The 144179-nt window shown below is 44.9% G+C and overlaps 1 protein-coding gene and 1 non-coding gene across 9 annotated transcripts; both read left to right on the top strand.

The window, feature by feature from the left end:
* The first annotated feature begins 39648 nt into the window (after window positions 1-39648).
* Window positions 39649-39838, top strand: LOC144506725 (U2 spliceosomal RNA). The gene has a single exon (XR_013499957.1). It is a non-coding gene; the product is annotated as a U2 spliceosomal RNA (small nuclear RNA).
* Window positions 39839-45860: 6022 nt separating this feature from the next.
* Window positions 45861-139619, top strand: LOC144506548 (exosomal polycystin-1-interacting protein-like). Of its 8 annotated transcripts, none has more exons than XM_078232810.1 (3): window positions 45861-46332; window positions 63807-63921; window positions 137089-139619. In XM_078232810.1, the coding sequence occupies exon 3, from the start codon at window positions 137102-137104 to the stop codon at window positions 137786-137788; it is 687 nt and encodes a 228-aa protein (XP_078088936.1). In that variant the 5' UTR covers window positions 45861-46332; window positions 63807-63921; window positions 137089-137101; the 3' UTR covers window positions 137789-139619. The 8 variants fall into 8 exon arrangements, 7 of the variants coding, with proteins under 7 accessions (XP_078088936.1, XP_078088941.1, XP_078088935.1 ...); XM_078232815.1 differs by having other exon boundaries at window positions 45885-46277; XR_013499924.1 differs by lacking the exon at window positions 137089-139619 and adding an exon at window positions 67232-67379 and having other exon boundaries at window positions 46233-46332.
* Window positions 139620-144179: the final 4560 nt, after the last annotated feature.

Raw genomic sequence — 144179 nt, 5'->3', positions numbered from 1 at the left:
TGTTTCTTTGCAGTGGAAGTCTTCCAACATGCAACAGATACATCAGAGGTGAATTGTCTAATCCATAAGAGGCCATTTGGTCCATCGATTCTGCACAGACTCTCCGAAAGATCATCTTACCCAGGCCCACCCCCCTGTCCTATCACCACAACCCTATGCATTTACCATGGCTAATCCATCTAACCTGCACATCTTTGGACACTAAGGGGAAATTTTGCATGGCCAATCCACCAAACCTGCACATCTTTGGACTGTGGGAGGAAATCGGAGCACCCGGAGGAAACACATGCAAACCTGGGAAGAATGTGCAAGCTCCATGCAGTCATCCAAGACCAGGTTTGAACCTGAGTCTGTGGCACAGTGAGGCAGCAGTGCCAACCACTATGCCATTACTGTCCATCTGGTACACAATCAAAAAGAAGACCCACACATAGTAACCACCAGCTGGAAGAGCGATCCAATCTGCTTCAGTCTGTGGCTCCAGAGCAGAGAAGCCATGTTTTTTGCAAAATCAAAGTTATCACAGGCACACAGTAAAATGGTTGGTTAGTGAATATTTTGTCTGTTTACCTTCAAAACACATGTAATTTATTAATATATTAGTAATTGTAAGATTTTATTAGCTGTAGTAAGATTTACTAGCAGTAGTAAAGGTTATTGGGAATAGTGGTGTTTATTAATTACAAATTAATTCAGAATAAATTAACACATAATTAAGATAGCGGGACAGGTGATGTGCTGTGACTGCAAAATGTGGGAGTTTCTGGGCACAAGGATGATCCAGGGCAAACATGTCTGCAATAAGTGTCTGGGGATTGAGAAGATTTAGCTCAGAGTAATTGAGATGGTGGCCAGGCTGCAGACAGTGTGATGCATCAGGGAGGGGGGAAGATATCTGGACACTTTGTATGAGAAGTCAGTCACACCCCTTAGAATAGGGACTTCTGATTTGGTCAGGGACAGGAGGATGTGAGTGTGAATGAGGCAGGTATGAGGATCCAAAAGATAGATGTGGAGGAACCCCAGCCTTTGCAGCTGTCAAACAGGTTCAAGGTTCTTGCAAGCTGTAAGGATGGAAGTGGTGGCTACAGGGTGGATAAGCATACTGACCGTGGAACCAAGGTATAGGAAGCCTTTCAAGCGGAGAATTAGTGGCAATGTAGTGATAGTTGAGGACAGTACAGTTAGGGGAAGTAGGCACAGTTCTTTGCAGCCAAGACTGGACATCCAGATAGCTGTGTTGTCTGCCAGGGTTCAGGACATCTACTCAGGGCTGGAGAGCAACTTGCAGTGGGAGGGAGAAGGTCCAGTGATGGTGGTCCATGTACGTACCAACGACATAGGTAGAACTAGGAAAGAGGTTCTGCTGCTGGGTGAATATGAGCAGAAAGGGCTAAGTTAAAAAGCAGAACCCTGGAGGTAATAATCTCCGGATTACTACCTGAAGCACAAACAAATTGGCATAGGCTAAATCAAATTAGACAGTTAAATGCATGGCTCAAACCTTGGTGTGGGAAAAATGGATTTTGATTAATGGGACACTGGCATCATTACTGGGGGAAGTGGGAGCTGTACCATCGGGAAGGTACAACTGAACAGTGCTGGTACCATTGTTCTGGTGAGTCATAGAACTAGGGTGGAGAGAAGGCTTTAATTAGTGGGGGCAGGGGATCAAGTTTGAGAAGGTGTGTTAAATTAAATAAAGAAGGCAAGGCAAAAGAGCAAGGTGGGAAAAAGGAAAATAATCAGAGCATGGAAAGAAGAATGTGCAAAGCTAAGGGTGCACCAGCAGGTAAGGCTAGGGGTTACAAAACACTTAAAAAGGCAGAAATAAAGGCTCTGTAACCGATTGCACAAAGCATCCATAGCAAAACAGATAAATTGACCACACACGTAGAAATGGATAGTAAAGTAAAGTTGTCATAGTTCCAGATGACCATAAACTGCTCTCCTTTTTGAGGGGGAGAGCTGACTGGTGGTGATTTAACCTGAGGAGCACCACACCTCAGATGAGGGTCAAGGTTGAAAAGTCAGGGCCTTCATGAATAACCTCAGTCAGTATGGGAATTGAACCCAGGATGTGCCGTTGCTCTCCATCACAAACCAGCCATCCAGCCAACTGAGCTAACCGACCCAAAATAAATGTGTGATCTGATAACCATTACAGAGACTTGGTTGCAGGATGACAAAGACTGGGACCTGAATATTCAAGGTATGTAGGAAGGACAGGAAGCTATGAAAAGGTGTTAATTAAGGATGACATTGATATAATACTGACATATTTCTGGAGATCAAGATATAAAATCAGTTGGGGTGGAAATGAGAAATAGGTAAGAGTTCACTTGTGGGTCTTGTTTATAGGGCCTGTAATAGTGACCACACTGTAGGATGGGGTATACTGGAAGAAATAATGGGGGCTTGTGAGAAAGGTACAGTGATAATTATAGGTAATTTTTATTGACATATAGATTGGACAAATCGAAAAGGTAGCCTTAGTGATGAGTTCATAAAGTGTGTTCAGGATAGTTTTTAGTAGTGCATTTTAGCATCAATCGGAATTCAGCTTATGCTAGGTCTGGTAATGTGTAATTATGTGGAGATGCCAGCGTTGGACTGGGGTGAACACGGTAAGAAGTCTCACAACACCAGGTTAAAGTCCAACAGGTTTATTTGGTAGCAAATACCATAAGCTTTCGGAGCAGCACTTCAGCAGTCACGGGCATTCAGCTTTGGATCTTCAGGTAAGCATTCTCCAAGGCGGCCTTCATGACACACGACAGCGCAGAGTCGCTGAGCAGAAACTGATAGCCAAGTTCCGCACACATGAGGATGGCCTAAACCGGGATGTTGGACTTATGTCACATTATCAGTAACCCCCACAGCTTGCCTCCTGGGCTTGTAGAATCTCACTAGCTGTTCTGTCTGGAGACAATACACATTTCTTTAACCTGTGTTTAATGTTCCCTCCACCCACATTGTCCGTACCTTTAAGACCTGGCTGGCTGTAGGATTCGCATTCTAATCAGTATGCTGCAACTTGATTTTGTCTGTTTGCACTGTTTGAGAGCACATTTCCACTCCATCTGACGAAGGAGCAGTGCTCCGAAAGCTTATGGTATTTGCTACCAAATAAACCTGTTGGGCTTTAACCTGGTGTTGTGAGACTTCTTACAATGTGTAATTAAACAGGGTTAATTGACGACCACATAGTGAAGGAGCACCTAGATAGCAGTGATCATAATATGATTGCATTTCACATTCAATTTGAGGGAGGGTGAAGTGGAATAGGACTAGTGTCTTAAACCTAAGAACAATTATGAGGGAATGAAGACAGAGATGGCTAACGTGAACTGGGAATTAGGTTAAAGGGTAGGTTAATAGAGATAGAAGGGGCTATTCTCCCAAAAACATTCTAAGTGCTGAATTCACGGGAAAAATTGTGTAAATCATGATTGTTTTTTCAGTGGGAGTTCACACTCGAATCTCCCACACTTTGTGCAAGGCAGAGCTCACAATCGTGAATATCATTAAAAGCTCGGGGGCAGGGCCTATTCACGCCGGAAGCTGACAGTTCCGGCCTCTGCGCATGCACAGTGGCCCCAATTTGTCAGCTCAATTGCTGCCCCCCCCAACTCCCACCACAGCCTGATTGCGGCCCCCACAAGCATTCCCAGGCCAGTCCCGAACCCCTGTCCCCCATCCCAGAGCGTCTCGATCTCCAGCCCTCCCCACATCAACAGTGATGATCCCCCCACCCCCCCATCCATGCAGACCCCCCCCATAGTAAGGAAGACCCCCCAGGAGGCAGACCCCCCCACCCTGGCAGACCCCCCCCATGGGAGGCAGACCTCTCCTGGCAGACCTTCCCCCCCAGCCCGCCCCGATCACTGACCTCCCTCCAGCCCTGACCGGATCCCAATGGCAGAATGGCAGCGGGACCCCCACCCCTACCGATCGCCTCCCAGGCCCTGCATCCATCAGGCCCCACCCCCTTGGCACAGCCCAATGCCCAATGGGCCATGCCAATGCACCCACTAGGCATGGGCATTTTGCCCCTTGGGCAATGCCAGGGGACACAGGCTGGCACTGCCAGGGTACCCATGCCCAGAGAGCACCACCCCCCACCGCCTGACCTTCTGGGGGTCCCGATTGCCCCCCCTTCATTCCAGCGGGGTCTCCCACTAGTTCCCTGAAAGTGGGGAGCTACTCTGAACCCTGCTGGAGTGAATTTGTACTCGCGGGGTGGGAAATGCTATCGGGCCCAGAAACTTCAGTCCCGGCACACGAGAGCATCTCCCAACCAAACCTGCCAAAAAATTAGTGGATTGGAACAGGAGAATCACCTTCACAGTTAGAGAAAATTAAGGACATAATTCAGAATACTCAAAAAAGATAAAAAAGAAAAATAATAAGTAAAGTAAGTGTTGGTCACCTTGAGAATGAGAATGGGAGATTACTAATGGAAAATAAAGAAATAGCAGATGTCTTGAGCAGATGTCTTCACTGTCGAGGATGCAAGTAATATTCCAGAAATAATAGTGAATCACAAGGTGAAAGGGAGGGAGGAATTTGCTGATGACACACAGATAGGTAGGAAAGTAAATTGTGAAAAGGACATAAAGATTCAACAATGGGACAGAGATTGGTTAAGTGAGTGGGCAAAAATTTGGCAGATAGAGAATAATGTGGGAAAATATGAACTTGTTCACTTTGACAGGGGGAATAGAAAAGCAGCATGTTATTTAGATTGAGCGAGGTGGCAGAACTCTGAGGTACAGAGGGATCTGGGTGTCCTGGTACATGAATCAAGAAAAGCTAGAATGCTTTGGAAGGAAAATGGAACGTTGTCATTTATTGCAAGGGGAATGGAATAGTAGAAATGTTTTCACACAGTTGTACAAGGCATTGATCAGACCACATCTGATGTACAGTGCACAGTTTTGGTCTCCTATTTCAGAAAGATATAAATGCATTAGAAGCAGTTCAAAGAAGAGTCACTTGACTGAAACTAGGGGTGGGGAGGGCAGTTATCTTATGAGGAAAGGCTAGACAGGCTGGCACTGTATCCATTGGGGCTTAGGAGGTTGAGAAGTGATCTTATTGAAACATGCAAGATACTGAGGGGACTCAACAGGGTAGATGCTGAAAAGATGTTTCCCTTGTTTTTTGAAGAAGTGACCAAAATGGTTGACGAGGGAAGGGCTGTGGATGTCGTCTATATGGACTTTAGTAAAGCGTTTGACAAAGTCCCTCATGGTAGGCTGGTGAGAAAGGTTGGATTTCATGGGATAAAGGGGGAGGTGGCTAGATGGGTGGAGAACTGGCTTGGTCACAGAAGACAGAGGGTGGTAGTGGAAGGGTCTTTTTCCAGCTGGAGGCCTGTGACTAGTGGTGTTCCGCAGGGCTCTGTATTGGGACCTCTGCTGTTTGTGATTTATATAAACGATCTGGAAGAAGGTGTAACTGGGGTGATCAGTAAGTTTGCGGACGACACAATATTGGTAGGACTTGCAGATAGTGAGGAGCATTGTCAGAAGCTACAGAAGGATATAGATAGGCTGGAAATTTGGGCAAAGAAATGGCAGATGGAGTTCAATCCTGATAAATGCGAAGTGATGCATTTTGGTAGAAATAATGTAGGGAGGAGCTATACGATAAATGGCAGAACCATAAAGGGTGTAGATACGCAGAGGGACCTGGGTGTGCAAGTCCACAGATCCTTGAAAGTGACGTCACAGGTGTATAAGGTGGTGAAGAAGGCATATGGCATGCTTGCCTTTATAGGACGGGGCATAGAGTATAAAAGTTGGGGTCTGATGTTGCAGATGTATAGAACGTTGGTTCGGCCGCATTTGGAATACTGCGTCCAGTTCTGGTCGCCACACTATCAGAAGGACGTGGAGGCTTTGGAGAGAGTACAGAGGAGGTTTACCAGGATGTTGCCTGGTATGGAGGGGCTTAGTTATGAGGAGAGATTGGGTAAACTGGGGTTGTTCTCCCTGGAAAGACGGAGGATGAGGGGAGACTTGATAGAGGTGTATAAAATTATGAAAGGCATAGATAGGGTGAACGGTGGGAAGCTTTTCCCCAGGTCGGTGGTGACGTTCACGAGGGGTCATAGATTCAAGATGAAGGGGGGGAGGTTTAACACAGATATCAGAAGGACATATTTTACACAGAGGGTAGTGGGGGCCTGGAATGCGCTGCCAGGCAAGGTGGTGGAGGTGGACACACTGGGAACGTTTAAGACTTATCTAGACAGCCATATGAATGGAGTGGGAATGGAGAGATACAAAAGAATGGTCTAGTTTGGACCAGGGAGCGGCGCAGGCTTGGAGGGCCATAGGGCCTGTTCCTGTGCTGTATTGTTCTTTGTTCTTTGTTCTTTGTTTTGTGGGAGAGAGTAGAAAAACGGGACATAGTTTAAAAATAAGGGACACCCATTTAAGACAGAGATGAGAAGATTGTTTTTTCCCTCAGAGAGTTGTGAACCTTGGAACTCTCTTCCCCAGAGAGCAGTGGAGAAAGGGTCAATGAATTGTAGACAGAGGTAGATAAATTCTTGCCTAACAAGGGAGTCAAAGGTTACCGAGAGTAGTTGGGAATGTGATACCACAATCAGATCAGCTATGATCTTATTGGAGCAGGCTCGAGAGGCCAAATGACATACTACTGCTACCAATTCATGTTTGTATTTTGATATGCAAGGCAATTGAATCCTGCTCCGGCTAATTAAATGCATATTTCATACTCTAAAAGGATGCATGCCCTCCATTATTGCAATGGAGGCAGTTCATCTAATCATGAACAGGAATATTCCAGCATTATGGGTTCTCCATTAAAAAAAAATCCATTTTCCTCCACTGCTTGCAACATGGGTTTTCCCTGCTGTTGTTACTGTTTTTAATCTGTTTTTAAATAACAGAAGTAACAAATGGAGAAAATTCATTCGAACGTGTGTTGGGCCAATTGACTGCATTCATTAAAAAAAATCAACACTAAGAGGGGACCTAATCTAATTATTTAATAGACTGACAGCCATTGGTAATATAAGTGTAAGTGAACTGTATTAAACTAGAATTTGAGTATTTAAGTACAACATTAATAAGCCTCAAGTAAGGCAACACATTGGAAGATTTTGTTCTCATAGAGTCGGTGATATGTGGAAGTGATACCAAGAGAAAGCAGTAAATGTTATTTAACTTCTTTAAAAAAGGGAGGATAAAGGGAGGATAAATGTCTGGTTAAGAATAAGTCAGAAGGTTATAGTGATAAGTGTAAACAGAGTTGAACAAATGCCCCATTTGACCATTATAGTTCATGCACTGCTGCAACTAGGGGAATGTTATCTGGGAAAACAACTGGTCAAGATTGAGGAATGATTTGATTTAATTTGATTTAATTTATTAGTGTCACATGTATTAGTATACAGTATTGTTTCTTGCCCACTATACAGACAAAGCATACCGTTAATAAAGAAGGAAACGAGGGAGTGCAGAATGTAGTGTTACAGTCATAGCTAGGGTGTAGGGAAAGATCAACTTAATGCAAGGCAGGTCCATTCAAAAGTCTGACAGCAGCAGGGAAGAAGCTGTTCTTGAGTCGGTTGGTACATGACCTCAGACTTTTGTATAGTTTTCCCGACAGAAGAAGGTGGAAGATAGAATGTCCAGGGTGCGTGGGGTCCTTGATTATGCTGGCTACTTTGCCGAGGCAGCGGGAAGTGTAGACAGAGTCAATGGATGGGAGGCTAGTTTGCGTGATGGATTGGGCTACATTCATGACCTTTTGTAGTTCCTTGTGGTCTTGGGCAGAGCAGGAGCCATACCAAGCTGTGATACAACCAGAAAGAACGCTTTCTATGGTGCATCTGTAAAAGTTGGTGAGAGTCATAGCTGATATACCAAATTTCCTTAGTCTTCTGAGAAAGTAGAGGCGTTGGTGGACTTTCTTAACTATAGTGTCGGCATGGGGGGCCCAGGACAGGTTGTTGTGATCTGGCCACCTAAAAACTTGAAGCTCTCGACCCTTTCTACTTCATCCCCATTGATGTAGACAGGGGCATGTTCTCCTTTACGGAGTCTTTAATGGACTCTTTAAGGTTGCATGGATATTCATCAAATGTTTTCACAGGGGATTAATGTGGCATTTACATTACAACTGTAGTGTTGACGTCAAATGGCTTGGTTTGGTAAGAAATTATAATGGGAGTGAGGACACCTCTAGCAAATTAGCACACATTTGGCACTATAGCAAGATGTCAGTCAAAGCTACACTTTTTTTCCCCAGTAGGGTTTGAACCCAAACCCTTCTGATTCAGACCAATTGAAGCAAGCTCTCTACCTCCTCAACAGTTCTACTGGTTCTAGAAAGGAAGAGGCAAAGCAAGAACCTCACTCCTGAAGGAGATCAAGCAAAAAAACCTTGTCATTCAAAAACTACTGTCGCTCAGTTTCTCACAAGCACCCAATTTTAAAATTGCAAATAGTTTGGCTTCTCTCTTTTAGTTACCAATACCTAAACTATGGGGTGGGATTTTCCAGCCCTTCCCGCAAACAGGATTTTCTGCCCCACACTGAAGACAACCCCCTGTGGTGGGTTCCCCGAGGCAGAATGGCAAGCCATCCAAAACACCCGGGGCTTCAGCGGGACCAGAAGATCCCACCAGCAACCAATGGTGAGCCGCCTCTGCCACTGGAAAACATGCAGTGGAGGGGCTGGAAAATCCTGCCCTATGTCTATCATAATAGTTATTATTCCACCTGTTCAAACAATGCGCCAGGGACCCGGGTTCGATTCCCGGCTTGGGTCACTGTCTGTGTGGAGTTTGCACGTTCTCCCAATGTCTGTGTGGGTTTCCTCCGGGTGCTCCGGTTTCCTCCCACATTCTGAAAGACATGCTGGTTAGGTGCAGTGACCTGAACAGGTGCCGGAGTGTGGCGACTAGGGGAATTTCACAGTAACTTCATTGCGGTGTTAATGTAAGCCTTACTTGTAACTAATAAACAAACTTTTAACTTTTAGATGTTTATCTTGCTTCCCATATGTTCTTCATTCCTCAAGATGATTTCTGAAATATGCAGCCATCTTCCTGCAGTATCTTGTCTATCACACCTGCCATTCTACACTTTGTGACAGGGAAGGAGATAGCTGGGTCAAAAATTCTCATGTCATTCATCCTGGCTTAAATGCTAGATCCAGCACTGACAGAGTTAAATGTAACAGATCGGGAAGGTTGATCATGTACCTACACCACTGGATGCATCCCAGGTCCCTGCCATAATGTGAAGCCAGGAACGCTGTCAGAGACTTTGATCCAATGATGTGAGGGAATGCCCATATATTTCCAAGGCAAGACATGATGTCCCCAAGCACCTGTTGCCTTTGCCCTTCTAAGTGGTGGAGGTTGTGGATTTAGGAGGTACTACTGAAGAAACCTCAGCAAGTTGTTGCAGTAAATCCTGCAGTTAGTACACACTGCTGTACATGCTGTGTTGATGGTGGAGAAAACGGATAGTTAAGCTGATGGGTGATGTGCCAATCGAACAAACTAACCTGAGCTGGATGGCAGTGAGTTTAAGTGCTGCTGCAATCTTCTTATTCTTTGTATTACCCTATTCAATTGTGAATTAAATAAATTTGCATTTGTCAAAAAAATATATGTTTAAACATTTTTCATTGTCTTCTAGTTATCACATTGTTCCCTGTGCAACACATGGTGACAACGCATGCAGACATTTTATAAATAAAAGTTATATGGCCAGAAATAATCTTAATATTGCACCATAGTCTGTGGTCAGCATCAGGAACTATTGGGCAGTTTCTGCTCCAGAGAAAAAATTCAAACAAACTATAATTCGAGCAAAAGTGCTTTGATAACAAGTTCTTCAATTTCTAAAGACTTTAATGTTCATATTATTGTCATCAATCAGAATGTCTTCTAACATAATCTACTTCCAATTTATGCATTATGTAATCAGTTGCACTATTTGTATCCTTAATTTTAAACCGAATTCAACCCTTCTCAACATTAAAGCTCTGGAATACAACATAACTGTGTAGCCACCTTGCACACCATGTCCTGCTTTATGCTGATCTAAGTCACAAGTGGCACCTTGTAAGTGTATGACTGCTGGTCCCATCCAGGCCATAAGGCAGCATGCTGGCACAGTAGTTAGCATTACTACCTCACAGCGCAGGGACCCGGGTTCGATTCCCGGCCTGGGTCACTGTCTGTGTGGAGTCTGCACGTTCTCCCCGTGTCTGCGTGGGTTTCCTCTGGGTGCTCCAGTTTCCTCCCACTGTCCCAAAGACGTGCTGGTTAGGTGCATTGGCCATGCTAAATTCTCCCTCAATGCACCCAAACAGGTGGTGGAGTGTGGCGACTAGGGGATTTTCACAGTAACTTCATTGTAGTGTTAATGTAAGCCTATTTGTGACACTAATAAACTTTAAAACATCCTCCTCAATACCTGTAATACTTTTGTGCTCTGTCAAGTGCTTTCTTCTACTTTGTTGCTGTTCATTTATGATCATTCTTATTTGACCCATCCATTGACCATAAAAGCAGCAGTTCCCTGACAAAGGAATATCCTGACAATCTTGAGTTGTTTGGATGTGGTTGGATTTAATGCCCTCGAGGCAACAAGAGACTGGCAATAAATACCGCTGACCAATTTTCATAGAATCCCTACAGTGCAGAAGGAGGCCACTCAGCCCATCGAGCCCACACGGACAATAATCCCACCTAGTTCCTATCCCCATCACCTCACATATTTGCCCTGCTAAGCGCCCTGACACTCAGGGGCAATTTAGCATGGCCAATCCTCCTAAACTGCACATCTTAGGACGGTGGGAGAAAACTGGAGCACCCGGAGGAAACCCACACTGACACGGGGAGAACGTGCAAACTCCACACAGACAGTCACCTGAGGCTGAGACACAGTCCCTGGCACTGTGAGGCAGCAGTGCTTACCACTGTGCCACCGTGCCATCCGTACTTTGACCATATCCCAAAGAACGAATAAAGAAGAGCAAATATAATTGGAATGCTTAATTACATACAGTCAAAAACTTTCTCACAGCAGAAACATAGTAGGCTCTGCTTCCATCCAAATATCCATTCCTTCCCATTCGAGAAATAGGACATAAAAGCCTTCATCCCTTTCACTTCTTGAACCTTATAAAAATAACTTTTAGATTATTTTTCATTCTTCCGCGTCGAACATTTCACCTCTTATTCCTTTTTCCTACCACCTGGACGGTTGTTTCCCCTTTTGTACATTATAATTATTCCCCATTATTATTTGAAAGAAGATTAATGCGAAAAATGTACATGTTCATTTATTTTTTAAAAATCCACTTCTAAAAGGATTCAAGTGAAAATCTAAGTGAAGTCGAGGTGGCTGCATATATCCAGGAGGGTAGTTGTTTCTATACTGTCCAACCAGGAAGCCAATTGTTCAGCTAGTCAACCTTTAAATTATCACGGAACTTAAACTAATCCAATTTGTTACAGCACTGTTAGGCCATGTGGGATACCACACAACACTTTCACATATACCTTTTCCAGCTGGTAACTGGAGAGCAGTTTTAAAAAGTGCCAGTGACGGAACGTCAGGGATCACAATTTGTGTCCTCTTATTAAATCGCCAATAAAAGTCCCAACATGTTGCAAGCCACCGCTCATAAACAGAGAAAGGGTCATCTGCGAAAGGTCATAGAGTTCTTACTTCTGACCTTTGGTTCTCTCCTGTAGCTCTGGCTTTCATGTATTGTTTCTGGACTTCAGGCAGCAGTAGTAGATAGGTATAGGAACAAATAACCCATGAGGACAATCTAACAGGACAACACAAGGAAAACAGCCTGAGAAATAAATGCATATATATAAATATATGTACCTCCTTATATAATTTCTTATCACTTTTTATTGCTTAAATTGTAAGTTCAATCTGTAGCGCAACGCAATTCAACTTTTTTATGATCACATTCGATTTCAAAATTTCTGTTTAAATTGTACTTTTAATTGCATTACAGATTCAGGGTTGGTAATAATTGGTCAAGGAATACTATACAGACATACCAGTTCAATAAAGTATTCTCGGAGCTCCAGCCAACCACTTTCTTAAGATCAGAATATAGATCCATTCAGCAACACATAATTTTCTAAACCCTTCTAATGATCATTTCACAGCAGTTATTGACGGAGGGCCACAGAGAGTGGCACTGGGTGAATTGTTCCTTTGGAGAACCAGTACAGACACGATGGGCCAAGCGGCCTCCTTCTGTGCTGTAATCATTCTGTGAAGATAGCCAAGAGCCGTAGCTCAGAATGGTGCATTGGAACAAAGCTCTCAGAGAGGAACAAATAGACAATATTCTGTTTCACTGGGGGTGATCTTGAACCCGCATTCGCCATTCCCGGGAATGCCAGCAAGGTCCGGCAATACCTGGAAGTTGTGAACCTCGTCAGCAAGATCATGACTTTCGATTTTTGCCGTCCCCCACCAGCGACGCAATCAGGTTCACATTCACAATGGGTGTGAACCTGATTTACACACATTAAACTACATTTACATATAACTCCAAAGATGTGCAGGTTAGGTTGATTGGCCATGCTAAATTGCCCCTTAGTGTCGGGGGAATTAGCAGGATAAATACATAGGGTTACAGGGATAGGGCCTGGGTGGGATTGTTGTCGGTGTAGACTCAATGGGCCAAATGGCCTCCTTCTGCACTGTAGAGATTCTATGATTCTGTGAACTGTGGGAGGGGAAGAATGGCAGCTCCAGTCAGGAGATGTGAAGGTAAATGCCAGCACTGATCACAATTGGGGAGGGTGGTGTTAGGGAGCCCCTGAGACCTCTGTGATCAGGTGGGGGGAAGGTTACTTTTTGCTTTAATCAGGACACCCTTTAAATATTGCATCCCGATCTCAGTGCAACCGGGCTTTGCCAGCATGTTGAGGCCTCGCCCCCTGGATGATGGTGTGAAACACATCCAGCTATCTTTCTGTGAGAGACTGTGGTAAGATTTGGAGAGAAACACAGTTTTCTCACTAGAACCAACACTCTACTATTTTTTGGTCAGATTTCACCCATTGTCTTATGATAAAGGATTACAACCCATTATCCATGGATAACTGTTCTGAGACTACAAATAATGCAATGTAGCAGATTTCCAAAGTATTGCAATTTTCAGGTGTTATAAACAAGGAAAGACCTTCAGTCACAAGAATAGCATGACATTGATGGTGTATTACCCAATAAATGGCTTCAGAAGATCCTCCATATGTTACATTTATCCCACAAATTCTTAATGAGGACATGATTTTATCTGTGTGATAAATGTAATGGATGGGGTCATTTTTAAATGGTCATATTTTAAATTAGGTAAAATTCCAAATCATAATTCTAACCTTAAGTCAGAGTACCGACATCTATTGTAGAAACTACACTACCATACTTTAAACTTGCCTCATAATGTTCTGTACCTGAATATAAGCACATAAGAACTAGGAGGACCATTTGGCTTCTTGAGCCTGCTCCGAGATTCATTAAGAGCATGACTTAATTCAACTTAACTTTCCTGCCCACCCCCCATATCCCTTAATTCCCTAAGCAACCATAAATTTATGATTCTATTCTTGAATATACCCGACTATGGAGCAAACACAACTCTCTGGGGTAGACAATTCCAAAGTGAAGAAATTTCTCCTCATTTCAGGCCTAAATCAGTGACCTTCCATGCTGAGGCTGTGCCCAGGTTGTCGATTCCCCAGCCAGAAGAAACAATCTCTCAGTGACTACCTTATCAAGCCTTTTTGGAATCTTATATGCTTCAATGAGGTTTTATCAGTACCATGGACAGCATTCCTGAAGACTCAGTAAGGCACCTAAATAAACAATGGATTTTAAAATAAAGAATACACCAGCAAACATTTATGATTCAAACAATTAAATACAGCCGCACACATCCTTATAGGTACGCACTTACATCCGAATACACATAGATAAACAGGCATGCACATTCCAGGGTGGCACAATGGCACAGAGGTTAGCACTGCTGCTTCACAGCGCCAGGGACCCACGTTCAATTCCCAGCTTGGGTCACTATCTGTGCGGAGTCTGCATGTTCTCCCTGTGTCTGCGTGGGTTTCCTCTGGGTGCTCCGGTTTCCTCTCACAGTCTGAAAGACGTGCTGGTTAAGTGCATTGGCCATGTTAAATTCTCCCTCAGTGTAACCCGAACAGGAGTGTGGCTACTAGGTGATTTTCGCAGCAACTTCACTGCAGTGTTAATGTAAGCCTACTTGAGATACTAATAAATAAACTTTAAACATACACACACGCAGTTATTTATACTCATTTTTGTACACATGCTCACATAAACCTGTACACAAATACATTAAAGTTTATTTATTAGTGTCACAATTAGGCACTGCAATGAAGTTACTGTGAAAATCCAATAGTCGCCACACTCCAGCGCCTGTTCGGGTACACTGAGGGAGAATTTAGCACGGCCAATGCACCTAACCAGCACGTCTTTCAGACTGTGGGAGGAAACCGGAGCACCCGGAGGAAACCATTCAGGCACAGGGAGAACGTGCAGACTCTGCACAGACAGTGACCCAAGCCGGGAATCGAAACCGGGTCCCTGGCACCTTGAAGAAGCAGTGCTAACCACTGTGCCACCGTGTCGCCCTACATACATACATAGATTCATATACATAAAGGTATGCACATGGATATTGCTATGTACATTTACATACACATATACACAAAAGTAAATGCAAATAAACAAATACGTTACACAAGTATCCTGAATTAAAATAAAATAAACACTAATATGGGGATTGGAGGGAAGGAAAACTTTCGCAACATTGAAAGAAATAACAAATAATAAAGACCAGAAAAAGAAAAGAAAACAATTTACTGTTTTAATTAACCGGGTATTCATGTATTTAAGCAGCCCTATCAGAATGACAAGGACAGGAATCATTTTTAACAACAATTATATAACCATACTGTTCATCATGTTCGGAAAGACATTTCAAAGAAATTTATAAAAGGAGTTGATGAGGAGCTCTCGTGTGAAAGGGAAAATGGAAATTAGGGGAGCAAAAGGGCGGCACGGTTGCACAGTGGTTAGCACTGCTGTCTCACAGCGCCAGGGACACGGGTTCAATTCCAGTCTTAGGTGACTGTCTGTGTGGAGTTTGCACATTCTCCCCATGTCTGCAGGGGTTTGCTCTGGGTGCTCCGGTTTCCTCCCACACTCCAAAGAAGTGCAGGTTGGGCCATGCTAAATTGCCCCTTAGCATCAGAGATAGGGGGATAGGTTCTAGGTGGGATTGTTGTCGGTGCAGGCTCGATGGGCTGAATGACCTCCTTCTGGTCTGTAGGGATTCTATGATGACATGTGATCATATGGGGCGGTTTTAGGGAGAAGGAGGATCCAAGGTGGATCAATTTAGGGAGAGACTTTGAGGAGGCAGGAATGGTAACTGATAGAGGCATCGAAATAGTAGCAGAGGAGTAGTGAGTGCAGAACCTTTGCTGGAAGAGATAACCAGGGGAGGGCATGAACATGGAAAGATTGGAAAGATGTTGGGGGTGGGGGGGTGGTGAAATTATACCACCCCACCCCCACTGGCAGGTGTCTTAAGGCGGGGTTAGAATGTAAAATAAAATGGGTGACAAGGCCGTGACCTTCCCACAGACAAGTTATCGAGCTCACGCTTATACGCCAGAATTAGCTAAAGAACCATAGGGCAGATGATTGAAATCAGTGATCACAGGGGCCAAAGAGGATGGCTTTGGTTTTGACAATATTAAGCTGAAGAAATCATGAGAGTTATCCAGATTTTATCAGTGAGGACACTGGAGGGTCTCACTATAGTCACAGGATTGGATGACACTGGTGAAGTGGTGAAGCTGGAGGTTACTTGAGTACATGAGAGATATAAAAGTGTCCAGAGGGACAATTTTTTTCACAGAGGGTTGTGAGTGTCTGGAACAAGCTACCAGAGATAGTGGTAGAGGCGGGTACAATTTTGTCTTTTAAAAAGCATTTAGACAATTACATGGGTAAGATGGGTATAGGGGGATAGGGGCCAAATGTGGGCAATTGGGTTTAGCTTCATGGTAAAAATTAGGTGGCATGGACAAATTGGGCCAAAGGGCCTGTTTCCATGCAGTAAACCTCTATGACTCAATCACTCTACATGTAGAACTATGTCTCATACTTTTGGTAAAATTTCATGATTAAGTTGGGGGAGGGGTGTGGGTGGGTGGTGTTGTGGCAGGCGATGGTGGGGGGTGGTGGCGGGGGGGGGGGGGGGGCGCTGGTTCAATGATGGAAACTTGAGGTACATCAGAGGCAATATCCAGCCAACATGGGTGTAACATGCATGTGTACACGTAGGAAAACAAAGTCCGATAGAACTGAGTGATGGGAAAATATGATGCACTGAAATTCTAACTAGCACTTTGACAAGTCTAACGATCCATTGTTTAGGTCATTAATATCTTCCTTTTGCATCAGTTCATTTTTGTTGTGTTTGATTGACAATGATGTGCCACCTTGTGTATAAAAGTACTGTAAGACGTAAGAGCAGAAGTAAGCCATTTGGCCCATCGAGTCTGCTCTGCCATTGAATGAGACCATGATCGATTTGATGATATCCCTTAATTCCATTTGAAAGAATTATAACATGAGTGAATATTTTATTTCAAGCAGTGAAATCACCAGTGGAGATCTAGTTTGGATGAGTCACGAGGGGTGAAGTTAAGTTTCAGCAATGGAAAAACAGGCACTAGTGAATTGGACACCCATTATACATTGTCCTATTTCCCTTCTCGTTGGCTGTTCTTCCCTGCTGCCATCAGACTTTTGAATGGACCTACCTCGCTTTAAGTTGATCTTTCTCTACACCCTAGCTATAACTGTAACACTACATTCTCCACTCTCTCCTTTTCTTCTCTATGAACGGTATGCTTTGTCTGTACAGTGCACAAGAAACAATACTTTTCATTGTATACTAATACATGTGACAATAATAAATCAAATCAAATCAAATCAGATGAATGAAGTTCATACAGTGTGCATATCAAATTGCCTATCCACTACTACCCTTTTGTAAGGAGATCTTAAATTGCAATCTTAGAGAAACAGCTATAACATGAGGGGAAAAGTGGTGAAGATTTCAGATTCATTTGTGAATATTAAGTCAGCTCCCCTCCACTGTCATGTTTATTTATTAGTGTCACAAGTAGGCTTACATTAACACCACAATTAAGTTACCGTGTAAATCCCCTAGTCGACATACTCCGGTGTCTGTTCAGGTACACTGAGGGAGAATTTAGCATGGCCAATGCACCTAACCAGCACGCCTTTCAGACTGTGGGAAAAAACCAGAGCACTGGAGGAAACCCACACCGACGCGGGGAGAACGCGCAGACTCTGTGTGGGCAGTGATCCAAGCCGGGAATTGAATCCGGGTCCCTGGTGCTGTGAGGCAGCAGCACTAACCACTGTGCCACCATGCTGCCCACAGCTTAATCCATCGGACTCCAGTATTTGGGGGTCTAAATTGAAGCAGTTAAATGATGCAATAAATATAATTTGAAAGAAATGCACTAAAAATAATATATTATTAACTAATCTGTTGCAGAGGGGCAAACTTTTATTCTTTTGTTTATGAATGCAGAACCAAAAGATGCACACTGTGTTGAAATAAACCTTCTGGCCCAGGTCCGACTGACAATGTTGGGACAAAAATGTTGTTTGGATTTTTTTTCTGGCTCTTCTTCTCTACCAAATCAGATATCTTTTTCCACACGGTCCCTTACACTACTATACTTAAGGAGAAAGTGCTGTCTAATTTCTCCCATCTCAAAAGAAAGCGAGCAAGTGTCAATCAGCTTTTGAAAGTGAGAAGAGAGTCTGCAGCGGGGAGGCTGCTCTTCCTGCCATATGCCTTTCACTTTCTCTGGGGCCGCGCTGGCATTCTGAAGTGCTTCTACTTGATTCCCTCCATTACCTGGTTTTAATTAACCTCCTGAAGCCTCTTTGTGTGGCTGATGATGTCAGTGGAGCGGTTGAATAGAAAAACGCCCCCGTCAGATTTTTGGGACAAGCTCTACATGAATGGGTCGGCTCAGCCTGGTGGTTGTTTCCTCTTTAATCCCATGTTTAGGAGCACGAGCTGTGGACAATAGACAACTCCTCCAGCCTCTCTAATCTTGATTCCATTTGACACATCCAGCCCCTTTGTTGACCCTCCTAAGAATAAGCTACCTCAATGTACTCGAGATAAGATTACCTTCAGAAGTGTCATTGAGATAAAACAGTCCAGAGTACTGTGCCTGGCAACTCCATGCCTGAGAAAACGGCATTACTAAGCAACCTTCTTTAAAATGTCATTGTGTATAAGCCCTCGGATAAAGTGCTGCTTTCCACAGGATACACAAGATGATGAAAGGCCTGCCCAATCATTGGATATAGTTTTCTAAAACCAGTCAAGCTAAACTTTAAACCGTTTTTATTCATTTTATGGGTAACCAGTTTGTTCGTGGCAGTGTTGATTGGTGTCCCTGTTGAGTGGTGTTTCAAATGGAATGATTGCTGAGCAGAAAGGGCAATTTGTTTTTTGCATCTGGCTGATGGGCTCTCACAGGTTCATCATTTACAGACATTCAAGATGTGCACATGCAGAATCTCCAACACTTCTCCATGGAAATTTAAACAAAGGCTCACATCAGTCAGATATCCAGGGAAAAGTTTTTAAACTTTGGAAATTCGCCGCCATCACTTAAAATGGGTGGAATTTTCCGGCTGTTCACACCAGTGGGATTCACAGTGGGATTCTCCGGTCTCACTGCAGTGAACGGAGATTTGGCTAAGCGCCAAATCCTCCGTCTTCACTTGCAGCGGCAGCGGGGCATGAATGACCAGAAAATACAGCACTCTATACCCATTGGTTGCAAGTATCCCACTGGATAGAAACTCAATAAGTACATGGAACCGATTGCAGATTTCCCAGTCAGTCATAGAATCCTACAGTGCAGAAAGAGGCCATTCGGCCCATCGAGTCTGCACCAACCACAATCCCACCCAGGCCCTATCCACATATCTCTACATATTTACCCACTAACCCCTCAAACCTATGCATCCTGGGACACTAAGTGGCAATTTAGAATGGCCAATCAACCTAGCCCGCACATCTTTGGACTGTGGGAGGAAACCGGAGCACCCAGAGGAAACCCACGCAGACACAGGGAGAATGTGCAAACTCCACACAGACAGCGACCCGAGCCGGGATTCGAACCCAGGTCCCTGGAGCTGTGAAGCAGCAGTGCTAACCACTGTGCTACCGTGCCGCCCATGCGGCCCATACGGATGTCAGGATTTGGAGCCATAGCTCTGATCTCCACTCGGGCAGACTGTCTGGAGCGAGTGGGATTCAATTCCAACACCTTCTGACTCGGAGGTGAGATTTCTACCATTGAGCCAAAAGATTCTCCAACTTAAATTGTAATAAGGAAGGAGCTATCCATTGCCATTGAATCGTGTCAGGATTTTTTATGTCTATGATATAGAATCATAGAATCCTACAGTGCAGAAGGAGGCCATTCGGCCCATCGAGCCTGCACCGACCACAGTCCCACCCAGACCCCATCCCCACAATCCCATGTATTTACCCTAGCTAGTCCCACTCTCCCTAAGGGGCAATTTAGCATGGCCAATGCACCTAACCCACACATCTTTGGGCTGTGGGAGGAAACCGGAGCACCCGGAGGAAACCCACGCAGACACGGGGAGAATGTGCAAATTCCACAGACAGTGACCCAAGATGGGAATCAAACCCCATTATTCCTACAGTTGTTTAGCAAAACCACAATAGAGAATAATTTACAGAGTTTTGATGGCGAATTTGTTTGTTTTTTTATACCAGATCACAAGTTCAATCTTGGGCCAAATGTAAGATACTGAAAAGAAATTGACAGAAGAAGCAAAATGGTTCAAATGGTCCACTACTTTTTCCATGTTCTTAAACAACCATAAAGATAAGTTTTACCTCTTTAATATTTCCATACCTGCTTTTCAGTTCACAAAAGAAGGAAACATTTGGAAAACCCGAGAAGGATAAAAGGACCATGAGAGCCAATCATCTTAATCGGCAAAGATCCTGGAATGTGATTATTACTGCTCGTCTTGAAAAAGTCAGCTACGATTAAGAATAATTGTTCTTTTAGAGATGGGAAGATGCACTGCTTGTTCCACTTCACTTAGGAAAATTAAACCATCATTGTTTACCAAATGATAACATCAAACTAATACCTAACAAGCATAACAATTTTTCTGATCCTAGAAACATAGTTAATAGAAGCAGAAGAAAGCCATTTGGCCCTTCAAGCCTGCTCCACCATTCATGCTGATCATGGCTGATCATCAAATTCAATATCCTGATCTCTCTTCCCCCCATATCCCTTGATCCCTTTAGCCCCAAGAGGTATATCTAATTTCTTCTTGATATCACACAACGTTTTGGCCTCAACTACTTTCTGAGGTGATGAATTCCACACAGTCACCACTCTCTGGGTGAAGAAATTTCTCCTCACCTCAGTTCTAAAAGGTTTTCCCCTTATCCTCAAACAATGACCCAAGAACTTTACTGGTTCAGCAATCTGACAAGCATCTAGCAACTTGGGTTTTTCACTCTCGATTTCACTTAGTGTTGGCCGTCTGGGTCAAGGTTAAGGTACTAACTAAATCCTGGTGAGAAACATACCCACCATGGGAGAGAGGTAGCTGGTGGAAAATCATGGGTCACTTTCACACACACCCTTCGTCAGACAACCCCATAAGTAGGATTGGTACAGGGCCCACAGCAGGTCAAGTGAATCAGACAGGACAGAAATCTAAGAAGATACAAAGTAAGACAAAAGGATGAATAAATAGTGGGTGAGCCCTCACATTTTTTAACTTATTCTTTCATAGGATGTGGGCATCACCAGCAAGGCCAGCATTTGTCACCCCTCCCTTATTGTCCTTGGACAGAGGGCAGTTAAGAGTCAACCACATTGCTGCAGGTTTGGAGTCACATGTAGGCCAGACCAGGTAAGGACGGCAGATTTCCTTCCCTAAAGGACATTAGTGAACCAGATGGGTTTTATAACAATTGATGATAGTTTCATGGTCAGTATTCCTGAGACTAGCTTTCAATTACAGATTTATTAATTAAATTTAAATTCGTCTGGCTGCCAAGGTAGGATTTGAACCCAAGTCCCCAGAGGATTATCCTGGGCCGATGGTTCGGTGATTTTACCAAAATGCCACTACCTCTCCCATGGTGTGGTTGAGGAATGCACTGCACATTGTGCCAAGCGTTCCCACCGGGGCAGACTTAACCAAGAGGACACAGATTTAAGGTGATTGACAAAGGAACTAAAGGTGACACAAGAAAAATCTATTTTACGCAGCAAGCGATTATGATCTGGAAAACACTGCCTGGAAGAGGATTGATGTGGAGATGTCGGCGTTGAATTGGGGTAGGCACAGTAAGAAGTCTCACCACACCAGGTTAAAGTCCAACGGGTTTATCTGGTAGCACGAGCTTTCGGAGCGCTGCCCCTTCCTCACCTGATGAAGGGGCAGCGTTCCGAAAGCTCATGCTACTTAACGGTACATAACTGGACTTGGGCTGAGAATGTGCGTGGTTTTTAAAATTAACTTGTGGGACATGGGCGTCGCTGGCTGGCCAACATTTATTGCCCATCCCTAGTTGCCCTTGGAAAGCAGTTGAGAGTCAACCACATTGGAGTGAACCAGATGGGCTTTTCAGTAATCAACACTGAACAGAGTTCAGTTGAATTAGCCTGACACAATTTATCATCGAGACTCACACATGAAGACTAACTCTTCAGGTAAAGTAAAGGGGGGACTTCAATAATTGTAGAACAATGCATCTGTGTGAGGCAATTCCTTCAGGAGATATCTGGAAAAAAATATTTCAAAAAAACACTCCATGTATAGAGCCTCGAAACAGTCAGTTACATTGAAATATTTATTGATATTTTTAGCCTTTAACAAGAGTGAGACAATTTTAATGTTATCAAACTACAAATTGACAGCAAAGAAGTTGCAATTTTATTTTGGAAATCTGTCACACTAAGAGATGTCTCACGTTATTTGGCAGTTTCATAAAATTCCTTCTGTATAATCCCGCAGCAAACAGGCTGAATAAAATCACAAGCCATTTATAAATAAAACCAGATACTAATGAGGCAAATAATGACACCAAGGAAAAGCTGACTAATAATGCATTTGTGGAGACACAGTTTAAAGTAAAACCTTTCTCAATTTACAGTGCGCCTTAATATTCTAAAAGCCTGCGTGATCCCATAAGGCTACACAGAATTTGTAATTAGGGACAGTCAATGGGATGATCAAATTCCGCTTTTTATTCCCCAGAAAAGAATGCACCGTTGAATGTTAATTTGAATCTAAAACTCCAGTTTGATGTTGTTCCAATTTCTGCTTGAATAGTAACTATTCTGCTGTTCGGTGCTTTGCATCGAGCTCATTGTTTTAATGAGGTGCACAGCAAAACCCGACAGGTGCAGAAATGGAACAGTCAGTAACCCTCTGGGAAACATCAGCTGAATCACTGGTGCTGGGAAAGCGACTGCTGGAAATATCAGCAATTCAGAAGAAGACAGGCTAATTTACCTGAGATTTTATTTTTAACAAAAGAGAAAAGAAAATGCAGGAGGAGTACTTTCATTTAAGAAAAGTGGCTCAGAAAAGTTATTTCACAAATGTTCTATTCATTGTTGATATTATTTTCTGCACTGTATTATTTTTCAAACCCACAGAGATAAGTCATTTTGCATCCCGTCTCACTCCATTACTGGCAACTCCTACAGGAGACTCAGTGAGCTGCTCCAAGGAGAATCCCATGGGTCCAAATGCTGACTAGGATGCTTTGATTTGATTTGATTTATTATTATCACATGTATTGATATACAGTAAAAGTATTGTTTGTTGTGCGCTATACAAAGCACACCATTCATAGAGTACACAGGGGAGAAGGAAAGGAGAGGGTGCAGAATGTAGTGTTATAGTCATAGCTAGGATGTAGAGAAAGATCAACTTAATATAAGGTAGATCCATTCAAAAGTCTGACGGCAGCAGGGAAGAAGCTGTTCTTGAGTCGGTCGGTACATGATCTCAGACTTTTGTATCTTTTTCCCGATGGAAGAATGTGGAAGAGATGCACCATAGAAAGCAGGATGCGTGGGGTTCTTGATTATGCTGGCTGCTTTTCTGAGGCAGCGAGAAATGTAGATGGAATCAATGGATGGGAGGCTGGTTTGTGTGATGGACTGGACTACGGTCACAACCCTTTGTAATTTCTTGCAGTCTTGGTCAGAGCAGGAGCCATACCAAACTGTGATACATCCGGAAAGGATGCTTTCTATGGTGCATCTGTAAAAATTGGTGAGAGTCGTAGTGGACATGCCGAACTTCCTTAGCCTCTTGAGAAAGTAGAAGTGTTGGTGGACTTTCTTAACTATAGCATCAGCGTGGAGGGACCAGGACAGGTTCTTGGTGATCTGGACACCTAGAAACTTGAAGCTCTCAACCATTTCCACTTAATCTCCACTGAAGTAGACAGGGGCATGTCCTCCACTAAGCTTCCTGAAGTCAATGACTATCTCCTTCGTTTTACTGACATTGAGGTAGAGATTATTGTCGTCGCACTGAGTAGAATTCGTGGTGGTCATGTATCAGCTTGTCTTGGAGCACAAGTGATATTTTATCAGCTCAGACATCTCCATATTAGCACTGAGAATTACCTGTCCATTGTATATATGTAGAACCTTTCATTCCTGTTCTTGCAACTGACACTATTACAATAGACATTTGTTCTGAAAGGAGAATCGAAATAGGCCAAAATAAAAACTTAAATGAGCAATATCTCACTGCAGCATTGGCGACTGTGCCTTCAGCGGTCTAGGACCTAATCTCTGGAATTCCCTTCCCTAACCTCTTGACCATTCTACTGTCCTCTTCTCCTACATAATTTGCTTGTTAAAAGCCACCTCTTTAAACAAGCCTGTCCTTTTGTCAAACCTGGTGTTAAACATATTTGATAATGCTGCTATGAAATGCCTTGGAACTTTTCTCATAATGTTAAAGATGCTATATAGATGCAAACAAACAGGAAGTGTTGGAATAATTCGGCAGGGGTCTGGCAGCATCTGTGGAGAGAGAAATAGAGTTACCGTTTTGAGTCCAACATGACTCTTCTTCAGAACATAAGTGTTGTAATTGTTGGCGCTGCAGAACTCTTGACATCTAATGCCAGCATTAGAAAAAACAGATTAAGTGGAGCATTGTTAGATGCAGAATAAAAACATTTCCATTCTGCCCTCCCAATGGTCACAGCCTCGATCATGGAGGAGCGCCTACTAATGCACACTTGGAAAATTTTTTCCATTTTCCACACCAGCCATTTTGTGAGATTGCCAACATGTTGTTAGCACTGCTGTCCCACACCAGGAACCCTAGTTCAATTCTGGCCTTAGGTGACTGTGTGGAATTTGCACGTGTTCTCCTCGTGTCCCCATGGGTTTCCTCCGGGTGCTCTGGTTTCCTCCCACAGTCCAAAGATGTGCGGATTAGGTTGATTGGACATGCTAAATTGATCCTTAGTGTCAGGGGGATCAACAGGATAAATACGTGTGGTTACGGGGATCGGGCCTGGGTGGGATTGTTGTTGATGCATGCTCAATGGGCTAAATGGCCTCCTTCTGCACTGTAGGGATTCTATGTTGTCACTTTTATTGAATCTGCGGCAGGTTTCTGCAGTGGTGGTCATTTCCACATTAAAATTAGCTGGAACTACCATGACCCATTTCACACAGAACCTTCCTAATCTTCAGGGAAAAATTTCATCCCATCAATCTGAAAAGGGGTTTGTTGGTGTTTTATTTATTTTAAGTTGTTTTCTCCTTTAGAGAGAATCCCAATCTTCATAAAAAATTTGTATTAAATCCAGTTGTCTCCAAATGGCATCCCTGACATCAGATCATTTATGTTATTTTACCTCTACAGCAAGAAAGATTTTTAAAGGGATATTTCCCAAGCACTGGGAGCAGCCATTTTGACTCCAAGTGACAATATCAAAATACATAGGGAAGCTATAGATATTAGAATATAAAGCTCTGTAATTAAGGATTCAGGAGTATAGACATTTTTTGTTTACTTGCTCCAATTGTGTTATGGTGCTACACACTGTAGAGATGTAGTTTGCTGCCCTTCCATGTGTCTTTCCTGCGTATTTCTGTTGAAACATTACAACAGTGACTACACTTCAAAATTACCTAATTGGCTGTGTAGCACTTTGAGCTGTCCGGTGGTCGTGAAAAGCACAACATAGGTGCAAGTCTTTCATTCAACAGTTCAATAAATGATTTGCCAACAAAAGTCAAAGTTAAAGAGAAGACATTGAAAGCATTGATGGTACAGATGTACATTGCAGTGTTACTTCTTCCTGACACATTGGAACATTATTAAACCATGTCATCACTGGGTGTTCCTAGAAAGAGTAGAATCGAAAGCTTTCTCATCTGCGAGAAGTGTCCCTTGAAATTAATTTAAAATTCAGTGGATATAAATGTGTGTAGAGGGAATATTGTCCCAACCTGCTCAATCTTTCCTCAAGGGTCAATCTCCACAACCAACGAATCAGTCTTGTGAACTTTCATTCCATACCTTCCAAGGCTATTATATCCTTTCTTGCATATCTGGACCAAAACTGTACACAATACTCCGAGTGTGATCTCACCAAGGTCCTATATACAATTGCAGTAAGACTTCTTCAATCTTACATTCCAATTCCTTTGTTATAAAGGATAACATATTAGTTGACCCTAATTATTTCTTATACCTCCATGTTAACCTTCTGTGATTCATGTAAAAAGACACCCATATCCTTTTGCGTGCCATATCTCTCATTCCCAAATCTCTAGCTACCAAATCCATTCCCTTTCCCTGAAAACTGTCTGAGACCAAACATGAGTGTTTCCACCCTTAGTGCCATATTTGATCCGACCACATATTTGTACCATCTCCAGGACCATCTATTTTACATCTCTGTAATATCACAGACTCTGCCCTTGTCTCAAACCTCTCATCTTATAGATAGGAGATCTTATAGAAACATATAAAGATTATGAAGGGAATAGATAAGATAGAAGCAGGGAAGTTGTTTCCACTGGCGGGTGAAATTAGAACTAGAGGGCATGGCCTCAAAATAAGGGGGAGAAGATTTAGGACTGAGTTAAGGAGGAACTTCTTCACTCAAAGGGTTGTGAATCTGTGGAATTCCCTGCCCAGTGAAGCAGTTGAGGCTACCTCATTGAATGTTTTTAAGGCAAGGATTGATAAATTTTTGAACACTAAACTGTGTACAGTTTTGGTCTCCTTACTTGAGAAAGGATATACTGGCACTGGAGGGGGTGCAGAGGAGATTCCAGAGTTGAGAGGGTTGGCTTATGAGGAGAGACTGAGTAGACTGGGGCTATACTCATTGGAATTCAGAAGAATGAGGGGAGATCTTATAGAAACATATAAGATTGTGAAGGGAATAGATAAGATAGAAGCAGGGAAGCTGTTTCCACTGGGAGGTGAAACTAGAACTAGGGGACATAGCCTCAAAATAAGGGAAAGCAGATTTAGGACTGAGTTGAGGAGGAACTTCTTCACACAAAGGGTTGTGAATCTGTGGAATTCCCTGCCCAGTGAAGCAGTTGAGGTTACCTCATTGAATGTTTTTAAGGTAAGGATAGATACATTTTTGAACAGTAAAGGAATTAAGGGATATGGTGAGCGGGCGGGTAAGTGGAGCTGAGTCCACAAAAAGATCAGCCATGATCTTATTGAATGGCGGAGCAGGCTCAAGGGCCAGATGGCCTACTCCTGCTCCTAGTTCTAATGTTCTTATGTTAAAGGAATTAAGGGTTATGGTGAGCGGGCGGGTAAGTGGAGCTGAGTCCACGAAAAGATCAGACATGATCTTATTGAATGGTAGAGTAGGCTCCAGGGGCTAGGTGGCATACTTCTGCTCCTAGTTCTAAAGTTCTTATGTTCCCTCAGATACACTTTTGTTACTTCTTCAATTCCAGCCTTGGGTGACTGTTGGCACATTCTCTCCATGTCTGCGCGGGTTTCTTCCGGGTATTTCGGTTTCCTCCTATAGTCCAAAGATGTTCAGGTTAGGTTGATTGACCATGCTAAATTGCCTCTTAGTGTCCCAAAATGTGTAAATTAGAGGGATTAGTGGGGTAAATACATGGGGTTATGGGAAAGGGCCTGGGTGGGATCCTCTGTCAGAGAGTCGATGCAGACCTGATAGGCCAATTGGCCTCCTTCTACACTGTGGGATTCTATGATTCTAGACCTGACTCCTGGATGGTTTCCCACATCCTGCCCTCTGTGAACATGAGGTCACTCAAAACTCTGCTGCCTATGCCCTAATTCACACCAAGTTCCATTGACCCATCTACCCCTCTGCTCCCCGACCAACATTGGCTCCCAATCAAGCAACATCTCAATTTAAAATTCTCGCCATTGTTTTCAACTCTCACTGTGGTCTTGCCTCCCACCATACTCCACCTTCATCTTAATAATATCCTCCACAATCTGAGGTCCCTATCTGCTTCAAGAAGACAACCCAGTACCAAAAGAAAGCCAAGCAGCGTGCCTTAATGACTATCGGCCGGTGGGTCTGACATCCATCATTATGAAATGCTTCGAAAGGTTGGTAATGGCACGAATTAATTCCAGCCTCTAGGATTACCTGGATCCACTACAGTTTGCCTACCACCGCAACAGGTCCACAACAGACGCCATCTCCCTGGCCCTGCACTCAACCCTAGAACACTTAGATAACAAAGACACCTATGTCAGACTCCTATTTATTGACTACAGCTCAGCCTTCAACACCATTATTCCTACGAAACTCATCTCCAAACTCCGTGGCCTGGGCCTCAGCTTAGCCCTCTGCGACTGGATCCTGAACTTCCTAACTCAGACCGCAATCAGTAAGGATAGGTAACAACACCTCCCCCATGATTATCCTCAACACTGGTGCCCCAGAAGGCTGTGTTCTCAGCCCCCTACTATACTCCTTATACACCTATGACTGTGTGGCCACATTCCCCTCAAACTCGATTTTCAAGTTTGCTGACGACACCACCATAGTGGGTCGGATCTCAAACAATGCGAGACAGAGTACAGGAATGAGATAGAGAATCTGGTGAACTGGTGTGGCAACAATAATCTCTCCCTCAATGTCAACAAAACAAAAGAGATTGTCATCGACTTCAGGAAGTGTAAAGGAGAACATACCCCTGTCTACATCAACAGAGACAAAGTAGAAATGGTTGAAAGCTTCAAGTTTTTAGGTGTCCAGATCACCAACAACCTGTCCTGGACCCCCACACTGACAGTATAGTTAAGAAAGCCCACCAATGCCTCTACTTTCTCAGAAGACTAAGGAAATTTGGCATGTCAGCTGTAACTGTCACTAACTTTTACAGATGCGCCATGGAAAGCATTCTTTCTGGTTCTGTCACAGCTGGGTATGTCTGCTGCTCTGCCCAAGACTGCAAGAGACTATAAAGGTCGTGAATGCAAACCAGCCTCCCATCCATTGACTCTGTCTACACTTCCCGCTGCCTCGGCAAAGCTGCCAGCATAATTAAGGACCCCGGACATTCTCTCTTCCTCCTTCTTGCATCGGGAAAATGATACAAAAGTCTGAGGTCACGTACCAACCGATTCAAGAACACTTTCTTCCCTGTTGCTGTCAGACTTTTGAAAGGATCTACCTTGCATTAAGTTGATCTTTCTCTACACCCTAGCTATGACTGTAACACTACATTCTGCACTCTCTCCTCTCCTTCTCTATGAATGGTATGCTTTGTCTGTATAGCGTGCAAGAAATAATATTTTTCACTGTATGCTAATACATGTGACAATAATAAATCAAATCAAATCAAATCAATCCTCAGACCTCTGCATCCATCTAAATCTTGTATCTTAGCACTCTGATTTTAATTAATCCACCTGTTGGTGGCTGTGTCTTTAGTTGCCCAGTCTGTAAGCACAGGGTTTCCATCCTCTTTCCTCCTTTAAGATGCTCCTTAAAACCTACTTCTCTTGGTTAAGCTTTTGCCATTCTGCAATAATATTGCTTTTTGAGTCAAATTTTGCTTTATTACACTCCTATGAAGCGACTTGGGATGTTTTATTACATTAAAGACGCTAACAAATACAGGTTGTTGTGCAGTTTGTGTATTTAAAAAATATCCTGCTTTACTATTCTTCCACCTGGAGTGAACAATTTCACACATCCCCACGTTACGTGCAGGATTTTCTTTCCCCTCCCCCCCCCCCCCCCCCGACCTCAGCGGGCATCATAGCGGGTGGGACAGGAAAATTTGGGAAGTGGTTCACAGTCAACTGCCGGAATTTTACCGTCCCGCCCACCATGGGAATCGGAGCGGGCGAGCGGCAGACAATGGAAAGGTCCGTTGACCTTGGGTGGGATTTTACGGTTTCGGGACGTGCGAGGCTGTAAAATCCTGCCCCACGGTTCTCCCAGCTTTCTCGTCCTGCCCATAACAATGCCTGCCACTGGCAACGCCGGAAAATCCCAGCCTCCAATTCATTTGCCATGTTCTTTCCCATTTATTTAATAGGCCTGTGTCCCCCTGCAGCCTCTTTGCATCCTCCTCACAGTTCACTTCTCCAGTCATTAATATAGATTCTAAATAGCTGAGGCCCAAGTATTGATACCTGCAGTACCTGACCACTTACCAACTCGAAAATGATGGGCCAAAGGGCCTATTTCATTGCTGCAAAACTCTATGACCCATTTATTACTCCTCTTTATTTACTGATCATTAACCAATATTCAGTCCCTAATAATCTCAATCCATGAGCCCTAATTTTGTGTCAGTGCCTCTTGTGTGACATCTTATTGAATGTCTTTTTGAGTCTCCAAATATATTATATTCACCTGGTTCTCCTTTATCTATCCTGCTAGTTACAACCTCAAAACCTATTGACAGCTTTATCAAGCACCACTTCCCTTTTGTAAGTCCATGTTGACTCTGCCTAATCATACTAGGATTCTCTAAGTGCCCTGTACCATTTGCCTATTAACTGTTTTGACCATTTTACCTACTACGGATGATCGTTTAACCTGTCTATAATTCCCTGTTTTCTTATTCCCTCCTTTCCTGAATAATGGTGTTACATTTGCTTCCTTTCCATCCATAGGGTTGTTGTAAAATCCAAGGAATTCATGAAGATTAAAGTCAATGTGTTCACTGGGCGGATTTTCCGGCCCTGCCTGCCGGCAGGTTTCTCCATTCCCGCCAAAATCAATGGACTTTTCCGGCCCTACCCCCACCATGACAGAGCTGTAAAATTCCACTCAGTGGATGAGACTTTACGGTTTCACTCAACCCGAGACTGGAAAATCCCACCAGAGGTCAACGGAAATTTCCATCGCCCGCTCCTTGCCCGCTCCGATTCCGTGGCGGGCGGGGCGGTAGAATCCCAGCGATTGTCTCTGTAGCTATCTGTTTTGAAACCATCTGATGCAGGCACTATGGTGTCAACTTTAAGTAATTTTCCAGCATGATTTACTGTGAACAATAATATCTTTCGGCTCTTTATTTCCACCAGAACTTTGATCCTTCACTATTTCCAGAATGTTTACATTATCACATTGCAGTTTGTCAGAGCTTGGTGAGCACAATTTTCTGCATTTCCTGCTTTCCTATGCTGACAAACTCCAAACTATTGGCCATATATTCTTTAGGACATCCCAAGGACCCGAAATGTACCTTATAAATGCTGATCTTCCTTCCTTTCCCTATGCTCATTAGCTGATGGCAGCTCTGGCTACATGACAGCAATAGAACGCTTTTTAAATCATAGAATCCCTACAGTGTAGGAGGCCATTTGGCCCATCGAGCTTGCACTGACCACAATCCAAGCCAGTCTCTATTCCAGTAACCCCACATATTTATCCTGCTGATTCCCTGACACTAAGGGGCAATTTAGCATGGCCAATCAACCTAACCTGCACATCTTTGGACTGTGTGAGGAAACCTGAGCACCCGGGGCAAACCCACGCAGACACGGGGAGAATGTGCAAACTCCACACAGACAGTGACCCGAGGCTGGAAGTGAACCCGGGTCCCTGGCGCTGTGAGGCAGCAGCGCTAACCACTGTGCCACCATACCGCTCTGCCACTCTCGTATTCTCCACACTCTCTATGCTTTTCAAATTTGTTGTATTGATAGTAATTGGTCCTTTGATGTATCTTGGTTTAAGTTTATTTTGGTTAGAAACTGGCTTGAATGGTCCAAATATCTTTCACTTTGGAGATATAGCATTCCAGATAGATCATCCGCCAGTCTGAACTGTTCCTGCCTATTGGGCAAAACAGTTCAGTATAAAGGCACCTTATTTTTCAGCTATTCACTCATGGGATGCAGGCATTGCTGGCTGGGCCAGCACTTTTTGCCCATCCATTTACTAACGTACCTTAATGAACCAGATGGGTTTTTACAACAATCAGCAATGGTTTCATGATCATCATTAGACTTTTAATTCCAGGTTATTATTGAATTCAAATTTCACCATCTGCCTTGGTGGGATTCGAACCCAGAGTACCCACAGCATTACCCTGGGTCTCTGGATTATGAGTCCAGCAATAAATGTCACTACACCACTGCCTCCTTATGGGATAAGCTAGCGTGTTTAATGTGAAATAAAGGAGATCCCATGTAATTGTTAAATATGCAGAGATTTATATTAACCAATAATATTCACTAGTTCTTTTTGTCCCTGTCCATTTGGTATGAGCTGTTCATAGAATCCCTACAGTGCAGAAGGAGGCCATTCAGCCCATCGTGCCTGCACAGGCAACAATCACGTCCAGGCCCTATTCCTGTAACCCCGTATATTTACGCTGCTATTCCCCCCTAACACCAAGGGGCCAAACCACCTAACTCGCACATCTTTGGACTGTGGGAGGAAACAGGAGCACCTGGAGTAAGCCCACGCAGACACAGGGAGAATGTGCAGACTCCACACAGACGATGACCCAAGCCGGGATTCGAAACCAGGTCCCTGGCAGCAGTGAGGCAGCAGTGCTAACCACTGTGCCACCATGAAGCTGTTGTCTGAGCGGTTTTCATTTGTGCTAAACAGCCTCTCCAAGTGGCTGCACGATTTACCATCCGCATTGTTGAAAGTGCAATTCAAGCTATAGTCTATAAAAGTCTGGGATATATTGGGCGGAGATGACAATGATCTTTTACAGCATTTAGACAAGTCCAGCTGTCAGTTGGAATTCATTCCTTTGTGGCCAATTTGGTCAAGATAACTTACTTTGCTATGTTTTACAAAAAACACAGTGCAGAAGCGTTACCGTTTGGCCAAGATGGCGGTTAGAGCCAAGGCTGCTATGGCAATGACGTCAGAGCAGCTGCAGAATGAAGTAAGTGATCCCTGCAGGAACCTTGCAAATCCCTAAATGCACTTAAAGAAATAGATTAAGCCTTCGTTCATCAGAGAATCAGTTACAGACCTTGTACAAAGAGGACAGCTGGGGACTGTTAGCAAACTTAATATCACCAGTAGATCTGTAAAAAGTCCTACAGTATGCACTATTATCCCACTGGTTCTTTTTTTTTCCCAATCAGTGCAGGAAAGAAAAATAAATGAGTTCCAGGTTGCACAATGCGGGCAATAGTAAACCACTTGGAAGTACAACAAAAATGGCCTACATTGTGGCATCATTCACTTTGGGCATCTTAAATCGGGAAAGAACGCATGCTCCTCAGGTACACAGTGCCCTCTGCAGGCTATTATGTCTAAGTAACAATACTGCATGATGAATATTCATTGTAAAAGATAGCATTCAAATGCAGCAAGGCAATCCAGTAAATTTAAACCACATCTACATTTTGCATGTATTTTTTCATTTGTATTGATGAAACATTGGTTCTTTAATTTGAAATAATGCACATTAATGGCAGAAAAAGTTTTCATTTTACGCATAAATTACTGTGCTCGAATCTTGGAGTCCTTACAGTGCAGAAGGATACCAGTCAGCCCATCGAGTCTGCACCAACTCTCTGACAGCATATCTTACCCTCCTTTCCCCCACCCTATCCCTGTAAATCCACACATTTGCCACGACTAAACCGTCCCAGTGACTGACAAGCCTTTGTCCAAGGACTGGAGTGGTTCAACTCTCCAAGGGCTGAATTTGACATAACTGAGCAGTGGGCCAATGTCCGACCTGGGAAGGTGCAGGTTCCTCACACTCACCCCCCTGCCTTTTCGAGATGCTGGATAGTGGCAATTAATGGCTGGATAGTGGAAATTAATGGCTACCTGGTGGGGAGTTGGCCAAACGCAGTAAGCGTACCCAATCAGCCACAAAAGACAGGACAGAGGTGGAAGGCTGTGAACTGCAGGTAGGTAACGGCCACCATTTAAAGGCACTCTTGGCACAGGACTGTGGCTTCTGCACCTGAAAGCATTCTTTAGACACTGAAGAATTCTGTTTGGGAAGGCATTAAGTTCCAATGAACTATTGCACTAGGTAAGAGCTTGCTTATAAACAGGTTAGCAACCTTGCAACTGTCCACCTGAATGTGGCTGCAGTGCCGATAAAGGCTCCATGTCCTTTCAGGTCAGCAAGGATGAGTATGTCTGCATTCTGGACAGAGTGTGATGTGGGTCAAATATGGGATTGCCCTGTGTGTACGGCAGACATGCCACTCTGCATGGCAATGGGAGTTTGGAGGGGAGGGAAATGCAACACCTGATAGTTGTCAAAGGGCAGTAATAGAAGTGTGCTGCCAAGAAAGAACATGTGAGCCCCACATTTAAAGCACTATTGTAGGGCAGCATCATCATTACAATTTCCTTCAATTTGAAGGAGAAAAGGGCACACATTGTCAGGGAGAGGAACAGGACCAAAGGCAGTGATCCAAACTTGGTCACCCTGATAGCCATTGAGAAGGTGGTCCTGGAGTTGGCAGGTCGTAGATTGAGGCAAGATGGGAGAAAGGTCTTGGAGTGGTGAGATTACAAGGGCTTACACTATAACTCCAGAAAAACATGCAGGAGGGGCTGGGAGGAGAGTGCTCTTGAAACTGGGGAAGATGGCAGCAAGGGAGCATTGATGAGTTGTGACATTGAGGATGCTGAACTCTGGGAGGAGGTGACTCTATGTTGAAAGAGAGAGGGTTCAAACATTGGTCAACATCTCCCAATGCTTCTAGTGTTTGCAGTGAGGAAGAATATCTCAGCGAACACACTTCAAAGGGTGAAGATTTCCTCAGACTTTCCTTTCATTTTCCCCCACTGGTGCAATATCAGCAGCTGAAAGGAAAAGCCCCAAGGGACTGACTGTAACCTCCGAGGAGGAAGAGAAAGCCTCAGAGAATGCAACCTCAGTCGTATCCTTGCTCTGCACCGCGCACCAGCACAGAGACAAGCACTTCAGTTGCTAGGAGCATTTAGTCTGTAATGGATTGACACACTGCTGAGAGCGCCTCACAGTCACAGGAGATTGAGAAAGGCCTCGGGCAGTCAGAGAAGTGCCGGAGGTGACCTCGATACTGACCCCAAGGCTGATGACTAGCCTCTGGAGTTGTCTTTCAAGTGGCAGATGCTGAGTGTACAGTGTGAGGTTTGTGGGGACGTGGCAGAACAAACAAAGAACAATACAGCACAGGAACAGGCCCTTCGGCCCTCCAAGCCCGCGCCGCTCCCCGGTCCAGGATTGAATCCTGAATCCAGGATCCCCGCCCAATTTTCCAGCCTATCTACATACCAATATCCTATCCACCGAGCTGTCCCTCACAGCTACGATGCTTTGTTCATTACAACCTATTAACTTACCCCCACCCCCCCATTCCAGACCATGTGATCTCCAGGGAGAGGCGAAAACCCAGAGTGAAAAACCCCAGGGCCAATATGGGGAAAAAAAAATCTGGGAAATTCCTCTCCGACCCCCTGAGGCGATCGAAACGAGTCCAGGAGATCACAATGGCCCCGATCGGAAAATGCTTCCCAACCCTAGTCATTTCCACTTCCACGAACACCATATGAATTCCCTGCCCCCGAGACAGGTTCCCAACTATCCGCAGTCTCACTCTGTACTGGCACCAGCAAGATGATCGTAGAATGAAGCCTTGAAACGAGACACCAGGAACAATTAGCCCGCGCCGCTCCCTGGTCCAAACTAGACCACTCTTTTGTATCCCTCCATTCCCACTCCGTTCATATAGCTGTCTAGATAAGTCTTAAACGTTCCCAGTGTGTCCGCCTCCACCACCTTGCCCGGCAACACATTCCAGGCCCCCACGACCCTCTGTGTGAAATATGTCCTTCTGATATCTGTGTTAAACCTCCCCCCCTTCACCTTGAACCTATGACCCCTCGTGAACGTCACCACCGACCCGGGGAAAAGCTTCCCACCGTTCACCCTATCTATGCCTTTCATAATTTTATACACCTCTATTAAGTCTCCCCTCATCCTCCGTCTTTCCAAGGAGAACAATCCCAGTTTCCCCAATCTCTCCTCATAACCAAGCCCCTCCATACCAGGCAACATCCTGGTAAACCTCCTCTGTACTCTCTCCAAAGCCTCCACGTCCTTCTGGTAGTGTGGCGACCAGAACTGGACGCAGTATTCCAAATGCGGCCGAACCAACGTTCTATACATCTGCAACATCAGACCCCAACTTTTATACTCTATGCCCCGTCCTATAAAGGCAAGCATGCCATATGCCTTCTTCACCACCTTCTCCACCTGTGACGTCACCTTCAAAGATCTGTGGACTTGCACACCCAGGTCCCTCTGCGTCTCTACACCCTTTATGGTTCTTCCATTTATCGTGTAGCTCCTCCCTACATTATTCCCACCAAAATGCATCACTTCGCATTTATCAGGATTGAACTCCATCTGCCATTTCCTTGCCCAAATTTCCAGCCTATCTATATCCTTCTGTAGCCTCTGACAATGTTCCTCACTATCTGCAAGTCCTGCCAGTTTTGTGTCGTCCGCAAACTTACTGATCACCCCAGTTACTCCTTCTTCCAGATCATTTATATAAATCACAAACAGCAGAGGTCCCAATACAGAGCCCTGCGGAACACCACTAGTCACAGGCCTCCAGCCGGAAAAAGACCCTTCCACTACCACCCTCTGTCTTCTATGACCAAGCCAGTTCTCCACCCATCTAGCCACCTCCCCCTTTATCCCATGGGATCCAACCTTTTTCACTAGCCTACCATGAGGGAATTTGTCAAATGCTTTACTAAAATCCATATAGACAACATCCACGGCCCTTCCTTCGTCAACCATTTTGGTCACTTCTTCAAAAAACACCACCAGGTTCGTGAGGCATGACCTCCCCCTCACAAAACCATGTTGACTATCGTTAATGAGTTTATTCCTTTCTAAATGCGCATACATCCTATCTTTAAGAATCTTCTCCAACAACTTCCCCACCACGGACGTCAAGCTCACCGGCCTATAATTACCCGGGTTATCCTTCCTACCCTTCTTAAATAACGGGACCACATTGGCTATCCTCCAATCCTCTGGGACCTCACCTGTGTCCAGTGACGAGACAAAGATTTGCGTCAGAGGCCCAACGATTTCACCTCTCGTCTCCCTGAGCAGCCTTGGATAGATTCCATCAGGCCCTGGGGATTTGTCAGTCTTTATATTCTCTAACAAACCTAACACTTCCTCCTTTGTAATGGAGATTTTCTCCAGCGGTTCAACACTCCCCTCCGAGACACTCCCAGTCAACACATCCCTCTCCTTAGTGAATACCGACGCAAAGTATTCATTTAGGATCTCCCCTACCTCTTTGGGCTCCAAGCATAAGTCCCCACTTTTGTCCCTGAGAGGTCCGATTTTTTCCCTTACAACCCTTTTGTTCCTAACGTATGAATAAAATGCCTTGGGATTCTCCTTAATCCTGTCTGCCAAGAACATTTCGTGACCCCTTTTTGCTCTTCTAATTCCCCGTTTGAGTATTTTCCTACTTTCATTATACTCCTCCAGAGCTCCCTCCGTTTTTAGCTGCTTGGACCTAACATACGCCTCTCTTTTCCTTTTGACCAGTCCCTCAATTTCCCTGGTTATCCACGGTTCTCTAATCCTACCCTTCCTATCCTTCTTTTTTACAGGCACATGCTTGTCCTGTAGCCCTAACAACCGTTCCTTAAAAGACTGCCACATACCAGATGTGGATTTACCCTCAAACAGCCTCTCCCAATCAAGAGCTGCCAATTTCTGCCTGATCCCAATAAAGTTAGCCTTCCCCCAATCCAACACCTTACCCTTGGGACACCACTCATCCTTTTCCATCACTATCCTAAAGCTAACAGAATTGTGGTCACTATTTGCCACATGTTCCCCGACCAAAACTTTGAAGACCTGACCGGGCTCATTCCCCAGCACCAGGTCCAGTATAGCCCCCTCTCTAGTTGGGCTGTCCACATATTGTTCCAACGAACCCTCCTGTACACATTTTACAAATGCCTCACCATCCAGAGTCCCTGCCCTCAGCGATTTCCAGTCTATACCAGGGAAATTGAAGTCTCCCACTACAACAACCCTATATTTCCTGCACCTATCCAGTATCTCCTGACATATCCATTCTTCCACTTCCCTTGGGCTGTTGGGGGGCCTGTAGTACACCCCCAACATAGTGACTGCGCCTTTCCTGTTTCTAAGCTCCACCCAGAGTGACTCGCTACACGACTCCTCCGAATTGTCCTCCCTCTGCACCGCTGTAATATGCTCTCCAACCAATACCGCTACTCCCCCACCTCTTTTGGCCCCTCCTCTGTCTCGCCTAAAACACTTGTACCCTGGAATATTCAGCTGCCAGTCCTGTCCCTCTTTCAACCAAGTCTCCGTCACCGCAACCACATCCAAATTCCTCGTGCGCATTAAGGCCCCAAGTTCGTCTGTTTTACCTGCTACGCTCCTTGCATTGAAGTATAAGCACTCCAGACCCCCAGGCTCAGTGAGATACTGGAAGGTTTGTGTATTGTGGCACAGGCGATGGAGAAATCCATCCAGGTCATGAATGTTACGATTAACTGTTTAACAGAATGTGTGGCTTCCTCCATTGACAGACTGTCATGGAGGACCAAGCCCAGCAGATCACTGATGCAGGGTATGTGACCAGATCTGTACTCCATTGCTTTGTCTTGGAGATCCAGAGCCAGAGTAAGAGGGAGACAAGGGGGGGAATTTTCCCATCCCGCCCACCACAGGAATTGTAGTGGGCAAGGGTGGACCATGGGAAGTCCCATCGACCTCGGACAGGATTTTCTGGTTTAGAGGCGAGCGCGGCCAGAAAATCCCATCCAAGGATCCTGGATTCACATCAGGTCCTGGTCCCTCTCAGGAAAGCAGGGAGGGCAAAATGGACCACACATCGATGGCTGATCAGCTGCTGATGCTACTGGGGAGCATCTCTCAGGGCAATTCTGATGGAATGGCCTTTCTATCCCATTGGCACAGTTGCTTCTGAGTGTCACAGCAACAGACAGGCATCCTGCCACAGGGCAACAACCTCTCACAACCAGAGGATAGCTACCAAAGTCATCCCAAGGGCCGAAGGCCAACAGCCTGTCTCCAGCACAACCGGCAATGAGGTGGGAGCAACACCACAGCATCTGGAATAGAATCAAGAAAACCCCACTTTAGTCAGACATGGGTGCAAATGTGTGCCTTTCCTATTTGTGAAACTGTTTCAGTTTATTGTGAACATCAATGAGTTTACTTTTTACATGATTCCCCAGCTACATTTGTTCATTATCTCTGAGTGATGTGATGGATTTGAATTGAAATTCTGTTAGTTTATGATCACGTGGGCCCCTCTGCCCGACATTATTTGGTGACTCACATTTACCTCACATGACCTGGTGTTGATGACAGGGGTCAGGAAGATGCTATTGAGCTGGAGACACTCTTGTGTCGGGGAGATTAGTAGGATAAATGTGTGGGGTTACGGGAATAGGGCCTGGGTGAAATTGTGGTCGGTACAGACTTGATGGGCCAAACGGCCTCCTTCTGTACTGTAGGGATTCTATTCTAAGTTAAGCATAATCCCACTTAATATCCTTTGCTACAAAGCCTGAAAAAGACATACCTCCCCCTGATCATGTTTGCTGCCCTATTATACTGTGGGTAATGTTTAATTTCTTGTCAATTGGCTTCCAAACAAGCTTAATTACTTATTAATGAGGTTTTCAAAAAAGGCAAAATCTTCCAATTTCGGCACCCTAAAATATAAACTCAAGTGTTTCCAGCTTTGTCTGGTTTTATTTCCCACTTCCAGCATCAATATTATTTTGTTTGGCATGTTTGAGGTGTCTGTATTTTCTCTGTGTTACTGCCACTGAGAGAGTCATCTCTTTGGGTTGAGCCCAGCTTCAGCACTGCGGCAACACAAATACCGTCGTCATTGGGCAAGGATCACAAAACCGGCTCAAAAGCAACCTGCTTCTCGGCCTTTTGGCTAAGATCAAGTGTAGTATCAATGTGCTGCACTTGTTTGAAGTCATGAGGTTACACTGAGGCTTCATTTGAAGCAATTGTTTAAAGCGGCATCTCGGCCTTTTGGCTAAGATGCAAATGAGATCAAGCCTTGGAGAAGATGCAATGCCTACTCCAATCAGCTTGGATCATGTAGATCAAGTCCAAGACAGGAAGTGAGAGGCCTGTCTTGTCAGCTGGGATCTGGAATGTCTCACTTGCTGAAACTCTGAATTGGACTTTGATTGGATTGAATTGGATATATAAACAAAAAAAAGCAACCTGCTCACTTCTGTGTGCACTAGAGGGAGACAAATATTAGCAACCGCAGCATGAAGAGAATCATTGCTCCTGAATAGTATAGCACTTTTCCATTTTATTACTTTATTTCCTCCAAGAAAATTGTAAAGAGTATCAGGTTTGATGTTTTAGGTATCGCTAGACTGGCCCTCCTCTGTTGTTCAGTAGGGTGAAACTGAGCTTACCTTCTTCCATTCCTCTTTCTCCAGCCAGAAGATATCCTGAACTGGCTTCTCTCCCTGTTCCTAGACCATTACTTTGGAATCCCCCAAGGATCTCTCCTTGGCTGCCTCCTACATAGAAACAGAGTAACATAGAAGATAGGAGTAGGAGGAGGCCATTCGGCCCTTCGAGCCTGCTCCATCATTCATTACGATCATGGCTGATCATCTAACTCAATAACCTAATCCTGCTTTTTCTCCATAACCTTTGATCCCATTTGCCCCATATCCAGCCGCCTCTTGAATACACTCAATGTTTTGTCATCAACTACTTTCTGTGTTAATGAATTTCACAGGCTCACCACTCTTTGTGTGAAGAAATGTCTCCTCACCTCTGTCCTAAATGGTCTACTCTGAATCCTCAGACTGTGACCCCTGGTTCTGGACTCCCCCACCATCAGGAATATCCTCCCTGCACCTACCCTGTCTAGTCCTGTTAGAATTTTATAAGTCTTTATGAGATTCCCCCCTCATTCATCTGAACTCCAGCAAAAACAATCCTAACTTAGTCAATCTCTCCTCATACATCAGTCCCGCCATCCCCAGAATCAGCCAGGTAAACCTTGGCTGCACTCCCGCGAGAGCAAGAACTGCACACAGTACTGGCCGTGTATAATTGCAACATATCTCTGCTCCTGTACTCGAAACCTCTCGCAATAAAGGCCAACATGCCATTTGCCTTCTTTACTGCCTGCTGCACCTGCATGCTTACCTTCAGTGACTGGTGCACAAGGACATCCAGGTCCTGCTGCACACTCCCCTCTTCCAATTTATAACCATTCAGGTAGTAATCGACCTTCTTGTTTTTGCTTCCAAAGTGAATAACCTCACATTTATCCAAATTATATTGCATCTGCCATTGATTAGCCCACTCACCCAACCTGTCCAGATCATTCTGAAGGACATCTGCATCCTCGTCACAGTTCACCTTCTAACCCAATTTGGTATCATCTGCAAACTTTGAGAGGTTACATTTTGTTCCCTCATCCAAATCATTAATATATATTGTGAATAGCTGGGGTCCCAGCACTGATCCCTGTGGTACCCCATGAGTTACTGCCTGCCAATTTGAAAAGTGCCCATTAATTCCTACTCCTTGTTTTCTCTCTGCCAACCAGTTTTCTATCCATCACAATGCACTTCCCCAAATCCCATGTGCTTTAATCTTGCACGATAATCTCTTAAGTGGGACTTCGTCAAACACTTTCTGAAAGTCCAAATATACCACATCGACTGGCTCCCCCTTGTCAACTCTACTAGTTACACCTTCAAAGAATTCCAACAGATTTGTCAAACATGATTTCTCCTTCATAAGTCCATGCTGACTCTGTCTGATTCTGCCACTGCTTTGTAAATGGTCTGCTGTAAAGTCCTTGATAATGGATTCGAGAATTTTCCCCACTACCGATGTTAAGCTTACTGGTCGATAATTCCCTGTTTTCCCTCTACCTTCCAAAGAACAAAGAACAAAGAAAATTACAGCACAGGAACAGACCCTTCGGCCCCTCCGAGCCTGTACCGACCATGCTGCCCGACTGAACTAAAACCCCCGACCCTTCTGGGGATCATATCCCTCTATTCCCATCTTAATCATGTTTTTGTCAAGACGCCCTTTTGATATTGGAGTGACATTCGCTACCCTCCAATCTCCAGGGACTGTTCCAGAGTCTATAGAATCCTGGAAGTTGACCACCAATGCATCCACTATTTCTAGAGCCAATTCCTTAAGTACTCTGGGATGTAGATTATCAGGCCCTGGGGATTTATCCACCTTCAATGCCATCAATTTTGATGCCCTTGGTGCCCTTCAGCAACATGTCCCTTTTTGTTTTGATTTGATTTATTATTGTCACATGTATTAACATACTGCGAAAAGTATAGTTTCTTGCACGCCATACAGACAAAACATACCGTTCATAGAGAAGGAAACGAGAGAGTACAGAATGTAGTGTTACAGTTATAGCTAGGGTGTAGAGAAAGATCAACTTAATGCAAGGTAGGTCCATTCAAAAGTCTGACAGCAGCAGGGAAGAAGCTATTCTTGAGTCGGTTGGTACGTGACCTCAGACTTTTGTATCTTTTTCCCAACGGAAGAAGATGGAAGAGAGTATGTCCGGGGTGTGTGGAGTCCTTAATTATGCTGGCTGCTTTGCCAAGGCAGCAGGAAGTGTCAATGGATGGGAGGCTGGTTTGCGTGATGGATTGGGCTACATTCACGACCTTTTGTAGTTCCTTGCGGTCTTGGGCAGAGCAGGAGTCATACCAAGCTGTGATTCAACCAGAAAGAGTGCTTTCTATGGTGCATCTGTAAAAGTTGGTGAGAGTCGTAGCTGAAATGCCAAATTTCCTTAGTCTTCTGAGAAAGTAGAAGCGTTGGTGGGCTTTCTTAACTATAGTGTTGGCATGGGGGGGGGGCCCAGGACAGGTTGTTGGTGATCTGGACACCTAAAAACTTGAAGCTCCCGACCCTTTCTATTTCGTCCCCATTGATGTAGACAGGGGCATGTTCTCCTTTACGCTTCCTGAAGTCGATGACAATCTCCTTCATTTAGTTGTCATTGAGGGAGAGATTATTTTTGCCGCATCAGTTCACCAGATTTTCTATCTCATTTCTGTACTCTGTCTCGTCATTGTTTGAGATCCGACCCACTACGGTGGTGTCGTCAACAAACTTGAAAATTGAATTGGAGGGGACTTGGGCCACACAGTCATAGGTATATAAGGAGTATAGTAGGGGCTGAGAACACAGTTTTGTGGGGCACCAGTGTTGAGGATGATCGTGGAGGAAATGTTGTTGCCTATCCTTACTGATTATGATCTGTGAGTTAGGAAGTTCAGGATCCAGTTGCAAAGGGAAGAACTGAGGCCCAGGCCACGGAGTTTGGAGATGAGTTTCGTGGGAATAATAGTGTTGAAGGCTGAGCTGTAGTCAATAAATAGGAGTCTGACATAGGTGTCCTTGTTATCTAGGTGTTCCAGGGTTGAGTGCAGGGCCAGGGAAATAGCGTTTGCTGTGGACCTGTTGTGGCGGTAGGCAAACTGTAGTGGATCCAGGTAGTCCGGGAGGCTGGAATTGATTCGTGCCATGACTAATCTTTCGAAGCACTTCATAATGATGAATTTCAGAGCCACCGGCCGATAGTCATTAAGGCACGATGCTTGGTTTTTCTTAGGTACCGTGAAGATGGTCATCTTCTTGAAGCAAATAGGGACCTCAGATACAGGTTCATGTTGTAAAGAGAGGTTGAAGATGTCTGTGATCCATGCAGGATCTGAGTGCATGTCTGGGTACCCCATCCGGGCCAGTCGCTTTCCGTGGGTTGACCTTCGAGAAAGCTACTCTGACATCTGCGATGGTGACCCCAGATACAGGTTCATCTGTATTTTTGCTGTATTAGGGGATCTAACAGTGCCCACTGTTGGTTGGAATTGTTCCTCTACACCTAGGTTTCCAGTCAGCAAGTTGCTGAAATCTCACAGTGAGGAGAAGAGAACACCTGGGACGTGAGCGAATAGGGCAACACGGTGGCACAGTGGTTAGCGCCGCTGCCTCAAAACACCCCGGACCCAGGTTCAATTCCATTCTTGGGTGACTGTGTGGAGTTTGCACATTCTCCCTGTATCTGTGTGGTTTCCCTCCGGGTGCTCCGGCTTCCTCGCACACTCTAAAAATATGCAGGTTAGGTGGATTGGTCGTGGTAAATTGCCCCAAGTTGTGTAGGATTAGCAGGTTAAATATGTGGGGTACCATGGATAGGGCCTCGGTGAGATGGTCTGACGCTGACTCGATGGGCCAAATGGCCTCCTTCTGCATTGTAGGGATTTTATTCTATTCTATCACCCTGGCCAATCAGATTTGAAAGCTTGTGTAATTAATGCTGGTCGGACTGAGAAATAAGTGTAAATTAGAGTGTGTGAGTTCAATGTCAATCAGGTACAGAAAAAGTTAGTAAAACAAAGTTTATTTATTAGTGTCACAAGTAAGTTTACATTGACACTGCAATGAAGTTACTGTGGAAATCCCCCAGTCGCCACACTCTGGCGCCTGTTTGGGTACACTGAGGAGAATTTAGCGTGGCCAATGCACCTAACCAGCACATCTTTCGGACTGTGGGAGGAAACCGGAGCACCCGGAGGAAACCCACGCAGACACGGGGAGAACATGCAGATTCTGCACAGACAATGACCCAAGCTGGGAATTGAACCCAGGTCCCTGGCGCTGTGAAGCAGCAGTGCCAGTCTCTGTGCCACCGTGCCGCCCAACAAAATGCAGACAGGGGAAGAATGATTGGATTAAGAACAAAGAAAAAAGGGGCAGAAAGGAAAATTCCTCCTCCTCTGGGCCCCAAAAATATTAACTCAAACTTAGGTTAGTTGCACCTCTTCAGCACCATCATCACAGGAGATGGTCAGACTGTACACGCGTACACTAAAATGGCAATCTGGATTATTCTATCATCGAAACCAGTTTGGACAGGACTGGAAGTAGTAGAAATAGATATGGTGAGAGATTAAAAAGATAAATGTGTTGAGTGAAAGGATCAATTGATGCTTTTGACACAGTGACACTTGTTCCAGAAAGGCTAAGGTATATTTCTGTGCAAGTCAATGTTGCTGATTGGTAGAGATTTGAGAGTAGATACTTATTCTGGAATTTTGCAACGTTGTCTTTGGAAACCAGAGATTAAGTAAAGATGCCCTGTGTAGATTAAATAGATGCTTTAGCAGGCAATAATTTACATATATAGCACCATTATATAGCACTGTGCATGGTGGCACAGTGGTTGGCACTCCTGCCTCACAGCGCCAGGGACCAGGGCTCAATTCCAGCCTCAGGTGACTGTGTGGAGTTTGCACATTCTTGCCATGTCTGCATGGGTTTCCTCCGGATGCTCTGGTTCCCCTCCACAGTCCAAAAATGTGCAGATTAGGTGGACTGGCCATGTTAAATTGCCCCTTAGTGTCAGGGGGATTAACAGGGTAAATATGTGGGGTTATGGGGATAGGGCCTGGGTGAGATTGTTGTTGGTGCAGGCTCGATGGGCCGAATGGCCTCCTTCTGCAGTGTAGGGATTCTATGAATCTATTCGATAATCTAGTAAAAAATCCCAAAGATGCATCACAGGAACGTTATATTGACTGTGCGTAGCCTGTGAAAAGAATCAACTTGATGGACCAAATGGCCTCTTTCATTTCGTACTCACATTCTTACAATCTTAATGAAGACTGCAGCAAAACACATTTGCTACAACTGAAGGTGTTTCCCATAGTCCTTTTGCACAAAACAAATTTGATCTCCATACAGAAAAGACACATGCATCTCCTGAAAGCAACTCATTGATCAGTTAGCTAGCTTTGTTGCATGAAGCCAAACCAAACAGAAGTAAACCATTTAAAAACAACACCTTTGTTCCAAATGCTTGTACTGCAGTGTCAGTCTTTGTCAATGTCTTCAATTAAATTAATCACTTAAATTAAAAACTGTAGGTTCGCTTAAGGGGCCGAATTAAATAAAGTTGGGTCAAATATTATTTGCAGTAGAAAAAAATCTGAAATTTTCACATCTTGATTTATAATCTAATGTTTCTCCACCACCCTTAATGGATGTGCCAAGAATATCCTGTGTAATAGAACACCCCAGCTAGCAATTCGCCTACATCTGTCAGCCTCACACCGAGAGTGCGAGTGGAATATATGTTTCAGCATGACAAAACTTCCTGTTTTCAAAACTTTCCAGCCTTCTTCAGTTGACAGAAGAAAATCAAACCAAAGCAGCACCAAGAAATGCTCACTTTAAAAGCAATCACATGATTAAACCTTGGCTGGCAGTGGATTGAAAGGAAGGAATTGAAATTAAGCAATGTCATGAGAGGCCAATTAACTGATCAGCAGCCTTGACATGCATCCTCACAGAAGCTACCAAGCTTGAACCTAGTGTCTACAATCTGGGCTCCAATCAGGCAGAACGGTGTTTACATTGCCTGGCTGGATTTGGAACAGTCTAGCCCAGGAGACAGCTGTGTACGGCCATGGATACAGCCCGGAGGCGTGGGCAGAGCACTCAACTACCAGTAAGAGATGTAAAAGTTTGGAAAGTGGGAAAGGGAAGATCCTCACTGAGGTTAGGTGAGTTTATAACGTGCTTGGATCTGCCGCAGCACAAGATTTACACTCCATTCAGTTTCCAATTGAAGTTCTGTACCCCATGAACAGAGTCTCATTCTGCTTCACTGCACAGTCAGCTTAGGCCCTAGCTCTAAAGTTTGTGCTGAATTCTATATTAGTATCTCAACATGCTACTTATCTCATTTACGACACTTTGCTGTCTTGTTAGCCCACAAACTGAGGGTGGCAACGCTTCCAAAATAATTCACCATCTTGAAACACTTTGGAATGCCCTATAAAAGCCTTTTATAAACTTTTATTCTTTCTTAAACACACCTTCAAACTCAGTTCCAACAACTTGTTGCTTTATGTAATGTATAATAAATACTTCACCTGGCACCTGAACCAAACCATGGTGCCCAAGTTCATCTATGTAACCAAAAGAGCAGCTCATATATTGCACCAGAGTTAAACTCAGCACAATCTATTTGTAAATGGTCAGCCAGAAATAAAAATTTGGGGAAAGACCTGTACACTGTATGTTTTTACATGAAGAATATACGAGCCTGGTGGAGTTCTTAGAAAATGTGGCTAAACACATTGACGAAGGGAAAGCGGGAGATGTGGTTTATATGGATTTTAGCAAGGCATTCGATAAGGTCCCCCATGCAAGACTTCTAGAAAAAGTGAGAGGGCATGGGATCCAAGGGGCTGCTGCCCTGTGGATCCAGAACTGGCTTGCCCAAAGGAGGCAGAGAGTGGGTATAAATGGGTCTTTTTCTAAATGGAGGTCGGTCACCAGTGGTGTGCCCCAGGGATCTGTTCTGGGACCCTTGCTGTTTGTCATTTTCATAAATGACCTGGATGAGGAAGCGGAGGGATGGGTTGGTAAGTTTGCCGACGACACGAAGGTTGGTGGGGTTGTGGATAGTCTGAAGGGATGTCAGAAGTTACAGAGGGGCATAGTTAGGATGCAAGACTGGGTGGAGAAGTGGCAGATGGACTTCAACCCAGATAAATGTGTAGTGGTCCATTTTGGCAGGTCAAATGGGATGAAGGAGTACAATACTAAGGGAAAGACTCTTAGTACTGTAGAGGATCAGAATGATCTTGGGGTCCGGGTCCATAGGACTCTAAAATCGGCCCGCAGGTGGAGGAGGTGGTTAAGAAGGCGTATAGTGTGCTGGCCTTTATCAATCGAGGGATTGAGTTTAGGAGTCCGGGAATAATGATGCAGCTATATAAGACCCTCATCAGACTCCACTTGGAGTACTGTGCTCAGTTCTGGTCGCCTCATTACAGGAAGGATGTGGAAAAGATTGAAAGGGTGCAGAGGAGATTTACAAGGATGTTGCCTGGATTGAGTGGCATGCCTTATGAGGATAGGCTGAGGGAGCTCGGTCTTTTCTCCTTGGAGAGACGTAGGATGAGAGGAGACCTAATAGAGGTATATAAGATGTTGAGAGGCATAGATCGGGTGGACTCTCAGGGTGGAAATGGCTGCTATGAGAGGACACAGGTTTAAGGTGCTGGGGGGGGTAGGTACAGGGGAAATGTTTGGGGGAAGTTTTTCACACAGAGGGTGGTGGGCGAGTGGAATCGGCTGCCGTCAGTGGTGGTGGAGGTAAACTCAATAGGGTCTTTTAAGAGACTCCTGGGTAATGATGCTCTGTAGGAGAGTCGGTGCAGACTTGATGGGCCAAATTGCATCCTTCTACACTTTAGGCGTGAGATTTTCGGCCGTGCTCACCCCATTGCCGGAAAATCCCACCCAAGGTCAACAGACCTTTGCATGCTCCGTATCCCGCCTGTTACAATTCCCGTGGCGGACAGGACTGGAAAATTCCGCCCTTGGGATTCTATGATTCTATGACATAGAAATAATGCTGATTCATTACTGTGATTATAAACCTGAAAATACAACCCTTGTCTCTGATTCAGAAGTTTGTGAGCTTGCATCCCACTCCACAGATATAAGCACATAATTTAAACCAATACTCCAGTGCATTACTGAGGAAATGCTGCTCTGTGGGAGATGCTGTCCTTTGGATGAGATATTAAACCACAGCCCCATCTGCTTTCTTCAGGGAACATAAGAAATCCAATGATGGTATTTCAAAGAATGGCGGAGGGGTTCTCCCTGCTGTCCTGGCTAATATCTAACCCTTTATCAACACCACAAAATACAGATTATCACACTTCTATCACATTGCTGTTTGTGTAACTATGCCATGTGCAAATTAACTGCTCTGCTTCCTACTTTACAACAATCACTTCACTTCAAATGTACTTCATTGGCTGTAAAATGCAACGTCCTGGGGTTATTAAAGTATTTTACAAATGAAAATTCTTTCTTTAACAAAGATTACTTTGGATTTTGAAACTACATTTAATAAGAGTAAACTCATTACTGTTTTCCTTTTCTTCATTCTCTAACTTTATCAATTTTATCATTCTAATGTTATTTCCTATTAGTTGTTTATTTCCCTTTTTTTCTGAGCTACAAGTTGGAAATTACCTTACTCTTTCTCCCTCCCAGTTTCTATTTTGATGATGTGCCTCAAATACTTCTATGGCCCATGAAAGCAGGTCAACAGTCCTCATCCAAGCCACACACCATCCTGACTTGGAACTATGTTGCTCTTCCTTCACTATTGTTTGGCCAAAATCCCAGAACTGTCTGGCTGCATCTTACACCACATGGACAGCAATGGTTCAAGAATGCGACTCACCACAACGTTCTGGGGTGGCACGGTAGCACAGGGTGGTTAACACTGCTGCCTCACGTGCCAGGGACCAGGGTTTGATTACCGGCTTGGGTCATTGTCTGTGCAGAATCTACACGTTCTCCCTGTGTCTGCGGGGATTTCCTCCGGATGCTCCGGTTTCCTCCCACAGTCCGAAAGACAGGTGGCACAGTGGTTAGCACTGCTGCCTCACAGTGCCAGGGACCCGGGTTCAATTCCTGCCTTAGGTTACTGTCTGCGCAGAGTCTTCAGTTCTCCCTGAGTCTGAGTGGGTTTTCTCCGGTTTCCTCCCACAGTCGAAAAGACATCATGGTTAGGTGCATTGGCCATGCTAAATTCTCCCTCAGTGTACCAGAACAGGCGCTGGAGTGTGGCAACTAGGGGATTTTCACAGTAACTTCATTGCAATGTTAATGTAAGCCTACTTGTGACACTAATAAATAAACTTTAAACTTAAACCTTCTCAAGGGCATCTGGGGATAGGCAACAATGCTGGTCTAGCCATCAATGTCCGTGTCCTCTGTAAAATCAGCAGGACAGCGCTGGATAAGTTGAGTCATCAACCACCCAAAAACATTAAACAGCCTATGGAGTAATAGCTAAAAGGACTCTTCAGCCATTTCTTTCAAGAAGCAATTATTAGATGTGCTGAATTTAGAACTTTACCATTTTGAAAGATCCCTTTTCTTCAAGTGGTGAAATTGATCTTTTTCTCATCTGCTACAGCTGCATGGTTTCTTTGCCATGTTCTCTCATTAGCGGAGTCAGCTGGACTAGGGAGTTTCCATGCAGCTTTACAAGAAACAAGGAACCAGTGAGCCAAGGTTCCTATCTGATGAATTAACCTTTTAAAGCATCACACTTCAAATTTATTAACGTAAGAACAAAATAGGAGCAGGAGTAAACCGCACGACCTGGCGGGTCTGCTCCACCACTCCCCATGGTCATGGCTGATCTTCAGCTTCAACTCCACCATTTCACCTGCTCCCCACATACCCTTGACTCCCTCAGAAACCTGTCTGTCTCAGCCTTTAATGTATTCAGTGATGGAGCATGCACGACACTCTGGGCTAGAGAATTCCAAAGATTCACAACCCGTTGAGTGAAGAAATTTCTCCCCACATCAGTCACAGAATCAAAGAATTATTACAGCACGGAAGGAGGCCATTTTGCCCACTGCATCTGCACCAGCTCTCCAAATGAGCATCATGACTTAGTGCCACACCAATCCCCCCCCCCCCCGCCTTTTCCCCATTGTTTCTATCCAAATAATCATCTGATGCCCCCTTAATGGGTGGCACAATGGTGCACACTGCCGCCTCACAGCACCAGACCAGCTTGGGTCACTGTCTGTGTGGAGTCTGCACGTTCTCCCCGTGTCTGCGTGGGTTCCCTCCGGGCGCTCCAGTTTCCTCCCACAGTCTGAAAGACGTGCTGGTTTCGGTGCATTGGCCATGCTAAATTCTCCTTCAGTGTACCCTAACAGGTGCCAGAGTGCGCCGACTAGGGGATTTTCACAGTAACTTCATTGCAGTGTTAATGTAAGCCTACTTGTGACTAATAAATAATAAAAAAAATTAAATGCCTCGAATAAACCTGCCTCCACCACATTTCCAGACAGTGTATTCCAGATCTGAACCATTCAGCTGCGTGAAAAAGTTTTTTCTTGTATCACATTTATTTCTTTTACAAACCAATTGTGCCCTCTCATTCGCGATCCTTTTATGAGTGGGAACAGGTTTCTCCCTATCTACTCTGCCCAGCCCCATCACGATTTTGAAAACCTCCATCAAATCTCCTCTTATCCTTCTTCTCTCCAAGGAGAATAGTCGCAAACTCTCCAATCTATCCTCATAACTGAAGTTTCCATCCCTGGAACCATTCTTGTAAACATCTTTTGCACTCTCTCCAAGGCGTTTGCATCCTTTGAATAGTGTGGTGCCCAGAACTGTACACAATATGGCAGATGAGATTAACTAGTGTCTTGTATAAATTCAGCACAACCACCTTGCTCTTGTACTCTATGCTCTATTAATAAAGATGTGGAGATGCCGGCGTTGGACTGGGGTAAACACAGTAAGAAGTTTAACAACACCAGGTTAAAGTCCAACAGGTTTATTTGGTAGCAAAAGCCACACAAGCTTTCGAGGCTCTGAGCCCCTTCTTCAGGTGAGTGGGAATTCTGTTCACAAACAGAACTTATAAGACACAGACTCAATTTACATGAATAATGGTTGGAATGCGAATACTTACAACTAATCCAGTCTTTAAGAAACAAAACAATGGGAGTGGGGAGAGCATCAAGACAGGCTAAAAAGATGTGTATTGTCTCCAGACAAGACAGCCAGTGAAACTCTGCAGGTCTGCAGGTCCCACAGTTGCGTGGACCTGCAGAGTTTCACTGGCTGTCTTGTCTGGAGACAATACACATCTTTTTAGCCTGTCTTGATGCTCTCCCCACTCCCATTGTTTTGTTTCTTAAAGACTGGATTAGTTGTAAGTATTCGCATTCCAACCATTATTCATGTAAATTGAGTCTGTGTCTTATAAGTTCTGTTTGTGAACAGAATTCCCACTCACCTGAAGAAGGGGCTCAGAGCCTCGAAAGCTTGTGTGGCTTTTGCTACCAAATAAACCTGTTGGACTTTAACCTGGTGTTGTTAAACTTCTTACTCTATTAATAAAGCCCAGAATACTGTATGTTTTATTAACTGCTCTCTCCACCTGTCCTGCCACCTTTTAATGATCTATGCATATGTACACTCAGGTCACTCTTCTCCTGTATCGCCTTAAGAAGTTTTCCCCTTGTTTTGTATTGTCTCTCCATATTTTTCCGACCATCACTTTGCACCTCTCTACATTGAATTTCATCTGCCACCTATCTGCCTACTCCACCAGCTTTTCTGTGTCCTTTTGAAGTTCTACACAGTCCTCTTCACAGTTTACAATACTTCCAAGTTTTGTGTCATCGTTAAACTTTGAAATTGTCCCCTGCACACCAAGATCTAGATCATTAATATATATCAGGAAAAGCAAGGGTCCCAATACTGACCACTGGGGAATTCCACTGCAGACCTTCCTCCAGCCCGAAAAATATCCATTCGCTATTACTCTCTGCTTTCTATTATTCATGATGTGGAGATGCCGGCGTTGGACTGGGGTAAACACAGTAAGAAGTTTAACAACACCAGGTTAAAGTCCAACAGGTTTATTTATGACCTGAAGAAGGGGCTCAGAGCCTCGAAAGCTTGTGTGGCTTTTGCTACCAAATAAACCTGTTGGACTTTAACCTGGTGTTGTTAAACTTATTCTATTATTCAGCCCATTTTGTATCCATCTTTTTATGAAATGATTATCCCCTAATGTTGAAACTGTGTCCTAGATTTCCAACCAAGGGAAACAATTTTTCAGCATTTACCCCATTAGGCCCCTTCAGAATCTTGTATGTTTCAATGAATTCACCTGTCATTCTTCATTACTCCAGACAATATGGACCCAATTTCCTCAGCCTCTTGTATTAGGACAACCCTCATACCCAGGAACCAATCTAGTGAATCTTCACCATTCTGTCTCCAAGGCAAGTATAGCCTTCCTTAAATATGGAGACCAAAACTGCACACAGTATCCCAGGTGTAGTCTCACCAAAGTCTTGTACAATTGTAGTGAGCCTTCCTTATTCTTGTACTTCAATTCCCTTGCAATAAATTATGTTTATGAGGGGCATGGACAGAGTGGATAGTCAGAAGCTTTTTCCCAGGTTGGAAGAGTCAAGTACGAGGGGGTATAAGTTTAAGGTGCGAGGGGCAAGGTTTAAAGGAGATGTATGAGGCAATTTTTTTACATAGAGGGTGGTGGGTGCCTCGAACTTGCTGTCAGGGGAGGTTATGGAAGCAGATACGATAGTGACTTTTAATGAGCGTCTGGACAAATACATGAGTTGGATGGGAATAGAGGGATATGGTCCCTGGATGGGTAGGGGGTTTTAGTTCGGTCGGGCAGCATGGTCGGTGGAGGCTTGGAGGGCCAAAGGGCCTGTTCCTGTGCTGTAATTTTCTTTGTTCTTTGTAAAGCTCAACATGTCACTTGCCTTCATAATTGTAAGTTGAACCTACATGTTAACTATCTGCCTTCCTTGTACAAGTACACCCAAGTCTCTCTGAAAATCGTCATTTACAAGTTGGCTTTTTGGGATTTAAAGTGTTTTGCATTTAAAGCATTGTTATTACAAATTCCGTGAGATTATCAAAGTGGTTCGTCTGAACAGAGTTTCTCCTGATCGATGCTCACACCTTTTTTTGACTAAATTAATTTTCATCTGAGGCCAAGATAAATATTTTGAATACATTTGTTCAGAACTAGATCACAGTTAATAATCCTTCAATATGATTATCATGACACATCAACTTCAAACATCATTATGCTGCTTCCAGCCAACAGAACTGCCTCCAAAACATTTTTTTAATTAAAGAAGCATCAATAATTAAGAACAATTACAAAATGGAAATCTTACCCCACGGTTCAATAACAATTATAAGCTACTTGGACTAGAAATTTGACCATGCTGTTTTTTTGGCACAGGGGTTGTGATTCTTGAACTTCTTGCATATGTTGCCATGGAGACAGGCAGCACACAAACCGCCTCTTCACTTACCTGATTGTAGCATTGGCCTAGAAATGCCTGAGCGCTCAGCTAGGGGTCCAAGCTCCATTTATGGAGAGCACGTAGCACAGATAGCTGCTCCTCTTAAAGACAGTCCTTCAAAAGAGATTGCACTAAGTTTCAGAATTCTACCGCCAATTATCAGTGCTGCAATTTTAAACAATGAGAAATGGAACACCAAGGCAGACATTGGACTCCCAGGCTCCTGGATGCCACACTGGAGGCTTGAGTGGTGGAGGTATTCAGGATGAGAGAGGCCATGTTTCAGTGAGGTCGGGGTCGGGGCTAGGAGGCCCCAAGGACCACTGCCAGAAGGGATGGGAAGTAGGTGGAAAGTGATGCACCATTGAATACGCAAAGACTAGATGTTGCGAAACAACAGGCTTTTATTAACAAAGAACAGAAGCACTCCCAAACCGATAGCTAATCCGAACTGAGGCAAAAGGGGCGGAGAGCAGCCACCTTTATACCCCGAGAAGGGCGGAGCCCCGGATTGAGGCAGCAGGGGCGTGTCCAGGCATATCACATAAACTGTCACATAAACAGACAACTACAGTGGTTCACCACATTCACCCCCTATTTAAAAAAAGGTCGGCAGGGGCGAGGTGGTGGAACGACAGTCACAAGTTATTGATTCAAGTTACAAGTTCAGTCTCTCCGGGGGCTTGATCTGCCGCTGCGACCACTTCAGTGTCGGCCGTGGTGCCAGTTCAGGAGGCCGCGGTGATGAGTCAGACGCCAGTCCATAACCGGTGAAGCCGTCCGTAGCGCCTTCAGACTGCCGGGTGAGTGGAGGCTGCTCCTGGGGCTCAGGCGTGCCGTACACGGGGGCTAAATGAGCGTGCTGCGACCCTGCTGCATCATGGACAATGTTGGGAGCTGGGGGTGAGGGGCCATGGGATGTAGTACCTGCGGGGGCCAGATCGCGAATGGAGACCGTGCCCTCCCGCTCGTCGTGATACACCACATAGGCGTATTGGGGGTTGGCGTGGAGCAGCCAGACTGTTTCGACCAGGGGGTCCGATTTATGGGTCCACACGTGCTTCCGGAGCAGGACAGGGCCTGGGGACGTCAGCCACAATGGTAGTGAGGTCCCCGAGGAGGACTTCCCGGGGAAAACAAACATTCGTTCATGAGGGGTGGCGTTGGTAGCCGTGCACAGTAGTGACCTAATTGAGTGTAGCTCATCAGGGAGGACCTCTTGCCAGCGGGAGACTGGAAGACCCTTAGACCGGAGAGCTAATAAAACGGCCTTCCAGACTGTCGCATTCTCCCTCTCCACCTGTCCGTTCCCCCTGGGGTTATAGCTGGTGTCCTACTCGAGGCTATGCCTTTGAAGAGTAGGTACTGGCGCAGCTCGTCACTCATAAAAGAGGAACCCCGGTCGCTATGAATATAGCTGGGGAAACCAAACAGGGTGAAGAGGCTGTGCAGGGCCCTGACGACCGTGGCCAAGGTCATAGCCGGGCAGGGAATAGCAAAGGGGAACCGCGAATACTCATCAATGACGTTGAGGAAGTATATGTTGCGGTCAGAGGAGGGGAGGGGGCCTTTGAAGTCAACGCTCAGGCGTTCGAAAGGGCGGGTGGCTTTGATGAGGTGCGCTCTGTCTGGTCGATAGAAGTGCGGCTTGCACTCCGCGCAGACTTGGCAGTGCCTGGTTACAGACCTGACTTCCTCGATGGAATAGGGCAGGTTGCAGGCCTTGATGAAGTGGAAGAACCTGGTAACCCCCAGGTGGCAGAGGTCATCGTGGAGAATCTGTAACCGGTCTAGGTTCGCGCTGGCAGAGGTCCCCCGGGACAGGGCGTCTGGGGGCTCATTGAGCTTCCCAGGCCGGTATAAAATGTCGTAATTGTAGGTGGAGAGTTCGATCCTCCACCTCAAAATCTTATCATTCTTGATTTTGCCCCGCTGCGCCTTGAGCAGGGTGAACCGTTTGCCAGCTAAGTAGTGGCGCCAGTGCCACACCGCCTCCACGATGGCTTGTGCCTCTTTTTCGACAGAGGAGTGTCAAATTTCAGGGCCCTGGAGGGTGCGCGAGAAGAAGGCCACGGGTCTGCCCGCCTGGTTAAGAGTGGCGGCTAGGGCAATATCAGACGCATCGCTCTCCACCTGGAATGGGGTGGATTCATCTACAGCGTGCATTGTGGCCTTTGCGATATCCGCTTTGATGCGGTCAAATGCCAGCCGAGCCTCCGCTGCTAGGGGAAAAGATGCGGATTTGATGAGCGGACGGGCTTTGTCCGCATAATTGGGGCTGGTACTGGCCTCAATGATCCCCTCCCCCAGGAGGCGTCGCACCTCGGACTTGACAAATGCTCTATCTTCAGCGCTGTACCGTCTGCTTTTGGTGGCAATGGGCTTGCAGTCGGGGGTGACGTGTTCAAAGAGCGAGGGAGGGGCGACTTTAAGGGCCGAGAGACCACAGGTGGTGCGCGGTGGCTGGTCTAATAGCTGTGGATTTTGGACGGAAATTGGGGGAAAAGGCCCATTATACACCATGGTGACGCTCCCAAGGTGACACATGAAATCTAGCCCCAGTAGTACGGCAGCGCAGAGCTGTGGCAGCACGAGGAGCCTGCACTTCTCGTACACCGTGCCCCGTACAGTCAGAGTTGCTACACAGTAGCCGAGGACATTCACCGACCGGGACGTCGAAGTCATGGAGATTGATTGCTGCATTGGCAGTACTGGCAGTGCGTAGCGACTCACCGTGTTAGGGTGGATAAAACTCTCCGTACTCCCACTGTCAAATAAGCAGTTAGTAGTGTGGCCGTTTACCTTGATGTCCATCATAGATCTGGCGAGTTGGTGAGGCCTGGACTGGTCCAACGCGACCGAGGCCACCGTCGGATTAGGCGATGCGGTGGACGGTTCCCAAAATGGCGGCCCCCGTGACTCTGCTGACATCACCCAAGATGGCGGCTCCCGTGGGTCGCACGCAGCCGATGGCATCCAAAACGGCGGCACCCACGGATCGCACACGGCCGATGGCGTCGAAGACAGTGCCTCCCGTGGATCGCACGTGGCGCTGCTGGGTCTGAGGGCCGATTTTGCCCTGCAAACTTTCAGGTAATGACCCTTCTTACCGCAGCCAGAGCAGATCGCATCTTTCGCCGGGCAGCGTTGTCGTGGGTGCTTCTCCAGGCTGCAGAAGTAGCACCTCGGGCCTCCAGAGACTGCCACAGTGGTCAGTTCAGCGTCAGGACGGGGTGTGGCATAGGTTTGCGGCCCTCCTGGGTACAGAAATGGCTGCGGTCGCGGTGTCCACGGTGCGCCCTCATGGTCGGGGGTGTAGGCCTCGAGGTTCCGGAAAGCTACCTCCAGCGAGCCGGCAAGTTCCACAGTTTTCTTCAGGTCCAGCCCACCTTGTTCCAGCAGGCGCTGCTGGATATAGGTCGACCTGATGCCCGCGACAAAGGCATCTCTGATCAGGTCGTTGGCGTTTTGGGCGGCTGAAACAGCCTTGCAGTTGCAGGCTCTGCCGAGTGCACACAGTTCGCAAAGGAATTGTTCAGTCGATTCCCTGGGCTGCTGTCTGCGAGTGGCCAGCAAATGTCTGGCGTAGACCTCATTCGGCTGCCGGTTGTACTGGCTCTTGAGATCGATTGCCTCCTGGTAAGTTTCCGTGTCTCGGATCAGCACGAAGATGTGAGCGCTGACGCGGGCGTGGAGCACGTGCAGTTTGTCGATGTCGGTTATGACGACGGAGGAGGAGGAGGCGATGAAGGTTTCAAAACAGCGCAGCCAGTGATCAAAAGAGTTTGAGGCCCCAACAGCCTGTGGATCCAAGTCCAATTTGTCAGGTTTCAGGAGTTGCTCCATCCCAAAAGTTTTGTTAATAAACTTGATGCACCATTGATTACGCAAAGACTCATTGTTCTGAAACAACAGGCTTTTATTAACAAAGAACAGAAGCACTCCCAAACCGATAGCTAATCCGAACTGAGGCAAAAGGAGTGGAGAGCAGCCACCTTTATACCCCGAGGAGGGCGGAGCCCCGGATTGAGGCAGCAGGGGCGTGTCCAGGTATATCACATAAACTATCACATAAACAGACAACTACAGTGGTTCACCACAGCAAGAGAGGTCAATTCCCAGACCCTATCCCAAAAGACCTGGCAGCAATGTCACAAGGAGTCTCATGACCTCACATGAGCTGTCAATGTCAGTGAATACATCTTCAAAGGACATCTCCTATCCACCAAGCTCCACCAACGTGCAGTTCTAAGTTGGAGGCGGGCACCATGCAGAGTTTGTCCTTTCCACAGCTTCTGTTCCATTTGTCTACCATATTGCAGAGTCAGAGGCACTGCCACTGCTGCATCCATGCCAGTTGCAGCCCTTGCGTGCGCAATTTCCCTCCTGCTCTGCCATTCTGTGAGGATCTAGCAACTCACCACAGACCCCTGAAAACACTCTACAGTAACTCGAGATAGATTGCAGTGGCAGAAGTTATTCTAAATTACCTTACCTGTGGGGTCTGTTGCTTTAAGTAATGCTGGGCTCATCTCACAAGTGAATGTCCACTTGACAAGCAAATATATTGAATGGTCCTAAATGGTCCATGTCATGAATAGAGGGTCAAATCAGCTGATAGAGCTGCTCAGTGCAATGACAGCACCAGTTACAAGGTCCCGGGTTTCCATAGTGTTGTTTCCAGTGGTACTATGGATCCAAATTTCACCCTCATTTTAATGGTACAAATTCATGCCATCGTCTGAATTCTTCATTAAGCTTGCTTTATCACATCTGATTATCTGTTCTTGAATTATTTTGCATATTAATAATTGGATAGGAGTAGGATGCATTTTATTTTAGATCTAATGAATGCACTGATTTATAAACACTATTTTGTACTTCTCGCACTTTCTCATACTGACAGATCGGAGGCCAAGCAAGGAAAATGATCCCAAGCTTTTACCAATATTCTTCCAGAGATGTAATTTTACCTCAGCCCCTCTGTAAGGGAAAGTACATTATTTCTCCTTTTGTTCTATAACTCCACCCGCTGTTGGCAGAACTGAGATTGTCAAATCGCAGACATGAGAGGATGTAGAAATTGGATCTAGCTGAAACCATTTTGTGCTGAAAAATGTGCAAAACAAGGGCCAGATGTCAGGAAAAATATTCCACTACAGATTGCTGGGATACAGTCGCCACCATATTGACATAGGCAGATGCCCAGGTGTGCCTTGTGGTACCCAGCTGAACCAGATGTTAGGCCGCTTACAAATGTAAATGAGGGATCTAACACCTGTTTCAGGGCCCATGTACTAAACTGATGAGCAATGGTTAGAGCAGCAGGCTCCAGTCCTGTGCTTATCTGCTCTACTCAGGATTATTCAGCAATGATTGCAGCCTACGCAGCTACCACCACTTACGAAGCTTCTAAAAGAAAACATCTGGCACCTCCAGGCACCTCAGCACTTGTATGGGTCACTGCAAGTCCTTGACCAGCTCACCCCTCTTGTCCTTCTCTGAGAGCCTCTGTCAGAGAAGCAGGCTGTCTGAAATTGGAACATTGGCAATGGGCCAGTTGTCTCTGCGGCCGGCCAAAGTAATTGAAATGGGGCCAAAGGTCCAATGTTGGGCAATCCTGGACCTCCCAGTTGGGACCTGCAAACTTTTGGCACTGCCTGCTATGTAGTTGAAAATGGACCATAGAATCATAGAATCCTACAGTGCAGAAGGAGGCCTTTCAGCCCATCGAGTCTGCACCGACCACAATCCCATCCAGGCCCTATTTCCATAACCCCATGCATTTACCCTGGCTAGTCCCCCTGACACTAAGGGACAATTTAGCATGGCCAACCCACCTAACCTGCACATCTTTTGGACTGTGGGAGGAAACCGGACTACCCGGAGGAAACCCACGCAGACACAGGGAGAATGTGCAAACTCCACACATACAGTGACCCAAGCCAGGAATTGAACCTGGGTCCCTGGCGCTGGGAGGCAGTAGTGCTAACCACTGTGCCACCTCAACCTGAACCAGAGCCAATTTTCACCCCAGGAAACCAATTGGGATTCTACAAACCACTTTCAGAACGCATGTAAACTTGCTGAAATTAGACTGTTTTTTTAATCTATAATTATCTCATTTCAGGTTTGTTGATATAAGATAACTTGGGTTTTGGTTAACTAGAGTTCACCTTGGTAGTTCAGTACACCCAGCCTTAAAATGGTCAAATAAAGTTCATGGTTGAATTCAATGTGCTCAGCAGATTCTAGTTAATGATGGAAAATTGAAAGACAGATCTAGATTGCTGTTATATACCTAACTGAAAAGCAGCATTGGCAAAATAAAAAGTGCTGAATTATATTAAATAATAAGATATTTATTCGGCAATGTTGGATTATGTACATATGTCGTATTCGCAGGTAACTGCTTTCCAGCTATCAAATAGTCCAAGGTTATTTTAATTTCAACAAGACATTTTATCATCTAAGCTTTTTCAATGGTTTGATATTGCGATCACAGCAGTATTCACAAACAGATTGATTTCCTATGAACCGGATTTTGCATGCCACAGAACTAATAATTACCTTTTAATGATTCTTCGAGACAGGATTTACTCCCATTTGGAAATAAGTGCACGTATTAGCGAGAGGCAACATGGTTTTGTGAAGGAGAGGTCATGTCTCACTAACTTGATCGAGTTTTTCAAGGAAGTGATGAAGATGATTGATGAGGGTAGAGCAGTGGATGTTGTCTACATAGACTCCAGTAAGGCCTTTGACAAGGTCCCTCATGGCAGACTGGTGCAGAAGGTGAAGTCGTACGGGATCAGAGGGGAGATGGCAAGATGGATACTTAACTGGCTCAGTCATTGAACAGTAAGAAGTCTCACAACACCAGGTTAAAGTCCAACAGGTTTATTTGGTAGCACAAGCCACAAGCTTTCAGAGCGCTGCTCCTTCATCAGGTGAGTGGGAGTTCACAAACTCAATTTACAGAATAATGGTTGGAATGCGAGTTTGTGAACAGAACTCCCACTCAGCTGATGAAGGAGCAGCGCTCTGAAAGCTTGTGGCTTGTGCTACCAAATAAACCTGTTGGACTTTAACTTGGTGTTGTGAGACTTCTTACTGTGCTTACTCCAGTCCAACGCCAGCATCTCCACATCTCGGTCATAGAAGACAGAGGGTAGCAGTGGAAGGGTGCATTTCCGAATGGAGCGCTGTGACAAGTGGCGTTCCTCAGGGATCAGTGCTGGGACCGTTGCTGTTTGTAATAGATACAAATGATTTGGAGGAAAATGTAACTGGTTTGATTAGTATGTTTGCGGACAACACAAAGGTTGTGGATTTGCAGATAGTGATAAGGAACGTCAGAGGATACAGCAGGATATTGATCGGTTGGAGATGTAGGCAGAGAGATGGCAAATGGAGTTTAATCTGGACAAATATGAGGTAATGCATTTTGGAAGATCTATTACAGATGGGAAATTTACAGTAAATGGCAGAACTCTTAAGAGCATGGATAGGCAGAGGGATCTGGGTGTACAGGTACACAGGTCATTGAGTTTAAAAATTGGTAAGTCATGTTGCAGCTTTATAGAACCTTAGTTAGGCCACACTTGGAATATAGTGTTCAATTCTGATTACCACACTACTAAAAGGATGTCGAGGCTTTGGAGAGGGTACATGAAAGATTTACTAGGATGTTGCCTGGTATGAAGGGCATTAGCTTTGATGAGAGCTTGGAGAAACTTAGTTGGTTCTCACTGGAACGATGAAGCTTGAGGGGCGACCTGAAAGAAGTCTACGAGATTATGAGGGGCATGGACAGAGTGGATAGACAAAAGCTCTTTCCCAGGGTGGAAGAGTCAATTACTAGGAAGCATAGGTTTAAGGTGCGAGGAGCAAGGTTGAAAGGAGATGTACGAGGCAAGTTTTTTACATAGAGGGTGGTGGGTGCCTGGAACTCGTTGCCGGGGGAAGTAGTGGAAGCAGATACGGTAGTAACTTTTAAGGGGCATCTGGACAAATACATGAATAGGATGGGAATAGAAGGATATGATCCCCAAAAGGGTAGGGGGTTTTAATTCAGTCGGGCAGCATGGTCGGTGCAGCCTTGGAGGGCTGAAGGGCCTGTTCCTGTGCTGTAATTTTCTTTGTTCTTTGCTCTTTGATGGTCTAACACACCGGAAACCAGGTGAAATGCCCATTGTGATCCCCTTTATAAAGTGATGAATATATTGTCTGACCATTCATGCAGAGCACTGGGCTGTGGGGTCCAGCTTGTATTTAATAAGGAAAGCAGCTTCTACCTTAGCTGTAGTTATTTTTAATATCTTTACCCCATGCTGCTTGTCATGTTATGTACAGAAAAAAAGATGCCCCTATTTGATGGAGAACCTAAGCTCTGCTTGTTTCACGCTGGTTTCTGTTGGGTTATGAATCAAAGTACATGGAGCACTGGGTTTATAATCAATATAAGTGAATCACCCATGAAAGTCACAATGATAGCCAGATGATTCATTATTTTGAACTTTTCTGTAGCCATTACGGTCACTGCAGAAATTAGAACAAGAATATCCAGTTGAAGATAAGGTCCAGGAATTAAGGGAATCAAAGCAACTACAGACTTCACAGGTACACGACGTTAATGTTTTCATAGAGCTCAATAAACAATTTAACTGAGAATGGATTCCAAGAATATTAATTCAGCAGTGTGCAATTTACTTTCCTAGTTAAATAGAGTTGAAATTTAACTTTTAGCTTTCCTGCCTGTGAGATGCCAATCTGTTTATGCACACTGACCTTGTCTATGGCTTTGAAGAGAATAATATCAGAAATGGGTAGGCAACTTACTCTGGCCTGATACGTTTATGATGTGGAGATGCCGGCGTTGGACTGGCGTAAACACAGTAAGAAGTTTAACAACACCAGGTTAAAGTCCAACAGGTTTATTTGGTAGCAAAAGCCACACAAGCTTTCGGAGCCTCAAGCTCCTTCTTCAGGTGAGTGGGAATTCTGTTCACAAACAGGGCTGTCTGTCAATGATCAGGGGGCATAGATTTAAGCTAAGGGGCTGGACATCTAGAGGGGATTTGAGGAAAAGCCTTTTCACTCGGAGGGTGGTGGGAATCTGGAACTGAAAGGGTGGTAGAGGCGGAAACCTCGCAATATTTAAGGACCATTTAGATGAACACTTGAAACATCATAGCATAAAAGGCTATGGACCAAGTGCTGGAAAATGAGATTCGAATAGATAGGTGCTTGATGTAGACACAATGGGCTGAAGGGCCTCTGTCTGTACTGTAAAACTATATGACTCTAATATTATATTTAGTGGGGCTTTAAGGGCTTATAAATCTTATGTCACTAGTAATGTGTGGAATGTCAATGTTTTACTAGCAGTGTGTAACGATCCTGTTTAGAGATCATTAATGTTTAAAAATAAATGCAAACACAGAGAGTAACTGAAAGAACTAAACAAGACTTCATGTTCTTTAAACAAAAACAAGCTTTACTCTGTAGAAAAATAATTAAATGAAATAAGTGCTACTATTATTCACAGGATAGTTTATAATTATGTACGCTAACAACTCAGTTCTAATTTTCACTTCCCTGCAAGAGTTCCCTTATAAATGGCAAGAATCTTGAAAGTTCATTCACTTATTTAGGGGCCAACCCTAAGGTATGTCACAATCCTCCAGAATTTCCCTTAATTCTTCTCAGTATCCCAGCTTTCTTCAAGGTGTAAGATTTATGGAGATTCTTCCATTAGCTTTTGGCTTTGCGACCTCTCCGCCCCCTACCAAACTTTCCTGAATGACCACATAACCGTGGACTCCTGAGCCCCTTGTTCATTTTGCCACCAGTTACTGAACTGCCTTCTCACAGCCTTCTAAACCTACTCTGCTGTCTGCTCTCCGCCACAAGACTCAATGAGGACTACTGTTGATTTCTTCCTCCAGCTTCAAACTAGGCAAATCGTTCAGCTTCTACCCCACTTATAAATATCAAATTAAGCTTGAACGCCACTACATTCCATGCAGTGAACAATAAAGTTAGTGTTTTTTTCTGCTTAAAGTGCAGGCCTGACTAATATTCTTCTCTTTTGGCTCTCCCAGATCAGTGAGCTGTAATCTGTAGCAAACCAAAACTGCAACTTCTTTCTGTGAGAACAACCAAGCTGAATTATATTAAGGAACATTCTAACCCTCCGCAACCCACCTCCAGGACAAGGTAGCGTGTTTTAGGATGTTCTCAAACAGAAATGTAAACAAATTATTTTACCTTTGATACAACTCTTTGATTCTGTAACCCATATGAATAATTTATATTGCTAATGGAGTTTACAACCTTTTCTCCAGAATTTCGGTCCCTACCTTTGTTGACAAATTGACCCATTGTCTCGTTATCATAGAATCCCTAAAGTGCAGGTGGAGGCCATTCAACCCATTAAGTCTACACCGACTCTCTGACAGTGCAGCTTACCCAGGCCCACTGTTGATCTATGCCCATAACCCCTATGCATTTACCATGGCTACTCCACCTCGTCTACACATTTTTGGACTCTAAGGGGTAATTCAACTTGGGCAATTCACGTAATCACACACATAATTTACATCTTTTATTGAGCTAAGGGTAGACCTCCCAGCTCAATTAACGAGGGTAGAAGATTCCTTATTATTTATTGCTTTTATGCCTCTACTACTAACATTATAAGTTAAACATAGGTTGGCTTTTATTTAATTAACTCCAAGCTTGTTTGAATTGCATTCACTTGAGAGGCACACCAATTTCTTAACCATACATTTCCATTTGTCCTGCATTTAACACTTTAATTCCTAAAACTAAAAGTTATATTCCAAAACATGTGAATTATGAAATACAATATTCACAAGTCCCAAATGTTGTACCTTGTCAACAAAAGCTCGAGAAATAACAAAATTATAAAAGGTTTTTAACTCCAAAGGCAATCAGTGACTGCTTGTGTGGAGTTTGCATGTTCTACCCGTGTCTGCGTGGCTTTCCTCCGGGTGCTTCAGTTTCCTCCCACATGCCAAAGATGTGCGGGTTTGGTGGATTGGTCATGCTAAATTGCCCCTTAGTGTCAGGGGGATTAGCAGGGGAAATACGTGGGGTTACAGGGATAGGGCCTGGGTGGGATTGTTGTCAGTGCCGTTTGGATGGGCTGAATGGCCTCCTTCTGCACTGGAGGGATTCTGCGATTCTATGAAATGAAATGATATCAGAAGAAGAGCACAGCAAGGGGCTGAGGGATATGCAGCGGAGGTGAGCAAATGTACTTATGCAATTGCTCTGAGCTGCTTCAGTATCATTCATGGAATATGTATGTTGCCCATCAATTTTTCTATGTGCCGGTCTCTATACACGGCCATAGTTCTTCACCGTCACTCGACATCACTCCTGCTATTTTCCACTTTTTACCTTATTTCCTATCTGTTCCTCAAGGTTCATCCTAAAACCCGATCAATAAAAGCCTTTCGTGCAGAACTTTATTAAATGCTTTTTGGAATTCTGTGCATCTGACATCACTGGGCATTCAAATTACAAAGCACACGTTGAGACATATCCTCTTGTAACTTCAAAGAAAATGGAGTTTAAGTTCCGATGTAGTAAAGATTGCTATATCCCTTCCAGTAACTGTGTACAGTGAACTGAATCAGCGCCAAGCACCGAAACAATTCTCTCCCACCCCACCTCCGCAATGCTAACAGAATCATGCAGGTGACTTATTTTTTCACAACTAAAGGAAATTAGGATCAGAATGTATGTTGCTCTTGTGAGAAGAAACCTTCAAGTGGTCCCATTCTGCACAAGGGAGAGAGTCAACAAATGAGGGAAATGCACAGAAGAGTTATAGGGCTGATTCCCTCCTGCTAGAGGTATGAGCTTCAAAGAAAGACTGGAGGGCAGCACGGTGGCACAGTGGTTAGTACTGCTGCCTCACGGTGCCAGGGACCCTAGTTCGATTCCCAGCTTGGGTTACTGTCTTTGTGGAGTCTACACATTCTCCCCGTGTCTGTGTGGGTTTCTTCCAGGTACTCTGGTTTCCTCCCACAGTCCAAAAGACATGCTGGTTAGGTGCATTGGCCATGCTAAATTCTCCCTTGGTGTACCCGAACAGGCGCCGGAGTGTGGCAACTAGGGGATTTTCACAGTAACTTCATTACAGTGTTAACGTAAGCCTACTTGTGACTAATAAATAAACTTTAACCTATAACTTGGACTGGACTGCTAAAAGGACTGTGGCTATTTGGACACTTTTTATGTTCTGCCTGATGACCTTTGCTGCAATTTGTTAGTCGAAATTTAACCACATGCATGAATAAAAAGATCATTTCAAGTAAAAGTGTTAAATTAACAGAATTTCATGTAACATATCATTGAACCAATTAAATTGCCACAGCAGTAATTAGGTGATAATAGCATTGTTTCCTGCATTTACTGCCAAAGTGGTTTAACACTTTGATTAATTTGAAATTAAGGAAGTCAGGGTGTCATAATTGCATTGGTTTCAATATGACAGCTCAAGCTATTATTACAAAAGCAGAGTTGTTTTTAAACACTGGAAACTTTTTATCTCATTTATGGGAATTGGTGTTTAACTGGTTTATAGGGAGATAAGACAACAGTGGCAGTAAAAAGCCAACACACATCCTTATTCCAATTGGCTGAATACCCAACTTCACACTACAGCAAACAGTTTCCCAGTGCTTTTTAATTTCCCATTGATAATTCTAGGGCAGGGTCAAATTCAACCTAAGCAGCCCTATATTCATATATGAGTACACAAAGATTTACAAACAGTCACAGAGCTTGATTATCGCTGAGAACAAGAGACATGTGCCTGAATTTTCAGGATACTGGGGGCTCGGTTCCCACCATTCAAAGGGTGAGTGGGCAACACATTCCCACCAACTCCAGCAGCCCCAAAGTCATATTACACTCTTTAACGAGCTTAACCTGGCATAAGGCAGCACTTTCGCACCTCACATGGGAGGAATTCCCATCTTGGAGGGCTGCTAGCAAATCAGATTGGCTATCCCTCTGACTCCCATCCCTCCGACTACTGCACTGGGCAGAAGAAGCTTTGCAGGAAGCTGCCTGCTACTGGATGCCAGGAAATAGAGGATAAGGTAAGTGGCAAGGATACTGTGGCAAGGGAGGGTAGGGAATATCTGGTTAGAGTTATGAGGAGGGACAATCAGGGTCTCAGGGAATAGACCAGGGTTGGAGGAGGAGAGCTGGGAGAAGGTCTGAAGGTGACAAGGCCTTAAGGTTAGGGTATCCCCAGTCATAGGGGGGCTTCTGGTGGAAGCACCCACCCTTTCCCACCTGAGATCCAACTGTTTCCATTTACCCCCGGGCATAATATTGCTACAAGGTCGGGGAGGTCAGGAACATGGAGGGAATCCTATCCATGCAATTTTATGCTCCACATCCCACCTTGGAAACTGCCAGGGGTGGAGGGGGTACTATAAAATTCTGACCATGCTGTTGACGTTTTTTGCCTTGTACTCATCAGGACAGACACAAGAATGCAAAATTTCAAAGGGAGCAACAATTTAAACTCCATGTGAAAAGGATGCTAATTAGTTGGCAACTCGAGTCTGGTCAAGACATTGTCATGGAGGATGTACCTGGGAGCTGTATGAATCGCAGCATGTATATTGACCAGTGAAGGTAGGCTTGCACATCAAGGAAAGGAAAATGTTTTAAAACTGCCTGGAACTCGCTGCCGGGGGAGGCAGTGGAAGCTGATACAATAGTGGCTTTTAAGGGGCGTCTGGACAAACACATGAATAGGATGGGAACAGAGGGATCTGGTCCTCAGAATGATTTTAGTTCAGTCGGGCAACATAGTCGGTGCAGGCTTGGAGGGCCAAAGGGCCTGTTCCTGTGCTGTAATTTTCTTTGTTCTTTGTACTTGACAAATTGTAAGTGCTGCAAGTTGGGCGACAACCATGCAATTCAAGAACTACTGTAATATCTTGGAAACCACCAAGTGGATAACTAAAGAACTATTTATGAACAGGGATAATGATGGTTAAAAATGGGAAGGTTGATCTCCTCTCTGAGAGCCAATACTGAAGCCCCCAAAGAGAAGTACCTCCCTCCATAATCTGCTAAAGAATGTATGAGAAGTAGTAATATCTGTACTTCAGCAACTTTTAGTGGTTAAATCAAAATAACGGCCTGAGACACTCTTTGTAAAAGCAACAACACTTTATTTATCTAACTAGAACCATAGAACCATAGAAAATTACAGCTCAGAAACAGGCCTTTTGGCCCTTCTTGTCTGTGCCGAACCATTTTATGCCTAGTCCCACTGACCTGCACTTGGACCATATCCCTCCACACCCCTCTCATCCATGAACCCGTCCAAGTTTTTCTTAAATGTTAAAAGTGACCCCGCATTTACCACTTTATCCAGCAGCTCATTCCACACTCCCACCACTCTCTGCGTGAAGAAGCCCCCCCTAATATTCCCTTTAAACTTTTCTACTTTCACCCTTAACCCATGCCCTCTGGTTTGTTTCTCCCCTAGCCTCAGCGGAAAAAGCCTGCTTGCATTCACTCTATCTATACCCATCAAAATCTTATACACCTCTATCAAATCTCCCCTCAATCTTCTACGCTCCAGGGAATAAAGTCCCAACCTATTCAATCTCTCTCTGTAACTCAGCTTCTCAAGTCCCGGCAACATCCTTGTGAACCTTCTCTGCACTCTTTCAATCTTATTTACATCCTTCCTGTAACTAGGTGACCAAAACTGTACACAATACTCCAAATTCGGCCTCACCAATGCCTTATATAACCTTACCATAACACTCCAACTTTTATACTCGATACTCCGATTTATAAAGGCCAATGTACCAAAGGCACTCTTTACGACCCTATCCACCTGTGACGTCACTTTTAGGGAACTCTGTACCTGTATTCCCAGATCCCTCTGTTCAACTGCACTCTTCAGAGTCCTACCATTTACCCTGTACGTTCTTCTTTGGTTTGTCCTTCCAAAGTGCAATATCTCACACTTGTCTGCGTTAAATTCCATTTGCCATTTTTCAGCCCATTTTTCTAGTTGGTCCAAATCCCTCTGCAAGCTTTGAAAACCTTCCTCACTGTCCACTACACCTCCAATCTTTGTATCATCAGCAAACTTGCTGATCCAATTTACCACATTATCATCCAGATCATTGATATAGATGACAAACAACAATGGACCCAACACCGATCCCTGCGGCACACCACTAGTCACAGGCCTCCACTCAGAGAAGCAATCCTCCACAACCACTCTCTGGCTTCTTCCATTGAGCCAGTGTCTTATCCAATTTACTACCTCCCCATGTATACCCAGCGACTGAACCTTCCTAACTAACCTCCCATGAGGGACCTTGTCAGAGGCCTTGCTGAAATCCAGGTAGACAACATCCACTGCCTTCCCTTCATCCACTTTCCTGGTAACCTCCTCGAAAAACTCTAATAGATTGGTCAAACATGACCTACCACGCACAAAGCCATGTTGACTCTCCCTAATAAGTGCCTGTCTATCCAAATATTTGTAGATCCTATCCCTTATCACACCTTCCAATAACTTGCCCACCACCGACGTCAAACTTACTGGCCAATAATTTCCCGGATTTCTTTTGGAACCTTTTTTAAACAACGGAACAACATGAGCCACCCTCCAATCATCCGGCACCTCCCCGTGAATACTGACATTTTAAATATGTCTGCCAGGGCCCCTGCAAGTTCAACACTAGCTTCCCTCAAGGTCCGTGGGAATACCCTGTCCGGTCCTGGGGATTTATCCACTCTGATTTGCCTCAAGACAGCGAGCACCTCCTCTCCTTTAATCTGTAAAGGTTCCATGGCCTCCCTACCAGTTTGCCCTATTTCCGTAGACTCCATGCCCGTTTCCTCAGTAAATACGGATGCAAAAAAACCATTTAGTATCTCCCCCATCTCTTTTGGTTCCATACACAGTCTACCACTCTGGTCTTCAAGAGGACGAATTTTATCCCTCACTATCCTTTTGCTCCTAACATACCTATAGAAGCTCTTTGGATTTTCCTTCACTCTGTCTGCCAAAGCAACCTCATGTCTTCTTTTAGCCCTCCTGATTTCCCTCTTAAGTAGCTTCTTGCACTTTTTATACTCCTCGAGCATCTGATCTGTTCCTTGCTGCCTGTACATTTCATACAACTCTCTCTTCCTCTTAATCAGTGTTACAATCTCCCTCGAGAACCAAGGTTCCTTATTCCTATTTACTTTGCCTTTAATCCTGACAGGAACATACAAACTCTGCACTCTCAAAATTTCTCCTTTGAAGGCCTCCCACTTTCCATTTACATCCTTACCAGAGAACAGCCTGTGCCAATCCACACTTCCCAGATCCCTTCTCATTTCATCAAATTTGGCCTTTTTCCAGTTCAGAACTTCAACCTGAGGACCAGATCTATCCTTGTCCATGATCAGGTTGAAACTAATGGCATTATGATCACTGGCTCGAAAGTGTTCCCTCACACTCACATCCATCACCTGCCCTAACTCATTTCCCAATAGGAGATCCAATATCGCATCCTCTCTAGTCGGCACCTCTATATACTGATGTAGAAAATTCTCCTGAACACATTTTACAAACTCTACCCCGTCTAAACCTTTAACAGTATGCGAGTCCCAATCTATATGTGGAAAATTAAAATCCCCTACTATCACAACTTTGTGTTTCTTGCAGTTGTCAGCTATCTCTCCGCTGATTTGCTCCTCCAATTCTCGCTGACTATTGGGTGGTCTATAATACAAGCCCATTAATGTGGTCATACCTTTCCTGTTTCTCAGCTCCACCCATAGGGCCTCTGTAGATAAGCTCCCTAATCTATCCTGCCTGAGTACCGCTGTAACATTTTCCCTGACCAACAATGCCACCCCCCCACCTTTTATCCCTCTGCCTCTATCCCGCCTGAAACATTGGAACCCTGGAACATTGAGCTGCCAGTCCTGCCCCTCCTGTAGCCAAGTTTCACTAATGGCTATAATGTCATATCTCCACGTGTCTATCCACGCCTTCAGCTCATCTGCCTTCCCTACAATACTCCTGGCATTGAAATAGACACACCTCAAAAAATTATTTCCACCACACTCTACCCTTCCATTTGTGATCTTGCTTGAACTAACCTGTCTTTTTACCCCTGCTCCACTATCTGCTCTGGCACTCTGGTTCCCACCCCCCTGCAAATCTAGTTTAAACGCTCCCCAATAACACTAGCAAATCTCCCTGCAAGTATATTGGTCCCCTTGTAGTTTAGGTGTAACCCGTCTCTCTTGTACAGGTCCCACCTGCCCCAGAAGAGGTCCCAATGATCCAAGAATTGGAAACCCTGCCCCCTGCACCAGTTCCTCAGCCACGTGTTTATCCGCCCAAGCATCCTACTCCTGCCCTCACTGGCACGTGGCTCAGGTAGCAATCCTGAGATTACTACCCTCGGGGTCCTGCTTTTTAACTTCCTTCCAAGCTCTTTGTACTCACTCTTTAGGACCTCCTCACTCTTCCTTCCCACGTCATTGGTACCGACATGTACCACGACATCTGGCTGATCACCTTCCCTCTTTAGGACGCTGTGCACGCGATCAGAGACATCGCTGACCTTGGCACCTGGGAGGCAACAAACCATGCGGGAGTCTCTGTCCCGACCACAGAACCTCCGGTCCATACCTCTGACCATCGAGTCCCCTATCAGTACTGCTCTCCTCTTCTTCATCCCACCCTTTTGCGCTAACAGGAACAGGTTAACCAAACTATTAACAAACCAAATAAAACACTATTCCAATGGAATGCTGTTCAGATAAATACAATTCCCACTTATTAACAAAAAAATAGATTTTTAGTCACTCTAAAAATACAACCAGGTGTTATCTTCCAGAATCTTCTGTCTTCTTTGCTGATTTCTTCTGTCTTCACTATCAAGATGAGACTTTCTTTTAAGACATAAATGTGCTCTGACAGAGGCAGTTTCTGTCCTGCTCTCTGGAGCTGGCTCTTCTACCCCTGATTACATACCAAAATCTCCACAATATGATTGGTTTACAGGTTACCAAAATATCAAATTCAAATCTGATAGGCTGCAGTTATTCATGTGCCTATTTTAGATTGATTGGTTAAAATTCAAAAACATGTTCTGATTCAAATGCCTGAAGCCTGTTACCAAGGCAACCCTGCTGTTTTTGCCTCTGATACAATGTTTCAGTCTGTGTACTGCATGCACCTTCATCTTTTCAGTATGGAAAAAAACTACCTATTTTAACAGAACCATGAAATTTTACAACTCTTCACAATTTTACAATTTTAAAAATAATTTTACAAACACTAACGTCACAACACTGTATACAGAGAGTAAAAAAGATGCTATCGATTACTTTGGCTCCGGTCGCCAGACTGTTTGGGAAAGCTTGCATTCAGCCCCAGGACTCGTGTGGTTCAGCCCAATTATCCAATGGATCACATAACTCTTCAAAACTTCGCCCCCTTAAAGGACACTACTTAAGGCTACTTAAAAGGATCATTAGCTATAGTAAGGCAAAGCAGGTCAGGGGAGGCAGTAGCCTAGTGGTATTGTCACTGGACTAGTAATCCAGAAACCCAGGGTAATGCTCCCGGGTTCAAATCCCACCATGGCAGAGGGTGAAATTTGAATTCAATAAAAATCTGGAATTAAAAGTCTAACGATGACCATGAAACCATTGTTGATTGTTGTAAAAACACATCTGTTTCACTAACATCGTAAAGGAAAGGAGATCTGCTGTCCTTACCTGGTCTGGCCTACATGTGACTCCACAGCCGCAGCAATGTGGTTGGTTGACTCTCAACTGCCCTCTTAAATGGAGGGAGTTAGGGATGGGCACTAAATGCTGGCCCAGCCAGCAATGCCCATGTCCCATGAATGAGCAAAAGAAAAGGGTCTGACAGTCATTTTCCTTCATGTTTTTGGGTATTTTTAACTGCAAGGTTTTCTCAACTTCAATTCACCATTGGTGGGTATAATAAGATGCTACGTTGATCCACTGCTGCCTTTCAATTCTTTGAGCATTGTTTGGGTGAATGCCATTAAAGTTAGCTCCCTGATTGTTGTGAGACCCCTTTATTCTAATCAGAAATATGCCTGCATTACTTTATTAATATCAACTTCGGCATCGACCCTACAACATGTCAATGATAATTCAACATTGACAGCTGTACAGAGGATTGATGCAAGTAACTGCCTAAAGCCTCTGCCATACCAATGGACCCAGATGAACCTGTCTTGAGGAATACTTAATATTTCTTAGCTACCAGTACAGCTGCAAAAGACCTTGATAGCACTCACTGTCATCCTTGTAAATTCAGCTTCTTTGAAATCTGGGATTAGCAATGAGCATTGGATTTTCAACAATTGGGTTCGGATACTCATGTTGCTTCCGAGAATATTGTTGTGCCATTATCCATATGTTCCCCTACATGGGCATCTGATGCTTCAAGAAAGTCCTGCATTATATAGCACATTACATGATCTCAGGACATCGCAAAGTACTTTACAGCCAATAGGTACTTGTGAGAAGTATTCACTGTTCTAATGTAGTAGACCTGCCAATTTGCTATGTTAAGAGTACCACTAAAAACATCTATTACACAATTAGTCCGAGTCTCCTCACTGAGCCATAAAATCCTACCCGATGTCAACAGATCTTTCCATGGTCCACCCCTCGCCGCTCCGATTCCCGTGGTGAGCAGAATGGTAAAATTTGTTATAAACATAACCATTATACCCAAAAATACCTGTGTAATAATAGCCATGGACTTCTCTTGCAGTTAATCATTATTTGCATTGTAACCTGTTGGAAGGTATTTTGAGAGACAGGATCTACAGGCATTTAGAGACGCAAGGACTGATTAGGGACAGTCAGCATGGCTTTGTGAGTGGAAAATCATGTCTCACAAATTTGATTGAGTTTTTTGAAGGGGTAACCAAGAAGGTAGATGAGGGCAGTGCAGTTGATGTTGTCTACATGGACTTTAGCAAGGCCTTTGACAAGGTACCGCATGGTAGGTTGTTGCATAAGGTTAAATCCCACGGGATCCAGGGTGAGGTTCTAAATGGATACAAAATTGGCTTCTTGACAGAAGCCAGAGGGTGGTTGTAGAGAGTTGCTTTTCAAACTGTGACCAGCGGTGTGCCTCAGGGATCAGTGCTGGGTCCACTGTTATTTGTCATTTATATTAATGATTTGGATGAGAATATAGGAGGCATGGTTAGTAAGTTTGCAGATGACACTAAGATTGGTGGCATAGTGGACAGTGAAGAAAGTTATCTCCAATTGCAACAGGATCTTGATCAATTGGGCCAGAGGACTGACGAATGGCAAATGGAGTTTAAGTTAGACAAATGCGAGGTGATGCATTTTGGTAGATTGAACCAGGGCAGGACTTACTCAGTTAATGGTAGGGCGCTGGGGAGAGTTACAGAACAAAGAGATCCCAGGGTACATGTTCATAGCTCCTTGAAAGTGGAGTCACAGGTGGACAGAGTGGTGAAGAAGGCATTCGGCATGCTTGGTTTCATCGGTCAGAACATTGAATACAGGAGTTGGAATGTCATGTTGAAGTTGTATAAGACATTGGTAAGGCCACACTTGGAATACTGTGTGCAATTCTGGTCACCCTATTATACAAAGGATATGATTAAACTAGAAAGAGTGCAGAAAGGATTTACTAGGATGCTACCGGGACTTGATGGATTGAGTTATAAGGAAAGGCTGGATAGACTGAGACTTTTTTCTCTGGAGCGTAGGAGGCTGAGGGGTGATCTTATAGAGGTCTATAAAATAATGAGGGGCACAGATCAGCTAGATAATCAATATCTTTTCCCAAAGGTAGGGGAGTCTAAAACTAGAGGGCATAGGTTGAGATACAAAAGTGTCCAGAGGGGCAATTTTTTTACACAGAGGGTGGTGAGTGTCCAGAACAAGCTGCCAGAGGTAGTAGTAGAGGCGGGTACAATTTTGTCTTTTAAAAAGCATTTAGATAGTTACATGGGTACAATGGGTATAGGGGGATATGGGCCAAGTGCAGGCAATTTGGATTAGCTTACGGGTTTTTTTAAAAAAGGGCGCATGGACAAGTTGGGCTGAAGAAATTGTTTCCATGCTGTAAACCTCTATGACTTTATGACTCTAACCGAGAAAGTACTATCCAAAAATGTTAGCCTCAAAATTGGCCTAAGTTTTGAATGCCATTTGATAGTTAAAACCCCCAGTTATGGGCAGGATGTTTTGCCGGTTAGGAGTACACCACCAACCAGAATGAGAAAATGAGCACTAGCTGCCCTTAGAGTTTCCAAAGCTCCCTGTTGATCCCAACCAAAAACATAAGTAACTTATCTGAATGTGGAGCCAGAAGGAACAGGAGGGCTCCTCCAGAATCCATCTTAAGTGAACTTATCACTGCCTCTCCTCTAACCTGCCACCATTCAAAACTATTTCTCACATCCCTGCCTCCACAGACCACCGTAACTTCCATCCTGATCACCAATCGCCCGGTTCCTGATCCTCAAACTTTTAAGTCATGTTTAAGCTAGTGGGTAGCTGAATCAAGCATGCAACTTTATTCAACATGATGTTGATTTGATCTTCATCAGTGGTTTCTCCTTTGCACCCATCCAGGCAAGTAAATAACACGCCATCATACTCCTGGCTTGTGCCCTGTTTGTAAAAAAGAGGCTCGGGGCTATCAGGGGTGAGCTACTCACCACAGAATATCCAGCATATGACCTGCTTTCGTGCCCATGGATGTTTCAGTTGAGTTTTTGGTCAATGTGACCCTCCCAGGATTTTGATAGTGGAATAATTAATGATTGCTTTGTGACTGAATGGCAAGGCAATTATGGTTAGGCTCTCCCTTGTTGGAGATTGTCACTGCCCTCCACTTGTATGATATAAATGTTACTTGACACTTATCTAGTCTAGGGTGTGTTGTATGTGGACGTGGATTGCTTTGTCATCTGAAGAATTGCAAGTAGAGCTGAACACTGTGGAATCATCAGCAAATACTCCCACTTCAGACCTCATGATGGAGGGAATGTCATTGATGACACAGTCGAAGATTGCTGGGCTGAGAATGCTGCCCTGATAAGCTCCTGCAGCAATGTAAACAGGCTGAGATCATTGGTCTCCAACAATCACATGTATTTTTCTCCATGCTAAGTATGACTCCAGGAAGGGGACAGCTATCATATCTCTCATCGATGCCAATTTTATGCGTTCCTTCATAGTCATAGAGTCCTAGTCATGGAATCATTTTTAATGAAGGAGATGTTTTGTTTTGGGAGTGCATAACCTCCAAATCCACTTACGCAATAGTAATTTGTTCTTTTGAGATGTTAACCATTCAGGCACTCGGAGACAATTTAGTGATGTAACTTAGGGAACTTTTGTTAAGCAGCAAAAGTTACATTTAACGAAGATACCACAGAATCACAGAATTGTTACGGTGCAGAAGAAAACCATTTGGCCCACCATCTCTAAACAGGCATCATAACTTAGTGCCATTCCCCTGTCCTTTTCCCCATACCCCTGCACATTGTTTCTATTCAGAGAATCATCGAATGCCCTCTTGAATGCCTTGATTTAACCGGCCTCCCCCACACTTCCAGGCAGAATATTCCAGATCCGAACCACTTGTCGTGTGAAAAGATTTTTGTTGCATCACATTTGATTCTTTTGCAAATCACTTTAAATCTGTGCCCCCTTGTTTTTGATCCTATTATGAGTGGGAACAGTTTCTCTACATTTTCTCTGTCTATCCCCCTCATGTTTTTGAACATCTCTATCAAATCTCCTCTCAGCCTTCTCCTCTCCAAGGAGAATAATCCTAACCTCTCCAATCTATCCTCATCCCTGGAACCAATCTTGTAAACCATTTCGACACTCTCCAATGCATTCACATCCTTCCTATAGCATGGCTCCCAAAACTAGAATCATAGAATCCCTACAGCGCAGAAAGAGGCCATTTGGCCCATCGAGTCTGCACCGACCACAATCCCACACAGGTCCTACCCCCATATCCCTACATATTTACCCGCTAATCCTTCTAACCTACGCATCTCAGGACTCTAAGGGGCAATTTTTAGCATGGCCAATCAACCTAACCCGCACATCTTTGGACGCAATATTTTAGCTGTAGTCTAACTGATGTCGTGTATAAGTTCAGTATAACCTCCTTGTTCTTGTACTCTATGCTCTGATTAATAAAGCCCAGAATACTGTGTGCTTTATTGACTTTCTCCTCTCCTGCTCTGCCACCTTCAATGATCTATGCATGTATACACCCAGGGCCCTCTGCTCCTGCATCCCCTTTAGAATTGTACCCCTTCATTTATATTGTCTCTCCATGTTCTTCCTGCCAAAATGCATCACCTCAACAAACTTTTCAGCATTGAACTTCACCTGCCACCTATCTCCCACTCTACCAACTTGTCTATGTCCTTTTGAAGTTCAACACTGTCTTCACAGTCTACAATACTTTTGTATCATCTTCAAATTTTGAAATTGTCCCCTGCACACCGAGATCTAGGTTAGCAATTTATATCAGGAAAAGCAAAAGTCCCAATACTGATCCCTGGGGAATGCCACCACAAACCTTCCTACAGCCTGAAAAACATCCATTGACCGTGACTTTCTGCTTCCTAATATTCAGCCAATGTTGTATCCACTTTGCTACTGTCCCTTTTTTCCATGAGCTATGATTTTTCTAACAAGTCTGTTGTGTGGCACTGTATGGAATGCTTTCTGAAAGTCCACATACACTGCATCAACAACATTACCCTCATCAATCTTTTCCGTTATCTCTTCAAAAACTCCAGCAAGTTAATTAAACACAATTTCCCCTTTAGAAATCTATTCTAGCTCTTCCTAATCAACCCACATTTTTCTATCTGACTACTATCTCAATCCTAAATAATTGTTTCTAGAAGCTTGTCCACCACCGATGTTAAATTGACTAGCCTGTAATTGCTGGGGTTTTTCCTTACAACCTTCGTTGAACAAGGGCATAATATTTGCAATTCTCCATCCCCGGCACCTCCCATGAGTCGAGAGATGACTGGAAGATTATGCAATTTCCATTCTCACTTTCTTTACTATCCTTGGACACATCTCATCTGGTCCCAGTACCTTGGCAATGTCACATACAGACAGTCAATTGAACACTAGGCGGTGACTATACTGGCTCAACGCACTTCGTGCTTGCTGTTTCACCATAGGGCATGCAGTACACAGGGTCATCTATCTATCTGTCTATCTGTCTATCCATCTATCTATCTGGTGAGGTGCATTGACCCAAACAGGCACCGGACTGTGGCGACTAGGGAATTTTCACAGTAACTTCATTGCAGTGTTAATGCAAGCCTTACTTGTGACTAATGAATAAACTTTAACTTTAACTTTTATCTCACACCCTCTGGCATCCTCAGGTCTTCTGCTTTCGGCTGACAAGCCGTCTTCAAATTCAAATTCAGCGGGTGCTTGGTGACTCAAGGCCAGTGCATTTTAACTCTTTTCAAACCATAACTCATGTGCATGGTCAGTGATGTTACTGATTCCCGATTGGCTCATGTGATGCAATATCAGGCTCTGATTGGTTAAGGTAGTGAATGCGTTGGGTTAATTTCCCGAAAGTGATTGTCATCTAGCGATGTCATTTCCTGTTGTCTCCTGACTGGCCCTCTGTGGTGTCAATTACTAGTGGGACCAGCCCTCTGATTATAACATTCCTGTCATTCCATTAATTGTTACGACTTTCTTCTTAGATAATGGAGATGTTATGATGGTTTTAATGTCTACATATTTGAAATAAGTGCATATGATGTCTACTTACATTGGTTTCCTCGTCCCAGCTGTCTAATTAAACAATAGGCACCAGCAGAACTTTAATTTAAACACGTACTTATCAGTGTGTTTTAGTTGAAGGAACTGATTTGCCACTGTACGTTTTGGTTGTACCTGCCAGTACTTGATAAAAGTCAATTAAATTACAAAGTGGTGCACAAACTTACAAAAAGTTACAGAAATTACAAGACATCTATATAAAATCAGTGCTTAAAAGTAATTGGTGTTCTGAAGTTAGGTCAGCAAGATACACTTAAAAATATAATGTAACACATTCAACTAATAAAAATTCCTACGTAATACAAGTCAAAAGAATTATGTAGCTAATAACAGAACTTAATTCTAAATTTATCAATCCAAGATGAAGAAAAGCGTCTTTTTTCTTTTAAACATCGCAGGTTAAACTGCATTAATTTAATTCACAATGTTGAACGTTTAACACCTGTATTTTTGTCGCACAGTAGACTTTTCAATCTTTGGGGAATAAAACTGATCAATTAAATGGCTCGGGGAGGTTGACGGTTCCAGACCAGAACTGTTCAACCTTGACGCCTTATATCACTGGCTTGGGCCATATGGTTTCTCTCCCTTGTCAAGTGTGAATGTGACGCTAACAAAGACCAAGTCATGTGATGTGCCAGTGTCCCACAGTTTAGCATGAAAGCAAATTGCTTTCCAGGTTAAGTTGATTGGCCATGCTAAATTGCCCCTTAGTGGCAGGGAGGCCAACAGGGTAAATACATGGGGTTCTGGGGATAGGGTGGGATCATTGTCAGTGCAGGCTTGATGGGCCGAATGGCCTCCTTCTGCATTGTAGGTGATTCTCTATGATCATATTGGCTTCATTTAATTATTATTTGATAAATGCACATAACTAAACTACAAACTAATTGTAAATAATAATCAAACCTCAACTGTTCTACAGAGGCTATTTGGCCCTTGATTCCATGCCGGCTCTCTGCGGAGTAATCCACTCAATCCCACTGCCGGCTAAAATTTCCTGTTGAAATCATTATTTCTGCTTTCACCACCTTGAAGGTTGAAGTTTATTCATTAGTGTCACAAGTAGGCTTACATTAACACTGCAATGAAGTTACTGTGAAAATCCTCTAGTCGCCACACTCTGACACCTGTTTGGGTACACTGAGGGAGAATTTAGCATGGTCAATGCGCCAAACCAGCACATCTTTCAGACTGAGGGAGAAAACCGGAGCACCCGGAGGAAACCCACGCAGACACGGGGAGAATGTGCAGGCTCCACACAGGCAGTGACTCAAGCCGGGAATCAAATACTGTGAGGCAGCAGTGCTAACCACTGTGCCACCATCCCACCCAATCTGCTTTCATGGTCAGAGTTCCAGGTCATTAGCACTCACTGCTTAAGAAAATCCTTCTTCATATTCCTGCCTCGCTTGCCCAACATCTTAAATCTGTGACCTTGTACCATTAGTTAGGAACAGTTTTTCCTTGTGTACCGTACTTAAGCCCATCTTAGTTCTGTACACCTCTATCGAACCTCCCGCAATGTGAACAACCCCAGCTTTTCCAACCTAACTCTGCAGCTAACGCGCCCCCCATGTTAACTCACGTCAGTCATGCTTATATAATTCTTTGCTACTGTTCTCTTTATCTTTGTGACTATATGTGTTTTGACCGAGTTGCGTTAGTAAAATTGTTGCATGCTATAAACTCTGAGTGAACTTCACAATTTCAATCATCTGAGGCAATGTAATTTAAGAAGTTAGAAGCAGTTACAGTAAATGAAGGATATTTGTCTCCCTGCTGTGTTAATAATTAAATTGTAAGCCTTGGGCTGCCCTTCTTCTTCAAACTGTTGCTATAGTAACAGCTGGGGGTTATGGCCTCCTGTGAGCATTGAAAGAAGCAAGTCCAAGATCAGAAAGCGCATTCCTTCACTCCTAGATTTACAAGTCTTGTCAAAAGGGATAGTTGGTGTGAGGCATGAGATAAAATACTGATTCTAAACTGAATTAGGCTGACTAGAGCAAACTAAACGTCGCAATAGGTAAGTGAAGTATCTTTTTGCCTGAATCTACGACCCCTTTTAGGTGTTAGTGCTTCGAATTGATCTTTTGTATTTATTATTGTTACTTTTGCTTCATTCATCATCAACATTTCAGAGTTTAAAAATTAGGAAAGGTTTTTTTGGCGAAGAAGGCAGAGTGCTTAAATGGGTTCCATTGCTTCAGAGTGGAGAAATTGCTTATTAAAATGGTAAATGAGTTATTTATGTGTTTTCCGTTACATAACAAAATGCTAAATGTGTTACTATCATCACTGACTCTGAGTGGGAAATTCCTTTGGGATAATGAAATGAGTGTAAAGTAAGGGCAAGCAGGTTCCTTCTTGGCTCGACTGCACTCCAGATTTTGGGAACATTTTCACTCACTGCAGTTGTTTGAACACATTGTGTAGTCCAGATGGTTTGGCTCATCCTGGAGGTGCAATGTGTTATCCTCAGTTTCCATACTTGTGTCCATTCTAATGTTTAACCATTTGGTCGGCCAACAAGTGGCCAGTATGGTATTGTTTTTCAGATGCCATCAATTCATAATTTTATCTGTTAATTTCCAACACAGTAGCGCTCTTTGTATTCTGTTGTGATTAACTCTTGGTTATGGATGAGTTTGGCAGATTACAACTACAAATTCACGCCAGCCTCAAACTGACTCTAATTCCAGGAATGCACAGGACATATTCAATAAACAAACTTTCACAGCAACGAGTGCCAATTTATGGTGACATCTTGAGTGAGGTTTATGGACAAAGATAGCTCTTGCCATTTGTAACGATTTTCTCCCTGATAGCAACACTTCAGTTTAGTGAGACATTAATTTGTGGGGGGTGGGGAGGGTGGGGGGGGGGGGGGGGGTGGGGTGGGGGGGGGGGGGGGGGGCGCGGGGATGGGCTGGTGGTTGGTTGGGGACAGTCTCAAGTTTACTGTCAAATTTTGTGAAACTGAAGGAATTTAAGATGGCAAGTATGATTTGTCTTTTATAAGTCACAGTCGTAAGGCCATTTGCAGGGTGGGGCAGGCCTGTAAAATCTCTCAGATGGTCTTCTACCGGGCTCCCGTCTGCCCTAATCTCCAACCAATTTTACAGTGGGACAGACAAAGCCTAACTCCATCTGCTCCTGCTCCAGTTGATGACCACTGAGAGCCATAGGGGCCGATTTTACCATCAGGTTTTGCCTATTTTCGGGCACAAAAACTTGGTAAAGTCAGGCGTGAGGCATGATCTGCGCCCACCTCCGCACCAGCATACCCCTTTACCAAGGCCCGAAAATGGTTGCGATCGGGATCACGCTCAAAACGGGCACGACAGCCATTTAAATGCATTTGCATGCATTTCAATTGACTTAATGGGCTGCACGCCCAACTTTACCGGCACTTCCCCCTTTACCACCACGTTCAGCCATCCAGAATCGGCGCAAAACAGACATGCTCCACATAAGTCTGATTCGGGTGCTCCATCAGTGAGGGTTAGTGAGGAGGTAAGCGCCGAGCATCAACAGCTCCCTGCTGCTGACAGGGGTCCATTCGCTGTGGCCATTTTCTTTCTCGGGTCGGTGGAGGCTCTGCGAGTGTGTGGGGGGTGGGGGGCTGTTGCTCCGCAGAGTGTCCGATGTCCAATTTGCAGCACAGACCTGGGTCTCAGCACTCAGCACTCTGCCAGCTGAAAGATGTGCACAAAGCCCTTGCAAATTGCACTGCTGCAACCTCTCAACTTTGCAAAGAGCTGTGATTCTGGGGAGCATGTGAGTGGGGGAATGGGGGGTCTGTGATTGTGGGGGGCATGTGGGTGGGGGAATGGCGGGGTCTGTGATTCTGGGGAGAATATGGGTGGGGGAATGGGTGGTCTGTGATTCTGGGTAGCATGTGGCTGGGGTGAATGGGGGGTCTGTGATTCTGGGTAGCGTGTGGCTGGGGGAATGGGGGGGTCTGAGATTCTGGGGGGGATGTGGCTGCGGGAATGGGCAGTATGGCCAGTGACTGTTGATGGGCTAGGGGCAAGCAGCGTTCCTTCACCTCTACATGTGTTCCTCTCCATCTCCAGCCCCTCCCCCCCTTTCAGAGTGACGAGATGGCTTTTGCGATGCAACCAGTTGATCTTGCTGTTCTTTTGCTTGCTGCTGGAGCTGAGGAGGAGCAGCAGGAGGATGAATTGCAGGCACAGGAAGCCCAGGGCCTTACCACTTGCAGGAGCAGAGAGAGACAATCACCATAGGCAGGAGGTGGTTACCATTTACCCAGGGCATGGGGGCGGGGAGGAGGGTGGGTGGGGGGGATGAGGGGCGCAGAAGAAGGAGGGAGCGGAGGCCCAGCAGATCCGTGCACAAGTGTCATTTGAACAAATGTCGGATATCGTGTGCCGCCGACATCTCCGCCTCCAAAAGGTGACAGCGCAACACCTGTACAACCTTTTGCAGGACCTGGCACCTAGGGGTGGGGGGGCACCCACTCTCGCTGGCTGTCAAATTGACGGCCGCTCTGAACTTTGGTGCAACTGGCTCCTTCGAGACCCCTAGCGGAGATGTACGTGACATCTCCCAGTCAGCTGTGCACACCTGTGTCAAGCAGGTCACGGAAGCCCTGTATGCCCGGGCTGGGCAGTACACCAAATTTAACTTGGACCAGACCCAGGCTGCAGGGTTCGCAGCCATTGTGGGGATGCCTAACGTACAGGGGGCCACCGACTGCACCCATGTCGCTCTCAAGGCCCCGCTGCAGAATCCACGGAGATTCATTAACAGAAAGGGGTTCCACTCCCTAAATGTCCAACTGTTGTGTGACCACAATATGAACATTATGCACGTCTGCACGAGACACTCTGCCAGCGTGCATGACAGCTTCATTGTCAGGAGCTCGGACATCCCAGAGGCATTTGAGGAGGAGTCCAGGCTGCGGGGGTGGATCGTGGGTGATATGGGTTAGCCACTTCGGACATGGCTGATGACGCCTGTGCGGAGGCCTGTGACTGAGGTGGAGACCCGCTATAATGAGGCTCATGTAGCCACCCGCGTGATAGTGGAGAGGCGCATTGGTCTCCTCAAAATGCAATTCCAGTGCCTGGACCGCTCTGACGAGGCCCTACAATACAACCCTGTGATCTCTTCCCACATTGTGGTGGTGTGCTGTGCCCTGCACAACCTGGCGCACCAGAGAGATGACCTTTTGGAAGAGGAGCAGGAGGACGTGGAGGCCGATCAGCTGGGCGTTGCTGGGGAGGAGGCCGCCCAGCAGGAGGAGGAGGAAGAGGAGGAGGAGGAAGATGAGGATGAGCATGAGCATGTTGAGCAACACCACCCAGGCGCTGGAGGGCTTGCAGCTCGAATGAGGCATGTGAGGGCGGCCAGGGAGGCCCTGATCACCAGGCGGTTCAGTCGCGAGGAGCTTGTGTCTGTGGGTTCCATTTCCCCCCCCCCCCCCCTCCCACCCCCCACCCCCCCTTCACCTCTGACCAAAGTCCTTCTCTCTCTTGTACATTGTCCCACCAGAGTGGTGGGCCTGGGTACACTGTGTTAGCGAGTTTTTTGGCAGACAGGAGGGTGATGACAACTTGCTGAGCACCATTATGATGATGCCCTGGTGCAAACTAGTTTGACTCCTACCTGAGCTCCGCATGCACGCTGGCACCTGGGCCCACATCTGTGTAGTGAGTAAAGGGTCTGAGAATCTCAAGAAGCCTGTTCAATCCCTCAGCTGTGGCCCACTATGACTTGGCTGTGGCCCTCTGGGACTCGGCTGTGGCCCGCTGTAATTCGGCCATCGCTTCGAGCCTGCCACTCATGGTGAGGATCACTTGCCCCAGGCTTTCCACTGCAGCCGCCACCCTTGCAGTTTTGGCCTGGGAACCATGCAAGACAGGCAATAGCTGGTCCACCTGAAAGCTTTGGGACTCCTCCCAACAGCCTCGCAGTTGGTCCAGTGTGGCCGTCAGCCCCGCCTGCATTCCCTGGCTCTGTTGCTGCATCTCCAGCGGCTGAGGGAGAAGTGATCTCAGAGGCCCAGCATGTAGCCTGGGGCCAGCTGAGTCCTTGCCTCCGGCAGGCCCCCGCGTGCCAGAGGCCTTGGACGTTCCCTCCTCCACCCGATGTACATCAGCAGATGCGTCGTGCTCACCAGACAGTGACCCAGAAGCCTCACCACTAACTGGACCCACCGACGTGTCAGTATCTGGGATGGTGAACTGCAAGGTGGAAGCTGATGCCAAAACGGTGCCACTCTCAGAGGTCCCTTCACTCATATCCTCCAAGGACTCGTCCAAACTGTCTGGACCAGCATGGGTGGTACCAGCAGTGGGGGCCACAATGCCAGATGGTCCCAGGACGTCCAGATCTGTCCCTGCAACACAGGACACAAGATCAAGTGCAAGGGAGGGAGAGGAATCTAGGATGCAAAAAACGTGATTCACATTTCTCCATTGAACATAGAACAAAGCACAAAGAAGATTACATCACAGGAACAGGCCCTTCAGCCCTCCAAGCCTGCAGCGACCAGGCTGCCCATCTGAATTATAACCATATGCCTCTATTCCCATCCCATTAATGTGGCTGTAAAGACGCCCCTTAAAGGTCACTCTCGTATCTGCCTCCGCGACCTCCCCCGGCAGCGGATTCCAGGCACCCACCACCCTCTCTGTGCAAATAAACATGCCTCGTACATCTCCTTTAAACCTTGCCCCTCACACCCAAAATACATGCCCCCGAGAAGTTGCCTCAAATTGAGTGGAGGATTGACAGGTGCTCACTTTTTGACTCCAGCTTGACCATGCTGTCACTGACAGCCCGCATCTGCCCTTCCCTTGACAGCCCCAGCACCCGCTCTTCAAAGGGGGTGAGGACCCAAAGGTCTGGCTCACCACCACCCCCTGTCTTCATCCTCTCTCTGGTGTTATGGTCATCTTCTCCTGTGGAGACAGAAGGAGCCATGACAAAAACGATGGCGTGACTCCTGCAGAGTATCAGGTGGTGGCCCTTCGAGGACAAGCGCAGTCCTACTCTGGGGGGGATAGGAAGGAGGTGCTTGTGGGTCAGGGGTTGGAAACATGCAAGGTGCTGGGGATGGGAGGATCTAGGGGAGACTTGGGGAAAGATGCTAGATGGGGTTCAGCATTCACCCTTACTGGCCAGATGAGGTCATTGACCTTCTTGCGGCACTGCTTCCCTGTTCTGGGGCCAGTGCTCTGGCACTGACCGAGGGGGCATTGCCATCAGCCCCCCTGGGTCTGCGTCCTGCTGGGGGGGGAAGAGGGTGTCCTGCCTCGCCTCTGCCGCATCCAGCAACCTCCCGAGATCACCTTCAGTAAATCAGGGTGCTGGTCGTGTAGTCATTTTTTCCTGTGCTGCCTGCCTGCCTGTCCATCCTTGGAATTTTATGGAGCCGCCCCTTGTTAGGGGTGGATCAGTGCCTCAATGATTGCGGACAGGGGAGAGAGAGGGAGGTGTCACACAGCCATTGGAGTCAGGAGGAGATGGGGGCCTTGTGCAGGATGGGGGGGAGGGGGGAAGAGAGGTTCACTTTACCTGAGGTCAGTGGGGGGGGAAGGGGGGGTCCGCTGCCACTCTGCCTGAGATTGGTGGGGGGAAAGGGGGGAAGAAGGAGAGGGGCCCGCGATCAGTCTGGGTGACAGAAGGGCTGGGAGAATAAGGGGGTCTGTAATGTTGTGGGGGTGGGGTAATGTCTGTGGGGGCCAGGGGGAGGCAATATCCGACCCAGGAGGGATGTGGCAGGGGAGCAGCATTCTATCATTTTTTTTCTGCACATGCGCAGTTGGAGGTTCTGATTGGAGCTGCAGGGTTTTGGGCGCGTTAAGCCCCGCCAGCAGGTTTCTGCAGCACGATTCGGGAATCGCTGATATTTTTTCAGGCAGAGTGCCTATGGGGGCGCCTGAGAATGGATCTAAAAGTCGGATCTGAAACGCTCCCAGTTTCAGGTCCTCCCAGCACTTAGAATCAAAATGGTAAAATAGGGCCCATAAAGTCATAGAGGTTTACAGCATGGAAACAGGACCTTCGACTCAATTTGTCCATGCCGCCCAATTTTTACCATTAAGCTAGTCCCAATTGCCTGCGTTTGGCCCATATCCCTCTATACCAATCTTACCCATGTGACTGTTTAAATGCTTTTTAAAAAAGAAAATTGTACCCGCCTCTACTACTACCGCTGGCAGCTCGTTTCAGACACTCACCACTGTCTGTGTGAACAAATTGCCCCCCTGGACACTTTTGTATCTCTCCCCTCTCACCTTAAACCTATGCCCTCTAGTTTTAGACTCCCCTACCTTTGGGAAAAGATATTGACTATCTAGCTGATCTGTGCCCCTCATTATTTTATAGAACTCTATAAGATCACTCCGAAGCCTCCTACGCTCCAGGGAAAAAAGTCCCAGTCTATCCAGCCTCTCCTTATAACTCAAACCATCAAATCCCGGTAGCATCCCAGTAAATCCTTTCTGCATTCATTCTGGTTCAATAATATCCTTAAGGGCCATTGTCCACCCGGTCTCAATTTCAGGCTGGAGGAAAGAGTTGATGGGCAAAGGGGAAGCCTAAAAAGTGACACCGCACAGGCCTTGGGTGGGAAGGTGTTGTCGGAGAAAGGGCCACCTCTATCAACAGCCTCCTTACAATATCAGACACCCCTCCAAGAGCTCCTGCGAATGCTCCCTCTCTTTGGCCTCTCCACTAACACCCCTATCTGCTTCTCTGCCCACCCCCATTAACCTCATCTCCCCTCCCCTTCCATCTCCACTTTGAGACCCTGACGTTTACCTGATCCTGGACTCCTAGGATTTAGGCTTTGGGCACTGCTTCCAGTCCCAGTCCTATCCACTGCAGCTTCTGGTGCTGCTGCGCCTACAAAGCTGCCAAACAATCAGGTTGGCCAGCAACTCCCTGAGGTGGGACTCCCCCCTGACTGAGGGGGTGGAAGTCCTATCACCAGACTATTAACGCCCATTGGAACATTAAATAGCTTTCGGGCAATCAGCATTGACAGCAATACGATTACTACCAACACCTCAGAGAGCGAGAAGAGAAACATAACCATCCTAAAAATCTTGGCCGTAGACTCATAAAGGCAGAGACGGAGGCCATTCAGCCCATCAAAATCATGCCCATCTTGACTTTTAGAAAAGCTAGGCCAAATTGGAAGGGGCTGTAGTACAAAGAACAAAGAACAAAGAACAGTACAGCACAGGAAACAGGCCCTTCGGCCCTCCAAGCCTGTGCCGCTCCTTGGTCCAACTAGACCAATCGTTTGTATCCCTCCATTCCCAGGCTGCTCATGTGACTATCCAGGTAAGTCTTAAACGATGTCAGCGTGCCTGCCTCCACCACCCTACTTGGCAGCGCATTCCAGGCCCCCACCACCCTCTGTGTAAAAAACGTCCCTCTGATGTCTGAGTTATACTTCGCCCCTCTCAGCTTGAGCCCGTGACCCCTCGTGATCGTCACCTCCGACCTGGGAAAAAGGTTCCCACTGTTCACCCTATCTATACCCTTCATAATCTTGTATACCTCTATTAGATCTCCCCTCATTCTCCGTCTTTCCAAGGAGAACAACCCCAGTCTACCCAATCTCTCCTCATAGCTAAGACCCTCCATACCAGGCAACATCCTGGTAAACCTTCTCTGCACTCTCTCCAATGCCTCCACGTTCTTCTGGTAGTGCGGCGACCAGAACTGGACGCAGTACTCCAAATGCGGCCTAACCAGCGTTCTATACAGCTGCATCATCAGACTCCAGCTTTTATACTCTATACCCCGTCCTATAAAGGCAAGCATACCATATGCCTTCTTCACCACCTTCTCCACCTGTGTTGCCACCTTCAAGGATTTGTGGACTTGCACACCTAGGTCCCTCTGTGTTTCTATACTCCTGATGACTCTGCCATTTATTGCATAACTCCTCCCTACATTATTTCTTCCAAAATGCATCACTTCGCATTTATCCGGATTAAATTCCATCTGCCACCTCTCCGCCCAATTTTCCAGCCTATCTATATCCTGCTGTATTGCCCGACAATGCTCTTCGCTATCCGCAATTCCAGCCATCTTTGTGTCATCCGCAAACTTGCTGATTACACCAGTTACACCTTCTTCCAAATCATTTATATATATCACAAATAGCAGAGGTCCCAGTACAGAGCCCTGCGGAACACCACTGGTCACAGACCTCCAGCCGGAAAAAGACCCTTCGACCACTACCCTCTGTCTCCTATGGCCAAGCCAGTTCTCCACCCATCGAGCCACTTCTCCTTGTATCCCATGAGCCTTAACCTTCTTAACCAACCTGCCATGTGGGACTTTGTCAAATGCCTTACTGAAATCCATATAGACGTCTAATTAAAAAGGATGGGATCAGTTTACAAACTGTTAAGAACGACAGGTAGGGTAGTTGGAGAGAATCTAGTTTGCACTGGCTGGGGAATCTAGTCATGATGTGGAGATGCCGGCGTTGGACTGGGGTAAACACAGTAAGAAGTTTAACAACACCAGGTTAAAGTCCAACGGGTTTATTTGGTAGCAAAAGCCACACAAGCTTTCGGAGCTCTTAGCCCCTTCTTCAGGTGAGTGGGAATTCTGTTCACAAACAGAGCTTATAAAGACACAGACTCAATTTACATGAATAATGGTTGGAATGCAAATACTTACAACTAATCAAGTCTTTAAGAGACGAAACAATGTGAGTGGAGAGAGCATCAAGACAGGCTAAAAAGATGTGTATTGTCTCCAGACAAGACAGCCAGTGAAACTCTGCAGGTCCTCTGCGTGGACCTGCAGAGTTTCACTGGCTGTCTTGTCTGGAGACAATACACATCTTTTTAGCCTGCCTTGGGGAATCTAGTACCAGAGGGTTAGTATAAAGATTAGAGCAAGGCATATCAGAAGTGAAATTAGGAAATGCAAAGAGTAGTAGAAGTCTGGAACGCTTTTCCACAAATAACAATCAACCCTAGATTAATTGTGAATTTTAAATCTGATATAGATAGATCTTTGTTATCCAAGTATATTAAGGGAGCAAAGATAGGTGCATGGGGAAGAATTCCATGCATGATGTGTGTGCACGGCAGGAAGCAAAAGCGTTTTCCAGTCCCTCCCGAGATCAATTAAAAATCACAATATTACGCTGACTGTCCACTTCAGTTGCAGCCAGTGTGATTCGAGTCGACATTGCGTCGGCAGTATCGGCAGGGGAGTGGTGGGTACTGAGTCTGATGGAGGCCCAATGCAAAATTTAAAGGTGCCACCCAGAGGATGCAGAACACAACAGAGGAGCCAGAGAGAGCTAATGGTGGCAGCAGGAAGACACACCAGGTGGGAGGAAAGCTCAGGTGGGCAGCAAGCCCCACATTTCTCTGACGATGACCTGTGAGCTCTGGTCGAAGTGGTGACAGCCAGGAAGGACATTCTCATGCCCAACGATGGCGGGAGGAGGCCACTCCACCTAACTAAGATGGCCTGGGCAGAGGTGGCAGCTGAGGTCAGCGGGCATGACCTGGTTCAGCACACCTGGATCCAGTACTGGAGAAGGTTCAATGATCATCTACACTTGGCAAAGGTGAATTCTGAGTGGGCATTGCCCAGTGTGGGGGACTGAGGATGGATGCCCATCCTTAGTTGCAATCAAGCACGTGGGATTCAGGGAGTCTCCGAACACATGTCGGCCTGTGTGGCTCAAGGCTGGAGAGAAGACCTGAAGCCCTGGGTCCATCAATGCTCATAACCAAACCCTCACCTCACTCCCAATCAATCCTAACTTGTGCCTTTGCTCCAGCCCCCTTTTATCCCGCCCTTGGATGTGAAAACCGCAAAAACGGATTAGCCGTCTTCCCAAGTTGCCCATGCGCCAACCTAAAAATTGGCAGCGTACTGTTGTGGTCAGTTGGAGAGATAATCCTCTCAAGTGGGTCCATCATTGCCGGTGGGCGCACTATCGATCCGCACCTGCACCTGCCAACCGAGATATTGTGTGAGTGCGCAATGACATTGGGATGCGCGCCACCCAGGCCAAAGGAGTTTGGTCACAGGTCTGCCATGATCCTCACTGAGTGGCGGAATAGGCTTGAGTGGTTAAATGGCCTCCTCCTGTATATTCCCATGGCAACAGAGGGAAAGCATCTCAGCCTAGAAAATCAGGACGTAGAATTAATATCGGTAGAAGTAAGAAATAACAAAGAACAAAAAACACTAATGGAGAGTAGGACCCCCAAATGGTAATCATAATATTGGACAAAGCAAAGGTCAGTAAACTAGAGCAGCATATAACAACGGTAATGGAATATTTTTGGGATGCTTTAATCTTCATATAGATCCAGCAACCGAATTGGAAAAAGTAACTCAGAGAATAAGTTCTTGGAATATATTCAAGACCATTTTCTAGAACAATATATTGAGGAACCAACTAGGAAACAGTGACTTGAATCAAGTACAATGGAATTAAACATGGTTAATGAGTAATCTGATAATAAAATATAGTTCTGGGGAAGATAATATGATAGAATTTCATATCAGGTTTGAGATCGCTGTGGTTAAGTCTGAAAATAAAGAGTCAACTTTCCATTTGGGTGTGGAGACATGTTTCAGTGTGTGAATGGCCAATTGTTTTTTTTCCTTTGGAGGGAATCCAATTTTCCTTCACGTTCCCAACACCGCGCTATTTTCCTCGGGCAGTTATGAGGGTCAGGAATTCCTAGTGTGCAAAAAGCACACACCACCACCCCCGCCCCCCCCACCCCACCCCATCCCCCAAGATCGTGTCCCTATTTTAAATTGGGGAAGAAGATTGGATTTCCTCCTGCACGCCATCTTCATCTGGTGCTGCGGGGTTCTGGAGGCCTGTTAAAAGCACGCCAGGTTTGAGAGTTTGTGGGGATATTGGAAAACCTGCTGAAGGAGTTGGAAACATTCCGGAAGGCAAGTGTAAAATGTTTTCGAACCTTGAAATGTCACTATTAGGCTCCGTATTGCAATGCAGAAGTGTTTTAAATGCCGTGATTCATCACAGGGATCTGTCCTTTAAAGGTAAGTTAACCCTTACGTTGACCAGCATTATGTAATTGTTCACATGCATTACCGTGTTTTCCAATAATAAAGCACCAGGATGCAGTGGAAAATGTAAAATTGTACTCTGCTGTTAAGTTTGTGTTCTCTGATTTAATTGGAAAGGCAGATCTGAAGGTAGAGAAAATGGTCTGCACCAGCTCCACTTCCATTGGTTGACAGGCTTTGAAATGGACATTTGCTCTGTCAATGGAACTGGAAGCTTTTTTCATGACAGCTGCCCCATTAGGAATGCTTGGCTGGGTTTCTGAAGCTCCAGCTCAGCAGGTGGCCTTCGAACTGTTGAAACCTTTACAAGCCTATAATAAAAGAAAGTGCCTTTGATGTAGTTTCCTGTTGGTTGACAAACCTCATAGGCATTTAAAGGATTACAAGATGCCCCCCCCCCACCCCCCCCCCCCACCCCCCTTTGGTGTTTTTAGGGCATGATAGCGTATTTGCATTCAGGGTATTTCTCAGATTGTAAGAGATTTAATTTTTAATTTCCATTCTATCGCCTGGCTCCTGAGGAATGTACATTGTGCAGGCTGGGTGATTTGAGGGGATATGGGCGAGCATGGGGGTTGAGTGGAGTGATGATGCAGGTGAGGAGTGAGGTGTCGGGAGCTTTCAAATAATTCTGGAAGCTTGGCTAAGGTTGGAGTACCAAGGTAGGCCTTCTACTCGGCCCACCTCTGCACCCACACTCATCATGGGCCCCATTACAGCTCGTAAAATGCATTGCAATCCTGACCCCTGTATTAAAGGACGATTTATTTATTTCTTCTTTCACGGGAAATGGGCATCACTGACAACGCCAGCATTTGTTGCCCATTCCAAATTCCCCTTCAATTGAGTGGCTTGCTAGATAGCTAAGAGTCAACCACATTGCTGTGGACCTGGAGTCACATGTAAGCCAGGACACATGAGGATAGAACATAGAATACAGATCAGTACAGCACAGGAACAGACCCTTCAGCCCATGATGTTGTGCCGAACATGACACCAAACTAAACTAATCCCTTCTGCCTGCCCTTGTTTCAGATCCCTCTATTCCTTGCGTAGCTTTTCTAAAAGCCCCTTAGATGCCTCTATCATATCTGCCTCCACCACCACCCCTGACAGCACGTTCCAGACACCAACCACCCTCTATGTAAAAATGTTTGCCCCTCCCATCTTCTTTGAACTTTCCCCCTCTCATCTTAGGTGCGAGGATGGCAGATTTCATACCCTAAAGGGCATTGGTGAACCAGATGGGTTTTTGTGATTATCAATGATTTTTTTAATGGTCTTTTTTACTGACTCTAGTTTTTAATTCCAGATTTATTAATTGATTTTAAAAGAATAAACTTACGATGTTCCCAAAAAGAACAGTGAGGCTGAGGATTGGTAAGGGGTTTAAAAATAAGCAAAGGGTGACTGTGATAACCCCCAGGACTTGCATGGGGAATCAGTGATTGACCTCCCTATAGGAATCGTTGAATATGAGCTCCCTGCGGATTGGTAATTAACTCACCAGGTGGAGCTCGTACACCGAGCCCTGTATAAAGCAGGCCCCTGAGTGGGTCCATTATTGGATTATCCTGGTCTGTGTTCACCATAGGCTTGTGGTTTTGTTTCACTTTGTTTTGTACAATGAAGCTGTTCCTTGACAGCTGACTCCTGGGAGTTGTTATACTGACCAATAAATTTTTAAAAAGGAATAAATAGAATGAGAGTAAGCTAGCATTAAATATAAAATCAGACTGCAAGGACAATTCTAATTATGCAAAAAGGAAGCAATTAGCAAACATAAGCTGGGATCACTTGGAGGCAGAGAAAAGAGAAATTATAATGGGGAATTAGAAAATGGCAGAGATATTAAACAAACATTTTCTGCCTGTCTGTGCAGTAGAAGACACAAAGACCATACCAGAAATTTTGGGGACTCAAGGATCAAGTGAAAAGTAATCAATAAAAAGTATGAGATAAATTAATCAAACTAAAAGGCAGCTAGCTCATTGGACCTGATGAGCTACACCCTAATATTTTGTTTGAGTGACTCAGAGATAGTGAATGTATTGATTTTGATCTTTCAGGATTCCTTAGATTCTTGAACACTCCCAGTCAACTGAAAGGTAGCAAACATAGTTTGACTGTTCAGGGAGGAAGAAAGAAGACAGGGAACTATAGCCCAGTTAGCCTGACGTTAGTAATAGGGAAAATAGTAGAGTATTATTAAGGACATGTTAAACTTAGCAAGTCATTGGTATGACTAGGCAAAATCAACACTTTTATGTAAAGTGATAAATCAATTTTGTGATAAAACAATGAAGATTTGTTTTGAAGCTATAGCTAGCAGGTGGATCAGGGGGAACACATTGATGTAGTATATCTGGATTTTAAGCAGGCGTTCAATAAGGTACCACACAAAAGGTTATCGCACAAGATCAGTGGTAATGGGATTGGGGTAATATATTAGCATGGATTGAGGTTTGCTACTGGACAGAAAGCAAAGAGTAGGAATAAATGACACAAAAACAGAAAGTGCTGGAAAATCTCAGCAGGTCTGACAGCATCTGTGGGGAGAGAATAGAGCCAACGTTTTAAGTCTAAATGACCTTTCGTCAGACTCGGAACTTTGGCTCTATTCTCTCCCCACAGACGCTTTTAGATCTGCTGAAATTTTCCAGCATTTTCCGTTTTTGTTACAGATTCCAGCATCCGCATCTTAGTAGGAATAAATGGTTCACTTTCAGGGTGGCAGGCTCTAACTAATGAAGTGCAGCAAGGTTCAGTACTTGGAATTCAGCTTTTTATAATCTGTATCAATGACTTGGATAAGGAGATTAAGTTTTCTGAAAATATAAGGCTAAAATTTTGACTTGGATTTATATAGCATCTTTCACTGGATGTCACAAAGTGCTTTACATCCAATCAACTGTTCTGTGAAATGTAGTCACTGTCGTAAGATAGGAAATGGAGCAGCCAATTTGCCCACAGCTGGTTCTTACAAACACTAAAGTTATAATAGCCAAATAATTGATTTTTCTTGATGTTGAGTGAGGAATACATATTGGGCACAATACCAGAGATAACTCCTTTTCTCTCCATCAAAATAGTGCAGTGGGATCATTTTCATCCACCTGAAAGGATATTGGATTAATATCTCATCCAAAAACTGGTATCTCTGATAATGCAGAGTTCCTTCAGTACTGCACCTGTGTGGGACTTGAATCCACAAATTCCTACTCATAGATGAGAAAGTGGTATGAACTGAGCTATGGTTGGCATGAAGATTACAGCTAGGTGGGAAAGTAAACGATAAGGAGGCTGCAAAGGAATATAGACTAGCGGGCAGATGGATTGTAACGTGATGATGTGTGAAATTATCCACTTTGATAAGAAGAATGAAAAAGCAGAATCTTTTTTAAAAGTGAGAGAGTGATAAATGTTGATATTCAGAGAGTTCTAAATGGCCTCATACAGGAATCATTGAAAGTTAACATTGAGGTGCAGCACGAAATTAGGCAAGAAAATGGTATGTTAACTTTTATTGCAAGAGGGTTGAAAGATAGGAATAAGGAGGCCTTGCAATGATTATGTAAGGCTTTGGTGAGGCCATAGCTGAAATATTGTGCTGTTTTTGCCTCCTTGCCGAAGGAGAGAAACACTTTTCTTAAATATGGAATGGAACTAAGGTCCATTAAATTTATTCCTGAGATGAGACACATGTTCTATGAAGAGATATTGAGTAGGATAGGCCTATATTCTCTGAAGTTTAAAGAATGAGAATTGACTTTATTAAAATGTATAAAATGCTAAAAGAAAAAGGAAGCATTTGTAAGGTCTAAAGGGCTTAGGACAGATGAAGTCCTTGAAGAATATAAAGAATACAGGAAGGAACTTAAGGAAGGAGTTAGGAGGGCTAAAATGGGTCATGAAAAGTCCTTGGCAAACAGGATTAAGGAAAATCCTAAGGCATTTTATACATATGTAAAAAGCAAGAGGGTAACCAGGGAAAGGGTTGGTCCACTCAAGGATAGTGGAGGGAATCTATGAATGGAACCAGAGGAAATAGGCGAGATACTAAATGAATACTTTGCCTCAGTATTCACCAAATAGAGGGACTTGATGGATAAGGAGCCTGGGTTAGGATGTGTAGATATTCTGGGCCATGTCGACATCAAAAAGGATTGGGCGTCTGAAAAAGCATTAAAGTAGATAAGTCCCGAGGGCCTGATGGGATCTACACCAGAATACTGAGGGAGGCAAGGGTGGAAATTGCTGGGGCCTTGACAGAAATATTTGTATCCTCATTGGCTACAGGTGAAGTTCCAGAGGACTGGAGGATAGCCAATGTCGTTCCATTGTTTAAGAAGGGCAGCAGGGATAATCCAGGAAATTATAGGCTGGTGAGTCTTATGTCAGTGGTAGGGAAATTATTGGAAAAGATTCTTAGGGACAGGATTTATTCACAATTGGAAACAAATGGACTTATTCGTGATAGACAGCATCGTTTTGTGAAGGGGAGGTCATGCCTCACTAACTTGATCGAGTTTTTTGAGGAAGTGACAAAGATGATAGATGAGGGAAAGGCAGTGAATGTTGTAGACATGGACTTCAGTAAAGCCTTTGACATGGTACCTCATGGTAGAGTGGTACAAAAGGTGAAGTCATGCAGGATCAGAGGAGAGCTGGAAAGATGGATACAGAACTGGCTTGGCCATAGAAGACAGAGGGTAGCAGTAGAGGGGTGCTTTTCTGAATGGAAGGCTGTGACTAGTGGTGTTCCACAGGGATCAGTTCTGGGACCTTTGCTGTTCGTAGTATATATAAATTATTTGGAGGAAAATGTAGCTGGTCTGATTAGTAAGTTCACAGACAAATTGGTGGAGTTGCAGATAGTGAAGAGGATTGTCAGAAGATACAGCAAGATGTAGACCAGTTGGAGACTTGGGCGGAGAAATGGCAGATGGAGTTTAATCTGGTCAAGTCTGAGATAATGCATTTTGGAAGGTTCAATGCATGTCGGAATTATACATTAAATGGTAGAACCCCTAGGAATATTGACAGGCGGAGAGATCTGGGCGCACATGTCCACTGAAAATGGCAACGCAGGTGGATAAGGTAATCAAGAAGGCATATGGCATGCTTGCCTTCATCGCTTGGGACATTGAGTATAAAAATTGGCAGGCCATGTTGCAGCTGTACAGAACATTAGTTAGGCCTCATTTAGAATGTTGTGTACAATTTTAATCGGCACACTACCAGGAGGATATGAATGCTTTGGAGAGGGTACAGAAGAGATTTACCAGGATATTGACTGTTCTGGAGGGTATTAGCTATGAGGAGAGGTTGGATAAACTCGATTTGTTCTCACTGGAACGACGGAGGTTGAGGGGTGACCTGATGGAGGTCTACAAGAGTGGAATGGACAGAGTGGATAGTCAGACGCTCTTTCTTAGGGTAGAAAAGTCAAGTGCTAGGGGACATAGGTTTAAGGTGCATGGAGAAAAGTTTAGAGATGTGCAAGGCAAGTTTTTTACACAGGGAGTGGTGAATGTCTGGAACGCGCTGCCTGGGCAGGTGGTGAGAGCAGGTACGATTGCGGCAATTAAGGGGAAACTAGATGAATCCATGAATAGGATGAGAATGGAAGGATATGGACTCTGTAAGTGCATACAGTTTTAGTTTAGTTCAGGCATCATGATTGGCGCAGGCTTGGAGGATTGAAGCTGTACTTTTCTTTGTTCTTTGCTCAGGGTAGCTCAGAGGCTGTTTCCCTGGCCAGAGAGTCTAGAGTAAAAATTCATAAGTCTCAGGATAAGCAGTCAACCACTAAGGATTGAGCTGAGAAGTTTCTTCATTCAGAGGGTGATGGATCCTTGGAATTTTCTACGCCAGAGAACTGGATGCTCAAACATCGAGTAGAATAAAATACTGTGATCAATAGATTTTGGAACTAAAACAGAATCAAGTGGTATAGGGTTGGGGCAGGAATGTGGAGTTGATGTAAGAGTTCAGCCATCAATTATCTTCGGTGCAGTGCTGAGGGACCGCTGCACTGTCAGAGGTGCTATCTTTTGGATGAGATGTAAAATTGAGGCTTCACCTGCCCTCATGTAAAAGATCTCATGGCACTATTTCATAGAAGAGCAGGGGAGTTATCCCTATCCCCCTGGTCAATATTTATCCCTCAATCAACATCACCAAAATAGATTAATTGATCATCGTCTGCCTGCTAAGCACAAATTGACTCTACATTTCCCACACTAAATAGTGACGACACTTCAAAAGCATTCAATTAGCTATCAAACACTTTGAGATGTCTGGCAGTCGTGAAAAGTGCTATATAAAGCAAGCCTTACTTTTTCATAGAATCCCTACAGTGCAGAAGGAGACCGTTCGGCCCATCGAGTCTGCACCGACCACAATCCCATCCAGGCCCTATTACTATAACCCCACATATGTACCCTGCTAATCCCTCTGACACTACGGTCAATTTAACATGGCCAATCAATCTAACCCGCACATCTTTGGACTGTGGGAGGAAACCGGAGCACCCAGAGGAAACCCATGCAGACACAGGGAGAATGAACAAACTCCGCATGGGTCCCTGGCGCTCTGAGGCAGCAGTGCTAACCACTGTGCCACCGTGCCACCCATGGTCAGGTTTTGATCAGGTTGAAGGATGAAATAGGTTTGAGGAGCCACCTAGCCTCTTCTTATTCCTCATGTTTTTAAGTCAGACCATCATTTCATGGTTACCATGCTCCAGAGAGTTGGATCATCAGTTACCATGGCTCCAATGAGCATAAGAAATGTCAATGATCTGCTTTAATCTTTGCAGAGGCTGCCAATGTGTTTCTTCGCCGCTGACCTTCTGACTCTGCAGCAAACCATTCATCTGTGCGTGCGCAAATAGATTGGGAAATATTTTGTCTGGTGAAGCCAGTAGGCCTTCTCAATTAAAGCAGAGGTTTTGCACCGTTTCCATGCTGGCAAGGCAACATTACGATCAACAATGCACAAATTAGACCTCGATAAGACAGAAGGAGCAAAACAGTTTACCCCGAGGTGTGAACTTAAGAGCCAGCACCCACTGCATGCTTAAATCAAGACTAAGGTCATCACCTCAAGCTGGCATTACGCTCCTAATATCCACACTAGGGAGTGCAGAGGCTTGCCCTAAGATAGCCCCTCTATTTGCAATGGTCACGCCAACTGATCTGAAGGAATGCATGACAAACTGGTTCAAATGTGCACCAGATTCATTCTGAAACTTAAAGGTTTAACAACACATTTCTGCCTTCTGGAAAGATCAGATACTACCTTCTCTTTTGCAGCTTTGGATCACACTCACGTTTCTTTACGGTATCTAATCAAATGTTTGATTATGCGTCACTAAATCATCATTGGTCTGAGCCACTACAGAAACTCCTCTCGGATGTCACTTCTGCAATACTGGGGAGCTCTTAAGTAGCATTATTTCTTGGACGAGTGTTTGTCATCACTATGGCAACGCTGACATTCCTTGTCCATGGAACATTTTCAATGTTGTTTGTTATAGAAAACAAAGGTAAAACTAATACACTCTTAGCACTGGGCTTGGCCAAAACTGCTATCTTTCTGTACATAAACACGACAAGCTTTCTGATCAGACCACTGCCATCTGTTTAAGGAGTTTAATTTTGTTTAGACTGAAAAGGTTTTGGTATTTAGCATATAAAATGTAAGCCAATTTAAAGACTTTGATTTTGCAATGGGAGAGTAGTTGGTAGGTATTCAACTTGCACCAATCATAATTTAAAATTTCAATCTGTCTGGGGAGACTCAAAAGGAATGAAGGCCAATGCTCGCCAGCCTTAGAGTTGGCGCGTAACACATTACTGCTGACTCCCGGAAGCCCCCTTGTATTTAACACACACTTCAGCATTGATTGGCAGTGGGCAGGAGTTCTGTCCATCCTTGGAAGGAAGGCCTGCCCATGAGAGCTGTCAGCCAATCTGATTGATCAACAGTTCTCCCACAGGGCCAGGCACAGAGCTGCAGTGAGCAGAAGCGGTACTGCAGTGCCCTGCCTGGAACTACATCCCGGGACCGCTATAAAGGTAAGTCCCGAGGGTGGGAAAGTAGGGAATGCCCAGGGAGAATCCCGTCCATACAATTTTACAGTCAACCCCCCCACCGCCCTCCCCCATCCTCCCCACACACACCCGAACTTCACAACACACGTTGCGGGGAACGCAAAATTCTGCCCTATGTCAGTGGATGAATTTTGAATTAGTTAAACTCTTGCCCAAGGACTTCAGGACTTCAGGTTTCTCTCTCCAAGATGCTCCAAACCTGTTAAGTATTTCCAGCATTTTCTGTTTTAACCTTGAATAACTTCAGCATTTTAGTTTCTAATCCCCTTTGCTTGTTAGATTTTACTTCAATCACCGCTTACCATTGAGAAAAGATGCTTTTCAATTTATTCTAATTTACTTTTCACTCATTGTCACTGTGTTATTTTGTTCTACTTTCCTAGTATGAGAACAAACAAAGAACAATACAGCACAGGAACAGGCCCTTCGGCCCTCCAAGCCTGCGCCGCTCATGTGCCCACTAGACCATTCTTTTGTATCCCTCTATTCCCAGTCTGTTCATGTGGCTATCTAGATAAGTCTTAAACGATCCCAGCGTGTCCGCCTCAATCACCTTGCTTGGCAGTGCATTCCAGGCCCCCACCACCCTCTGTGTAAAATACGTCCCCCTGACATCTGTGTTGAACCTTGCCCCTCTCACCTTGAACCCATGACCCCTTGTGTTCGTCACCTCCAACCTGGGAAAAAGCTTCCCACTGTTCACTCTATCTATGCCCTTCATAATTTTATACACCTCTATTAGGTCGCCCCTCATCCTCCGTCTTTCCAGGGAGAACAACCCCAGTTTACCCAATCTCTCCTCATAGCTAAGACCCTCCATACCAGGCAACATCCTGGTAAACCTTCTCTGTACTCTCTCCAAAGTCTCCATCTCCTTCTGGTAGTGTGGCGACCAGAACTGGACGCAGTATTCCAAATGTGGCCTAACCATCGTTCTATACAGCTGCAACATCATATGCCAACTTTTACTATGCTTTGTAATAATAATCTGTTTAGTTACTCTACAACATTTATACGCTGCATTAAATGACATTCATCTTCAGAGGTTTTTATTCGAATCAATAATGGTTAGTACTGCTGTCTCACAGCGCCAGGGAACCGGGTTCAATTCCAGCCTCAGGTGACTGTCTGTCTGGAGTGTGCACATTCACCCTGTGTCTGCGTGGGTTTCCTCTGTGTGCTCCGGCTTCCTCCCACAGTCCAAAGATGTGCAGGTTAGGTTGATTGGCCATGCTAAATTGACCCTTAGGACTGAATTTTACAGCCTCGCTCGTCCCAAAACCATAAAATCCCACCCAAGGTAAACGGACCTTCCCATGCTCTGCTCTTCACCCACTGTGATTCCCATAGCGGGCAGGCTGGTAAAATTCCAGCTTTAGTGTTAGAGAGCAAATGTGTGGGGTTACATGGAAAAGGCCTGTGGGTGGGATTGTTGTCGGTACGGGCTTGATGGGCTGAATGGTCTCCTTCTGCATTGTAGGGATTCTATGCTTCTATTCTATGATTCTAATAAATACATCAGCTGCGTTCTTTTCCATATGCATTGTGCTAACGTCGCCCCTTTAAGGGAGCGATCCCTGAGGGCCATGTGATCAGGCCACACCCTATGGAGAGGCTGCGCGGGAAGCCAAGACAACCGGGAGCAAGTGTGCGCATCCGGGTTGGGGAGGAACCTCAGGGAGGAAAAGAGGTGTATCGTTGTGTGGCCAGACGCTTATCTTGTATGTTATATAATAATAATTGTTCATTGTTGAAGCCACGATTCACCTTCGACTTTACTACACATATACCGATGAAAATATATCTTTTATGGTGTGTCATAATCCGTCCTGAGCACAGTGGAGCTGAACATTGGCTCTGGGTGCTTGTCAATGAAGCAATTAAGTGATTGCCCCAAACATTTTCAGCCTATTTGCATAACCATGCATAGCTGAAAATACAACTTTGTCCAAGGAGTAAATCCAATGGGTAACAAGAGGAAACACTGGACAAGAGGTTCAATCTAAAGGAATTTGGGCACATTATGGTAAAGTGATTGCATATGGAAACAAATATTAATTCCACCTTCCAAGCCAATATCATATGTTTGCCACAAAAACAGAAAATGCTGGAAAATCTCAGCAGGTCAGACAGCGTCTGTGGAGAGAGAATAGAGCCAACATTCTGCTCTGGCGAAGGGTCATCCTGCCTTGACAAGCTGAAAGGGTCCAAATCCCCCACTGACAAGCTGAAAGGGTCCAAATTGTGCTAGAAAAAGGGGTCTCAAAACAGATTGGCTGCTGGCTTCAATGACACTCATCCATTGAAGAGTGCTGAAGGGAGTGGGAGCTCCCTTCTGGCAGTTTTCTGGCAGTCCATTTGCTTATTTATCGAACAATTGGATAGGATCTGGGACAATTAGATCGGGTCTAGTTTCCCAGAGACACGAGGGAGACTGGGGCGGCACAGTGGCACACAGCCACTTGCCAGAGGCCCGGGTTCAATTCTGACCTCGGGTGTTTGTCTGTGTGGAGTTTGCACATTCTCCCTGTGTCTGCGTGGGTTTCCTCCGGGTGCTCTGATTTCCTCTCACTGTCCAAAGATGTGCAAGTTAGGTTGATTGGCCATGCTAAATTGCCACTTAGTGACAGGGGGATTAGCAGGATAAATATGTGGGGTTAAGGGGATAGGGCCTGGGTGGGATTGTTGTCAGTGCAGGCTCGATGGGCCAAATGGCCTCATTTTGCACTGTAGGAATTCTATTCTATAATTCAATATTTATGAAGAGCAGTAATTCAGAAATGGGAAATTACAAGCCCACTGGTTTGCTTGTCAGTTATTGACAAATTTTGAAACAATCTTGAGAAACAAACAATGAACTGATGGAAAGTTTAACATGGTTTCTGGAAAGGAAATTCTTTATTGACCTGGTTGAATTTACTAGGGCAGTAAGTAGGACTGATTACCATGAGGTAATGCATTTTGGAAGGTGTAATACAGATAGGAAATATACAGTAAATGGCAGAACCCTTGAGAGTATTGATAGGCAGAGGGATCTGGATGTACAGATACACAGGTCACTGAAAGTGGCAACGCAGGTTGAGAAGGTAGTCAAGAAGGCATACGGCATGCTTGCCTTCATCGGCCGGGGCATTGAGTTTAAAAATTGGCAAGTCATGTTGCAGCTTTTTAGAAACTTAGTTAGGCCGCACTTTGAATATAGTATTCAATTCTGGTCACCGCACTACCAGAAAAATGTGGAGGCTTTGGAGAGCTTACAGAAAAGATTTACCACGATGTTGCCTGGTATGGAGGGCATTGGCTATGAGGAGAGGTTGGAGAAACTTGGTTTGTTCTCACTGGAACGACGGAGGTTGAGGGGCGACCTGATAGAAGTCTACAAGGTTATGACGGGCATGGACAGAATGGATAGTCAGAAGCTTTTTCCCAGGGTGGAAGAGTCAGTTACTAGGGGGCATAAGTTTAAGGGGCAAGGTTTAAAGGGCAAGGCTGGCAGAAGTCGGGAACGCTGGATGACTCGGGATATTGAGGCCCTGGTCAAGAAGAAGAAAGAGGCATATGACATGCATAGGCAGCTGGGATCAAGTGAATCTCTTGAAGAGTTTAGGGGGTGTACGAGCAAAGTTAAGAGAGAAATCAGGAGGGCAAAAAGGGGACACGAAATTGTTTTGGCAGATAAGGCAAAGGGGAATCCAAAGAGCTTTCTACAAATACATAAAGGGCAAAAGAGTAACAAGGGAGAGAGTAGGGCCTCTTAAGGATCAACAAGGTCATCTATGTGCGGATCCACAAGAGATGGATGAGATCCTAAATGAATATTTCTCATCAGTATCTACTGTTGAGAAAAGCATGGATGTTAGGGAACTTGGGGAAATAAATAGGAGTGTACATATTGCAGAGAAGGAGGTTCTGGAAGTCTTAAAGTGCATCAAGGTAGATAAATCCCCGGGACCTGATAAAGTATATCCCAGGACATTGTGGGAAGCTAGGGAGGAAATTGCGGGTCCCCTAGCCGAGATATTTGAATCATCGATAGTCATGGGTGAGGTGCCTGAAGATTGCAGAGTGGCAAATGTTGTGCCTTTGTTTAAAAAGAGCTGCAGGGAAAAGCCTGGATACTACACGCCAGTGAGCCTCACATCTGTGGTGGGTAAATTGCTGGGAGGTATTTTGAGAGACAGGATCTACAGGCATTTAGAGACACAAGGACTGATTAGGGACAGTCAGCATAGCTTTGTGAGTGGAAAATCATGTCTCACAAATTTAATTGAGTTTTTTGAAGGGGTAACCAAGAAGGTAGATGAGGGCAGTGCAGTTGATGTTGCCTACATGGACTTTAGCAAGGCCTTTGACAAGGTACCGCATGGTAGGTTATTGCATAAAGTTAAATCTGACAGGATCCAAGGTGAGGTATCTAATTGGATACAAAATTGGCTTCTTGACCGAAGCCAGAGGGTGGTTGTCGAGAATTGTTTTTCAAACTGGAGGCCTGTGACCAGCGGTGTGCCACAGGGATCAGTGCTGGGCCCACTGTTATTTGTCATTTATATTAATAATTTGGATGAGAATAAAGGAGGCAAGGTTAGTAAGTTTGCAGATGATACTAAGATTGGTGGCATGGCGGGCAGTGAAGAAAGTTATCTCCAATTGCAACAGGATCTTGATCAATTGGGCCAGTGGGCTGACGAATGGCAGATGGAGTTTAATTTAGATAAATGCAAGGTGATGCATTTTGGTAGATTGAACCAGGGCAGGACTTACTCAGTTAATGGTAGGGTGTTGGGGAGAGTTACAGAACAAAGAGATCTAGGGATACATATTCATAGCTCCTTGAAAGTGGAGTCACAGGTGGACAGAGTGGTGAAGAAGGTATTCGGCATGCTTGGTTTCATCGGTCAGAACATTGAATACAGGAGTTGGGACGTCTTGTTGAAGTTGTACAAGACATTGGTAAGGCCACACTTGGAATACTGTGTGCAATTCTGGTCATCCTATTATACAAAGGATATTATTAAACTAGAAAGAGTGCAGAAAAGATTTACTAGGATGCTACCGGGACTTGATGGATTGAATTATAAGGAGAGGCTGAATAGACTGGGAGTTTTTTCTCTGGAGCGTAGGAGGCTGAGGGGTGATCTTATAGAGGTCTATAAAATAATGAGGGGCATAGACAAGGTAGATAGTCAATATCTTTTCCCAAAGGTAGGGGAGTCTAAAACTAGAGGGCATGGGTTTAAGGTGAGAGGGGAGAGATACAAAATTGTCCAGAGGGGCAATTTTTTCACACAGAGGGTGGTGAGTGTCTGGAACAAGCTGCCAGAGGTAGTAGTAGAGGCGGGTACAATTTTATATTTTAAAAAGCATTTAGATAGTTACATGGGTATGATGGGTATAGAGGGATATGGGCCAAATGCGGGCGATTGGGATTAGCTTTGGGGTTTTAATTTTTAAAAAAGGGCGGCATGGACAAGTTGGACTGAAGGGTCTGTTTCCATGCTGTAAACCTCTATGACTCTGAGATGTACAAGGCAAGTTTTATACACAAAGAGTGGTGGGTGCCTGGAACACGCTGCTGGGAGCGGCAGGGGTGGCGGGGTGGCGGGGGGGGGGGGGGGGGGGGGGTAGGTGGGGGGGGGGGGTAGGGGGGGGGGTAGGTGGGGGGGGGGGGGTAGGTGGGGGGGGGGGAGGTGGGGAGGCAGGGGGGGTTGGGGGGGCAGGGTAGTGGAAGCAGATATGATAGTGAGTTTTAAGGGGCATCTGGACAAATACATGAATAGGATGGGAATAGAGAGATATGGTCCCCGGAAGGGTAGGGGGCTTTAGTTCAGTCGGGCAGCATGGTTGGTGCAGGCTTGGAGCGCCTGTTCCTGTGCTGTAATTTTCTTTGTTCTTTGTTCTTCTTTGAGTCACGCCATCTCCATATTAGACAGTTCACACTGATCACTGTTCCTTCATAGGCATTCTAGGCAAGCCTGTGAAACAGGGGTTAACCACTTTATCCACCATATGTATATAGGGAGCCTAAAGACTGTTTGATGTTCCTTTCACAAAATGGGATGTCAATGCTGCAAGCAATCGCCTTCAAGATACTGGGTATTTAAATGTTTTTTATCTATCCCTGATGCAAGACCTGGGGGATGCACTGGTATCGTTATACCCAGAGTTCCTAGGACATAAATGATGGGAAATGCACTATGTGACTTGTTTCCTTTATTTGCTTAGCATTTTATACATGGATGTATTGTGCCACCAGTTTGGGTTCCACCAGGGCCACTCAGCTCCTGAGCTCATTACAGCCTTGGTTCAAACATGGACCAAAGAGCTGAACTCGAGAGATGAGGTGGGTGCGACTGTCGTTGACATCAAGGTAGCATTTGACAGAGTTTGGCATCAAGGAGCCCTAGCAAGACTGGAGCTAGTGGGAATCAGGGGGAAAATTCTCCGCTGGTTGGAGACATACCTCGCACAAAGGAAGGTGATTGCGGTGGTTGGAGGTCATTCACCTCAGTTACAGGTGAATCACTGCAGGAGTTCCTCAGAGTAGTGTCCTAGGCCCAAACCTCTTCGGCTGCTTCATCAATGACCTTCCTTCCACCATAAGATCAGAAGTGGGGATGTTCGCTGATGATGCAGAATGTTCAGCACCATTTGTCACTTCTCAAATGCTAAAGCAATCCATATCCAAAGGCAACCAGACCTGGATAATATCCAGGCTTGGGCTGACAAGCAGCAAGTAACATTCATACCACACAAGTGCTAAGAAATGACCATCTCTTACAAAGGTAGAGGCCAGAAATCCTGCAGCGAGTAACTCAGCTCCTGACTGCCCAAAGCTTGTCCACAATTTACGAGGCACAAGTCAGGAGTGTAATGGAATACTCTCCACTTGCCTGGATGGACGCAGTTCCAACAACACTCAAGAAGCTTGACACCATCCAGGACAAAGCAGCCCACTTGATTGGCACCACATCTACAAATATTCAATCCCTCCACCACCGACACTCAGTAGCAGCAGTGTGCACTTTCTACAAGATGCACAGCAGCAACTCAGCAACATTCCTTAGGCAACACCTTCTAAATCCATGACCATAACCATCTGGAAGCACAAGGACAGCAGACACATGGAAACACCACCACCTGGAAGTTCGCCTCCAAGCCACTCACCATTCTGAATTGGAAATACCTCGCCGTTCCTTCACTGTTGCTGGGTCAAAATCCTAGAATTCCCTCCCTAACCGTGCTGTGGGTGTATCTACACCACATAGATTGTGGCAGTTCCTGAAGGCAGCTCACCACCACCTTCTCAAGGGCAATTATGGTTGGGCAATAGTTGTTGGCTTAGTCAGTGACACCCACATCCTGTATATGAATTTTTAAAACGTTCCATGCCATGTTTGGTAGATGCAAAAAGGGCAGGGTTCAGGTAACTGGCCCCCAACATATTTGCCAACCCGACCAGCCAGATTGCATCGGTTTCCTGGAATAATGATAGAGGCCGTAATATGTTAATGTTGTCCAGTTTGGCATAAAATTTACATATCTGTCACTGTTTTTTGATTTTTCTTTCATGGGTTGTGGGCATCGTTGCCTTGGCCAGCATTACTGCCCGTCCCTCACTGCCCTTGAGAAAGCAATTACAGCTTCACCATCTAGGCACTCGTGACAACTTTTCTGCTGTTCTGACAGATGCCACCTTGAAAACAATATCCCAACCGACGGAAAGGCATCCTCAGTTAATTGTGCAATACTCAAGGAACCCCGATAGGAATATGTGGACCCACCATCGTGGGCAAACCATGTCACGTATAGGAAAACCTTCCTTCTTAGAAACCTTAAGTTTTTTTGTAGCTTCTTGTGGGCAAGAGGCCTTTCCAAAAGTGTGTCCACCTTACCAGTGGAGGATGTGGCATATCATCAAAAGCCTTCCCTTGTACTCTCGATGGTAAGAGAGAAAATCCAAATTAAAACACAAATCAATAAACGCATGCAACTGAAAAAGTGGAACGAAAGGAGATGGAATAAACCAAGAGAAACACCTACCAAATCACTACACAGACAGCTTCAAGAATAACAGGAAGTGGTTTCTGCTGCCTCAGCATTGTTTCTGACTTCTGTGTGCATTTTTTTGATGTGTGCAGGCACATGATGTTGCTCAAAGCCAAAAGGATCGGCATGGCTACTATTCACTTCTATTTTGACCCTACAGTAAGGCCATATCACAGAAACCTCCTCTCTGCCCACTGCATCGCCCGAGCAGAAGCCCCATGTAGCAGCTCCACTTCACCCCTCCATTGCAAAGCACCTCAGACCTCCTAATCTTTGTGTCCTGTGCAAAAGAGCAGATTTTTAGCCCCAGTATTTCTGGATTTTTCTTACGAGTGCATTGGGGAATATATTCTGAAGTCTGTAATGAAAAATCATTAGCTTTTGGACAACCTTGGTTTAAAAATTTAACTCTCATGAACAGCTGTTTTTAGAGTTGGGTGTTCAGGATTTAAGCTTTTTAAAAGACTTTGCTCTTTCCTTTTCTAATCTCCTCATGTCGAAGCATTCTGCAATCAATCAGGTGACCTGGTTCCAAGGTATTGCCCTGTATCCCTTCAGTCACTATTTCCTAGAAGATCCCCTTCAAGCCGATAGATTAGAACCTGGAAGACTAAGTTCTTTCTACTTGAGGCTCAAATACCACCGTCTCCAAAGATCTTTACGCTAAATTTGATTGGCATAAGTAATTCACAATATGCAATTATATTGACTAATAATCCTACCTAATTGAGGTTTCCAATTAAGTTGTTCGTTCTTGCCAAAGATTTTGTGCAAGTTTAAGCAACATCAGACTTTGCAAAGAGTTAAACCACAGGAAAGCTTTGGCTGAATGACTACATGGAAAATAAAGGGGGAAATGAAAGAGGCAACTGTTATTAATAGCACAGTTAAACATAAGGCATCAGAAGCACAAAGGCAGCTCTGTCTCAGCTATAGTTGTGCTGTGATGGACAGCCAACCCCCGATGGCCACCAAGTTTTGGAAAAAATGACCCTTAGGTGATGTTCAGCATCACCAGTGCTCAGGCGACTGACCTGTTGTTGGCCAGATTGCCATGCAGAATGCTGTACGCCAGTAGCTGGCCTCACTCAGGGAAAGACAACTTGGCAACACCAATTGCGTCCCAGGGAGCTGTCTGCCAGTCAAGCCAACAGGCTAACCCTGACTGAAAGCCAAAGGTGGTGAATAACAGACAGCTGTAAAACCCTAAACAGTGAAGACATACCCAAAAAGAAGTAAACAAAACTGCCAACCTACTGGCGTTCGTGTTTTGGCTTTCATTCAATTAAATTCGGCACAGTCGGCTGCATACGGGGTATTGGAAGAATTTCCTTTCCAAAATTCTCCAACACGCTCAAAGGAGGCAATGCTAACAATGATGTGCAAATATAACCCCTTCAAACTTCTTAAACTGGCCAATGTAACCTTGGTATAAAATACAAAACACAGGCCCATAATAAGTGCATTTTAATTATTATCCTCTTTTGCAGTGGAGAATGTAAAAGGCTCTCCCAGTCAGTACTGGTGGTTTCAGAGCTACCGCTGCTGGTATAGGAAAAAAATAGCTGCTCCCACCAACTTACAGTACAGTCTGAACCAAACATCATGTTGTTAAGGGTCGTAGATGGGTGGGTGCGATACATGCATGTGTCAAATGTATGCAGAGTGGGCAAATTGTTACATTACTCAGCATCTAACAATGATTTGATGCCCAACCTGTCATTTTAACCTCGCTTCTCCAGTCATTACTCTCTCTTAAACAGTCACAGCTGAAAAAAAATGTTTAGCAGCACAACAGGCCCTCTCCCCCCACCGCCCCACCAACCTTACACCCCCAATCCCGAGCACTGGTTTTAAAAGGCATCATGGCCCAAATGACAGGTTATCTGTTCATTACTTTGTACACTCTCTCACTGCAAGTACTGGGTATTTGGAGTGAGAGAGTGTACAAAGTACAGGTCTTATAGATTGGTGAAATCTGCAGAAGGTGCTGCTGGATATTGGGTAGTTGTTGGTTGTACCAGCAAGGTCTCTGATTACACCACTTGCTCCCAGACATGGGGCTACAGTCATGGTCATACTTGGACTGCAGCATCAGTGGAAGATGCAGCAGAGACAGGAAAGGAGACATGTTGGCCGTGGGAAGAGGAGAAGAGGGCGGCACAGTGGTTAGCACTGCTGCCTCACAGCGCCAGAGACCCAGGTTTGATTCCCAGCTTGGGCCATTGTCCGTGTGGAATTTGCACGTTCTCCCCGTGTCTGCATGGGATTCCTCCGGGTGCTCCATTTTCCTCCCACAGTCCAACGATTTGCGGGTTAGGTGGATTGGCCATCTAAAAGAAAAATTCCCCTTGGTGTCAGGGGGACTAGCTAGGGTAAATGCATGGGGTTATGGGGATAGGGCCTGGGTGGGATTGTGGTTGGTGCAGACTCGATGGGCCGAATGGCCTCCTTCTGCACTGTAGGATTCTATGAAGAGAGAGAAGGACTCTCCGCAAGAGGCCTCAGCCACCTTGGCTCTTCAGGGAGTGAGTCTACCTAGCCGCAATGCCAGGAGAAGTGTGTTTGGCTGTTGTGATTTACAGAGGAAGTGGTCACAGAACCACCGCATCTTTATAAACTGGACCTGCAACTTCCGAGCAAGGGAGAAGATGGTGCTGCCAGAGATCACCACAGGACCTTTTTTTTTTGCAGACTGGACCAGGTGACATAGCAAACATTTTAACTGTCCCTCGCTGCATTTGGGCCATGATAGAGGTTTTGGATGCCAGGATGCAGGACTTTGTTCCCTTCTTTCCAAATGAAGAGAAACAGGAGGAGCAATGTGAGAAGGGGCAAGAAAAGGAGGAAAAGAAAGAGAGGAGGAAGTTGATGCATTCACATTCTGGAAGGGCCGACATTGTGCTCATCATCATCAGACTCCGGTCGCCCTGAATAAAACCTCAGATTCTTGTTATTCAACAGCTCCGCACATTACCATCACCCTGATGGACTTTCAATGCATTACTTCACTCACATCTGGGAAATAAAAGCAACTATGCAACTATTCCATGCCAACTTTATCCGACAAAACCATTCACCCTTGAGCATTCCCTAGTCCATGTCTCACAGGGCCTTTGACAAAGGGTCGCCTGGACTCGAAACGTCAGCTCTTTTCTCTCCTTACAGACGCTGCCAGACTTGCTGAGATTTTCCAGCATTTTCTCTTTTGGTTGCTCGCAGGGCCTTTCCCTGTTCTAGTGCTCTTATACAGTTTACCCCAGTCACTGTGACATGGCTGGTGGAAGGCTGCTGCTTTTCAGTGAAGGGCATTACCTCAAAGGCGCCTTCGAGTGGCTCTAGACCTTTAAAACCCTGATTCAGAATGTTCCCTCTCAGCAGGGGTGGTAACGAGGTGAGCTGGCTTGCGTAACAGTGATGGGAGAAAAATGCCATCATCCTGAGAGTGGGCAGCAGATTCGAGCTCCTCGGAGCCACTGTCAGAGTGGAGCCTCAGCAATTCTTGCCTTTGAACACTGCTATCTTCAGCCATATTGGCAGCAGTCTTACCCTGCATAGCAGCAGGCTGAGATTTCACGGTGTCAGACTGAGCTTCCACCGCAGCAGTCAGACATTGGGTGACGTCTGCCTGTTCTGCAATGAAAGCTGAGAGATCGGCAATCATGCACGCTCATGGTATTGCTCACTACTGCCGTGCTGGAAATGATGAGCTCCAAGCTTTGTGTGAAACCCAGTGCCAAGTGGGAGCTGGACATCTCCATGCTCCCTGACAGTAATAACAGATTTTGTGACAGACCAGTCAAAGCAACAAGTATCTCATTGTACATGTCCATCAGCTTCTCTCTATAAACCATTCCATCAAAATCCGCATCCGAGTCCTCTGCACAGGGTTCAAGTCTGACTTCACCCGCCGGGGAGCTGGCAGCCATGTGATCCATTCCCACTGCCAGGCGAATGCCCACTCATACCCAGATACTCACCATGTACTCACCCTGCCTTTACACTACCCTCAGATTGAATGATCCTTGAAGGCCTGAGGAGCATTACTGGTCACAGCCTGAGTGATGGTGGCTCCAGTTACTCCCAGAACCATGTCCTCAATGAGGTAGGCAGATACAGCTGTACCTGCCACATACTGATTAGCTGGTGTACCTGTCCAAAACGCACCAACTTTTTCTGTAAAAGAGAGAGAAGTTTATCAGTGAGTGTGATGCTGTGTGTGTGGAAGTGTATCAGTGAGTGTGATGCTGTGTGTGTGGAAGTGTATCAGTGAGTGTGATGCTGTGTGTGTGGAAGTGTATCAGTGAGTGTGATGCTCTGTGTGTGGAAGTGTATTAGTGAGTGTGATGCTATGTAAGTGGAAGTGTATCAGTGAGTGTGTTCTGAAGTTGAGTTTGTAAAGTTGTAAAGAATGTAAAATACCAGAAGGAGAACAACAGTGCATGGTCCCTTTAAAAGCTGGTTTGGGTTCAATGCTGGAATGTTTAAAATGCAGGCATACTGAGTACACAAACAGCAACATTTGTTGCAGAGACCAAAACATCAGGGTTGCCTTGGTAACAGGCTCTGCAGGTGTTTGCATTTATAGACAGGAACTCAACTGCCTGACTGGCTTTCTGTTCTGGCTGGCTCTCAGTTGAGTTCGCCTGAGAGACAGCCAGAACAGAAGGCCATCTCTAGAGCGGTTCTCCACACTGCCAGTTAAAGAACAATCTCTGAAGAGAATTCTCCATCTATCTAACAACAGGATATCAAATCAGAAAGACCTTATAGACAGAGAAATCACCAGAAAAAAAAACTCCAAAGCTTCCAAAATGCCATCAGACCTGGTCATATATATTTTTTGCGAGTGACTAAAATTCTGTTATTACTGTTTTGGTGCTGAATGGTCCTTGTATTCATTTGAACAGCATTTCATTCTAACCTTCCTTTAATTAGTTTGTTGCTTGTTTAAAGATCCAGTTGGTTAAATAAAATAACTTGTTAATTATTCACTGAAAGCGAGTGTTAGGTCTTTATGTTAATGAACCTCTAAACGTTAACATAGAACACCTTCCCAAACACTTTTACCAGATTACGAAGTGGGGTAGAGGGGATTAGCCTGTGCATCATAACAAGTGTGATGCTGTATGTATGGATGCCTCAGTGAGTGCCCACCAAGTCTGTGCTGACACAGATGCCTCTCTAATCGAATATTTTCTTGCCTCTACATAGTCCATATCCTTCTATTGCCTGCCCATTCATGTATCGATCCAGATGTGGAGATGCCGGCGTTGGACTGGGGTAAACAAAGTAAGAGTTTTAACACCAGGTTAAAACTCTTAATAAACTTGTTGGACTTTAACCTGGTGTTGTTAAAACTCTTACTGTGTCTATCCAGATGCCCCTTGAACGTTGTTATAGAATCTGCTTCCACCACATCCTCCGGTAGTGCATTCCAGGCATTCACCAGCATCTGTGTGAAAAATTTGCCCCTTACATCTCTTTTAAACTTTCTCCCTCTCACTTTCAAACTATGCCCCCGAGTAATTGACGCTTCGACCCTGGGAAATAATTTGACTATCCACTCTATCCAAGCCTGTCATAATCTTGTAAACTTCTCTCAGGACCCCCCCTCATCCTCCGAAGTTCCAATGAAAACAATCCAAGTTTGTTCAACCTTTCTTCATAGTCCATATCCTCCAAACCAGGCAACATGCTGATAAATCTCTTCTGCACCCTTTCCAATGCATCAACATCCTTCCTGGAGTGTGGCGCCCAGAATTGTACACAATACTCAAAATGCGGCCTAACCAAAATCTTATACAATTGCAACATGATTTTCTAATTCCTATACTCAACGCCCCGATTGATGAAGGCCAGCGTGCCATCTGCCTTCTTGGCCACATTGTCATCTGAGTTGCCACCTTCAGGGAATTGTGGATCTGCACGCCTAGAACCTTTTGTATGCTAATATTTCCAAGGGCTCCACCATTTACTGCGTACTTTCTTTCTGCAGTCGACCTTCCAAATCACATTGCCTCACATTTGTCTGTGTTAAATTCCATCTGCCATTTTTTGGCCCAGATCTCCAGCTGATTTATATCCTGCTGTATCCTCAGACAATCCTCCCCACTATCCGCTTCTCCCCCAATTTTTGTATCATCTGCAAGATTATTAATCAGATCATCTACATTTTCCGCCAAATCATTTATGTATATTACAAACAACAGAGGCCCCAGCACTGATCCTTGTGGAACACCGCTTGTCACAGACCTCCAGTTAGAAAAGTACCCTCCCACTGCTACTCTCTGCTTTCTATGCCCAATCTAGTTTTGTATCCATTTTACCAGCTCACCTTGGATCCCAAATGACTTTGCCTTCTGTATCAGCCTGCTATAAGGAACCTTATCAAGGGCTTTACTAAAGTCCATGCTTTACTAAACATCCTCTGCCCTGCCCTGGTCAATTCTTTTTGTCACTTCTTTAAAGAACTCAATCAGGTTTGTGAGACACGACCTCCCCTTCACAAAACCATGCTGCCTATCGCTAATAAGCCTACTCTCTTCCAGATGTGAGTACATTCTGTCCCTAAGAATCTTCTTCAATAATTTCCCTACCACTAATTATTCCCTACTGATGTAAGGCTCACAGGCCTGTAATTTTCCGAATTGTCACTTCTGCCCTTCAGAAACAGAGGAACTACTCTCCAGTCGTCTGGTACCTCACCCGTGGCTAAAGAGGATACAAAGATTTTGGCCTAGGCCTCAGCAATTACTTCCCTCACCTCTTTCAGTATTCTGGGTTAGACCCTATCGGTCCCTGGGGTCTTGTTCATCTTAATGTTTTTTCAAAACCTCCAATACCTCCTGCCTTTTTATCTCAACATGTCCTAGAATGTCAACATCCTCCTTTCTACATTCACCATCCACCACATCCTTCTCCTTTGTGAATACTGATACAAAGTATTCATTAAGGACCTCACCCACCTGATCTGGCTCCACACACAAATTGCCTCCACTGTCCTTGACGGGACTTACCCTTTCCTTAGCTACCCTCTTCCTCCTTATATATGCATAAAAGGCTTTGGGATTCTCCTTAATCCTGCCTGCCAAGCACATTTCATGGACCTTTTTTGCCCTCCTAAGCCCCTGTTTAAGGTCTTTCCTTCTATCTTTGTATTCCTCAAGAGCCTTATCTGTTTTCAATTGCCTGAAATTTATGTATGCTTCCATCTTCTTTTTCACCAAGCTCACAATCTCATCCAGGGTTCCCGAATCTTGCCATCTTTATCCTTCATTTTTACAGGGGCATACTTGTCCTGAATAGCTAACAACTGAGTGCCAAGTGAAGGAGGGTGACATCATATTAGGTTTCACTTGTGGTTTTATCAATTGTTGGTTGGTGAATTAAGAGGATGAATAGGGCAGTGTGTAAGGTTAGTAGTGCAATTGGTTTAATATGGAATATGAGAATACATTCATCAACTTTGGCGACTTATGTGAGTTCATTAAACTTCCATTGGTAGTGCATCCTGACCCCCTACACTAGAGTGGTGAGTTAGACCACATCAACCACCTTCTCCCAATACCTTGTCTGGAGGGCCTGAGAGACAAGGAACTCCACAGGGGTCCCACCTGTCGGTTGGAAAGCTGGTGAGAATCCTCATTGCATCTCTTCAGGGAGACCCGCCAAGCCACATGCCAATCAGACCGCAACAAGACCAGGGTCAGGGGCCTTCCCCTGGAACCAAGACTACCATTGTGGAGGTCCCACTACTGAGTGCTGCCGGCTAATCAGAGGCCGGCTGCTAGCCAAACAAAAGCCAACAGCTCTTGTGCTCCACAGTGCTATGGGGAGGTCACGGCTGCCACCGTAAAAATACCTTCTGGTGTCCCAGAATCACAGAATGATGCAGGTCACAGTTAAGTAATGTGAGGAGAGGGGAGGATGGGTTTCACAGGGGTTGGGGTTTGCAGGGAGATGAGTGTGGGGACGATCAGTATCAAGGGAAGTGGAGTGTCTTTCAGCAGGTTCCCCCCTTCTCCGTATCCAGTCCCTCCATCCCACATTGAGAGCATCCATTGAGGGACTGCCCCCTCCGCCAGAGGTGACAAGCTGGCTGCACAGTTTTTACTGTCGTGCACATGGTGACAAGCCCATCTGCAGCTGCATTAATACCAGATGCGATGGGATGAGGCCCTTAGGTGATCATTAATTGGCAACCTAAGGGCCTTATTGGTAGTGGGGCAGGTTGACAATGGGCCTGCCCACCCAGAACTTTATTTTGGTAGAGGCGGGAAACTGATAGGATTCAATTACGTCAAGATTCCATCTAATTAAATATCCTTCCCGCCTATAAGCTCACCACCAGAGAGAGCAGAAGATTCCACCTAAATCTTACAGTGCAGTCTCCAAGACCTCCTGGAGCACGTTCTGTCCTGTTGTGCCGTTTCCGTTGTTTCCTCCTGATCTTCAGTCCCTGCTGTGCCAGAATGCCCCTCGCCTTTCAGAGGTGCAGTCTGACTTTAAATAGTGCAGGCTGGCTTTAATTGGTGTTAGCCTCACGTGAACCTGGGCCCCAGGCTCAGCCATGCAGCCACTCTGTCGTGTGTTCAGTGTATGGGGTAATCAGGCATCGCGATCTCTGCACCCAGCTTCACGGGCTATCCAACTTAGCCCAAATTGTTGGGGTTCCATGTGGCTACAAGCGAGACTTGCACACGTATACTGAACATGTATCAATTATCTGACAGCTCAGGCTCTGTCACTCTGCTGGCCTCACACTATTACATAGAAATATAGGAACATAGAAATTAGAAGCTGGAGTAGGCCATTCAGCCCTTCAAGCCTGCTCCAGCATTCATTCTGATCATGGCTAATCATCTAATTCAATATCCTGATCCCCCTTCCTCCCATATCCCTTGATCACTTTAGCACTAAGAGCTATATCTAATTTTTTCTTGAAATCAGACGTTTTGCCCTCAGATACTTTCTGTAGTAGTGAATTCCACACGTTCACCGCTCTCTGGGTGAAAGAAATTCTCCTCGCCTCAGTTCTAAAAGGTTTACCCCTTATTCTCAAACTATGACCCCTAATGCTGGACTCCCCACACCATTGGGAATAGTCTTTCTGAATCTACCCTCTCTAACCCTGTTAGAATTTTTAAAGTTTCTATGAGATCCCCTCTCACTTTTCTAAACTCCAATGAATATAATCCTACAGCAACACAGTGTTACATCCCAAGGAATTTTATAAGGGTTGAGGGGTGGACGGAATTGGACATCGAGCAGCATGTTAAAGGAAGACTGGGGAGTTGGGGTTATAGCACGATGGGCTTGGAATCTTTTGAAAGAGTTTCCATTCAGTGAATGGGTACAGAGAGAATATTTTCGTACATAGGGCCATGACGGCTGATGACTTTGCAAATAAGCAGTAGGGAATGGAAATCCTTGTAAACTCCCAGCTGAGTCAGCATACCCTAAATAACCTCTTGAGCCCTTGCAGCTGGTGCACTCGGAATGTGGCAAATCACATCAGGACACGGGCAGGAACATGACAATTCCTATTATAATGATACTGAATCATTCATGAAATCAGAGGAGCCAACTGCTTTTCAGCTTTTGCTTTCAAACAGGAATAAAGATTAATTCTGAGTTCCTTATCAATGTAAGTGCTGTCTGACTCAGAAACGAAGGCACAGTTGTTTCATTTTTATTTTATCTGCGGTTTTATTTTCATTTCAGCAGTAGGTTTTCTCACCCCCTGCCCATTCCCTGTTCGTCAGGGTCAAAGGTTCGTTATCCACACTTAATAAACTCATCACACCGTGAGTTTCAAAAGCAATCTCAGAAGGTGTAATAACCCACCATGACATGCAGGTGTTGTTTCAAATGGATCTTTGTAAGCATGTCGTAAACACAAGGGGAGCATCCCTCTGGCAATACTACCTGAGTTCTGAACCAGTTAATTGACCACCACTTGATAAATACTACCAGCTTATTTCAAATTGCCTGAATTTCAAGGTCCAATATTTGGAGCTGTGTCGTGTATTCTTTTGGTCTGCTTCGGTTTGAGAGTAGGGTCCATAAAAGTCAGGGAGAATTATACTTTTAGGAAATCCATTAATCACGGCAAATTGCTAAATATATGTGCACAAGTGTGACAGGAGAAGCAGGCCTTTGCCAGCGTTCTCCTCAGCTATATGCATGTGTCTGCTCACACACTGTGCTTGTTGGCTGCCATTCCAGGCTATCAGCTCATATGATATTTTTGCTTTCAGTGTCACCACAGGAAGTATTGAAATTCATGCTTTTACTTGCTGTGATGTCTTATATAATTTCCAAAAATCCAATTATTCCTAAAAATGGTCCCCCTAAGGGTTTTGCTCTCAATAGCTTTCCATTGAAAGGGCCAAAACTAAAAAGCTGGTCTTGGCTTGCTCAATGATTGGTAAGCCTTGCTATAAATTGTCAAAAGTTCTTTAAATTAAGTGCCCAGGTACACTGTAGAAGCTGCAATGTGCTGGCTTAAATAGGTAAGCTCCTACTTCTTTTAGTTTAACGTTTATTTATTAGTGTCACAAGTAGGCTTACATTAATACTGCAATTAAGTTACCGTGAAAATCCTCTCGTCGCCACACATAACTTACAAGTTTAAATTTATATATTAGTTTAATTTGCATTTTGATGTAATTTGTTTCAAAGGGTAAAGAATAATTAGGTTTGACTATAGGCTTGCCATGTGAGGAAATTCTTTCAAAGTTGTCAAGTCGCCACACTCCAGCACCTGATGAATGGCAATGCACCTAACCAGCACGTCTTTCGGACAGTGGGAGGAAGCCGGAGCACCCAGAGGAAACACACGCAGACACGGGGAGAAGGTGCAGACTGCATAGACAGTGACCCAAGCCGGGAATTGAACCGTGGTCCCTGGCAACAGTGCTAGCCACTGTGTCACTGTGCCGCCCACCTCCCCTGTCTGCACTTCTCTGCTCCAATCTCTCCCCCTTACCCCTTATATACTGTGCTCTACTTCTCACTCCTGGCTTTATTTCACCCCTAAATCCTGTTGTGTTCCACTTCTCAGGTCCCATGTGTCCTGTGCTCTGCTATCTATATGTGCACTCATAGAGTCATAGAGGTTTAGAGCATGGAAACAGGCCCTTCAGCCCAACTTGTCCATGCCGCCTTTTTTTTTAAACCCCTAAGCTAATCCCAATTGCCTGCATTTGGCCCATATCCCTCTATACCCATCTTATCCATGTAACTATCTAAATGCTTTTTAAAAGATAAAATTGTATCTGCCTCTACTACTACCTCTGGCAGCTTGTTCCAGACATTCACCACCCTCTGCATGAAAAAATTGCCTCTTTGGAACCTTTTGTATCTCTCATCTTAAACCTATGCCCTCTAGTTTTAGACTCCCCTACCTTTGGGAAAAGATGTTGGTTATCAGGGATCAGTGCTGGGACCTTTGCTGTTTGTAATATATATAAATGATTTGAGGAAAATGTAACTGGATTGATTATTAAGTTTGCAGACGTCACAAAGGTTGGTGGATTTGCAGATAGCGATGAGGACTATCAGAGGATACAGCAGGACATAGATCGGTTGGAGACTTGGGCGGAGAGATGGCAGATGGAGTTTAATTCGGACAAATGTGAGGTAATGCATTTTGGAAGGTCTAATACAGAAAGGAAATATACAGTAAATGGCAGAACCCTTAAGAGTATTGATAGACAGAGGGATCTGGGTGTACAGGTACACAGGTCACTGAAAGTGGCAACGCAGGTGGAGAAGGTAATCAAGAAGGCATACGGCATGCTTGCCTTCATCGGCCGGGGCATTGAGTTTTAAAATTGGCAAGTCATGTTGCAGCCTTATAGAACATTAGTTAGGCTGCACTTGGAATATAGTGATCAATTCTGGTCGCCACACTACCAGAAGGATGTGGAAGCTTTGGAGAGGGTACAGAAAAGATTAACCGGGATTTGCCTGGTATAGAGGGCATTAGCTATGAGGAGAGGTTGGAGAAACTTGGTTTGTTCTCACTGGAATGACAGAGGTTGACGGACGACCTGATAGAAGTCTACAAGATTATGACGGGCATGGACAGAGTGGATAGTCAGAAGCTTTTTCCCAGGGTGGAAGAGTCAATTCCTAGAGGGCACAGGTTTAAGGTGTGAGGGGCAAGGTTTAAAGGAGATGTACGATGCAAGTTTTTTACACAGAGAGTGGTGGGTGCCTGGAACATGTTGCCGGGGGAGGTAGTGGAAGCAGATACGGTAGTGACATTTAAGGGGTGTCTTGACAAATGCATGAATAGGATGGGAATAGAGGGATACGGTCCCCTGGAAGGGTAGGGGGTTTTAGTTGAGTTGGGCAGCATAGTTGGTGCAGGCTTGGAGGGCCGAAGGGCCTGTTCCTGTGCTGTAATTTTCTTTGTTCTTTGTTCATCTACCTTATCTATGCCCCTCATTATTTTATAGACCTCTATAAGATCACCCCTAAGACTACTACGCTCCAGAGAAAAAAGTCCCAGTCTATCCAGCCTCTCCTTATTAACTCAAACCATCAAGTCCTGGTAGCATCCTAGTAAATCTTTTCTGCACTCTTTCTAGTTTAATAATATCCCTTCTATAATAGGGTGATCAGAACTGTACACAGTATTCCAAGTGGAGAATAGATGGCATCAATCCATCTATCCTCCACTCCCCAACACCCTCCCATGCTCCATTTGCCTGCCCTCCACTCGATTCCAGTCCCTGCCTTGAAAGGGAACCATGTTAAACATCCCACTGATGCTTCAGACTCCAGACTAGCTACAAGCGATGTCAGGAACAAGCAGCTAATATTGTACTTTTTAGTTTGGGAACTAACTTGTATCGCGTTCAAAATTGGATTTCCACCAGGGAAAGCAAATGAAGGAGGTCCGACAGCAAGAGATCACCATGGTGATGAAAATATATTCTACAAACAACATACCCAGAGCTTCACTAATTGAAAGAAAACAAACCATTAAGTCCAGCATTCACTGAACTAACAAAAGCTGTGTGTCTGGGGTTTGGGCAGATCACGAAAGCGACAACCCACTCGATTCAATTATGCAATTTGCAAGTGATTGCTTGGAAAAATAGGATATTTACAGTCATCTTGTGGTTGTGATGCTGGAATTTATAACCCAGTGCTGTTCCAGGAAGTTGCAGGGGACTCGGAGATTGGGAGGGGTAAAAACCATAAAGGGACTAACATGTTAATTTCAAATTGAAGGCATTGGAGAACTGGGATCATAAGTAAGTCAGCAAGGGACAGGAACGGTGGATAAGGACTTGGTGCAAGGATAGAACACATGCAGAAGAGTTTTCAATGTGCTGAGGTTTGCAGGGCACTGAGGATCAGAGGCTGGGGATGGGGGTTGCTGACTTTCAGTGAAGGTAATTGCAGGATGCCCTCGAGCAGCTCTGGGTCAGAAAGACCCAGCCTGGATGACACCACCTTGGCATGGTGACTGCAGTCTGAGCTAGATCAGGAAAGTTTGGTTTTAAATAATTCCAAAGGAAATCCCTTATGTCCCACTAAGTCAGTGGAAATTTGACCTCAATTGAGCAGGAAACTGAACAGGAAGAGATTTTGAAAACGGTATGCAAAAATCTTTCAATATGAACCACTACGGATACTTGGGCGCTCATAACGTTTCTGTGTCTCTCAAGCTGAAGAGTCCCACGGCAGCGACAAATGAAAGTAAAATTGATGATGGGCTTGGATATGCCCCAAAATACAGAATGCCATAGCTAACGTAACACAAGTTGAATGAAGGGGTACACGGGAGATCAGCAAACACCGTGGGTTAGTAATGTTTGACTGCACCTACCAATACAGGTGCCAATGCTTTGATCTGGGACATCTCCATGTGGTTTTGTATTTGTCCTTCTGTCACAATGACAGTATGCTGAGTCAGAGGATGCCATTGCATTGGCTTTTCCCACTGCATTTTCCCAATGTTTCCAATCCATACATCAGGGTCAGGGCCAACCCGGACATTAAAGTCTTCCGGAAGGATGATTCTTTCTTCTTTTGGGATGACAGTAGGACTTCATCAAGATCCGAATGGAATCTTCACCAGGGTAAAGGATCAGGGTGTAAGTACTGATGACTGTAGCATATTGATTACAGTTGAGCTGTAGGTGAAGTCTTTCAGTTAGACAATTGGGGTGTTCTGGCAGTTTACCGAAGATCTCATTCCGGATGGCAAAACCAACTCTCTGGATGGGAGCCTTTCCTTTCCAATAGCAAGTGTATCACCATGCTTATTCCTTCAGCTGCCCCTCCCAGGAAGGCAAGTCTCACTGAGAGCACCGATGTCAAATTGGCACCTTGATGAATCATGTGATATGACTGCAGTTCTTCTTTCCAGAACCACAAAGATGGTGAACCCACAGGGTATGGTTCCCCAGCCATTGTAAAGTGGCACCTTTTTTTAACCAGCCCCCCTCCCCATTTGGGGTGAGCAGAAAATATCCTAACGAGATCACAGATACTACTGCTCAATGACACCTCTGTCACAACACAAGTGTTCAACAACCTTCATGCATCTGTTATCTGTGTGAAAATTGTTGACTAGGACTCCCAGATTCACAGCCCTGTCTCAGTTACCATTGTCACAGGACTTGGCAAATGGACCCGAGTAGAGCTTTGTACATGATTTTGGAAAGCTTACAATGTACTGTGCGAAAAGTATGTAGGTTTACAAACTTCTGGTTTCAAATTATTATCAGCTAAATTAAACAGTTATAAGGTCCAAAGATGTGCAGGTCAGGTGCATTGACCTGAACGGGCGCTGTCATGTGGCAACTGGAGGAATTTCACAGTAACTTCATTGCAGTGTTAATGTAAGCCTTACTTGTGACTAATAAATGAATAAAATAAATTTAAGATAATTGGAATAAGAACCAGAGTGGACAGGAGGTAATTTTCTTTTCCTGCGGCAAATTATTAGCAGTTACATAGAAACATAGAAAATAGAAACAGGAGAAGGCCATTCAGCCCTTCGAGCTTGCTCCGCCATACATTTTGATCATGATTGATCGTTAAATTCAATATCTTGATTCCGCCCCCCCCCCCCCCCGCATATCCCTTGATCCCTTTAGACACGAGAGCTATATCTAATTTCTTCTTGAAATCACAAATCACAGTTTTAGTTGAAAGGAGAGTCAATAGTTACTTTCAAAAGAAAATTAGATATGCTTAGAAAAGAAAAAAAAATGTTATGGAGAATAAGCAAATGAGACATGTTGCACACACACACACAATGGGCCAAATGGCCTCCTTTTGTGTTTTTAGACTATGGCCAGAATTCTCTTGCTGTTCACTAATGGTGGATCCCCTGGTCCCGCCCAGCAGTGGACCCCCGCTATGGGTTTCCCAGCACCATGGAGTGGCTACAATGGGACATCCCATTGACAGCGGCAGAACCAGAAGATCCCGCTGCTAGCAAATGGTGCGCCGCCTCTCACTGCCGAGAAACCCATTGATGGGAGGTCGGAGAATTCCGGCCTATATCAATCCATGGATATCTTTAATCTTAGCAGTAAAACTGAAATATTGTTCCATCCTGGAACACTAGTGGGAGCTCCGGAAGCCTGCCTAAATAGTGAAAAGTGTTTTTCCTAACTTGATCCATTTTTTAAAGTTATTCATATTTTCACAGCGTGAATCTGTTCCAGTTTGTGTGCTCATGCTGCTGACTTCTCTTCCCCTGTGTCTTGGCCTAGCGATTGCCAAGAATCGAGGAGCAAGGGAATGGTGAGCAGCAGCAGGAGTACACAAACAGCACCCTGCAGAAATTTACCCCCAGCTGCCAAAACCTCGCTGCAGCAACCTACTGGCAGGAAACAGTAAAGAAGGAAACAAATAGTCTTCGTTGGCTCCCACCTATATACCATTTAAAAAAAAACACATTTGCAACAGCTATGAGCCACGGCAGCTTCAGTACAGTAGTCTGCTTACTGGATTAAGACAGAAAACAGTGTAATTGGAACCATCCCTATATACTTCACAGTAGACGCATAAGCCAGCTGCCAGCAGGTTGCTATGAAGCAGTAATTAAATAACCGTGCAACAAAAAGCGGATGCAATTGGAGAAAATTATTCTTCCGTCTGATGACTTAACCAAGTCGCTCTACCTATAGTTTTACATTATTTGAATATGCTGATGACGACTGATTCAGAATTTAACAATGTTTTTGCATTAAAGTAACGTAAGTCATATGCTTTTTCTCTTTTATGCATGTGCTGCTTGTGAATCTTGCTGCCTGGTGTGAGCGCTAGTTCAAACTTCAGAAGCAACACTTCCTTCTCTCAGCTTGTTTCCGAATCTACTCGATGTTAACGCTTTAGACAAAATGATATTTCACAATTATTCGTCTCGTCACATGCTGATTTCCTCTCATCAGAATAGATTGCCTTTCTGAAAATGACCCGACGGAAAGGCTTACATAAGATTAGGGGCTTTAGTGAAAAGCCCTAACGCGCGTGAAGAATCCACTCCATTTCACACCGATAGCTCAGTGGATGAATGAATAGTCTGCATAGTGGAGCAGTGAGCCATGACGGTCGGGAAAGTCTCACATTGAATCGCTGGTCTGTGCTGAACTGGCTGACCTCAGCCAAGACAGCAGCTGTAATCTGACAGTTGGGCTAGTTTGGGGAAGGTCCCTCAGGGATGCCAGGTCATAATCGCTACGAGTGACCGTGCGTGCAGATTCTGGGTGAGAACAGGATTGGGCTGGGTTTCCGTGTCACCCAGCCTCAGTTTAACTGCCCAGACCCAGTTAAAGATCTCTCATATAATTCACACATCAACAGTGGCCACTTGGCCTAGATACCACAGGGCAGCTGGTGTCTGCGTAGCCACAGCCCAGCATCAACCTCGGCTTCCAGGAAAGCAAGCGAAGGAATTGGAACAAATTAAAATTCATCATTGACACTGATAAAACTAAAGTTATGATACCCTTCTGGATAATTCAGCTGCCAATGGCATCATTTGAAGCCAGTACCACCTTATGAAAATATCACTGGGGTATGTTAGGGAATTGTCAAAGTATCAGTAAATGATCAACCCTGCGGCCTTTAATTAAAGCACATCAATGCTTTTCTGCAATTTTTGAATGAGGCATATGGCATATAATTGGAATCATGTCAAAAAAAATGACTACATTTAAAGAAACAAAAAGAAAAATGGACATGAAGCTTTTCCCTCCTACTGTTGTATCTCCTCAACACACGTATATCCACAATAATATAAATTTAACCAAGAAGATAATTCTTTCTCACAAAATGTTTCATTGCAAAAGATTTATATTTATTGATCTATTCATTTTTGTGCAAGACAAGCGTTGTTAAATGACAGTATTGAGATAATATTGTATCTACAGTTGAGGCTACCCTCAGGAACGATTGTAATGCCTCTTTCCACTGTCCCTGAAAAATGAAATATCAGCTCGGAAAATGTTGCTACTATGGTAATCATGCCTCCGCATTTTCTGTTTGAGGTAACGGTGTGGATGACCTTTGAAACTGAGAGCACCATGTTTGCTGACTGTGGTTAATTTATAGATACTGTGGGATAGAGTCACAGATTAAAATTCAGATCTGTATTGAAACAGCTAACTGTTAAGAGCAAATGTTGTGGGTGGATTCTGTTGGTATCTGAATTGAAATAAAGCTAGTTCACCTTTAGTCCAAAGATGTGCCAGTTAAGTGGATTGGCCTAACTGGCCATGCTAAATTGCTCCTTCGTGTCTAGGTTAAGATGGATTAGCCATGGTAAATGTGTGGGGTTACAGGGATAGGGTGGGGAAAGGGGTATGCGTAAGATACTCTGTCAGAGTCGGCGCAGACTCAATGGGCCGAATGGTCTCCTCTGCACTGTCGTGATTCTATGATACTGATCCAGAAGAAACTGCACGATGGGAACATAGGAACAAAGGAGCAGGAGGTGACCATTCAGTCCATTGAGCCTGCTCCAGAATTCAAATGGATAATGGCTCTTTATCTACCTCTACGCCATTCTCCCCCATGATCCCCATGTCCCTTGATGTTCATTAATATCTAGAAATCTATCAATTTCTATTTTGAACTGGCTCAATGACTGAGTTTCCATCCTCTGGGATAGAAAAATATTCACCATCATCTGAGTGAAGGAATCTCTCCTCATCTCAGTGACTCACCTGATGAAGGGGCAGCACTCCGAAAGCCCATGCTACCAAATAAACCTGTTGGACTTTAACCTCGTGTTGTGAGACTACTTAATGTGCCTACCCCAGTCTGATGCTGGCAACTCCACATCATCTCAGTCTCAAATGGGCGGCCTCTTATTCTGAGAATAGCTTCTTCCATGAATAGGTTCAAATCACACTGAGATAAGTCTGAATCTGTCCTGCAGTAACACATTGCCAAGAGAGCAATCTGTTGTTACGTTCCCAATGTCCCAGTTCCAAACAAGAGAAAACAAAGGGAGATGATGTTTAATTTTTTGACAGTTACAACTTAAATAAAATTGGTAAATCACAAAGCCTGCTGGATTGTTGTGAGTTACTTCTTTTGTGGCCAGTGGCAGGCGCTGTCATTTTGCCACTCTGACCATGAAATCTGATTTGATCTGATTTATTATTGTCACATGTATTAGCATACAGTGAAAAGTATTGTTTCTTGCGAGCTATACAGACAAAGCATACTGTACATAGGGAAGGAAACGGGAGAGTGTAGAATGTTGTGTTACAGTCATAGCTAGGGTGTAGAGAAAGGTCAACGTAGTGAGAGGTAGGTCCATTCAAAGGTCTGATGGCAGCAGGGAAGAAGCTGTTCTTGAGTCAGTTGGTACGTGCCCTCAGACTTTTGTATCTTTTTCCTGACATGTGGAAGAAGAAGGTAGGATGCGTGGGGTCCTTAACTATGCCAGCTGCTTTTCCGAGGCAGTGGGAAGTGTAGACAGAGGGGGCGATTTTATCACTTTGATTCTAATTGCTGAATCTGGGCGTAATTCAGATCCAACTTGGAAACCTGTTCTCAAGGCGGCCCCATACGCACTCAGCCTGAAAACAAAATCACGAGTCTGAATCGCGCTGTGGGCGGAGCTTATTGCGCCTGAAACGCTGCTGCTCCGGTCGGAGCCTTCAACTGCGCGTGCACAGTGAAGAAAAATTTGAAAAACGCTCTCCTGTCACATCGCTCCGGGGCCGCATAAAGCGGATAAAGCCGTGCAGGAGCGATGGCCCCCACAGACATTGCCCCACCCCCTCCTGCTACCCAGACCGATCATGATGCCCTGCCCCACTTCTCCCCACCAACTGCCCACAGAGTGGCAGCGGACACCCCCTTCCCCCCCACCGATCACCCGCAGAGTGGCAGCAGACCCCCCTTTCTCCCCCACCAATCACCCGCAGAGTGGCAGTGGACCCCCCTTATCCTGACCCCCCGCCTGCCCCCACCAGAGAATAATCGGGGCTCCCTCCTCCTCACCCCCCCCAACCAGAGAACCATCGGCCTCCCTCCTCCTCTGCGCTCTCCCCCAACCAGAGAATGATCTGGCCCGCCTCCTTCCCTCCGCCCCCCACCACTGGTCTGAGTCAGAGAGCCATTGGAAGCTCTGAACTTAATTCTTCAGAAGCTGGAGTGCCCGAAACAGACCATTGCCGAGCACGTCTGTTTTGCGCCGAATCTGGACGCACGAACGCGATGGTAAAGGGAGAAATGCCGATAGGTTTGGGCATCCAGCTCATTAAGTCAATTTAAATGCATGCAAATGCATTTGAATTGACATCGCGCCCATTTTGTGCCATTTTCGGACCTTGGTAAAGGGGAGTCTGTGTGGACGTGGGCGCGGATCGTGCTATTCGCCTCACGCCGGACTTTACCAAGTTTTCACGCCTGAAAATGAGCGCAACGCAATGGTAAAATCGCCGCCAGAGTCAATGGATGGGAGGCTGGTTTGTGTGATGGATTGGGCTTCATTCACGACCTTTTGTCGTTCCTTGCGGTTTTGGGCAGAGCAGGAGCCATACCAAGCTGTGATACAACCTGAAAGAATGCTTTCTATGGTGCATCTGTAAAAGTTGGTAAGAGAGTCATAGCGGACATGCCAAATTTCCTTAGTCTTCTGGGAAAGTAGAGGCATTGGTGGGCTTTCTTTACTATAATGTCGGCATGAGGGAACCAGGACAGGTTGTTGGTGATCTCGACACTTAAAAACTTGAGGCTCTCAGCCATTTCTACTTCATCCCCATTGATGTAGACAGGGGCATGTTCTTCACTATGCTTTCTGAAGTCGATGACTATCTCCTTCATTTTGTTGACATTGACGGAGAGATTATTGTCATAGAACAAGTTCACCAGATTCTCTATCTCATTCCTGTACTCTGTCACGTCATTGTTTGTTATCCGACCCGCTATGGTGATGTCCGTTAACAAATTTGAAAATTCAGCTGGAGAGGAATTTGGCCACACAGTCATAGGTGTATAAGGAGTATAGTAGGGGGCTGAGAACACAACCTTGTAGGGCACCGGTATTGAAGATGATCATGGAGGTGGTGTTGTTGCCTATCCTTACTGATTGTGGTCAGTGGGTTAAGAAGTTCAGGATCCAATTGCAGAGGGAGGAGCCGAGCCCCAGGCCACGGAGTTTGGAGATGAGTTTCGTAGGGATTAATGATGTTGAAGGCTGAGCTGTAGTCAATAAATAGAAGTCTGACATAAGTGTCTTTGTTACCTAGGTTTTCCAGGGTTGAGTGCAGGGCCAGGGTGATAGTGTCTGCTGTGGACCTGGACTAATCTGGACTAATTACACAAAGATGGAATTGATTCGATTCACTGGGGTGGATCTTGACGTGGTGTGTTGACATCCAGTGGGTGATAGTGGACCAAGCGCCCATTTTATAACTTTCCCAACTTCCATTTCCAATGGCTTATGAGGAATCTAAATTAACGTGCACAATTGAAATTATAAGATTAAGTACCCCACTTTAATGAATGGCTTCATCAATTAATATGTCTGGTGCCTAAAATTGTCAATGTGAGTTGTATCCTTTGTAACTCTTTAATTGTCAGGCTCCTGGCTTTCTCTTTTTCCCTCTAAGAGAACAGCATATAGGCTCTTGAGCACTGCTGGCCCCTTTTAAAAAGATAAAATCACGCCGCAGGACACTTGACAATGTTAATGGTGCCATGTAAATGCAAGATATTGTTCTTGTTGTTAAAAGAATGGAAACCCTCATCAACAGTTTGAAAAGTGAGTGAAGGCATTGAGCAGCTGTAAGTCTGTGACTTTGATTTGATTTGATTTGATTTATTATTGTCACATGTATTAACATACAGTGAAAAGTATTGTTTCTTGCACGCTATACAAAGCATACCGTTCATAGAGAAGGAAACGAGAGACTGCAGAATGTAGTGTTACAGTCATAGCTAGGGTGTAGAGAAAGATCAACTTACTGCAAGATAGGTCCATTCAAAAGTCTGACAGCAGCAGGGAAGAAGCTAGAACATAGAACATAGAACAGTACAGCACAGAACAGGCCCTTCGGCCCACGATGTTGTGCCGACCTTCATCTGAAACCAAGATCAAGCTATCCCACTCCCTACCATCCTGGTGTGCTCCATGTGCCTATCCAATAACCGCTTAAATGTTCCTAAAGTGTCTGACTCCACTATCACTGCAGGCAGTCCATTCCACACCCCAACCACTCTCTGCGTGAAGAACCTACCTCTGATATCCTTCCTATATCTCCCACCATGAACCCTATAGTTATGCCCCCTCGTAATAGCTCCATCCACCCGAGGAAATAGTCTTTGAACGTTCACTCGATCTATCCCCTTCATCATTTTATAAACCTCTATTAAGTCTCCCCTCAATCTCCTCCGCTCCAGAGAGAACAGCCCCAGCTCCCTCAACCTTTCCTCATAAGACCGACACTCCAAACCAGGCAGCATCCTGGTAAATCTCCTCTGCACTCTTTCCAGCGCTTCCACATCCTTCTTATAGTTCTTGCTGTTCTTGAATCGGTTGGTACGTGACCTCAGACTTTTGTATCTTTTTCCTGACGGAAAAAGGTGAAAGAGAGAAGTGCGTAGGGTCCTCAATTATGCTGGCTGCTTTGCCGAGGCAGTGGGAAGTGTAGACGGAGTCAATGGATGGGAGGCTGGTTTGCGTGATGGAGTGACACGGAAGAAATAAAATCACAAAGCGATGCTACTGCATAAGGAAAGGGGCAGGAGTATTTTACAGCCAAACATTCGAGTTAACCTACTGGATTAAATAATTGGTTAAAAATCTAAGATGATTAAACAGAATGGGTGTGAAATGCAAAATGGACAGACAGTAAATCAGCAGGCCTGTTATATAATGCACCAGTTTTTATTCTCCATTAACTTGAAAGATATTGGGCGGAATTTTCCATTCCGCCCACCAGGGGAATTGTAATGGGTGGGACACGACCATGCAAAGGTCCATTGATCCTAGTAAGCCACTCAGTTCAAGGGCAAATTAGGGATGGGCGGGATTTTCTGGCCTTGAGGCGAGCACGGCCAGAAAATCCCACTGCCAAAATTTTAAATTTCAAACCAAGTAAAGATCACAATGAGCCTCGGAAACAAGTCTCTAAAAAGAGTTTGAAGTGTTGTTCCTTGGTAATGATTCCCAACAAGTCATTTTGGCATTGCAGTTACATTGATTTAGCCCCCGGAAACTTTAATTAATCAATATAAAAAACAAGTTTAGATAGGGATGGCAGTACAAGAGGTATGCATCCACTGCAGCACATGGGAGATTGCAGAGGACATTGTAATTCAGAACAACACTTTCCATAATAAGTGTTTGCCGAGGAACATCTCAAAGAATTGTTGACCTGAAATTTGTCGTACAAATGTGCAAGGCATCAGAGAGGGATAGAGTTACCAAGACACTTTGATTCAGGAGGTAGTCACAGTCCTTAGTTCGATAGTGGTACAGTCTGGTTAGTGATCTGAGAGCTGGAGTGTGTGACTCCAAGACAGTCAGCTAAAGGAATCCCAGTGCGGAAGGAGCTTTGCCCTTATCCAACCGGTACAAGGTGCTTGTTGCTTGTGTGGATGAGAGAACAATCTGCGGGTTGGATGAGCAAACTGGCCAGTCACAATACAGGGGCGAGATTCTCCGGCCTCCCAGACACACTTTTCCTGCCGGCGGGAGGTGGTGCGTTGTTTGCTTGCGGCGGGTTTCTGTGGTCCCGCCACTGTCAATGGGAATTCGTCACCCCACACCGGCAGGAAACCCGCAGGTGGGGGTGCACTGCCGGCGGGACCGGAGAATCTCACCAGTGTGAACGGCCAGAAAATTCCAGCCCAGAAGTTCATTCAACTATGTCGATGAAATGGAGTGTGGTTGTGATAGGAGGTAGTATAGGCAAAATAATAGATACTGTTCTCTGTAACTGAGAATCTGGAGGTTGTGCTTTCTGCCCAAAGCCAGGGTTAAAGACATCTCCTCAGGCCTGAAGAACATAGAAAGAGGGGGTGGGGGGGGGACGATCCAGTTATTGTGGTTTATATAGGGACCAATGATATAAGCAGATTTAGAAATGCGGTTCTGCTGAGAGTTTGAGAAGATAGGAGTTGAAACTAAAACATTGAACATCACAGCCACAGCAAATTGATACAGGGACAATCAGATTAGAAAATTAAATACATGGCTGAATGATGTAGGAGACAGGCATTTCAATTTATGGGGCACCGACACAACTACTGAAGAAAGAGCATTGATATGGGCGCTGTGGTGATGTCACAGGACTAGTAATCTAGCAACCCAGGCTCTGGGGACATGGGTTCAAGCGTGACCATGGTAGTTGGTGGAATTTAAAGTCAATTAATAAAATATGGAATTTGAAAGCTAATTTCAGCCATGGGTGACCACAAAACAGCTTTGTTGTAAAAGCCCATCTGGTTCACTAATGCCCTATAGGGAATGGAATCTGCCATCATTACCTGATCTGACTTACCTGTGACTTGAGTCCCACAGCAACGTGGTTGACTCTTAATTGACCTCTAAAATGGCCTAGTAAGCCACTCAGTTCAAGGGCAAATTAGGGATGGGCATCTATTTGGCCTTGCCAGTGACACCTACATCCCATAAAAGAATATAGAAAAGAACCTAAAACTGGGCTGGGGCCATTGTCCTAGTGAATCAAATGACCAAGGTGGTAGATAAAGCTTTAAACTAATCAATAGGAGATGAGAGAATTTGGGAAGGGCTAAATGTAATAGCAATGGATGTCAAAGCTGTCGAACAGAGTAGCAAATTGGCTGAAAATAAGCAGAGCAGCTGAGGAAAGGCAACAAAGGCAATTGGTCATTGTGACTAAGGTGACATCAAGGACATAGACAGTTTAGGTGAGTGGGCAAGGACATGGCAGATGGAATATAAGGGGGAGGGATATGAAATTAAACAATTAGGCCGGAAACTAGAAAAACAGAATTTTTTGAATGGTGAGATACTGGAAAACGTTGATATTCAGAGGGACCTGGGTATCCCTATACATGGATCACAGACAGTTAACATGCTGGTACAGCAAGCAACTAGGAAACAAAGGGGATGAAAAGGATTGGAGCGTAAATGTAAAGAAGTCTTACTACAACTACATTAAGCATTGGGGCAGCACGGTAGCACAGTGGTTAGCACTGATGCTTCACAGTGCCCAGGGACCTGGGTTCGATTCCTGACTTGGGTCACTGTCTGTGTGGAGTTTACACGTTCTTCCCGTGTCTGCATGGGTTTTCTCTGGGTGCTCCGGTTTCCTGCACATTCTGAAAGATGTGCTGGTTAGGTGCATTGACCCGAACAAGTGCCGGATTGTGGTGACTAGGGGAATTTCACAGTAATTTCATTGCAGTGTTACTGTAAGCCTTACTTGTGACTAATAAATAAATTTTACTTTTACTTTACTTTAGCTTGGCGAGACCACACCAGGAGTACTGTGTAGAGCTTTGCGAAAGATACTGTATAGAGGGAAGGCAATGAAAACTCACTGGAGTTATTCCTGGGAAAGGAGACTGTCCTTATCAGGAGAGATTGGGTGGACTAGATCCATTTGAGTTGAGTAATTTCTTCTCCCAAAATGTGATGAATCTTTGGAGTTCTTTTTCCAGGGACTGTGAATGATTAGTGTTCAAGTATGTTCAAGATGGGAATCAGTAGATTTCTGGAAACTAAAAGAATCAAGGGACTTTTTAAAAATTCATTTAGGGGATGGGGGTACTGCTGATTGGGCCAGCATTTATTGCCCATCCCGAATTGCCCTTGAGGAAGTGATGGCGAGCTGCCTTCTTGAACAACTGCAGTCCATGTGGTGTAGTGACACCACAATGCTGTTAGGAAGGGAGTTCCACAATTTTGACCCAGTGACAGTGGAGGAACAGCGATATATTTCCAAGTCAATATGGTGTGTGGCTTGGAGAGGAACTTCCAGGTGGTGATGTTCCCATGTGTCTGCTGCCCTTGTCCTTCTAGAGGGTAGCAGTTGTGGGTTTGGAATGTACTGTCTAAGGAACCTTTGGTGAGTTGCCGCAGTGCACCTTGGAGATGGTACACATTGCTGCTGCTACTGTGGTGGAGGGAATTAATGTTTGTGGATGGAATGCCAATCAAGCCAGCTGCTTTGTCCTGAATAATGTCAATCTTCTGGAGTATGGTTGGGGCAGAATTCATCCAGGCATGTGGAGAGTATTCCATCACCTCTTGACCTGTGCCTTGTAGATGGTGGACAAGCTTTCGGGAGTCAGGTGGTGTGTTGCTCACCACATGATTTCTAGCCTTTGACCTGCTCTGCTAGCCACAGTATTTATATGGATAGTCCAGTTTAGTTTCTGGTTAGCGGTAACACCAAAGAGGTTGATAAGGGGGATTCAGCAATGGTAATGCCATTGAATGACAAGGGCCAGTCTCTTTCGTTGGAGACGGTCATTGCCTCACACTTGTGTCGCATGAATGTTACTTGCTACTTGTCAGTCCAAGGCTGGACATGGTTTAGGTCTTTCTGCATTTGGACTACTTCAGTGTTTGAGGAGTCGGGAATGGTGCTGAACATAGTGTAATCATCAGTAAACATCCCACTTCTGACCTTATGATGGAAGGAACATTATTGATGAAACAGCTGAAATTGGTTGGGCTTAGGACATGGAGAAAGGAAATTGGAGTTGAGGTAGACGAGCAGGATAATCTTATTGAATGGCGCACTTTACAGAACATGAAGTGCTTTAGAAGTGTTGCAATGTAGGAAAAGTAGAAACCAATTTGCATACAGCAAGCGGCCTCAAACTGCAATATGGTATTGACCAGAAAATCTGTTGCATGGTGTTGTTGGGTTACTAGGTTTCCCGCTCTTTAATACTTTATGTATATGTTTGAACAGTGTAGTATTTGGGTTTTTGGAACTGTAAGGGTGAACGTGGGACTGGAGAAACAGTACCATCCATATCATGATGGAGAGAGTCACATGGGCATAGTAGAATGCAGTGGTGAGTCTAGTAGAAGTCAGCATGAAGATGGTACCTAGCCAGGACTGTCTCCTGTATATTTGATATAATTATGGGTTATTAGCAGATGTTATTGTGCAACCACACAAAGCTCTAGATCTCTTCAAGAGATAACATATACCCGTACAACAGTGGTGGCAGCAAGTGAAGGACCATTAAATCCCCCAAAAATGAAGAAGTAAAGAAACTGCAGTCTGGCCTGAGAGAAGTGCGACTAACTTAAAGACCTCAAATGCATAGCTGGCGATTACCATTACATTTGAGGAGGCTGAAGGGCAGAAGAAAGTTCCACTGTGCAGTGTAAAAGGACTCCACCAGAGCATGCGGAAGTTCATTGCAAGACCTAGTCAAAGTCAAAGGGCCTAGCCAGATCATAAAATCATAGAACCCCTACAATGCAGAAGAGGACATTTGGCCCATCGGGTCTACACCAACTCTCTGACAGTTCATCTTATCCAGGCCTTCTCCCTTCCCTGTACCCACCATGGCTTACCCATCTAAGCTACATATCTTGGGACACCAAGGAACAATTTAGCATGGTCGATCCACCTAACCTGCACATCTTTGGGCTGTGGGAGGAAACCGGAGCATGCGGAGGAAACCCATGCAGACACAGGGAGAAAGTGCAACTTCCACACAGTTAGGCAAGGGACCAAGGTCCCTGGCACTGTGAGACAGCAATGCTAACTACTGTGCCACCCCACTGTGCCGCCTGGGCGAGCAAGCTCCAAAAGAGGTTGAAATAAGCTTTTAAATTCAGCGCAATAATTAAGCAGCATTGGCAATCCAATTGTTTTAATGAGAGCAGCTTGAAGAACTCAGCAGTCCAAGTCCAGAGTCAATGCCATAACACATGGAGACCATACGTGAATGAAGAATCAATTCTTAATGAGAGGTCAGAGCAAAAGGAAAAACAAAAACTTAGGGAAGCAACTAGCTGGCCAGAACAATTTGTTCAAAAGGTTTACTGCCCGTACCGCCGAAGTTTAAAACTATTCTGTAACTGTGGTGGAAACCCGCCAAATCCTGACAAGGACAGGAAGAAACAAAATAATTGCTGCGCTGTCATTTTTTAAAAAAAGCTTTACTCTGTACTGAAAACAGCCATGGGTGGTAAATCAACGCTGTCAAACCAATTAATGCATATGGATTAGTCTGACCAAATGCAAAATTAGGCATTATGGAGAAGAAGAATTTTTAAATATATGACAGCAACAGGCACAATAAGAAAACAGAGGCTGAACAAGTGAAGACCCTATTATATTCAGAAGGTCCGATAGCCAAGGAAATAATTGCCAGACAAGAAATAACTTAATCGTCAGATAACTTTGAAAAGGTCATGGAGCTCTTCAACACCTACTTGAACCTAAGAAGCAATAAAATTTTGGAGCGGGCAAAATTTAACAAGGGGGTCCAAAAATTTGGGGAACCCGTAGACTGTTTCATAAATGAGTTCTACAAATTGGCTGAAGGCTGAGACTATGGTGACCTTAAGTCAGAGCTCAAAAAAGACCGAATAGTAGTGGGAGTGGCCAGTGATACTCTTTCGGATATATTCCAATCTAAAGAAGATCTGATGCTGGGAAAAGCCATCAGACATCAGAAGTTCAGCAGTAAACCCAATCCATTTTTCATGGCTAGGTTAAACTGTGGGACAGAGCAACCTCAATAGTCCTGCTCATAAAGCAAGATGAAGGCAAGGAGACTCCAGGGCAAGGAAAGCAATATCCATGCAAAACACAAGATGGAGGCAGACCATGTCAGCGCCGTGGTGCCAAAAGTCCTCACTAGCATGAGCGATCACTAAGCAGTGCTTTCACTGTAACCATCTGGGACAATTTGGAAAGATGTGTAAGTCCAAAACCTCAAGACGTGCAGAGGATCCCAAATGAGTCTAAGCGATAGATGAACAACAACAGGAAGAAGACCATCTTGGGAGAAATTAAGGATCCCAGATTCACATTTTGAAATACTGATCTATCTGTAAATGGCCACATCAAAATTTCAATTTGGACAGAAGAGCCAGTGTGACAACCATACAACAGCGCTTGTCATTAGCTATACAACTGTGTAGATAAGGTGGCACAGGCAGCCAAGCCTTGAATCCGTTCTCAGTAGATATTCACACAGGCCCATTTCTTATCATGAGTTAATGGTTTATGATCAGTAGGAGCCTTGCATGTGTTTTCCTCTAGGGCATTGAAGTCGATTGTCTCCCTTTTCCTGCCTCCACTTAGATCATCTCATTCGAGGCAGAATCAGGATTTAAATTGAAAAGTTAAGATTTGTTTTTAAGATGAACTGATGGCAAAGCATCTTGTACCCAAAATTCCCCACATAGTTCACGAGTTTGAATGAGCCAAAGGAAAGGTAATGGGCAGTTTGTATATTTTTTGCACTGTAAGAGAATGAGGCTCAAGGAATCGGTTACCCTTGTCCCTCTCAGGCAGAAGTGGCCTAAGGAGTGTTACTTGCAGAAGTCTGGATGTGCGCAGGTTTGGGGGAGTTAAGAGGAAGGGGTTGAATTAGCAGTTGAATGATTGGTAAGATAAACCCTGTTAAGAACTCCTTGGCCACACATCGTCCTCCACGTGACATTTGCTTCTGCTTAATTTGTAAATGACCGTACAAATATGAATAAACATTTACAACCATTCATTGTTTTTGTTTGTTTCAGGCACTGTGAAAGAATGGAAAATCAGGTTGTGTCACGTTATGTTGTAAGCATGAAGATGACTGTGTCGAACCAGCTGGTGTTCTTCGCTGCACTGTGGTGCTGTATATGCATGGCTGTGGTAAGAAGCAGTAACCACACACTCATCTTTCAAAATGAAAGCAACTTCCGCAATTGCAGCTGCTTCTCCAGCATCCCAGACTGCAGCACCGTTCTTGCCAACCTGGAGTGCAACTGTAAGACTGTCTCTTCTAAAGATATCGACAAAGCCAGCCCAACCAACGAATTGGTCGTGTGGGTGTCAGACACCGCAACAGTGGGGCTGCTGCTGAATTACTCATCGGTTCCAAACCTTAGGCTTTCCTTGTGCAGCCACAGTGCAGTACTCACAGAATATCTCATAATCTTTGGCCTGAAGAAGCTCTGTGTGACCAATCCTAAGGCGAATGCCTATCCGCTGCAAAACATAACGATATACAGCACGGGTGGGGCAACTGTCAAGTCATCCTTGCAGAATAACATTGGATTCTCATTTTACGTTTCATTCTTAAATATGGCTCTGTTAAATGGAGATTCTAAATTAAAAGCGTACTCGGTGCCAAATGTCAGAAATATTGCAGAATACTTTCCAGATCTTCATTACGATACCACTTCTCTGCCTTCTGAGGCCAACAGTTCTTTTGTTACATTCATCTATGTTTAAAAACCACATTGGCTTTTGAACAGTCGAACAAGTACAGCTCAGTTGCTGCATTTGCAATTATCTATTTGTGCACAGGCTTTGGGGGAAGGTTCAAGCCCATATATTCCCTCACTCACTTCAGTAGCTTTTATTTCTGTCTTAACGCTGTCTTTATGTAGTAACGTCAAACATGGACAAGGGAGAATGTGGCTAAATGTGCAAGTGGCTTCATTGTGAATGTTAGGTTAGGAATATAACTTGGAAGAGAATGTTAGTCCATGAAAGTAGCTTTCAAAGCTTCGTGCATGAAAATATCACATTATAAAAATCAGGGTTTTTTTTCAATTTACAGCACCTCAAAATGGCATTAACAGTAACACAAATTGCTGAAAAAAGAGACATGCTGCCAAAGTTTTTTGTCTTGCACTCATCAGGACAGGTGCAAGAATACTAAACAGCACATCGCTCTGACTGTTCACAATGCGCAGAATATTAATTGTGCTCGGCCAACCTGTGCATGCAAAACATAGAACATGTCTAATGTTAGGTGTGATTCCATGATTGGACAGAACTTGCTGAACAATCCCAACAGCGCTAAGAATTACAATAACAACAAATTACCAATCAGCACCACTTTTCTCTTGCAGTATAAGTTGTTCCCTTTAAAACTTAGCCTTCTTGCATCTGTGTGGCTGAGTGCGAGGTGAAAAGCTTCGAGGACAAGTCTCTTTTTTCAGCAATACTGAGGATTTATACCACCAAGCAGCTATTAGCAACATATGTATAATACCTACATGGTTGTAACATATCCAATCTATTTTGACCAAGGTTTCTGTGCTTTTCTACACCTTATTCCAATGGAGGTTTTTGTGAGAAGTGAACCCATTTTAAAGTCACATGAAGAGACTATTAACCGTAGCATATATACTGTACTAGAATCATAGAATCCCTACAGTGCAGAAGAAGCTTTTCAGCCAATTGAGTCAGCACCGACTCTCTGAAAGAGCATCTTATCTAGGCCCACCCTCACGGCCCCTCCACAACGTCCCTGCTGCACGCACCCCCCCCCAACCTCCCTGCCCCCCACCCAACCCCATAATCCTGCACATTTGCCATCTAACCTACATATCTTTGCACACTAAGGGGCAATTTAGCATGGCCAATCCAGCTAACCTGCTCATCTTTGGAGTGTGGGAGGAAACCGGAGCACCCGGTGGAAACCCATGCAGGGGGAGAACATGCAAACTCCACACAGGCAGTCACCCGAGGCCGAAATTGAACCCGGGTCCCTACGGCTGTAGTGCTAACCACTGTGCCGTGCCGTACATGGTATCCAAGTTGTCCTATGGGTGAGATCACCTCCTGCCTTTCCAGACACAGCCCTGAAATTAGGTCTGACCTAAGTGCATCCGCGATCACCACACACTGCAACGGGAATTTGATTTAATGCGTAACGACTGTTCCATTACGGCTCACCGAGAAGGAGCAGGAATCAGGGAACCTAAGATGGATGAGCAAGAAATCTGGAAACTGATAGAGAGCAAGTGACTGGGGGGGCCATGAGAGGTGAACAGCACTGAAGATCCCAAAATAGAGAGAGCATGATTGGACTCGCGGCAAATGTACTCCTCAGAATAAAAACAATTGTGTGATCATTTGCTTAAGATCCACCCCCAAATTCCTAGTCTTGTACCCAAATAAATACAGTATTGTATCTGTTGACAACATTAGATTTTGCACTGACAGTATAGTTTGATAACAGTGTAGCGAAGGCTTGACACTGGAATTCTAATAACCTATCCGCACAGAAAAATGTTATTTTGTATGTTAATATATAATTCTAACAATGCACAACTTCAACCTGACTTTTTCGTGTTATTTTATGATGCACCTTCCATAGCCTCACAACGTCTCAAAGTGCTTCACAACCAAGGATGCATTGAAGTGTAGTCATTGTTATAATGTAGGGAAGTTTAATGTAGCAGCCAATTTGTGCACAGTAAGGTTCACGCTCAGCAATGCAATAAATTCCAAATAACCTGTCTTGTTGGTTGAGGGATAAATGTTGGCCAGGTCACAGAGAGAATTCCTAGCTCTTCTTTGCATAGTACCATGGGATCTTTTGTGTGAGAGAACATACACACAGTCTCAGTTTAATATCTTACCCTAAAGATGACAAGGGGAATTTTTCTGACCCCTCCCACTGGTGGGATGGTCCAGTCCTGCTGAAGTCCATAGGGATTTGAATGGCCTACCTCTTCCGCTGGAAGGAAACTCACCATAGTGGGGCTGGAAAGTTTCAGCTGACACCTCTGACTTTGCAGGCCTAGATCATGTGCTCATGCCTCTGTATTGGAGTTTAAAACTACACTTTTATGGCCTCAGGCAACATTACCATACCTGAACCAAGGTCAAGACCCAAGACCATAAGACCATAAGACATAGGAGCAGAATTAGGCCACTCAGTCCATCGAGTCTGCTCCGCCATTCAATCATGGCTGATATCTTTCTCATCCCTATTCTCCTGCCTTTTCCCCAGAACCCCTGATCCCCTTATTAATCAAGAATCTATCTATCTCTGTCTCAAAGACACTCAATGACCTGGCCTTCACAGCCTTCTGCGGCAAAGAGTTCCACAGATTCAACATTCTCTGGTTGAAGAAATTCCTCCTCATCTCTGTTTTAAAAGATCGTCCCTTTAGCCTGAGATTGTGCCCTCTGGTTCTAGCTTTCCCTACTAGTGGAAACATCCTCTCCACATCCACTCTATCCAGGCCTCGCAGTATCCTGTAAGTTTCAATAAGCTCCCCCCTCATCCTTCTAAACTCCAACGAGTACAGACCAAAAGTCCTCAACTGTTCCTCATCCAACAAGCTCTTCATTCCAGGGATCATTCTTGTGAACCTCCTCTGGACCCTTTCCAAGGCCAGCACATCCTTCCTTAGATACAAGATATTGCTTTTGGGCGCAATTTTCACAAAAAATGGAAAAGGGTGGAATTTTCTGCCTGCTACAATTCCTGTGGAGGGCAGGAGGTGGACCATGCAAAGGTCCGTTGACCACAGGTGGGATTTTCCGGTTTTGGAGTGAACACGGCTGGAAACTCCTGCCCAAAGCGTGAAGTTCTGACTGAAAACCGGTGTGTTTCTCTACAGAAGCACAGGCAAGTTTTCTGACCAGATCTTCTGACACTATGTCAAAAAGAAAATCAGGGCCTTCACTCAAGGCCAGCTCCATAGAGAAATGGGCATCTTTAAAGGGCATCCCGATCTGCGAAAAAAAAACTCCCGCCCACTGATCCATGGCCATGGAGAATCCACCTCCACCTGACTTCGGAGTCACCCCCACACCATGAAAGTATCCGGGGGCACTCTTCCCAATCCCCTCCGCCACTGCTGTCTCCCTTGACCAGACATAAGGGGAGCCTTACCCCCGCAAATAGAGGAGGGTCTCCCCCTGGCTGTAACCATCTCAGTGTCCCCTGGCACCACCAGGGTTCCAACAGACAATGCCCAGTCTCAGCACTCAAACCTGGAGCCTCCAGGGATCACTGCACCACTGGTGTGGTCATTATGACTGGTTTTCATTTTCCAAAACCAGCAGTGATTCGTGCCAGCATGATATCACGCTGCCAGGGGTGGAACGTTACACGTAAAGCTGATTAATGCTATTAAAATATATTTATAACCATGCAAATCAGCTTCATGCCCAATCATGTCACCAGCAGGGAGTGGGGAAGATTGCGTTCTGAAATCTCACTAGCGTAAATCCTGTTATGGTCCTCCCGTGGGATTTTGCGGCCGTAACTGGATTTGTGCCTGATGCAAATGGGTCTGTTAAATTGGTCCTTTAAATTTCCTCTGCTGACTGGGTAGATAAATGCCCTACAGTGAGTAACTGTTAAGCTTGAGAGGGGAGTCGGGGAGAACATTAGCGAGATCTCTTCAGGATCTAAAATGGCACACATATTGCAAATATCTGTGTGTGATTGATTCATTAAGCTGATAATAAATCCAGCCAGTCTACAGTACACACCATTGATGACTGACCAGTCACCTGGCTTATTTAGGGAGATTGATAAATAGACCTATTGCTGGAGACCAGGATCTTTCAACTCAGTAATCCAATATTCCAGTGATCCTATCTGGACAAGCAATGAGAACTAACTCTGCTAAACTGCACAATTTATGTTGGTCAAACTCCAGCAATACTCCTACACCGATTGAATCTCCCTAAGCCTTGGCCAACCTGCAGCTACTCATTGCCAGAATTTTACCACATCACTCACCCAAGGGTCGTAAGATCCCGTCTGAGGTCAATGGAGAATGCCTTTCTGTGAGCCTCACCCTCTCCGATTCTGGGGCGGGCGTGCTGGCAACATCCCGACCAATTGTATCAACACCATCACTATATCCAATGTCACTCCAGGAACAACTAATGAGACATATGGCATCTTTTCCTAACCCCTTGGCTGCAATTCAGAAGAGTTTATTGTCAAATTTCATTTTATTCCGTGGCTACACAGAAAGAAAGTAGAATTATGCATCTGCCATGTTTTCAAATAATTGGTAGTCCCATGACTGTGACAATATGGTTGGGAGTCAAGTGTACAATCACTTGAACTTTCCCTAGAATGGCTAATGAGTTTAAAGTATTATAAATTTTCTTTGTTTTAATTTCTCCCGATTTTTTTAGTTTCCCAGATCCTCACACATCATTTCCTATTCCCAAAGCCGCAAAGAATACACAACAGTAGCACAGTCAGAGATATTATTAATCTTTTTCTCTCCTATACAATTTAGGTGAAAACATCACACCTCCCACCAGTGGGGGGTGAGGTTTGGCAAAGAACATTTTTTAAAGTTTCTTTTAAGGTTGAAGCAGATAAGTATTTAGTGAAAGGTATGAAGAGATAACCAAGCACTGGGCCAAAGGGCTTCTGACTGTTGTATGTACTTGTAAGATATAAGCAGATGAATGCTCAATTTATATGTTATACAAACACATACATCATTTTAAGTTGGTGAAACACATTTGGGTGAAATGTGTAATAGCAAATTGGCAACTGCTGAATTCAATGCAAAACAAAACCATGCAAAGTATAAACTGGACCTCTACTTTGTTGTAACCCATGCATTTTTAACACAGTGATAGAAGTTAAAATTATCTCTATTCAGTGTTCTTCAGTAGTGACAACAATAGCTACTTTAAACTATAGTCCTCATAATCCTCATAATTATCCTTTTAACTGTCTTAAATTGAAGCACTGGGCAGAATCTTACTCCCATTTCCAACTCAGCGTTTGCCTCCATGGTGGCCGCATGGAGGCAAACGCTGAGTTGGAAATGGGAGTAAAATTTGAACGTTCCCCGTTGGGTTCCTGTCTCCAAGCAACCTTGCACCATCAGGTTGCAATGGTAATGGCTACCTCCCTGGCAGCAGTGGGTAGTCAATTAGGGGAGACGATGGCCTCGTGGTATTATCACTAGACTGTTAACCCAGAAACTCAGCCAATGTTCTGGGGGCCCAGGTTCAAATCCCATCACGGCTAGATGGTGGAATTTGAATTCAATTAAAAAAATCTGGAATTAAGAATGATGACCATGAAACCGATGTCAATTGGAAAAACCCATCTCGTTCACGATTGTCCTTTAGAGAAGGAAATCTGCCCCCCTTACGGGGTCTGGCCTCCATGTGACTCCAGAGCCACGGCAATGTGGTTGACTCTCAACTGCCTTTGGGCAACTAGGGATGGGCAATAAATGCTACCCATGATCAATGAATGAATTTTTTAAAAGTCCAATGTTTTCTACTATTTTGTTATCTTACCGTACACAATAATTCAACTGTAGCCCAACTGACATCTTGTCCAACTTCAACATTCCTTTCCGTTCACAGAAGAATCACATTGGACTCAGAACATTAACTCTGTTTCTTTCCCCACAGATGCTGCCAGACCTGCTGAGATCTTTCAGCATGCTCTGTTTTTATTTCAGATTTCCAGTATCCATAGTATTTTACTTTTATTCAACACTTCTTCCTTCCTTTGTATTTTATGACTCTAGATACCAAAACAAGAACTCTGTCTTTTTAAAGCCTTTAATATTAGTGTTTCCACCTTTATGTGCCTGCACCTTTATGTGCCTGCACATCAGCATGGCTCAGGTTCTTGAACTCCATTTAAAATGTTATTATTTAAGGTGGATTTGAAAGGGATGATTTTGTGATTTAGTACTTTCCCTGCTGTGGCCAGTATGGGCAGTGTGATGGCACAGTGGTTAGCACTGCTGCTTCACAGCACCAGGGACCCAGGTTTGATTCCTGGCTTGGGTAACTGTCTGTGTGGAGTTTGCACGCTCTCCCCATGTCTGTGTGGGTTTCCTCCGGGTGCTCCGGTTTCCTCCCACAGTCT

Source organism: Mustelus asterias, chromosome 17 (genome assembly GCF_964213995.1).
Source record: "Mustelus asterias chromosome 17, sMusAst1.hap1.1, whole genome shotgun sequence".
Lineage (NCBI taxonomy): Eukaryota > Metazoa > Chordata > Chondrichthyes > Carcharhiniformes > Triakidae > Mustelus > Mustelus asterias.
This window is presented reverse-complemented; position numbering and strand designations above follow the sequence as displayed.

Coding starts and splice junctions, on each gene's coding strand:
- LOC144506548 (XM_078232809.1), top strand. CDS start 46,236: ATGGATACAGCCCGGAGGCGTGGGCAGAGCACTCAACTACCAGTAAGA. Junction 46,328..137,088: donor AAGGGAAGATCCTCACTGAG/GTTAGGTGAGTT, acceptor TGTTTGTTTCAG/GCACTGTGAAAGAATGGAAA.